Source organism: Oncorhynchus masou, chromosome 8 (assembly GCF_036934945.1).
Source record: "Oncorhynchus masou masou isolate Uvic2021 chromosome 8, UVic_Omas_1.1, whole genome shotgun sequence".
Taxonomy (NCBI): Eukaryota; Metazoa; Chordata; class Actinopteri; order Salmoniformes; family Salmonidae; genus Oncorhynchus; species Oncorhynchus masou.
In genome coordinates this window covers 45,277,143-45,421,321 of record NC_088219.1, presented here as the reverse complement: position 1 = coordinate 45,421,321, position 144,179 = coordinate 45,277,143, and the positions used below count along the sequence as shown (strand labels likewise).

General features: G+C 42.4%; 1 long non-coding RNA gene across 1 annotated transcript; it reads right to left on the bottom strand.

Annotated features, from left to right (window-relative positions):
- Positions 1-37,331: 37,331 nt before the first annotated feature.
- Positions 37,332-121,151, bottom strand: LOC135543961 (uncharacterized). Its single transcript, XR_010456279.1, has 3 exons — positions 121,083-121,151; positions 43,655-43,713; positions 37,332-37,391 (listed from the first exon to the last, which is right to left on the bottom strand). It is a non-coding gene; the product is annotated as an uncharacterized LOC135543961 (long non-coding RNA).
- Positions 121,152-144,179: the final 23,028 nt, after the last annotated feature.

Below are 144,179 nucleotides of genomic sequence, written 5' to 3'. Positions count from 1 at the left end.
ACTCCATCACCTCCCTGTTTAACACTCACTCCCTGAACTTGCTTCCCGACTCTAAGCACACTTGTTACATTTGTACATGGCTTAAAGAGAAAGTGTCTTATTTTTTTTTGATCCACTAAGCCATTGTGATTATAACTAGCTATACTTTTTTCCACACTAATCATAATGATACCGAATTTTCAATTATACTTACCACATCCAATGTCGGTAAACTTACCAAAAGCCCTGTGATGATTAAGTGTCCATATAGCTGTGTCATTGTGAGATGCAGAGTAGGTGAACATATGATCTCTGTGTGGTTCCCACCATGAAGCATGGAGGAGGAGGTTTGATTGAGTGGAGGTGCTTTGCTAGTGACACTCTCTTTTATTTAGAACTTAAGGCACACTTAACCCGAATGGCTACCACATTATTCTGCAAGCGATACGACATCCCATGTGGTTTACGCTTAGTGGGACTATCATTTGTTTTTCAACAGGACAATGACGCAAAACACATCTCCAGGCTGTGTTCCGGGTTGGAGCGAGCGGTCGCATCTACACTTCGGTCCGCAGGTAGTATAACTTTTCATTACATTTTCATTACATTTCATTATAGTACAACGGTTTGATTTGTCTAATCTTAGCAATTTCTTATGAGCTAGCTACATAGCCGTCTTTGTATCAAAGATAATTGCGTAATTATCGTATTTCGTCGTCCTAACGTAGTCTACACTGCTATCTGCCCAGCAGCTAGCTAACGAATACCAGCACTGTAGAAACTATTCACTCAACTGAACGACTCGATTAGTGTAGTGTTAGCTAGCTACATAGTTGTCTTTGCTGTCTTCATATCCAAGATAATTGTGTAGTTTAGAGTGTGTAGACTTAGAGTGATTATCTTAATTTACCGAGGTTAGCTAGCGAGCTATTTGTCGTCCTTAACGTAGGAGATACTGCTAGCTAGCTAGCCAACAGCTAGCCAACGTCTACCGAATAGAACTTCAACAACCCGGTCAACATTCCGCTTCGCTCCACAGGTAGTATCACATTTTCATTTCACTTCATTACAGTACAACGGTTTGATTTGTTTGATCGTAGCTAGCTAGCTACATAGCCGTCTTTGTATCTAAGACTTTTGTGTAGTCTAGAGCGATTTTCTAGGTTAGCTAGCCAGCTATTGTCGTTCTTTTAACGTAACGTAATCAACACTGCTAGCTAGCCAGCTAGCCCCCGAATAGCAGCACTGTAGAAACTATTACACTCGACGACTTGATTAGTGTAGTGTCAACAACGCAGCCACTGCCAGCTAGCCTACAAAGTCAACAACGCAGCCACTACCAGCTAGCCTACTCCAGCAGTACTGTATCATTTCAATCATTTTAGTCAATAAGATTCTTGATACGTAAGCTTAACTTTCTGAACATTCGAGACGTGTAGTCCACTTGTCATTCCAATCTCCTTTGCATTAGAGTAGCCTCTTCTGTAGCCTGTCAACTATGTGTCTATCTATCCCTGTTCTCTCCTCTCTGCACAGACCATACAAACGCTCCACACCGCGTGGCCATAATCTGGTGGTCCCAGCGCGCACGACCCACGTGGAGTTCCAGGTCTCCGGTAGCCTCTGGAACTGCCGATCTGCGGCCAACAAGGCAGAGTTCATCTCAGCCTATGCCTCCCTCCAGTCCCTCGACTTCTTGGCACTGACGGAAACATGGATCACCACAGATAACACTGCTACTCCTACTGCTCTCTCTTCGTCCGCCCACGTGTTCTCGCACACCCCGAGAGCTTCTGGTCAGCGGGGTGGTGGCACCGGGATCCTCATCTCTCCCAAGTGGTCATTCTCTCTTTCTCCCCTTACCCATCTGTCTATCGCCTCCTTTGAATTCCATGCTGTCACAGTTACCAGCCCTTTCAAGCTTAACATCCTTATCATTTATCGCCCTCCAGGTTCCTCGGAGAGTTCATCAATGAGCTTGATGCCTTGATAAGCTCCTTTCCTGAGGACGGCTCACCTCTCACAGTCCTGGGCGACTTTAACCTCCCCACGTCTACCTTTGACTCATTCCTCTCTGCCTCCTTCTTTCCACTCCTCTCCTCTTTTGACCTCACCCTCTCACCTTCCCCCCTACTCACAAGGCAGGCAATACGCTCGACCTCATCTTTACTAGATGCTGTTCTTCCACTAACCTCATTGCAACTCCCCTCCAAGTCTCCGACCACTACCTTGTATCCTTTTCCCTCTCGCTCTCATCCAACACTTCCCACATTGCCCCTACTCGGATGGTATCGCGCCGTCCCAACCTTCGCTCTCTCCCCCCGCTACTCTCTCCTCTTCCATCCTATCATCTCTTCCCTCTGCTCAAACCTTCTCCAACCTATCTCCTGATTCTGCCTCCTCAACCCTCCTCTCTTCCCTTTCTGCATCCTTTGACTCTCTATGTCCCCTATCCTCCAGGCCGGCTCGGTCCTCCCCTCCCGCTCCGTGGCTCGACGACTCATTGCGAGCTCACAGAACAGGGCTCCGGGCAGCCGAGCGGAAATGGAGGAAAACTCGCCTCCCTGCGGACCTGGCATCCTTTCACTCCCTCCTCTCTACATTTTCCTCCTCTGTCTCTGCTGCTAAAGCCACTTTCTACCACTCTAAATTCCAAGCCTCTGCCTCTAACCCTAGGAAGCTCTTTGCCACATTCTCCTCCCTCCTGAATCCTCCTCCCCTCCCCCTCCTCCCTCTCTGCAGATGACTTCGTCAACCATTTTGAAAAGAAGGTCGACGACATCCGATCCTCGTTTGCTAAGTCAAACGACACCGCTGGTTCTGCTCACACTGCCCTACCCTGTGCTCTGACCTCTTTCTCCCCTCTCTCTCCAGATGAAATCTCGCTTCTTGTGACGGCCGGCCACCCAACAACCTGCCCGCTTGACCCTATCCCCTCCTCTCTTCTCCAGACCATTTCCGGAGACCTTCTCCCTTACCTCACCTCGCTCATCAACTCATCCCTGACCGCTGGCTACGTCCCTTCCGTCTACAAGAGAGCGAGAGTTGCACCCCTTCTGAAAAAACCTACACTCGATCCCTCCGATGTCAACAACTACAGACCAGTATCCCTTCTTTCTTTTCTCTCCAAAACTCTTGAAAGTGCCGTCCTTGGCCAGCTCTCCCGCTATCTCTCTCAGAATGACCTTCTTGATCCAAATCAGTCAGGTTTCAAGACTAGTCATTCAACTGAGACTGCTCTTCTCTGTATCACGGAGGCGCTCCGCACTGCTAAAGCTAACTCTCTCTCCTCTGCTCTCATCCTTCTAGACCTATCGGCTGCCTTCGATACTGTGAACCATCAGATACTCCTCTCCACCCTCTCCGAGTTGGGCATCTCCGGCGCGGCCCACGCTTGGATTGCGTCCTACCTGACAGGTCGCTCCTACCAGGTGGCGTGGCGAGAATCTGTCTCCTCGCCAGGCGCTCTCACCACTGGTGTCCCCCAGGGCTCTGTTCTAGGCCCTCTCCTATTCTCGCTATACACCAAGTCACTTGGCTCTGTCATAACCTCACATGTTCTCTCCTATCATTGCTATGCAGACGACACACAATTAATCTTCTCCTTTCCCCCTTCTGATGACCAGGTGGCGAATCGCATCTCTGCATGTCTGGCAGACATTCAGTGTGGATGACGGATCACCACCTCAAGCTGAACCTCGGCAAGACGGAGCTGCTCTTCCTCCCGGGGAAGGACTGCCCGTTCCATGATCTCGCCATCACGGTTGACAACTCCATTGTGTCCTCCTCCCAGAGCGCTAAGAACCTTGACGTGATCCTGGACAACACCCTGTCGTTCTCAACTAAGATCAAGGCGGTGGCCCGTTCCTGTAGGTTCATGCTCTACAACATCCGCAGAGTACGACCCTGCCTCACACAGGAAGCGGCGCAGGTCCTAATCCAGGCACTTGTCATCTCCCGTCTGGATTACTGCAACTCGCTGTTGGCTGGGCTCCCTGCCTGTGCCATTAAACCCCTACAACTCATCCAGAACGCCGCAGCCCGTCTGGTGTTCAACCTTCCCAAGTTCTCTCACGTCACCCCGCTCCTCCGCTCTCTCCACTGGCTTCCAGTTGAAGCTCGCATCCGCTACAAGACCATGGTGCTTGCCTACGGAGCTGTGAGGGGAACGGCACCGTAGTACCTCCAGGCTCTGATCAGGCCCTACACCCAAACAAGGGCACTGCGTTCATCCACCTCTGGCCTGCTCGCCTCCCTACCACTGAGGAAGTACAGTTCCCGCTCAGCCCAGTCAAAACTGTTCGCTGCTCTGGCCCCCAATGGTGGAACAAACTCCCTCACGACGCCAGGACAGCGGAGTCAATCACCACCTTCCGGAGACACCTGAAACCCCACCTCTTTAAGGAATACCTAGGATAGGATAAAGTAATCCTTCTCACCCCCCCCTTAAATGATTTAGATGCACTATTGTAAAGTGGCTGTTCCACTGGATGTCATAAGGTGAATTCACCAATTTGTAAGTCGCTCTGGATAAGAGCGTCTGCCAAATGACTTAAATGTAAATGTAAATGTGTAAGGGCTATTTGACCAAGGGGAGTGATGGAGCTGTCATCAAGGTGACTCCCTTTAAGAATCTCAAATGTAAAATGTATTTGGATTTGTTTAACACTTTTTTGTTACTACATGATTCCGTATGTGTTATTTCATAGTTTTGATGTCTTCATCATTATTCTGCAATGTAGAAAAGTGGAAAAGTAAAGAAAAACTTTGAATGAGTAGGTGTGTCCAAACCTTTGACTGGTACTGTAATTATTCAGACTTTGCTATGAGACACGAAATTGAGCTCAGGTGCATCCTGTTTCCATTGATCATCCTTGAGATGTTTCTACAACTTGATTGGAGTCCGCCTGTAGTAAATTACATTTATTGGACATGTTTTTGAAAGGTGCACACCTCTCTATATAAGGTCCCACAGTTGACAGTGCATGTCAGAGCAAAAACCAAGCCATGAGGCGGAAGGAATTGTCCTTAGAGCGCCGAGACAGGATTGTGTCAAGGCACAGATCTGGGCAAGGGTACAAAACCTTTCTGCAGCATTGAAGGTCCCCAAGAACACTGTGGCCTCCATCATTCTTAAATGGAAGAAGTTTAGAACCACCAAGACTCTTCCAAGAGCTGGCCGCCGTGCCAAACTGAGCCATCGGGGGAGAAGGGTCTTGGTCAGGGAAGTGACCAAGAACCCGATGGTCACTCTGACAGAGCTCCAGAGTTCCTCTGTGGAGATGGGAGAACCTTTCAGAAGGACAACCATCTCAGCAGCACTCCACCAATCAGGCCTTTATGGTGGAGTGGCCAGATGTAAGCCATTTCTCAGTAGAAGGCACATGACAGCCCACTTGAAGTTTGCCAAAAGGCACCTAAAGACTCTCAGACAATGAGAAACAAGATTCTCTGGTCTGATGAAACCAATATTGAACTCTTTGGCCTGAATGCCAAGCATCACGTCTGGAGGACGGGGTGTGCGGTGAAACATGGTGGTGGCAGCATCATGCTCCGGGGATGTTTTTCAGCAACAGTGACTGGGAGACCAGTCAGCATCGAAGCAAAGATGAACCGAGCAAAGTACAGTGAGATCCTTGATGAAAACCTGCTCCAGAGTGCCTAGGACCTCACAGTAGGCATATGTTCCCCTTCCATCAGGAAACCGACCCTAAGCACACAGCCAAGACAACTCAGGAGTGGCTACAGGACAAGTCTCTGAATGTCCTTGAGTGGCCCAGCCAGAGACCGGTCTTGAACCCAATCGACCATCACTGGAGAGACCTGAAAATAGCTGTGCAGCAACGCTCCCCATCCAACCTGACAGAACTTGAAAGGACCTTCAGAAAATAATGGGAAAAACTGCCCAAATACAGCTGTGCAAAGGTTGTAGCTTCATAGCCAAGCCTCAAGGCTGTAATCGCTGCCAAAGATGCTTCAACAAAGTACTGAGTAAAGGGTCTGAATACTTATGTAAATGTGATATTTCAGTTTTTTATTTGTAATAAATTACCCAAAAAATGTAAAACCCTGTTTTTGCTTTGTCATAACTTTTCTTTGTCATTATTATGTGTAGATTAAGGGAACAATAAACAATGTAATCCATTTTAGAATAGGCTGTAACATAACAAACTGTGGAAAAAGTCAAGGGGTCTGAATACTGAAGGCACTGTACTAATGAGGTGGGTGAAACAGTATGTAAACATTATCAAAGTGGCCAGTGTTCAATGACTCCAACTAGTGTCTCTAAGATGCAGGATAGAGTACCAGGTGGTGGCCGGCTCGAACAGTGACTAAGGTTCAGGGCAGGGTACTAGGTGGAGGCCGGCTGTGTTTGTCTCACCAGCCTGGTCTCATAAACTAAATGTAACATAGTAAATGTAAATTCAGGACACTAAAATGAGTATGAAATGTTTGGTATGGTATGGTATGGTTACATAAGACAGATGGTTACTTAACCCAATAACGAGCAGTTTCGAGTTCGAATCTCATCACTTACACCTATCCTTAATTCCAACCCCTAACCGCGATTCTAGTTAACGTTAGCCACCTAGCTAGAATTCGTAACAGTTCATACATTTTGCAAATTCGTTACATATTGTACGTTTAGCAAATCTGTAACCTATAATAGAGATTCTATTTTGTAGTATATGATACGAAATGGATGATGGACATCCACAAGTTATTACATACCAATACGAAATGTAAAATATTATACTAAATGGAGTGTCTCAGATTTACATACAAAATAATATGATATGCTCTGAGACCAGATTTGACTCACTCATCATGACTACACACCATGCTGGCCATAGCATAGCATAGCATATTGTGATAAGAGGAACTGCAGCAGTTATACTGTGTCCATACATACTATAGCACCACAGAAGGTAGGGTAAATATTTAAAAGTGTGAAAAGTAAGCTATAGTACTTCATCATTTGTCCAATCATACAAACATGACATGGATATAAAGCATTGAAGGAAAGAGTGATATGGAACTGAGAGTGTGTGTGTGTTTGTGTTTCAGAAAGTCTGTGACAGAGAGAAGTAGTGTTTGTTAGCGTTTGAGAGAGAGAGAGATAATGACCTTCAGACAATATAAGTTGCGAATTCCCCCTCTACTTTTGTTTAATTTCCATGGTCATTCGTGGCTCCACGGTATATGCAAGGATCTAGCACGGCTGTAACTCCAAACCCATTACAAACCGCTCTTCCCCTCTATCCTCTCCAATGAGACTAAGGTCAACAAAAAGGAGAAGGGAGTCCCAAGAGCCACCTACACTGTAAAACCACTCAGAAGAAGATATTACACATGGATTTAGAGGCAATGCATATAGTACTTTTCCCGTACATAATGTTAACCTTTATAGGGCTTAAGAACTGCGTGTTTCAAAGTTCAAATTCAGGAACAAGCTCACGCCCAATTTTTCAGTTTTTGATTTGTTAAAAAAGTTTGAAATATCCAATAAATGTTGTTCCACTTCATGATTGTGTCCCACTTGTTGTATATTCTTCACAAAAAAATACAGTTTTATATCTTTGTTTGAAGCCTGAAATGTGGCAAAAGGTCGCAAAGTTTATAAGGGGGCCGAATACTTTCTCAAGGCACTGTATGTACATGGCTATCAATTGTAATAACCATACATGAGTTCTTATGTCACCTGCTATATCATGACATAATAGTTCTAGTAGACTAAAATACCCTATAACACAGCTTATAAAAAAAAATCACAAATATTGGCTGGTAATTGAGCCTAGTAACTCAAATTGTGCTAACACTACACTTTCATAACACAGTCATATGAATGACATTAATATCAAACATGCATTGTTGTGGCAGCTGTCATATTCTATTAACGACTTCTTATGAAGTCTGTATTGTAGTACCCTTGCTGTAAAATGTAAAGTGTTTTTCTTTGGGATAGGGGGCGGTATTTTGATGTCCGGATGAAAAGTGCCCAGAAGCTAGGATATGCATATAATTGGTAGATATAATTGGTGGATAGAAAACACTCTAGAGTTTATAAAACTGTTAAAACAATGTCTATGAGTATAACAGAACTGAAATGGCAGGCGAAACCCAGAGGACAAACCATCCCCCAAATTAGTTTTTTCATCCTACCACTGATTTCAATGACTGGCACTTTTATAATATGGTGAAATTAGGCCCAAATGCAGTTCCTAGGGCTTCCACTATTTGTCAACAATCTTTAGAAAGAGTCTTATGCTGTTTTTTTTATTTTTTTTATTATGGAGAAGGGCTCCCGTTTTGGCTGTAGTGTTTCCATGCGCATGGCAGAGAGAGGGCGTTCTTTTTTTAAATCTCCGGTAAAGACAATAATGATTCTCCGTCTTAAATTTTATGGTTTATTTGCATATTAGGGTAGCTAAGGATTGATTATAAACGTTGATCGACTTGTTTGGATAAGTTTATTGGTAACGTTTGGGATTCATTGTGTATGAATTTTGACCGATGGAAACCGAGTGGATTATTGACTGAAGCGCACCAGCTAAACTGAGTTGTTATTGATATAAAGAAGAAATTTATCGAACAAAATGACCATTTGTAATGTAACTGAGACCTTTTGGAGTGCCAACAGAAGAAGATCTTCAAAGGTAAGGCACATATTATATCGCTTTCGTGTCGCAACTCCCTGGTTGAAAATGATGTGTTATGCATTTGTGTGCTGGACGCTGTCCTCAGATAATCGCATGGTTTGCTTTCGCCGTTAAGCCTTTTTGAAATCTAACACGTTGGCTGTCAGTTAAGCTTTTTTTAATGTATTGCTTTTTTTGACGCTACCATCCCACCTATCCCAAAGATGTACATTTGTATTTCTGGCCCTACATTCCCTTCCCCTTCACTACCCGAAGACCCCTACAATAAACCAGACCTGGGTTCAAATCGTTTTTTGAATTCTTTCAACCACTTTGCTTGAACCTGCCTGGAGTGCCAGGTGGCCAAAGCTTACACTTTTGGGACTATTCCATTGGTTCCACTCTGCCAGGTAAGCTTAATCAAGCACAGCTAAAGAAGTTAAAAGATTTCAAACACTATTTGAAACCTGCTCTATTTGAAACCAACCACCCAGCCCTCCCTATGGAGCTGAGGCCATCCGACTCGGTTACAACCCCAACACAATTCCACCAGGCAGCGATGGCTAGATAGAGGGAAATAATAGAGAGACAGGCACAACCGGAGAGAGTGAGAGAGAGAGTAAAAGAGAAAGGCGGGGAGAGATCGGAGGAAAATGGCTTGTTTCTAATCATTCTGCTGCAGACCTGCTCTGCAGAATGATTCCTGTGAATCTGGAGGGGTAAGCATCAAGCAAAAAAACAAATGGAGGGAGAGAGAAAGCGGGAGCGAAGACAATCTATGCCTATCTGTCAGTCGATTGGCCAGTTAAAAATGCATACAATTACTTCCACCATGCTCGGGCAAGGAGGCATTTACATATGCATACGTGAGGGTACGGCCTGGGTGTCAAAACGAATGAAGGAAGGAAGGAGGGAGGGAGGGAGAGAGGGTGGGAGATGCAGAGAAAGGGAGAGGCATTCATCTTTAAACACTCAACATGCAGATTTATTACAGACAATGGGAGAGACAAAATAAAAAAAAGTGTGTAAGGAACGGGAGGAAAAAAAGAGGCAAATGGTTTAGCAAAATTTGATTTAAAGTAGAAATGAGTGACGTCACCAATCGACGGCCCTCTTTTGTTTACAAGCTTTGCGTCGTCTTAAAGATTGTATATCGTTATATACTCATTAATATAGTTGCATTTAATTTCCAGGCAAAAATGTATTGTATACTTCTGTATTTGAAATTCTATTGCATACACAAACAGCGCAACACACACAACAACAAAATCAATTTCTAAAACATTTGGAACATTCCCCAAACAATTTCCATAATTTTATTCATATATGTGTATTATTCAAAACGTGAATTACAGTGATACATATGTGAAGCCTTGCCTAATCATGAAGGTTCTGGGAAAGAAAATGTAAGACAGAAAACCTGACCCCCACAGTACGATGGATATACCGCACTCATCACTAATTCATGCTGTGTCTATAATTTATTTCAGAGCCATAGTCCAATTCAGATTCCATGACTATTTCACGAGCATGTATTCCCTCTCTGTGTGAATTCTTACAATATTTAGATTAAATAAATATATAATTCAAATAGACATCTTTGATATAACAGTATTAAGTTGCCAGACTGACAATAGCATGATGTATTTTTTTATTTTTTTATTTAACCTTTATTTAACTAGGCGAGTCAATTAAGAAAACATGTAATATAAATATAGGACAAAACACATCACAACAAGAGAGACAACACAACACTACATAAAGAGAGACATAAGACAACAACATAGCAAGGCAGCAACACATGATAATACAGCATGGTAGAAACACAACATAACAACAATATGGTAGCAACACAACATCGTAGCAGCACAAAACATGGTACAAACACTATTGGACACAGTCAACAGCACAAAGGTCAAGAAGGTAGAAACAACAATACATCACACATCACACAAAGCAGCTAAAACTGTCAGTAAGAGTGTCCGTGATTGAGTCTTTGAATCAAGAGATTGAGATAAAACTGTCCAGTTTGAGTGTTTGTTGCAGCTCGTTCCAGTCGCTAGCTGCAACGAACTGAAAAGACGAGTGACCCGGGGAGTGTGTGTGCTTTGGGGACCTTTAACAGAATGTGACCGGCAGAATGGGTGTTTTTATTTATTATTTATTTTATGTTTTATTTTTTTATTTCACCTTTATTTAACCAGGTAGGCAAGTTAAGAACAAGTTCTCATTTACAACTGCGACCTGGCCAAGATAAAACAAAGCAGTTCGACACGTATAACAACACAGAGTTAAACAAACATACAGTCAATAATACAATAGAAAAATAAGTCTATATACAATGTGAGCAAGTGAGGTGAGATAAGGGAGGTAAAGGCAATAAATAGGCCATGGTGGCGAAGTAAATACAATATAGCAAGTAAAACACTGGAATGGTACATTTGACAGTAGATGAGTGTGCAAAGTAGAAATACTGGGGTGCAAAGGAGCTAAATAAATAAATACAGTCGGGAAAGATGTAGTTGTTTGGGCTATTTATAGATGGGCTATGTACAGATGCAGTGATCTGTGAGCTGCCCTGACAGCCGGTGCTTAAAGCTAGTGAGGGAGATAAATGTTTCCAGTTTAACTTCTCTAGGGTAGGGGGCATCATTCGGATATTTGGATGAAAAGCGTGTCCAAATTAAATTGACTGCTACTCAGGCCCAGAAACTAAGATATGCATATAATTAGATTTGGATAGAAAACACTCTAAAGTTTCCAAAACTGTTAAAATACTGTATGTGAGTATAACAGAACTGATTTGGCAGGCGAAAACCTGAGAAAAATCCATCCAGGATGTAGGATTTATTTTGTTTGTTGTGGTTTTCTATTCAATGCCATTACAGTATCCATTGACTTGGGACTCCAATTGCAGTTTCTATGCCTTCCACTAGATGTCAACCATCTTTTGAAATTGTTTCAGGCTTGTTTTCTGAAAAATGAGGGAGAAGCGCAGTCTGAATGACTCTAAAGTATCACAGAGTTTTTTCATGCACTAGACCGAGAGAGTGCCTTTCTTGTTTACCTTTTAATTAGACAACGTTATTGTCTGGTTGAAATTTTACCAATTATTTAGGCTAAAAACAAACAGAGGATTGAAACATAATTTGACATGTTTCTATGAACTTTACGGATACAATTAGGATTTTTGGCTGCCTGTTTTGACTGCGTTTGAGCCTGTGGATTACTGAAGAAAATGTGAACAAAACGGAGGTTTTTGGATATAAAGAGAGACTTTATCGAACAAAACAAACATTTATTTAATAAATTAATGTCTTCTGAGTGCAACCATATGAAGATCATCAAAGGTACGTGATTAATTTTATCTCTATTTCTGACTTGTGCAACTCTTCTACTTGGCTGGTTACTGTTTGTAATGGTTTGTCTGCTGGGCGATGTTCTCAAATAATCACATGGTATGCTTTCGCCGTACAGCCTTTTTGAAATCTGACAGCGTGGTTGGATTCACAAGAAATTAATCTTTAAACCTATGTATAATACTTGCATGTTTTCTGAATGTTGATAATGAGTATTTCTGATCTGCAATTTCACTGGATGTTGGCCAGGTGGAATGCGTACCCTAGTGAGGTTAAGAGATTTTTGTAGTTCGTTCCAGTCATTGGCAGCAGAGAACTGGAAGGAGAGGCGGCCAAAGGAGGAATTGGCTTTGGGGGTGACAAGTGAGATATACCTGCTGGAACGCGTGCTACGGGTGGATGCAGCTATGGTGACGAGCGAGCAGAGATAAGGCGGGACTTTACCAAGCAGGGTATTGAAGATGACCTGGAGCCAGTGGGTTTGGCGACGAGTATGAAGCGAGGGCCAGCCACTGCGTACAGGTCACAGTGGTGGGTAGTCTATGGGGCTTTGGTGACAAACGGATGGCACTGTGATAGACTGAATCCAATTTGTTGAGTAGGGTGTTGGAGGCTATTTTGTAAATGACATCACCATAGTCGAGGATCGGTAAGATGTTCAGTTTTACAAGGGTATGTTTGGCAGCATGAGTGAACGATGCTTTGTTGCGAAATAGGAAGCCAATTCTAGATTTAACCTTTGGATTGGATATGTTTTATGTGAGTCTGGAAGGAGAGTTTACAGTCGAACCAGACACCTAGGTATTTGTAGTTATCCACATATTCTACTTATCCACATATTCCAGTTTCCACATATTCTAAGTCAGAGCAGAGTAGTGATGCTGGACGGGCGGTGGAGGATGAGGGCTGCAGTAGATATCTCAGATAGGGGGGAGTGAGGCCTAAGAGGGCCTTATAAATAAGCATCAACCAGTGGGTCTTGTGACAGGTATAGAGTGCAGTGATGTGTCCTATAAGGAGCATTGGTGGAAAATCTGATGGCCGAATGGAAAAGAACACATAGCCGCTCGAGAGGACCCTTACCTGCCGATCTATAAAATTATGTCTCCGTAATTTAACCTGTTTTTAATTCTTATTTTCTTAACAATGTCACTGAAAATATCAATAAAGAACCCAAGCGTTTTCGAAAGATGGGATCAAGCTGGTTCTATAGCATTTGTGGCATATAGCAGGTCAGCCACCTGGGGGAGACTCGTCGAGGCCTGGTGGCAGACTTAGTCTACATCACGAGGCAATGACTCCCTCTGCTGGACATGTCAGGTCTCGACGGGCTCTCCGGCCAGGACTAATTGGGGCTGATTGTGGTTAGTGGGTAATCAAGGGCTGCACACATGGAGAAGGACTGGGGGAAGGAAGGTGACTTCCGTATAGTTGGAGACGGTGCCCGAGTTCAGTTTTTGTGACCGACAGGATACAGCAAGACCCGGAGCCCAGAAGACGGTATCCCGGAGAGGGTCTCATGGGGAGACTTGATTTGGTTTATTATTTAAATAAACACCCTAGAAACCGAGACGGAAACCACAAGAGATTTACCACGTGAACCTGTTGAAGAAGTGGCACGAGAGGACAGCCTTGGCTGTGTTATGGTTGGGACCCAGAACACCAAAGGTACCAGTGGTGGTCCCAAGCAATGAGGACCTTGTCCTGGCCCAGAAGCAAGCGCTCAGGGAGCTTGTCGATCGGAACACAGCGGTGTTCTCTGAGAAGCCGGACCAAACGACCCTCATTGAACACCACATCTGTAGCCAGCCCGGGGAAACGGTACGAAAATGGTCATATCTGATTCTGGAGGCCCTAAGGAAGGCTGTGAAGCAGGAAGTGGAGGCTATGCTGAGGATAGGGGTCGTTGAAGAGTTCCACAGTGCATGGTGCAGCCCCATCATGTTGGTGCCCAAACCGGACGGTAGCCTGCGCTTCTGTAATAATTTCCGGGGTGGGAACGATATGAGCTTGTTCGAGACCTACTCCTACTCCATGCCGAGGTGGTTCTTGTCCCTTCAACGTTTCTCTTTTTTCTGTTGTGCACAGGTCAGGGGCGAACATTGGAAACACGGATGCCCTATCGTGAAAGGAGACATACATCGCACTGACAACGCCCCCCCTCAGTGGTGCTCAGCAGGTCAGCCACCAGGCAGAGACTCGTCGAGGCCTGGTGGCAGACAAAGTCTACATCACAATGCGATGGCTCCCTCTGCTGGACGTTTCAGGTCTCAACGGGCTCTCCGGACAGGACTAATTGGGGTTGATTGTGGTTGGTGGGTAATCTAGGGGCTGATTGCTCACCAGCTGTATGAGTTCCATAAAGCTGCCAGAAGGGCAGCACACACAGAGAGGGACTGGGGGAAGAAAGGTGACTTCCGTATAGTTGGAGACGGTGCCCGAGCTAAAAGGAGGGAGTTCAGTTTTTGTACCCGAAAGGATACAGCAAGACCCAGAGGGCCTCATGGGCGAGACCTATCCTTTTCTACCCCTACTCTGTCCATGTCTGATCTGTGTAAACATCTTGTCCAAACCCCATGGTCTGCCACACATTTTATTTTACAGAAGCCAATTCATGAAGGAAGGCTTGCTCATTAAAGTTTTTAAGTAAGCGTCTATGACAAATCAGGACAGGTCGTTTCACTGAGCAGCCATTATGAAAACAAGCTGTAAAACAGTGATCACTAAGGTCATGAAAGAAAACACCAGACTGATACCTATCAAGATTATTTGTGAGGATAACAGCAAGAAGTATAGCCTTTTCTGGGTGTTTGGAGTCATTCCTTGTGGGATTGGTAATAATCTGAGAAAGATTTAGGGAGACCCATTGCTTTAGGACTTGGTCAGGTGGTCTAAGCATGTCCCAGTTTTGGTCACCAAGCAGGACAAATTCAGACTTACTGTAGGGGGCCAGGAGCGAGCTTAGGGCAGGTAGGGTACATGCTGGTGCTGATGGAGGACGATGGCACCCAGCAACAGTCATCAAAGAGCTATTTGAAAGTTTAATGCTTAAAACCAGCAAATCAAATTGTTTGTGGACAGACTTGGTGGAGACAACCGAGCACTGAAGGTGATCCTTGGTAAAGATTGCCACTCCCCCTGTCACGACTTCTACCGACGGTAACTCCTCTCCCTGTTCGGCGGCTTACGATCCCTTTGTCCTTTTCTAGTTGTTTTGTCTGTGTTCCTGTCTTTGTGTTTGTGGCACCAGATAGGACTGTTTTGTTTTTTTCACGTTTCTTCTTTTGTAGATTGTTGTATTTTCATCTTTATTAAAGATGTACAAAACTAACCACGCTGCATTTTGGTCCGCCTCTCTTTCACCAGAAGAAAACCGTTACACCCACACGTTTGGAAGATCTGTCTTGCTGAAAAAGGTTATAACCAGAAAGGTTAACATCAGTATTTAAAACACTCTCTTAACCACGTCTCAGTAATGACCAACACATCTGGATCGGAGCTGTGAACCCACACTTTCAATTGATCCATTTTAGGTAATAAGCCATTTTAGGTCATTCTAGTGTTAACGTGCAGAAAACCCAGGCTTTTACGAGAGCCAGAAATTAGTGAAACAGATATCAGAGCACAAGTCAGAATTGGGGCTAGCAACATTAGATGGGCCAGGGTGTACATGCACATTTCCAGATATCATCAACAGTAATACAATCAAGGCACGGCAGAGTACAGGGAGAGATCATCAGAACTGATTTATGACATCTGAATGTGCATCAAATTGCAACAAAATCATATTGTACAGCAATTTCATCAGGTAACATGAATAATAAGCAGACGAGAGGTGGTTAGAATAGGATGGGAGACCAAAAGTCTCTACCCAGTTGAGAGTCAGAGTCCTGAGTGAGGGAACAAACAGTCTGTCCCACGTTTTGTAGTCAGCAAAGTATGCAGGAGTCATGAGGCAAATAGAAAAATAGCAAAATGCAGAATAAAAAAATTAAATACATAACGACTTGGGGCTAGGAAGGGATCAAGTGTATAAATAGCTTACACAATTAAGAGAAGTGTGCGCTTTTAAGGAAGCATACACACACCCCACGGGAGCATATCTGAAGCTATTGGGAAGGTTCCCTTTCCTTAAATGCTCTGGACTAATCTCATATCTCCCTAATAAGGTCATTTATGTTTTTATTTGGTGCCACTACTCATTTGTATTGTCTAAATCTCATTGCCGCTAGCTGTAACTGGCATGTGCCCCTTATAAATAATAAATCCTGTTAGAGATCGGGCTACTTTTTTCAACATTCTGTTCAAAATCGCGCAACATTTCAACGTCCTGCAACTCATGCCAGGAATATAGTATATTCATATGATTAGTATGTGTGCATAGAAAACACTCTGAAATTTCTAAAACGGGTTCAATGATGTCTGTGACTATAACAGAACGTGTTCCGTGGTCAAAATCGCAAGGAAACCTGATCTCAAAATCGACGGAGAAAAAAATCAATCCGCCAGTCTTTGTATTGTCTATTGGAAGGAATAATAGTTAAGGATGGGATTACAGTTCCTACAGCTTCCACACGATGTCGGCAGTGTTATGATTTCGGTGCAACTAAATCCTTGTGTCATCTGAGTAATAGGCACATCCGGTCTTCAGGTCCACAGCTGGAAAAAATGGAACCGGAAAAGTGGACTACGTTTTCCAAACTCGTTGCTATTGAATACAGATCGCTCCGTGATCAATTTGATCGTTTATTAACGTTGAATAATACCTAAAGTTGGATTACAGAAGTAGTTTGAAGTGTTTTGTCAAAGTTTATAGGCAACTTTTTTAATTTAAAAAAATAACGTTGCGTTTAAAAACTGTGTTTTTCCTGGATCTGACGGTCTTCATAAATGAACATTTTGGGTATACAAGGACCGATTTAATCGAAAAAAAGACCCAATTGTGATGTTTATGGAACATATAGGGGTGCCAACAAAGGTAATGAATGCTGTATATTTTATTTCTGCGTTTTGTGTAGCGCCGGCTATGCTATTTCTTTGTTTACGTCCCCTTCTGGTATTTCGGGGTGTTGCATGCTATCAGATAATAGCTTCTCATGCTTTTGCCGAAAAGCATTTAAAAGATCTGACTTGTTGGCTAGATTCACAACGAGTGTAGCTTGAATTGAGTACCCTGCATGTGAGTTTTAATGAACGTTTGAGTTTTAACGAGTGCTATTAGCATTTGGCGTAGCGCATTTGCATTTATTGTTGGCAAGGTGGGACGCTTGCGTGTCGGGTTCCCCAGAGAGGTTAATTAATTGGGCGGGTCCACCATCAAGGTGTTCACAAGAGTTTCTCCGACAAGCTAATTAGAGCGACCTTGTACACACACACACACACATGAAAGACCCTCGCCTCAACACACGACAGACCCTCATATGGCCGGCAGATGATTGTAATGGAGATCCTGAAACACGCCCAAAACATACATTTAATACGACACACATATGGAAAGGGGATAAAAGAGTGAACATAAGAGCAGGAATGGGGGCCGTGGTGATGGTGGGTGGCGGGGGGGGTCTTCTGAGCGGCTACAATCAAACTTCCCATATGTGGCTAAGCCCAACGTGAACAGAACAGAACATACTGTACAAAGCAATGCCCAGAATTCTTTAGAAGTCCACTCTCCACTCCTCCTCTGCCACTGTAAATTACTCTGTATTACAAAATGTGGATTTTTTTTAAAGTATTTTTTTTGTCTATTTTTCTCCCTTTTTCCACATGCTGTTTCCATCTCCTGTGTGTTTGTGTGCTGGAGCTCCAGTTTGAAGGGGCCCCACGAGTTTCCTCTTTCCCAGGCAGCAACAGTGAAACTGGAAGGCCTCCCACACTGCTCTGAGGCTGGGGCCTTGCCTGGGGGCTTGGTAAAGCGGGGTGACCAGGGCAGTTCCTGGCAAAAGTTGAAACTTACAACATGGTGTGCAGTTCAGCAGAGCTACCACCTGTCCTATGTGTTTCCCCCTTTTTGTAAGGCTTCTCTCAGACGGCAGTTATTTGAATAAGGTTCCATAAAACTGAACACCCAACACTTTGTCCCCTATTTAACAAGATAGGTGGGTGAGATAGAGCATTTCAGGGTGTGGTTACATAACACCTGACTTCAGTGTGTGCCAAGGAGTAGCAACTGAGTACTGACATATCTTGATAATGCATAAGCTTTAGCCCAGAGGGGTAACATGTCTTTTCGCGGGCAGAAGATCCGGTTTTGAATCCAGGTTGATCACCCCTGCAATTCTCCTGACTTAAGTGTGTGCCAAAGAGTAGCCTCTGGCCACTGAAACACTTCGATAGGCTTTAGCTCAGAGGGCTAACAAAGTATTGTAGTATGTAGGAGACCTGGGTTCGACCCCTGCACTTTTCATACTACAGTCCTCCTTTGACAGAGCCAGAAGATCTCTTACTCTGCCATTGGCAGAATGGGATCTCTCTAGAGCTCTCTAAAAACTTCAGCTCACCGGTTTAACACAGTCTTATGGCACGGGTTAATAACACAGCTATGAGGAGTTCACACGCTCTCTACTGAAGAACATTACAATCCCGCCTGACAAGTCCAATGAATTCATTCCTTTAATTCTTCCGCTCTTCAACTCGAGCTGAGCAGAACAATTCACGCAGTTCTTAAAAAAAAAACATTGGATTGTGATATACTTTAGGCTTTACTCCAACTTAACTGTCCCACATAAGGAGGGCACACTCATCCTTCTGGCATGTTAAAGTTTGATAACTAACTTGTTAGTTATAATTATTATTCTGCCGGTTTAGCCTCGCTAACTGGTTGTAAGTAAGATGAGCAAACTATTTGACAAAGGCTGTTAAGCTAGGTTGCCTGCAATCATGCAGTTTTACAATGTTTTTAAATGATACTCACAAGTGTTGTCTTCTGTCTCGGCTGGGTGCATGCTCAGGCTGCCATGGATTGAACCATCTCATGCGACCACTGTCACCTGCAGCGTCCAAACTCTCTTGAGAGGCGTGTTGTCTTCCTTGGAAGGTTTAGTTGGACTGAAGATGACTCTCCTCCCCTGGGTGTCTGGACAGTTTGCTGGTCCAATCAGAGGGCTGAGTGTGAGTTTCACTTCTGAGTTGTGTTCGTGCTGTTTGTTGCTACCTGCTAAACATTTAGCTTTTTAGACAATATATTTCTTTGTAGTGACTTCACATGAAGAAAGATGTCGGCATCGAGTAATTGTCTCTGGCCCCCTCCCAGTTAGGGGTTGTGATGAGCTCCACAGCAGTCTCAGAACTCAACCACTGATCTGCCTCTCCCAAAAGATTGAATTTGTAGATCATTTTCCCTCATTCTGGGACCCACAAACAGGACCAAGCCTGATGAGGAGTAATGGACTCCACCCTAGCTGGACGGGTGCTCTCATCTTATCTATCAACATTGACAGGGCTCTAACTCCTCTTGCTCCACAATGAGATAGGTTGTAGGTCAGGCAGCAGGTTGTTAGCCAGCCTGCCAGCTTATTGGACTCTGCCACAAGCACAATCAATGTAGTCAGCTTAGTTTTCCCCATTGAGACCGTGTCTGTGCCTCGATCTAGGTCGGGGGGGGATGGCAGTGTTACCTTTAGCAATCTCATTGGAATTAAAGACGTCCTCCACCCCTGTCATGTTTAAAAGAGACTGTGATAATACCTCACAACTCAAAATAAGAATTCTTATCTTTAGATCCCTCACTTTCAAGGCAGTCATAGTTAATGAACTGAACACTGATCATAAACTTGATGTGATTGGCCTAACTGAAACATGGCTTAAGCCTGATGAATTTACTTAGTTAAATGAAGCCTCTCCTGCTGGAATACGTTATTTAAAATATATCCCCCACGCATCCAGCAAAGACAGAGGTGTTGCTAATATTTGTTTTAAAAAATATGTATGTATATAAATATTTTTCCCCTTTTTGTGGTATTCAATTGGTAATTGCTGAAACTCCCGTACAGACTCGGGAGAGGTGAACGTCAAGACCTGTGCATCCTCCGAAACACAACCCAGCCAAGCCGCACTGCTTCTTGACACAATGTCCACTTTACCTGGAAGCCAGCCACACCAATGTGTCAGAGGAAATACCATACACCTGGCAACCATGTATTGTGTCAGTCTCTATGGGGGTACAACAACAGGATTCAATTCTCAGGCAGACTCTTAACTCTGTATATATCAATGATGTCGCTCTCCCTGATCCACCTCTGTGCAGAGGACACCATTTTGGTATACATCTGACCCTTCTTTGGACACAGTGTTAACTAACCTCCAATCGAGCTTCAATGCCATACAACACTCCTTCCGTGGCCTCCAACTGCTCTTAACGGAGTACAGGAGGTGACTGAGCACGCACCTCTGAGGGGCCCCCAGGTTGAGGATCAGTGTGGCAGATGTGTTGTTACTTACCCTTACCACCTCAGGGCGGCCTGTCAGGAAGTCCAGGATCCAGTTGTAGAGGGAGGTGTATAGTCACATCGTCCTTAGCTTAGTTATGAGCTTTGAGGGCACTATGGTGTTGAACGGTGAGCTGTAGTCAATGAAATGCATTCTCACGTAGGTATTCCCTTTGTCCAGGTGTGAAAGGGCAGTGTGGAATGCAATAGAGATTGCATCATCTGTGGATCTGTTGGTGCGGTATGCAAATTTGAGTGGATCTAGTGTTTCTGAGATAATGGTGTTTATGTGAGCCATGACTAGCCTTTCAAAGCATTTCATGGCTATAGACGTGAGTACTACGGGTCGGTAGTCATTTCGGCAGGATAGTGTTCTTGGACAGAGGTACTATGGTGGTCTGCTTGAAACATTTTGGTATTACAGACTCAGACAGGGAGAGGTTGAAAATGTCAGTGAAGACACTTGCCATTTGGTCAACGCATGCTCAGGGTACACATCCTGGTAATCTGTCTGACTCACATCGGCTGTGGAGAGTGTGATCACACAGTCGTCCGGAACAGCTGATGCTCTCATGCATGTTTCAGTGATACTTGAATCAAAGCGAGCATAGAAGTGATTTAGCTCATCTGGTAGGCTCGTGTCACTGGGCAGCTCGCGGCTGTGCTTCCCTTTGTAGTCTGTAATAATATGCAAGCCCTGCCACATCCGACGAGTGTCGGAGCCGGTGTAGCACGATTCGATCTTAATCCTGCATTGACACTTTGCCTGTTTGATGGTTAATCAGAGGGCATTGTAGGATTAGGCATGAAACACGGAAACATGGCTCACTGGAGAGACGCTATCGGAGTTGGTGCAGCCAGCTGGTTTCTCCACGCATTGCGCCGACAGAAACAAAGATCTTTCTGGTAAGAAGAGGGGCGGGGGTGTATGCCTTATGGCTAACGAGGCATGGTGCGATGAAAGAAACATACAGGAACTCAAATCCTTCCGTTCACCTGATTTAGAATTCCTCACAATCAAATGTAGACCGCATTATCTACCAAGAGAATTCTCTTCGATTACTATCACAGCCGTATATATTCCCCCCCAAGCAGACACATCGATGGCTCTGAACGAACTTTATTTAACTCTTTGCAAACTGGAAACCATTTATCCGGAGGCTGCATTCATTGTTGCTGGGATTTTAACAAGGCTAATCTGAAAACAAGACTCCCTAAATTTTATCAGAATATCGATTGCGCAACCAGGGGTGGAAAAACCTTGGATCACTGTTACTCTAACCTCCGCGACGCATATAAGGCCCTGCCCCGCCCCCCTTTCGGAAAAGCTGACCACGACTCCATTTTGCTGATACCTGCCTACAGACAAAAACTAAAACAAGAAGCTCCCACGCTGAGGTCTGTCCAACGCTGGTCCGACCAAGCTGACTCCACACTCCAAGACTGCTTCCATCACATGGACTGGGACATGTTTCGTATTGCGTCAGATAACAACATTGACGAATACGCTAATTCGGTGTGCGAGTTCATTAGAACGTGCGTTGAAGATGTCGTTCCCATAGCAATGATTAAAACATTCCCTAACCGGAAACCGTGGATTGATGGCAGCATTCGCGTGAAACTGAAAGCCCGAACCACTGCTTTTAATCAGGGCAAGGTGACTGGTAACATGACTGAATACAAACAGTGCAGCTATTCCCTCCGTAAGGCTATCAAACAAGCTAAGCGTCAGTACAGAGACAAAGTAGAATCTCAATTCAACGGCTCAGACACAAGAGGCATGTGGCAGGGTCTACAGTCAATCACGGACTACAGGAAGAAATCCAGCCCAGTCACGGACCAGGATGTCTTGCTCCCAGGCAGACTAAATAACTTTTTTGCCCGCTTTGAGGACAATACAGTGCCACTGACACGGCCTGCAACGGAAACATGCGGTCTCTCCTTCACTGCAGCCGAGGTGAGTAAAACATTTAAACGTGTTAACCCTCGCAAGGCTGCAGGCCCAGACGGCATCCCCAGCCGCGCCCTCAGAGCATGCGCAGACCAGCTGGCTGGTGTGTTTACGGACATATTCAATCAATCCCTATACCAGTCTGCTGTTCCCACATGCTTCAAGAGGGCCACCATTGTTCCTGTTCCCAAGAAAGCTAAGGTAACTGAGCTAAACGACTACCGCCCGTAGCACTCACTTCCGTCATCATGAAGTGCTTTGAGAGACCAGTGAAGGACCATATCACCTCCACCCTACCTGACACCCTAGACCCACTCCAATTTGCTTACCGCCCAAATAGGTCCACAGACGATGCAATCTCAACCACACTGCACACTGCCCTTACCCATCTGGACAAGAGGAATACCTATGTGCGAATGCTGTTCATCGACTACAGCTCGGCATTCAACACCATAGTACCCTCCAAGCTCGTCATCAAGCTCGAGACCCTGGGTCTTGACCCCGCCCTGTGCAACTGGGTACTGGACTTTCTGACGGGCCGCCCCCAGGTGGTGAGGGTAGGTAACAACATCTCCTCCCCGCTGATCCTCAACACTGGGGCCCCACAAGGGTGCGTTCTGAGCCCTCTCCTGTACTCCCTGATCACCCACGACTGCGTGGCCACGCACGCCTCCAACTCAATCATCAAGTTTGCGGACGACACCGTCTCGTCGTTGTTGGTAATCAAGCCTACCAGGCTTGATTACCAACAACGACGAGACGGCCTACAGGGAGGAGGTGAGGGCCCTCCGGGTGTGGTGTCAGGAAAATAACCTCACACTCAAAGTCAACAAAACTAAGGAGATGATTGTGGACTTCAGGAAACAGCAGAGGGAACACCCCCCTATCCACATCGATGGAACAGTAGTGGAGAGAGTAGCAAGTTCCTCGGCATACACATCACAGACAAACTGAATTGGTCCACTCACACAGACAGCATCGTGAAGAAGGCGCAGCAGCGCCTCTTCAACCTCAGGAGGCTGAAGAAATTCGGCTTGTCACCAAAAGCACCCACAAACTTCTACAGATGCACAATCGAGAGCATCCTGGCGGACTGTATCACCGCCTGGTACGGCAACTGCTCCGCCCTCAACCGTAAGGCTCTCCAGAGGGTAGTGAGGTCTGCACAACGCATCACCGGGGGCAAACTACCTGCCCTCCAGGACACCTACACCACCCGATGTTACAGGAAAGCCATAAAGATCATCAAGGGCATCAACCACCCGAGCCACTGCCTGTTCACCCCGCTATCATCCAGAAGGCGAGGTCAGTACAGGTGCATCAAAGCTGGGACCGAGAGACTGAAAAACAGCTTCTATCTCAAGGCCATCAGACTGTTAAACAGCCACCACTAACATTGAGTGGCTGCTGCCAACACACTGACACTGACTCAACTCCAGCCACTTTAATAATGGGAATTGATGGGAAATGATGTAAATATATCACTAGCCACTTTAAACAATGCTACCTTATATAATGTTACTTACCCTACATTATTCATCTCATATGCATACGTATATACTGTACTCTATATCATCGACTGCATCCTTATGTAATACATGTATCACTAGCCACTTTAACTATGCCACTTTGTTTACATACTCATCTCATATGTATATACTGTACTCGATACCATCTACTCTATCTTGCCTATGCTGCTCTGTACCATCACTCATTCTTATATCCTTATGTACATATTCTTCATCCCCTTACACTGTGTATAAGACAGTAGTTTAGGAATTGTTAGTTAGATAACTTGTTGGGTATTACTGCATTATCGGAACTAGAAGCACAAGCATTTCGCTACACTCGCATTAACGTCTGCTAACCATGTGTATGTGACAAATAACATTTGATTTGATTTGATTTACCCAATAAATGCTTGATTTGTTCAATAATGTCCGTTATTTATGTCCAATTAGCTACTTTGTTTAGCGCGTTTGGTAAACAATTCCATAGTCACAAAGCGCGTTCACTATAACATGACGAAATGTCTAAAAGTTCCATAACAGTCAGTAGAAACATGTCAAACGATGTATTGAATCAATCTTAAGAATGTGGTTTACATACATCTTGAATAAAGTTCGAACCAGAGAATTACATTGACTTGAAATGAGCGATGGCATGGAGCTGCCTCTCACGTGAACGCGCATGGTCACCTCATGGTCACCTCATGACAGTGGTTACTCATTCCTGTCTCCTTTGGTCCCCCTCCACATTAGAGTCCTCAGTTAAAGTTATATTGACTGTTGACATCTAGTGGACACCGTAGGAAGTGAAAACTCATCCATATCTCGCTGTAATTTCAATGGGTGCTTGTTTGAAAATCTACCAGCCTCAGAAAAAATCCAAACAGGAAGTGGAACTTCTCAGGTTTTTTCCTGCCATATGAGTTCTGTTATACTCACAGACATAATTCGAACAGTTTTAGAAACTTCAGAGTGTTTTCTATCCAATACTAATAATAATATGCATATATTATAATATTATATATTACTATGACTGAAGAGCAGGCCGTTTACTCTGGGCACCTTTTCATCCAAGCTACTGAATACTGCCCCTGCAGCCATAAAAAGTTAACCCCTTTCATGGGTAGTCACAAAACTACCTTCATACTTCCATCATATACAAAGAAACGGTACCAGTTACTTTCAGATAAGTCCTATGGTCTTAGAGCAAAATGGAGAACACAGTCGTGTTTGTGAGAATCTCCCTTTTCCACAATGGGGTCACATTAGTTTGTAGCCCAACCAGTTTGGACGCTACAAATGCCTGTATCTTTGTTGACTGTGTGTATTGCTACATTTTCCAAATTGTAATAAATACATTTACCATGCTCAAAGGAATGTTCAATGTCTGCTTTTTTATTGTTACCCATCTACCAATAATTGCCCTTCTTTGCAATGGAAAACCTCCCTGGTGGTTGAACCTGTGTTTTGAAATAAATTTGACAGATAATTGTATTTCTTTCTTTTTTTGACTGCACTGGGCCTTTAAACCCCCTATGCTCCTTTGAGACCCCTCTTTTAAAATCACAGATCTCCTCTAGTTATGTCAGCCAACATAATGGGCAACTGAGGATTTTTATAAATTATATTTTATGCATGATGGGATATTAACTGATTAATTCATTCAGGAATCACACCTGTGTGGCAACACCTGCTTTCAATGTACATAATATCTACAAAAGTATGTGTATGCCCCTGCAAATGAGTGGATTTGGTCATTTCAGCCACACCAGTTGCTGATAGGTGTATAAACACACCGCCATGCAATCTCCATAGACAAATATTGGCAGTAGAATGGCCTTACTGAAGAGCTCAGTGACTTTCAACGTGGCTCCATCATAGGATGCCACCTTTTCAACAACTCATCAAATTTCTGCCCAGCTAGAGCTGCCCAGGTCAACTGTAAGCAATGTTTTTTTTAAGGGGGAACGTCTAGAAGCCACAACGGCTCAGCCATGAAGTGTAGGCCACTCAAGCTCAAAGAACGGGACCGCAGAGTGCTGAAGCGCATAGCGTGTAAACATTGTCGGCCCTCGGTTCCAACACTCACTACTACCAAGTTCCAAACTGCCTCTGGAAGCAACGTCAGCACAAGAACTGTTCTTCGGGAGCTTTATGAAATGGGTTTCAATGACTGAGCAGCCGCAAACAAGCCTAAGAACACCATGCGCAATGCCAAGCGTTTGCTGGAGTGGTGTATAGCTCACCACCATTGGACTCTGGAGTGATGAATCACGCTTCACCATCGGGCAGTCCGACGGACGAATCTGGGTTTGGCGGATGCCAGGAAAACACTACCTGCCCAAATGCATGGTGCCAACTGTAAAGTTTGCTGGAGGAGGAATTATGGTCTGGGGCTGTTTTTATGGTTTGGGCTAGGCCCCTTTGTTCCAGTGAAGGGATAGATTTTTCTGGGCTTACAACTTTGTGGCAACAGTTTGGGGAAGGCCCTTTCCTGATTCATTATGACAATGCCTCTGTACAGAAAGCGAGGTCCATACAGAAATGTTTGTCGAGATCGGTGTGGAAGATCTTGACTGGCCTGCCCAAAGCCCTTGCCTCAACCCCAAACACCTTTGGGATGAATTGGAAGACCAACTGCGAGCTCAGCCTAATTGCCAAATATCAGTGCCTGACCTCACCAATGCTCTTGTGTCTGAGTGGAAGCACGTCCAACAGCAATGTGCCAACATCTAGTGGAAAGCCTTCCCAGAAGAGTGGAGGCTGTTGTAGCAGAAATTAATGCCAAAGATTTTGGAGTGAGATGGTCCACATACTTTTGGTCATGGAGTGTACTTTGTATCCCTCATTTACCCATGTGTTTCCTTTTTTGGCATTTATCTGGAGATTTTTTCGCATTGTTAGAAAACGCACATTGTCGGATCTGAGTCCTCAGATGGATGCACTGTAGCACCAGTGGCTTCGAACCCTCCTTTACGCGTTTCCCCCTGCGGAGCTGATTCAGCCCATGCTGGACAGGGTGTGTCGGTAGGGCTTGTCGTTGATCCTTGTTGGTCCCCGTTGGCCCAAAAGAACTTGGCTGGTGGAGATCAATTGCCTTTTAGGCAGGGACCAATGGCAAGGTGCAATGGCAGGTCTGGCATCCGCAGCTGGAGATTTAGAATCTGTGGGCTTGGCCCCTGAAAGGTCCAATCTGATGGCAAGGGGTTTCCCGTTGAACGTTATTGCTACTAAAGGCACCTTCCACAAGAGGGTTATATGGTCATAAGTGGCGGGCATTCAAGAATTGGTGCCAAAATAAAAGGAAAATTGTTCCTTTTCAGAGCTCTGTTTTGGACATTTACATTTTCCTACCGGGGCTTTTCGGGCAGGGCCGTTCATTCTCCACCCTGAAAGTGTATATGGTGCTCTCCAGGGGCTCAACCCCTGTCACTGCTGTTTTTAAAAGTTGTGCACCGTCTCAGGCTTGTTTTCTCTTTCTATTGTGCCCACTTGGGACTTGACTTTGATTTTTCATGTCCGGTGTGAGGCCCCCTTTTGAACCGATGGAGTCTGTGGATCTGAAGATCCTCTCCTACAAGACCGCCTTGCTACTGGCTTTGGCATCGGCTCAACACGTGTTATCTGTTCACCCCTCTTGTGTGAAGTTGGCAACTCTAATGTGACTTTGTGCCCCCAACGTCTTGACTAGCTTTTTAGCTTTTTAGCTTTTTCCTTTTTTGCCCCTCCCTTTGCTTCTGAGGAGCAACAGTTTTATGCCCTGTGCCGGTATGAAGGTTACGCATGTACATTGTGTAGACCAGGGGTGTCCGTTTGTGTGACCAACTTTTTGTCTGTTTTGCTAGTCCGACTTCTATTTCTCTGGCATATGACAGCAAAAGGCAGGAATTACCTAACGGTGTTATCGCCCAATCCAACCAGTGGTCTGTCGGCGTCTTGGGCATTATTAAATGGTTGCCTATGGGAGATAAGTTGGGCATCACCACACACTTTTGTGAGGTTTTATTGCTTGGATGTCACTAATTCCAGTGTAGTCAACAGTAGGGGTAGGAGAGGGTTCTTAGGCAGCACACAGATTGTGCAATAACTGGTTACCGCAGGTTGGCCATTCTAACACCTGGATATGTTTATTTTTGAACCATTCCATTGTAGATTTTGCTTTATGTTTTGGATCATTGTCTTGTTGGAAGACAAATCTCCGTCCCAGTCTCAGGTCTTTTGCAGACTCCATCAGGATGGTCCTGTATTTGGCTCCATCCATCTTCCCATCAATTTTAACCATCTTCCCTGTCCCTGCTGAAGAAAAGCAGGCCCAAACCATGATGCTGCCACCACCATGTTTGACAGTGGGTATGGTGTGTTCAGGGTGATGTGCTGTGTTGCTTTTACGCCAAACATAACGTTTTGCATTGTTGCCAAAAAGTTCAATTTTGGTTTCATCTGACCAGAGCACCTTCTTCCACATGTTTGGTGTGTCTCCCAGGTGGCTTGTGGCAAACTTTAAACGACACTTTTTATGGATATCTTTAAGAAATGGCTTTCTTCTTGCCACTCTTCCATAAAGGCCAGATTTGTGCAATATACGACTGATTGTTGTCCTATGGACAGAGTCTCCCACCTCAGCTGTAGATCTCTGCAGTTCATCCAGAGTGATCATGGGCCTCTTGGCTGCATCTCTGATCAGTCTTCTCCTTGTATGAGCTGAAAGTTTAGAGGGACGGCCAGGTCTTGGTAGATTTGCAGTGGTCTGATACTCCTTCCATTTCAATATTATCGCTTGCACAGTGCTCCTTGGGATGTTTAAAGCTTGGGAAATATTTTTGTATCCAAATCCGGCTTTAAACTTCTTCACAACAGTATCTCGGACCTGCCTGGTGTGTTCCTTGTTCTTCATGATGCTCTCTGCGCTTTTAACGGACCTCTGAGACTATCACAGTGCAGGTGCATTTATACGGAGACTTGATTACACACAGGTGGATTGTATTTATCATCATTAGTCATTTAGGTTAACATTGGATCATTAAGAGATCCTCACTGAACTTCTGGAGAGAGTTTGCTGCACTGAAAGTAAAGGGGCTGAATAATTTTGCACGCCCAATTTTTCAGTTTTTGATTTGTTAAAAAAGTTTGAAATATCCAATAAATGTCGTTCCACTTCATGATTGTGTCCCACTGGTTGTTGATTATTCACAAAAAATACAGTTTTATATCCTTATGTTTGAAGCCTGAAATGTGGCAAAAGGTCGCAAAGTTCAAGGGGGCCGAATACTTTCGCAAGGCACCGTATGTGTATGTATATATGTGTATGTATATATGTATGCATGTGTGTATGTGTAAAGGTTTTCCTCTTCTTCCTCAGAAGAGGTGTAAGCAAGGATCGGACCAAAATGTGGCGTGGTAAGTGTCCATGGTTTTTAATATGAGAAAACTCAACATGAACACAAATACAAAACAATAAACGTGAACAAAACCAAAACAGTACCATGTGGCGAACAAACACAGACAGGAAAACAATCACCTACAAAACAACAGTGAAACAACAGTGAAACCCAGGCTACCTAAGTATGATTATCAATCAGAGACAACTAACGACACCTGCCTCTGATTGATAACCATACTAGGCCGGTCACAGAAAACCAACCTAGAAACACAAAATGCCCACCCAACTCTCGTCCTGACCAACTTAAAATAACAAATAACACAAGAACTAGAGTCAGAACGTGACATTACCCCCCCTCCCAAGGTGCGGACTCCGGCCGCAAAACCTAAACCTATAGGGGAGGGTCTGGGTGGGCATCTGTCCGCGGTGGCGGCTCTGGCGCTGGACGTTGACACCACTCCATCATAGTCTTAGTCCGCCTCTGTGGCCTAATAGGAACGGCTCTGGCAGCTCCTGGCTGACTGGTGGCTCTGGCAGCTCCTGGCTGACTGGCGACTCTGAAAGATCCTGGCTGACTGGCGGCTCTGGCAGCTCTTGGCTGACTGGCGGCTCGGGCGGCTCCTGGCTGACTGGCGGCTCTGGCGGCTCCATGCTGACTGGCGGCTCTGGCAGCTCCTGGCTGACTGGCGGCTCTGGCGGCTCCTGGCTGACTGGCGGCTCTGGCGGCTCCTGGCTGACTGGCGGCTCTGGCTGCTCAGGACAGACTGGCGGCTCTTGCAGCTCAGGACAGACGGGAGACTCTAGCAGCTCTGGACAGGCAGGAGACTCTAGCAGCTCTGGACTGGTGGGAGACTCTAGCAGCTCTGGAGAGACGGGAGAATCTGGCGGCGCTGGAGGGGAGGAAGGCTCTAGCAGTGCTGGACAGGTGGGACCACCCATAGACAAAGGACGGAGAGACAGCCTGGTGCAGGGGGCTGCCACCGGAGGGCTGGTGCGTGGATGTGGCACTGGATAGACCGGACCGTGCAGGTGTACTTGAGCTCTTGAGCACCGAGCCTGCCCAACCTTACCTGGCTCGATGCCCACTCTAGCCCGGCCGATACGAGGAGCTGGAATGTACCGCACCGGCTATGCACCCGCACTGGAGACACCGTGCGCTCGACAGCATAACATGCTGCCTGCCCGGTCCCTCTCGCTCTCCGGTAAGCACAGGAAGTTGTCACAGGTCTCCTACCTGGCTTAGCCACACTCCCTGTGTGCCTCCCACAATACATTTTTGGGGCTGCCTCTTGGGCTACCTTGCCAGTCGCGTTCCCTCGTATCGTTGGCTCCTCTCTCCGGCTGCCTCTGCTCTCATAATAATGCATTTTATTTTGTAAAGTGGTTTCTTTCATCAAACACAACAACATTTTCCGTCACCTCCTTGTCTGAAGGACAAGTGGATAAACAGGTTAATGTCATAAGTCTTATGGTATATAGGCCTACATTGAACACCTCACATTGGCTGCTACTCTGCAGTTGAGAAACAATGGGAAATTAATTCTGCTTTGAAGGTTGATAAACTTGCAACCAATGTTCCCTTTCAGGTTTGCAGAGTGCAAACTTGAATGTTGTGAAAATTCTGTGCAAATTCCAGGGAAGATTACGATGAACACTGAGGCTGTACCCTCTTTAAGTTAGTTTTAACAGTGGCCATTTGATCATAATGTAGGTCTACCAGAACGGCCTACCATCAAACATATTGGAGGAAATGCATCCCATAACATTTTAATGTGGAAATAGCTGTTCTATCATTCGGCGTGTATGATATACCATTTTCTAGCTCACAATTTCAAATTTTGCTACATAAGACCGAATCAAGGAGGTGGGTCACATATATGCCTCTGTCTCTCCCTTCCACTTTCTCAACCTCCCAACCTCTGCTTATTTTTCCTTCCTTTCTTTACACTTTCTCAACCTCCCAACCTCTGCTTATTTTTCCTTCCTTTGTTTACACTTTCTCAACCTCCCAACCTCTGCTTATTTTTCCTTCCTTTGTTTACACTTTCTCAACTTCCCAACCTCTGCTTATTTTTCCTTCCTTTGTTTACACTTTCTCAACCTCCCAACCTCTGCTTATTTTTCTTTCCTTTCTTTCTCTCTTTGCCTCTCTTTCATTTCCCATCCATCTCTCTTTGCCTCTTTCATTTCCCATCCATCTCTCTTTACCTCTCTGTTTCTCCTTTCTCTTTTTCTCCACATCTCTTCCTTTCCTTCGCTCTTTGCCTCTCACCGTCAGTAAACTGCGGTCCAAGTCCCAGACTCCCCTCCAACTCACCCATAATGCACTCCTGTGTTCTGTCTCTGCATGGAGACATGCTGCGGCGCCATTGGAACTTCCATGACCCATGCGGCTGTGACCATGACAGTCATGGGGCATGTCATTGGCCTAGTTGAGTTACACAGTAGAGTAGCTAGAGTAGGGCCACGCATGACTCCCATGATTGTGCGTCGTATAACCACTCCACACAAACATGTTTTGTCTGAAGGGTTCTTATTTGACCTTATTTCTGCCACAGGCCACGAAGTGAAGCTAGCTTCGTTGATACTGTATGTGCAATATCTATCAACTGTATACCTGAATATTAATGATCACATCAAGGGGCCCTATTTTGAAAATGCTACAAAGTGGCGGTGTTACTGCCCATAAAAAACTGAATTTGTATTGGGTATAAATTCGCCTTAACACACAAGCTAACTATGAGTCACTGAACGGAATACTAGTAGCTGTTGATGGATAAACAGGTCGACAGGGGCATGGTACAGTATGACTACTAAGCCATATGGCTTAGGTCTGGAGACATCATGATGAAGTAAATCCCACATGTATATGGCTCTGGTCATAAGTATTGAGGTTGGCTAATTCAAATTCCCACTGCAGAACAGTGCAAAGAGTAGGTCACTGTGAACATCATGCCCTCAAGATTGCCTTTAACTTATTCCTACAAGTTATAGATAGTGATATATCAGCAGTGTGACTAATATGAAGTGGGTTCTACTGTAATTACAGCTAACTTAGACCGGAACGACATAGATAGCATCACTGTAACGTTGACAGATAGAGCTGACTTATGACTCTGCCATAGACCACTGCTGATAACGATCTATTTAGATATGGTGAATCCCCCAATTTTGCCATTTGCAGTCCAAATGGGAAGACCTGATAGAATTATAGGTAATCCTTCAAAATATGCACAATGATATTTCTCCATTATTTATTATCTGGAGTTGACTAGGGTAGGACAAACATAGTGTTATTCTTCAAATATGTCTATAATGTAGCAAGGCCCCTTTAAGAACGTCACATTCAGTATCCCTGAGTGAGAGTTAGAAAATGAGGCAAGATTTTATTATGTTGTATAAACTATTGTAATCGAATTACATTGTAGTTAATGATATGCTAACATGTTGGAATGCTTGAATGAATGACCGAAGTAGGGTGCTACTTGTAGTCAGTAAGAGGGTTTTTGTATGCATACTGCACATGTGTGCATGTCATTGCGTGCCTTGATAATCAACTACATGTGTTCGGGGGGAGCTGGCAATAGAACTGGGCTTTCTGTGCATGGTTGAGAAAGCTTCATTAACTGACTTTGTGTGTGCGTATTTCATTGTGTGTACGTGTTTCAGAGAGTGTGTATGTGTCTGTGTCTTTGTCTGCAAAGGAATTGGTTTTAGTGAGGAAGGTGAGTCCGGGGCCTAAAGTGTCTCCAGACATGTGGCTACAAGAGGAGCCTGGCTGGATCAATGGCCTCTCTGTTTCCCTCCTCTCCCTTCTCTCCTTCTCCAGCCACCGCACAATCCCCTGCTCATGAAGCTCAATGTTTTCCTGACTCCTCGGCAACCTAACCACCGACACCCGCCCTGCTTTACACCCTGTCTCCTTCTTAAGCTAGAATAAAACAAAACCAGGGTTAGCCAGTGGTTACACATATGGACGGCTGATAGGGAGGATACAGGGTCAAGTCTTCAGTTGTGTTGTCTTTTTGTTTTCTGAATTGTATCTTGTTATTTGCAATTGTGAGGTTTTCTTTTTTGGCAGTGTCAATAAAACTAATATGCTATGTGCACAATATTATTTGTTTTGGGAGTAGATAGAATTCTCGTTAGACTTTAGAATAAAAATCCTTGCTAGTTGTCGTGGTTGGGGAGCACATTTGCGTTCAAGATTTCTAGGTGGAATAGAGGAATTGGAAACAACTTTGTACAACAACAGCTAACATAGCAATGAAAAGAATAGCATGGCACCTCACATTATAGGTCATGACTGAAGCATGATATACTGTCTACAGTACCCATAATGCTCTGTACCCATTTCTGGTTTTATCTTACTATTTAGCACAATCAACCTCTCATCTCTCATATCAAGTGTTAATGAACTGTGAAACAGTGACCAACTCGGTCCCGCTTTAAATGATGTGCAGTTTATAATGGATTTGCAAAATCGTACGTATTATATTACTTCAAAACATTTCTTACTTTTTGTTGTTACTTTTAAAGATGCTTAAAATGATAAAAAGACAAAAAAGTAACTGTGATTGTGTTGAATTGTTCTGGGGGAATAAAGATAGACATTGTTTTAAAAAGGTAGAGGTAATACTTAATTCACTTCAGAAATGTGTAGATGGCTTAAGTTACCCTGTCCCGCAGCATGTTTTCAAAACTGTAATGTTTATATTCATTTTGATTACACTCATTCCTCGGAGTGTTCTTCATGCAAGGACAAAAACTCTCAAATAAATGACAAAAATAATCACTGACTTGGTCCTAACTAAAAAAAGAGAGTGTCTTAGGTGGTTTCATCATGTCCTCCTCCTATGTCATTCTGTCTTTCTCTTTCTCAGATTCATTCCTTCCTCCTTTAATTCATAGGAATGTTGGGTTACATGTCTCTACCCTCAGCCACAAACAAGCTCGTCCTTCACAAAGCGACGGGAAATGTGCTATCTCCCTCGTCCCTATGATTGCAGGGGCACCCACTAAAGTCTCTCGCTTGCTCTCTCTCTCTCACTTGCTCTCTCTCTGAGCGGGCGATGAGTTGAATTAGTCATAATTAAAGTGGTGACTTTGAGTGTACAAAGGGGGGGCCGAATAGCCTGCTGGTATTGTTGGGCCTTGCATATTTCAGACTCTGGTGTGTGTTTGTGCATGTGTGTGCGTGTGTAGTGTACTGTGTGTGAAAGTATGTGTATTATACACGCGTGTGTTTGGGGAGACTGTTTGAAAGTGTGTGTACATAGTATGTGTGCATTATATACTGTATATGTGAAAGGGCTTTCAGAATGTTCTTTACATGGTAGCAGCATGCTTACAGCTCCCAATGTGATGACTCTTAGACATACTCTTGCTCAGTGATTTCAAGGTCCAAGGTTAAAGTGGCTTGACCTTTAAACAGATGGTCACTAGGAAAGTGTTGAAGTACATGGACCCTATTGTCAATAACAATATTGCCAGTATTCAAGGAATTGCAGATAGTCATAACAGTTTGGAGCTGTAAGAATGCTGCTAACATCTAAATATTATTCCGAAAGCCCATTCACACATATATAATGCATACATACAAAGTACACACACTTTCAAACAGTCTCCCCACACACACATGTACAATACATATACCTTCAAATACACAAAACAAAGACCATCTATTATACTGACAAGATTATCAACTGACCACTCTAACAATGAAAATACATATCTGCAAAGGCGAAAGGCAGGCGAGAGGAAGCGAGATCAGATGGGAACAATCTACCAATGAGAGCAGATATGTGTATGAACAGAGACAACTCAGATATAAAACATTTTTCCTCAAAGTTGTTGGAATGTCACAAGCATTATACTTAGTATCTTCAGAAAGTATTAATACCCCTGGACTTTTTCAAAATGTTGTTGCTACAGCCTAAATTTTTAAGCACGTCTTGTTCCACAGGCCTACACACAATAACCTATGTCAAAGTTGAATTATGTTTTTATACATTTTTACAAATTAATTAAAAGCTGAAACATCTTGAGTCAATAAGTATTCAACCCATTTGCCATGGCAAGCCTAAATCAGGTCAGCAGTAAAAAATTGCTTAGTAAGTCTGAACATTGATTCAACCACAAAGACCAGGGAGGTTTTCCAATGCCTCGCAAAAGCAGGGCACCTACAGTATTGAAATCCCTTTTGACCATGGTGAAGTTATTAATTACACTTTGGGTTAATAATTACACCTTGGATGTATCAATACACCCAGTCACAAAAAAAGTTACAGGCGTCCTCAGCTGCCTGAGAAGAAGGAAAGCGTTCGGGGATTTCACCATGAGGCCAATGGTGACTTTAAAACAGTTACAGAGATTAATGACTATGAAAGGAGAAAACTGAGGATGGATCAACAACATTGCAGTTAATCTACAATACTAACCTAAATGACAGAGTGGACAGAAGGAAGAATAATACAGAATAAAAATATTCAGCAAAATTGTTTGCTATAAGGCACTAAAGTAAAACTGCAAAAAATGTGGCAAAAAAAGTAACTTTATTTCCTGAATACAATGCGTTATGTTTGGGCCAAATCCAACGGAACACATCACGGAATACCACTCTATATATTTTCAAGCATGGTGGTGGCTGCATCATGTTATGGGTATGCTTGTCATCGGCAAGGGCTAGGGAGTTTTTTTTATATAATAGGAAACGGAATGGGGCTAATCACTGACAAAAAAACCTGGTTCAGTCTGCTTTCCAACAGACACTGTGAGACAAATTCACCTTTCAGCAGAACAACAACCTAAAACACAATGCTAAATCTACACTGCAGTTGTTTACCAATACGACAGTGAATGTTCCTGAGAGACCTAGTTTTCAGTTTTGACTTAAATCATCTTGAAATCCTATGGCAAGACTTGAAAAATGGCAATCTAACAATGGTCAATAACCAACTCAACAGTGCTTGCAGAATTTTTTAAATAACAATTTGCAACTATTATACAATCGAGGTGTGCAAAGCTCTTAGAGACATACCTAGAAAGACTCACAGGGTTGAATACTTATGTAATCAATTATTTTCTATATACAGTGCCTTGCGAAAGTATTCGGCCCCCTTGAACTTTGCGACCTTTTGCCACATTTCAGGCTTCATACATAAAGATACAAAACTATTTTTTGTGAAGAATCAACAACAAGTGGGACACAATCATGAAGTGGAACGACATTTATTGGATATTTCAAACTTTTTTAACAAATCAAAAACTGAGAAATTGGGCGTGCAAAATTATTCCGATACCGAATGTGGCAGCCTGCTGACTCTCTGTCAGTGCTTTTTCGGCACAGCACAGTGCTCCACCAGCATCAATGGTTCATTAATCACCACGTACATACACAGAAATGAAAGCCCCTTTCCCACCGCAGCCAATCATCAACGTGTTGCCAAGGAAACAACCTCCACCCTAGAGAGGTTTTTTCATGGATTTTCCTTTTTGGTTGATGTTCCCTCCGTTCCCGGAATCATTTGGCAGTCGTCTGACAGAGGGAGAGAGTGCATAGCCGAGGAGAAGAAGTGCAGAGTGAGAAACATTAGAACTCGAGAAACACAAACCAGTTCGAGGAAGAGCCGGATACATCATTAATTTCTATGATGTACGTTCTGTTGTGAATTTGGATGTTCAGTGTTTTTTTTAGCATATATAGTAGCTATACAGTTGCCTACATTGAAGGCTAACTAGCGACCATTGCTAGGCTATATCTCCGATGGCTATGAAGGGAACAACTAGATGTGGCCAGTGTGTCATAAACAGACTAGGCTGTAGTCTTTTATGTTGTAGTTTGATTTGATGTATTTCATTCATGCTCACAGTTGACAAGACTGAGTTTTGCATTTAGACAATACTTAAAAACCCACAAGATATTACATTCAGTTAAAAATATCCTATCTTACGAGAAGTTACAGTTTAAAAAGTCACATTTGGCTATTAAAAAGTCTGATGGCAGTAGCAATGGTCGAATGTTTCAATTTGTTCCTGCGTTTATGCTGGACAGTTGGCTCCGATTTCGGAGAATTCTGCAAATACTTACTTCCCTTCTATGTGGTAGGAGATCATGTAGAGGGTGGTCAGGTTAGTGCAGTTCAAGAGGAACCTATGAGTGTGGCACAATGACAATCAAAATTGGTTCAAGTACTTCAAATATTTTTGCACTTTAGTTCATGCAAAGGCTTTCAAAATGATGCAATGCGACAATTAGGCCCACATATGGCAGACATTTCTTTACGATATAATAATGATAAAGGAAATAATAAGAGCATTTATAAGGAATCAAATATTTCTAGTCACTTTATCACGACATTTAATTTTGTGAATAATCTTCTTTTTAATTAAACAGTAAAATATGTTACTGTATGTAAAAAAAAGGTGCTCTTGTTGCTCCACACAGTCAGTCAATACAACTGTCCAAACAAAGTGGAATCAGACTTTTTGACTGACTTAGGATGAAACTGACCTTCTATGAACTCATGGGGTGAGTTTGTGTCAACTTGACATTGAAACACACAGTTGACTGACCTTGAACACCTTCAAATATATATATTACATTTTTATTTACTTTGTATTCCAGCAATTTAGTTGTTATTGAATCCTATAAATTTATAGGTAAGGTTGTGTTTCTTTAGGAGATTCACAATCTGGTAATGTTGTGCATCACTGTTAACTTTGGGTCTAAGGAAGTTTCAAGTGGATTTTGATTCAAACGTTTACAAAAAAAGTGCAGGCTCTTCGCATTAAAATCAAGAGCTGCAAATCATCGCTGCGGTGGCGAATGGTTCAATACAAGTTTTATACCGTTGAATAATTATCCTCCCAAACAAGTCGGAAAGCGCTCATCTGGGGAGCTGGACAAACTCAAGGCTGTCTGGATCTATTCAGTAAGCCCACCTTTACCTTTTTGTTTCGCAGTTTCTGAAAAGTCCTTGTAAACCTGTCAAAATGTGGTAGCACTTTATTTGAAAGGCTATTCAAAACACCCGATGTGAATGGTTCATGACACATTTAAGAGTGCTGAAGTATCAACCTTTGATTCAACGTTAATGTCGCTTCTGACAGTGCGTGCCAAAATAAAAGTCCCCTTTTGATTACAATACCTAAGATTTTTTTGTTTTCAAATGGATCACTTCTAAGTATGTGTGTGTGTTGGGTGTGTGGGGAATCCCCATAATCACCAGAGGAAAACCTTTACAGGACCAAAAAGAAGGAATTGGAGAATAATGTTAAGACTTATTTCCGAGGGTGGATGGGGGGGAACGACCCCACAGAACGACCCCACTCTGTTAGTGAGGAAAGCAGATTTCAAACTACAACAGTGCAGGAATTTCCCCCTCAACCCTCTTTTTCTCTGTCCACACCTCTATCCTTAAACCCATCATACTCAGATAATCTCTCTCTGTCTCTTTCTCTCCATCCTTTTTCAATTGACCCTTGAGAAGAAGCGTACGTTCATCCATATCTGATGCACCACTCTTTGTACATAGTCCCCCATTTTTAGAGGAGCGAAGGTATTGGGACAGATTCATTTCTATGTGTATTAAAGTAAGGTATTTGGTCCCATATTCGTAGCATGAAGTGACTACATCAAGCTTGTAACTCATTTGATGGATGCATTCGCTGTTTGTTTTGGTTGTGTTTCAGATTAGTTTGTGCCCAATAGAAATGAATGGCAAGTAATGTATTACGTCATTTTGGGGTCACTTTTATTGTAAATAAGAATAGAATATGTTTCTAAACACTTAGATGAATGTGGATTCCACCATGATGACGGATAATCCTGAATGAATCGTGAATAATGATGAGTGAGAACGATATAGACGTACAAATATCTTCGCCTCGTCCCGCTGCGTCGTCCGCTAGTTCCAAGGTAATGTACAACACTGTGGCGTTTATCCCTTACATACACAGTGCCTTCAGAAAGTATTCATACATGTTGTTGTGGAACAGGGTGAATTCAAAAGGGATTAAAACTGCGTTTTACTCTCACCCATCTACACACTTTACCCCATAATGACAAAGTAACATTATTTGTCATAATAAAATACAGAAATATCTAATATGCATAGGTATTCTAACCTCGGAGTCAATGCATATTATAATCACGTTGGGCAGCGATTATAACTGTGATTCTTTAAGAGTGTTACACAGCTGGACTGTACAACATTTGCACGTTATTATTTTCTAAATTCTTCAAGCACCTTCAAATTGGTTGTCGATTATTGCTAGGCAACCATTTTCAAGTCTTGCCATAGATTTTCAAAAAGAAGTCAAAACTGTAACTCTGCAACTCAGGAAAATGCACTGTCTTCTTGTTAAGCTACTACAGTGTATATTTGACATTGTGTTTTAGGTTATTGTCCTGCTGAAAGGTGAATTAATCTCCCAGTGTCTGGTGGAAAGAGGACTTTTACTGTTAGTATGTCCATTCCGTTTCTTTTTTTATCCTGAAAACTCCCCAGTCCTTAACGATAACAAGGATAACCATAACCTGATGGAACCACCACTATGCTTGAAAATATAGAGAGTCGTACTCAGTAATATGTTGTATTGGATTTGCCCCAAACATAACACTTTGTATTCAGGATAAAAAAGGTAATTGTTTTTCCACCCGTTTGTGTTAAGAACTGCAATGCTGCTGGGTTTTTTCAAGCTCAACAGTTTCCCGTGTGTATCAAGAATGTTCCACCACCCACAGGACATCCAGCCAACTTGACACAACTGTGGGAAGTATTGGAGTAAACATGGACCACCATCCCTGTAGCACATTTTCGACACCTTGTAGAGTCCATGCCCCAACGAATTGAGGCTGTTCTGGGGGGTGAAACTCAATATTTGGAAGGTGTTTTTAGTGTTTGTACACTCAGTGTTTGAAACTTTGATAAACTTAATTTAAAGTTTGTAAACTTGAAACACAGACAATGAATGCAATGTCTACCATAATGAAGCTGAATATATAAACATAGAATTTGAATATTCAATTTAATTGTTTTACTGATTGAAATATTCATTCAATTCAGGATCAAATCATGTAATACAGGTCACATTTTGGGAATTCAATGATTCAATTTGCGCATTATAAATGAAAAAATATGAAATTCAAACTCAATATCCTAATACAAAAATGCTAAATTACAGAATTCAAATACAATTTCTGTTGGCACTGACATCGCTATTCCTCTCCAGCAACTGAGTTAGGGAGGACGTCTTTGTAGTAGCTGGGTAAATTGATACACCGTCCAAAGCGTAATTGATAACTTCCCCAAAGGGATATTGTGTCTGATTTTATTCCCAGTAGGCACCCTACTTTCAGAGGCATTAGAGATAGGGCAGTCATTTAAAAATCATGTTCACCTCTATTATTGTACACAGAGTGAATTCATGCAACTTATTCTGTGACTTGTTCAGCAACGTTTTACTCCTGTACTTATTTGGGCTTGCCATAACAAAGGGGTTGATAACTTATTGACTCAAGACATTTCAGCTTTTCATTTTTTAATCATTTGTAAAATATTCCAAAAACAAAATTCCACTTTGACATCATGTGTAGATTAGTGACACAAAATATTAAGTTCATCCGTTTTAACATCAGGCTGTAAAAAGTCAAGGGGTGTGAATACATTCTGAAGGCACTGTAGTTATGTCTCTTGTCCAGGTGGAATAGGGCAGTGGGTAGTGCAATAGCGATTGCGTTGTCCCTGGATCTGTTAGGGCGGTACGTGAATTGTAGTGGGTCTAGGTTGTCGTTTAAGATTGAGGTGATATGGTACATTTTGGGAATTTTATTAGGATCCCCATTAGCTGTTGCAAAAGCAGCAGCTACTCTTCCTTGAGTCCACTTAAAACATGACATAATAAAGAACGTTAATAGGGAAGAACAGCTCAAGGACAGAACTTCATCAATAAAAAAAAGGCACACGTAGCCCATATATCAATACATGCACACAAACTATCTAGGTCAAATAGGGGAGAGGTATTGTGCCCCTAGCCTGTCAACGCGCTTCATGATGATAGACGTGAGTGCTACGGGGATATTGTCATTTAGTTCCGTTATCTTCACTTTCTTAGGTACAGGAACGATGGTGGACATCTTGAAGCAAGTGGCGACATCAGATTGGGATATTGAGAGATAGAATATGTCCGTAAACACTCCAGCCAGCTGGTCTGTCTACACATGCTCTAAGGACGTGGCTTGGGATGCCATCTGGGCCGGCAGCCATGAGAGGGTTAACACACTTAAATTACTTAATCGGCCACGGAGTACGAGAGCACACAATCCTCCTGCTCTCAGCTCAATGTTGTTTTCCTTGAAGCGGGTGAAGAAGGTGTTTAGCTTATCCGGGAGTGTCCACAACATGGCTGGCTTTCCCTTTATAATCTGTGATTGTCTGGAGTCTCTGCCACATACGTCTTGTGTCTGAGCCGTTGAATTGTGACTCCACTTTGTCCCTGCACTTTCATTTCGCCTCTATGATGCCTTACGAAGGTCATAGCGATCCCTTTATTTTATTGGCGGTCGCTTTACAGAGGTCATAATGATCACTTTATTTTATCAGAAGTTGTTTTATGGAGTGCATAGCGATCACTTTATTTTATCAGAAGTCCTTTTATGGAGTGCATAGCGATCCCTTTATTTTATCAGAAGTCATTTTACGGAGTGCATAATGATCACTTTATTTTATCAGAAGTCATTTTATGGAGTGCATAGCGATCACTTTATTTTATCAGAGTTTGTTTTATGGAGTGCATAGCGATCCCTTTATTTTATCAGAAGTCATTTTACGGAGTGCATAATTATCACTTTATTTTATCAGAAGTCATTTTATGGAGTGCATAGCGATCACTTTATTTTATCAGAGTTTGTTTTATGGAGTGCATAGCGATCACTTTATTTTATCAGAAGTCCTTTTATGGAGTGCATAGCGATCCCTTTATTTTATCAGAAGTCATTTTACGGAGTGCATAATGATCACTTTATTTTATCAGAAGTCATTTTATGGAGTGCATAGCGATCACTTTATTTTATCAGAGTTTGTTTTATGGAGTGCATAGCGATCACTTTATTTTATCAGAAGTCCTTTTATGGAGTGCATAGCGATCCCTTTATTTTATCAGAAGTCATTTTACGGAGTGCATAATGATCACTTTATTTTATCAGAAGTCATTTTATGGAGTGCATAGCGATCACTTTATTTTATCAGAGTTTGTTTTATGGAGTGCATAGCGATCACTTTATTTTATCAGAGTTTGTTTTATGGAGTGCATAGCGATCACTTTATTTTATCAGAAGTTGTTTTATGGAGTGCATAGCGATCCCTTTATTTTATCAGAAGTTGTTTTATGGAGTGCATAGCGATCACTTTATTTTATCAGAAGTTGTTTTATGGAGTGCATAGCGATCCCTTTATTTTATCAGAAGTTGTTTTATGGAGTGCATAGCGATCACTTTATTTTATCAGAAGTTGTTTTATGGAGTGCATAGCGATCACTTTATTTTATCAGAAGTTGTTTTATGGAGTGCATAGCGATCACTTTATTTTATCGGAAGTTGTTTTATGGAGTGCATAGCGATCCCTTTATTTTATCAGAAGTTGTTTTATGGAGTGCATAGCGATCCCTTTATTTTATCAGAAGTTGTTTTATGGAGTGCATAGCGATCACTTTATTTTATCAGAAGTTGTTTTATGGAGTGCATAGCGATCACTTTATTTTATCGGAAGTTGTTTTACGGAGTGCATAGCGATCACTTTATTTTATCAGAAGTTGTTTTATGGAGTGCATAGCGATCACTTTATTTTATCGGAAGTTGTTTTATGGAGTGCATAGCGATCACTTTATTTTATCGGAGGTCGTTTTATGGAGTGCATAGCGATCACTTTATTTTATCGGAGGTCGTTTTACGGAGTGCATAGCGATCACTTTATTTTATCGGAGGTCGTTTTACGGAGTGCATAGCGATCACTTTATTTTATCGGAGGTCGCTTTACGGATATGTTTCACGTTACAGTAAATTAACAACATATAAAGGATGTATAGCATTCCTACAGCATTCATAAGTGCTACATAAATGCTCATCAAATGAACCCTTGCAATGACAATCAATTAAAATCTGAAAATCAATCATGTATAAGCAATGCATACCAAATAAAGGTTGATGTTAAAGATCATGATATCTGGGGCTTTGCCAAATATGGCATTACGCTTTTGCCACTCTTCATACAGTATAGCATGGCTTTTGTTTATAAACGGTTTATGAAGGCTTCATTAGGCCTTAAAAGGTATGCTTTGTTTAACGTCGTACCAAATATACTGTATATCTGTGGTAAATATACTCTGAATAATGGATAGTACTGTGATTTCACTCACTCTTTCACTACTATCATTTGGTTCTATCTCTTCATCAGGATTTCTCCTCCAGGCCTATCCTTTTGATATGGAAATAGCATGGCAAAATTACACGTGGCATGAAGGTCAAAGTCAATAGTGAGACAACCTTGTATGGTAGAGATGTTTAAAATGGAGATGTCACGTTCTGACCATATTCTTGTGTGTTTTCCTTGTTTTAGTGTTGTTCAGGACGTGAGCTGGGTGGGTCTTCTATGTTGTGTGTTTAGTTTGTCTATTTCTATGTTTGGCCTGATATGGTTCTCAATTAGAGGCAGGTGTTAGTCATTGTCTCTGATTGGGAACCATATTTAGGTAGCCTGTTTTGTGTTGGGTTTTGTGGGTGGTTGTTTCCTGTCTTTGTGTTCTCTGCACCAGGTAGGACTGTTTCGGGTTTTGCCACGTTTATTGTTTTGTAGTGTGTCCATGTTGCATTTCTGTCATTAAAGAACCGTGGACACTTACCACGCTGCGCTTTGGTCCTCTCCTTCCCACGAAGAATGCCGTTACAGGAGAATGTTTAGTCCAATGACATTTCTATATCGTTTTCAATAAAAACCTAGCTAAAACCACGATACAAATGTATTTACAAGACAAGGATAAATATGGAAACATCAAATGTAACATAGCAATGAAAAGTATTAATACAAAAGCATCAATTTATAGTTTAAAAAAATGTAATAGTATTTTATGGTTTATTAAGGTTCGTAACATGTTCTATGTTTAGGAAAACATTGAGCAATTCTATGTACACAATATTGTGACACTGGCACACAAAAGCATGATAAAATACTAAATATAAGTATTTACAAAAAAGTGTGCAGTCATGCCCATTTTTGTGATACAACACTTTTCCAGGCATAAAGGCATAAAAACACAACCATCACATGTTTATCGTTTCAAGGAAAGTTTTAGCAGCAGGGGGAGAGTGACGGAGAGTGTGCCTGTGTGTCTAGCCACTAGCCAGATTCGGAAGAGCGAAATGAGAAAGGTCTACCGAAAGATACATAGCATCAGCACACAATTGATTTTCGGCTCCAGTCAGCTGTGGCTATCATGGCCCGCTGAATTGTGGCCCCCTCGATCTGCTGGGTCGCTTGTCCCCAGTGCCTCTGGCAAGGTAGCGTGGGGAGGTTCTCTGGGGGTTGTGGCGATTAGCCAGCGGGAGCCAGAGCTCCACACAAACACAAACACCCTTCACACAGGCTGGGCTGCTGAAAGCCATCCAATTAAGGCAATGGAAGATGGTGAATTTGCATACATATTAAAGTGAGGCCCGTTATAAAAAAAATGAGAGAGCGAGAGAGAGAGCGGCAGGGAGGGAGAAAGAGAGAACGGGGAAGAGAGAAAGACCAACAGAGAGTAAAACGAGCATATATGAGTAAGATTCTCATAGAACTCTTTCATCAAAAAATACAGGGCCGCCTTTGCTCGCGCATAGATTTGCATATTTTTAGGGAGATGCACAACCGTGCATGTGCACCAGTGGGAAACAGGAAGCTGGTGAGAGACACACCCATTTCAGTCAGTCTGTAACGGCGTTCTTCGTTTGTCGCAAGAAAGTCGGACCGAAATGCAGCGTGTTGGTTACTCATGTTTTTAATGAAACAATCGTGGTACATGAAATAACTGAATACAAATACAAAAACAACAAAACGGAACGTGAAACCTAATTACAGCCTATCTGGTGAAACTACACAGAGACAGGAACAATCACCCACGAAATATAAAGTGAAACCCAGGCTACCTAAATACGGTTCCCAATCAGAGACAACGAGAATCACCTGACTCTGATTGAGAACCGCCTCAGGCAGCCAAACCTATACTAAACACACCCCTAATCAACCACAATCCCAATGCCTACAAAAACCCCAATACAACAACACAATAACATAAACCCATGTCACACCCTGGCCTGACCAACTAATATTCTAAAACACAAAATACTAAGAACAAGGCGTGACAGAACCCCCCCCTAAAGTGCGGACTCCCGGACGCACCTCAAAACCATAGGGAGGGTCCGGGTGGGCGTCTGTCCACAGTGGCAGTTCTGGCTCGGGACGTGGACCCCACTCCATAAATGTCATAGTTCCTCCCCTTCGCTTCCTGGGATGATCCACCCTCACCGCCGACCATGGCCTAATAGTCCTCACCCGGAACCCCACTGAACTGAGGAGCAGCTCGTGACTGAGGGGCAGCTCGGGACTGAGGGGCAGCTCGGGACTGAGAGAAAGCCTAGCACTGAGAGGAAGCCCAGTACTGAGATGAAGCCCAGCCAGGCAGTTGAATCCGGCAGATCCTGGCTGACTGGCGGACCTGGAAGAGTCTGGTTGACTAGCGGATCTGGAAGAGTCTGGTTGACTAGCAGATCTGGAAGAGTCTGGCTGACTGGCAGATCTGAAAGAGTCTGGCTGACTGGCAGATCTGGAAGAGTCTGGCTGACTGGCAGACCTGGAAGAGTCTGGCTGACTGGCAGATCTGGAAGAGTCTGGTTGACTGGCGGATCCTGGCAGACTGACGGCTCTGGCTGCTTCATGCTGACTGACGGCTCTGGCTGCTCCATGCTGACTGGCGGCTCTGGCTGCTCCATGCAGATTGACAGCTCTGGCGGCTTCTTGCAGACTGTCAGCTCTGACTGTTCCATGCAGACTAACAGCTTTGGCAGCTCCTTGCAGACTGGCAGCTCCTTGCAGACTGGCAGCTCCTTGCAGACTGGCAGCTCTAGCTGCTCCATGCAGACTGGCAGTTCTGGCTGCTCCATGCAGACTGGCAGCTCCTTGCAAACTGGCAGCTCCTTGCAGACTGGCAGCTCCATGCAGACTGGCAGCTCCATCCAGACTGGCAGCTCTGGCTGCTCCAAGCAGACTGGCAGCTCTGGCTGCTCCATGCAGACTGGCAGCTCTGGCTGCTCCATGCAGACTGGCAGCTCTGGCTGCTCCGAACAGGCAGGAGGCTCCGGCGGCGCTGGAGAGGAGAAAGGCTCTGATAGCGCTGAACAGGCGGGAGTCTCCGACAGCGCAGGAGAGAAGAAAGGCTCCGACAGCGCTGAATAGGCGGGAGACTCCGACAGCGCAGGAGAGGGAGAAAGCGCTGGCTGCGCTGAACAGGCGAGGCGCACTGAAGGCCTGGTGCGTGGTACTGGAACTGGTGGTACTGGATCGAGGACACGCACAGGAAGTCTGGTGCGGGGAGCTGCCATCGAAGGACTGGTGTGTGAAGGTGGCACAGGATGGACTGGACCGTTAAGGTGTACTGGAGAGCCTGAGAGCAGGACTGGCACAGGACGTGCAAGGCTAGGTAGGTACACAGGAGGCCTAGTGCGTGAGGCTGGCACATTTTTCACCAGCCGACTAACACGCACCTCAGGACTAGTATGGAGCGCTGACCCAGGTGCCATTAAATCCCCGACACGCTCCGTCGGACGAATCTTGTACCTAAAGCACCAAACTAGCAACTCCCTCATTACTCTCTCCTCCAATTTCCCCATTAACTCCTTCACAGTCTCTGCTTCGCTCACCTCCAACATCGGTTCTGGTCTCCTCCTTGGCTCCTCACGATAAACAGGGAGAGTTGGCTCAGGTCTGTCTCCTGACTCAGCCACTCTCCCTCTGAGCCCCCCCCCAAGAAACTTTTGGGGCTGATTTCCGGGTTTCGCTCTGCGCCGCCGTGTCTTTCTTTTCGACTCCATTCTCCTATAGCCCTCTTCGCACTGCTCCAGCGAATCCCAGGCGGGCTCGGGCACTCTCTCTGGGTCGGCCGCACACATGTCTATTTCTTCCCACGTCTTATACTCAAAGCCTCTGCTGTCCATAACGTCCTCCCTTCGCTGCTCCAGCTGCCTGTTAACACGCTGCTCGGTCCGTGTGTGGTGGGTGATTCTGTAACGGCGTTCTTCGTTTGTCGCAAGAAAGTCGGACCGAAATGCAACGTGTTGTTTACTCATGTTTTTAATGAAACAATCGTGGTATATGAAATAACTGAATACAAATACAAAAACAACAAAACGGAACGTGAAACCTAATTAGAGCCTATCTGGTGAAACTACACAGAGACAGGAACAATCACCCACGAAATATAAAGTGAAACCCAGGCTACCTAAATACGGTTCCCAATCAGAGACAACGAGAATCACCTGACTCTGATTGAGAACCGCCTCAGGCAGCCAAACCTATACTAAACACACCCCTAATCAACCACAATCCCAATGCCTACAAAAACCCCAATACAACAACACAATAACATAAACCCATGTCACACCCTGGCCTGACCAACTAATATTCTAAAACACAAAATACTAAGACCAAGGCGTGACACAGTCCTCTCAAGGGATAGGCTACAAGCAGTAGTCTTTTGCAAAGCCAGTCTCCAATGGTCAAAAACCTAATAGTATTTGAATACCCAAATGGTCAGGTATTTACAACTCCTGTCCTGGAGAACTGCAATGTTGTCATGCTTTTGTCTACAGCCCAGAAGTAGCCCACCCGATAACTAATGACTTTGTTATGGTTTTCAATTTAAATCACAATTAGCATAATGAGGTAAACTTTGAACCAAAGCAATGTTGCCCATCCCTTGACTCAATGGGGATTTCAACTTCCTGTAACCGAGGCCTCTTCTGAACTCCAAGAATACCTCTGCTGACTCTAGACGCCAGCAGTGACAGTAGTCCTTGCAACAGTGTCATACATTAAACCTGACATCATCTCCAACTCCAGTCCTGGGGAGCTTGTGGTTGTGCCGATTCAACTAATGGTGGTCAAGACTGATGACCATGATAAATTGAAGGTATGCTGGTGTTGGTCTGGAACAAAAGCCTGCACTCCCAGTTTCTATTCAGGACCAGAGTTGGATAACCTTATAATGAGGTACAGCAAGCTTGACTTACCCAGTGGACAGTCAGTACTAAACTATAGAAACACTGAATTCAACACTGAGGTGTGGAGAGTTGACAAAGAAGAAGATAAAACCATAGGAGAGAAGAAACAGTATTTATTTTAAAAGATGAAAATCAACTCTAGATAATGTAAATAAAGAAGAGGCAGACAAAGACACAAAAAATGATCTTGACTGCTGTGTGCATGAGATGACAAAAGACCGAGAGTGAAAAAATGAGAGGAGAGAGAGGAAATTAAGTGAATGCAGAGGAAAGGAGGTTTTGATTGTAATAAGAGAGGCCCAGCTCCACTCTGTCAGGATCAAGCCACTCTGCAACTGTTGCCACTACCTCTAACTGCCCTGCTCGTGCATTCCTGTCTAACCTCAGAAAGGCATGGAGAGAGGGAGAGGGAGGGGGAAAAGAGAGGGAGGGAAGGAGTGTGTGAGAGTTAGAAAATTGTGAGGCGAGAGAAGGAGAAAGAGCAAGATTTACAGGGGACGAGGAAAGAAAGCGGAAGAGACTGAGTGACTACATCACACACAGACACACAGAGACAGATGCATAGACACAGAGAGAGAGAGAGAGAGAGAGAGAGAGAGACACACACACAAACGAACAAACATGCACACAGAGACCGTATACAGTATACATAAATACAGACAGAAGACGATATGGAGACCCAAGTAATCTGTCTCAGAATGTAGGAGTACAAAAAACTGGAATATACTGTATAATACTATCACAAAATAGCACATAAACAAACATGAACCCACAAACAATACCATAGACATACCAACACACATATGCATGCAGGCACACGTACACACACGGGAATGCACTCACACAGACACACCCACCATCTCACAAACACACACACACACAACCACCCACAAACACATACATGAAACTGAAGCCCCTTCGGCTGTGGTGTGTGTGTGTGTGTGTGTGTGTGTGTGTGTGTGTGTGTGTGTGTGTGTGTGTGTGTGTGTGTGTGTGTGTGTGTGTGTGTGTGTGTGTGTGTGTCTGTGCGTGTGTGTGTGTGTGTGTGTGTGTGTGTGTGTGTGTGTGTGTGTGTGTGCGTGTACATGCATATGTATGTATGTGAAGGCGTACCTACTATACACGCAAGCCTACGAGAGGGGCAGGCTCTGAAAGTTAGTGATGAGATTATCCATGAGTGTTATAGAACCTGGCCTGTCCTGAGTACAGACCATAGATGGTTGTATGTCTCGGGGCATGCCTAAAACCTCAAATGGAAATGTAGAAGTTAAGCCCAAACTTTGTCAGAGAGAGAAAAACTGTGGCCAGTGCAGTAGGTTGAGCCAACAGAAAAGCAACACATTTGAACCAGTGGCGGAAAAACAGATAACGTTGAACGAAATGAAACCAATTGAAGTGTGTTGCATAAATGCAAAGCACCATCCTAATTATTTAACTGAGCAAGCTTGGCCCGGAGCTGGCGCGACCACGGCCACAGATTAAGTTGAGCCCATTATACATACTTTAATTTGGCAATTTAGAGGAAAAGAGCGGGAGAGGAACTCAGTGTCGGAAGTGGGGGACATTGCCAGACCTCAGACTGAATGGGAACGGTATCTCTGTCTTCATACAGTACACTTACATTTAAATGACCACAACGTAGAATATAAAGTCTATATTTTATGTTATTATGGCATTATTATAAAGGTTACATAATAATGCCACAGGTGACTGTTTATAATGTATATCAATATACATTGAAATTACATCACCGACATACAATATAGCCTTAGATGATGACATAAGTGCGATATACTACCTGTCATTATGGATAAGTCCATGGTAACCATAGGCCTCTTATTAAGCATGACAGAGTTTTTGGGCTTTAAATTAGGTTCAGCTTATAAAGGCTTCATAAAGCCTTCATAATGGCTCCACACAAATGCATTACAAAGTACCTGTAACCGTATGACATAACTGTGTAGCATAATCACCAATTACAAATGTGACATAACCCACTATGTCGAATACGATATAAACATGTGCTTTATAAACAATGACATGTTTGGTCGAAGGATTGGAATACACTCTAAAGTGAAGTCATGTTAGTCATTACAGCTAATCTCTTTCCAAGACACTTCCGCCCAAATGGGGTTTAAGCTAACAAATCAAATCAAATTAATTTATATCAGCTGATATATCAAAGTGATGTACAGAAACCCAGCCTAAAATCCCAAACAGCAAACACTGCAGGTGTAGAATCACGGTGTCTAGGAAAAGCTCCCTAGAAAGGCCAAAACCTAGGAAGAAACCTAGAGAGGAACCAGGCTATGAGGGGTGGCCAGTCCTCTTCTGGCTGTGCCGGGTGGAAATTATAACAGAACATGGCCAAGATGTTCAAATGTTCATAAATTACCAGCATGGTCAAATAATAACAAGGCAGAACAGTTGAAACTGGAACAGCAGCACGGACAGGTGGAAAGGGGACAAGGAGTCATCATGCCAGGTAGTCCTGAAGCATGGTTTTAGGGCTCAGGTCCTACGAGAGAGAGAGAGAGAGAAAGAAAGAGAATTAGAGAGAGCATACTTAAATTCACACTGGATAAGACTGGAGAAATACTCCAGATAAACTGACCCTAGCCCCCGACGCATAAACTACTGCAGCATAAATATTGGAGGCTGAGATAGGAGAGGTCAGGAGATACTGTGGCCCCATCCGATGATACCCCCAGACAGGGCAAAACAGGCAGGATATAACCCCACCCAAATGCCAAAGCACAGCCACCACAACACTAGAGGGATATCTTCAACCACCAACTTACCATCCTGAGACAAGGCCGAGTATAGCCCACAAAGATCTCTGCCACGGCACAACCCAAAGGGGAGCGCCAACCTAGACCGGAAGATCACGTCAGTGACTCAACTTGCATTCCTCTCTAAATTCCATGGAAAAATACTTGCAGCTGACTTTTGCGCACCAATTTCGGCGCAGGACACCGGGCGGACACCTGGTAAATGTGGTCTCTTATGGTCAATCTTCCAATGATATGCCTACAAATACGTCACAATGCTGCAGACACCTTGGGGAAACGACAGAAAGGGCAGACTTACTCCTCTCGCATTCACAGCCATATAAGGAGACAGTGGAAAACAGAGCCTCAAAAATCCTGCTCATTTCCTGGATGCCGTCTCATCTTGGTTTTGCCTGAAGCTCACGTTCTAGGGCACGCACAGAAAATATCTTGGTAGTTCTGGACACGTCAGAGTGTTTTCTTTCGAAAGCTATCAATTATATGCATAGTCAAGCATCTTTTTGTGACAAAATATCTTGTTTAAAACGGGAACGTTTTTCATCCAAAAATGAAATAGCGCCCCCAGAGCATCAAGAGGTTAAGTGTCGCACCCCTCCTAGGGACAGCATGGAAGAGCACCAGTAAGCCAGTGACTCAGCCCCTGTAATAGGGTTAGAGGCAGAGAATCCCAGTGGAGAGAGGAGAACCGGCCAGGCAGTGACAGCAAGGGCGGTTTGTTGCTCCAGTGCCTTTCTGTTCACTTTCACATTCCTGGGACAGACTACACTCAATCATAGGACCTACTGAAGAGATGAGTCTTCAATAAAGACTTAAAGGTTGGGACCGAGTCTGCGTCTCTCACATGGGTAGGCAGACCATTCCATAAAAATGGAGCTCTACAGGAGAAAGCCCTCCAGCTGTTTGTTTAGAAATTCTAGGGACAATTCAGAGGCCTGCATCTTGTGACCGTAGTGTATGTATAGGTATGTACGGCAGGACCAAATCGGAAAGATAGTTAGGAGCAAGCCCACGTAATGCTTTGTAGGTTAGCAGTAAAACCTTGAAATCAGCCCTTGCCTTAACAGGAAGCCAGTGTAGGGAGGCTAGCACTGGAGTAATATGATCACATTTTGGGGTTCTAGTCAGGATTCTAGCAGCCGTATTTAGCACTAACTGAAGTTTTAGTGCTTTATCCGGGTAGCCAGAAAGTAGAACATTGCAGTAGTCTAACCTAGAAGTAACAAAAGCATGGATTCATTCTTCTGCATCATTTTTGGACAGAACATTTTGGATTTTTGCAATGTTATGTAAATGGAAAAAAAGCTGTCCTTGTAACAGTCTTGACATGTTTGTCAAAAGAGAGATCAGGGTCCAGAGTAACGCTGAGGTCTTGTTTCTTGGGACCTAGATCTAGCAACTCTGTTTTGTCTGAGTTTAAAAGTAGAACATTTGCCACCATCCACTTCCTTATGTCTGAAACATAGGCTTCCAGCGAGGGCAGTTTCGGGGCTTCACCATGTTTCTTTGAAATGTACAGCTGTGTGTCATCCGCATAGCAGTGAAAGTTAACATTATGTTTTTGAATGACATCTCCAAAAGGTCAAATCTATAGTGAAAACAATAGTGGTCCTAAAACGGAACCTTGAGGAACACCAAAGTTTACAGATGATTTGTCAGAGGACAAACCATTTACAGAGACAAACGGATATCTTTCCAACAGATAAGATCTAATGCTCCAGGCCAGAACTTGTCCGTGTAGACCAATTTGGGTTTCCAATCTCTCTAAAAGAATGTGGTGATTGATGGTATCAAAAGCAGAACTAAGGTCTAGGAGTACGAGGACAGATGCAGAGCCTCGGTCTGATGCCATTAAAGGGTAATTTATCACTTTCACAAGTGCAGTCCCAGTACTATGATGGGGTCTGAAACCAGACTGAAGCAATTTGTATACATTCTTTATCTTCAGGAAGGCAGTGAGTTGTTGCGCAACAGCTTTTTTTTATTGTGAGGAATGGGAGATTGGATATAGGCCAATAGTTTTTTTGGGGGGCCAAGGTTTGACTTTTTCAAGAGAGGCTTTATTACTGCCACTTTTAGTGAGTTTGGTACACATCCGGTGGATAAAGAGTCGTTTATTATGTTCAACATTGGAGGGCCAAGCACAGAAAGCAGCTCTTTCAGTATTTTAGTTGGAATACGGTCCAGTATGCAGCTTGAAGGTTTAGAGGCCATGAATATTTTCATCATTGTGTCACAAGATATAGCACTTAAACACTTGAGTGTCTCCCTTGATCCTAGGTCCTGGCAGAGTTGTGCAGACTCAGGACAACTAAGCTTTGGAGAAAGCTGTAATTTGCTTTCTAATGATCATGATATTTTCCTCAAAGAAGTTCATGAATTTATTAGTGAAAGCCATCCTCTCTTGGGGAAAGCTGCTTTTTAGTAAGCTTTGTGACAGTATCAAAAAGCAATTTCGGATTGTTCTTATTTTACTCAATTAAGTTGGAAAAATAGGATGATCGAGCAGCAGTGAGGGCTCTTCGATACTGCACTGTACTGTCTTTTCAAGCTAGTCGGAAGACTTCCAGTTTGGTGTGGCGCCATTTCCGTTTAAATTTTCTGGAAGCTTGCTTCAGAGCTTGGGTATTTTCTGTATACCAGGGAGCTAGTTTCTTATGACAAAGGTTTTTTTGTGCAACTGCATCTAGGGTATTGTGCAAGGTTTAATTGAGTTCCTCAGTTAGGTGGTTAATTGATTAATTGATTTTTGTCCTCTGACGTCCATGGGTAGGCAGAGGGATTCTGGAAGGGCATCGGGGAATCTTTGGGTTGTCTGAGAATTTATAGCACAACTTTTGATGCTCCTTGGTTGGGGTCTGAGCAGATTATTTGTTGCGATTGCAAACGTAATAAAATGGTGTTCCGATAGTCCAGGATTATGAGGAAAAACATTAAGATCCACAACATTTATTCCATGGGACAAAACTAGTTCCAGAGTATGACTGTTGCAGTGAGTAGGGCAGGAGACGTTGGACAAAACCCACTGAGTCAATGATGGCTCCGAAAGCCTTTTGGAGTGGGTCTGTGGACTTTTCCATGTGAATATTGAAGTCACCCAAAATTCGAATATTATCTGCTATGACCACAAGGTCCAATAGGAATTCAGGGAACTCAGTGAGGAACGCTGTATATGGCCCAGGAGGCCTGTAAACAGTAGCTATAAAAAGTGATTGAGTAGGCTGCATAGATCTCATGTCTAGATGCTCAAAAGATGTAAATTAAAATTTGCTATTCTAAATGTTAGCAACACCTCCGCCTGTGCGGGATGTGCGAGGGATATGGTCACTAGTGTAACCAGGAGGTGAGGCCTCATGTAACACAGTAAATTCATCAGGCTTAAGCCATGTTTCAGTCAGGCCAATCACATCAAGATTATGATCAGTTCATTGACTATAACTGCCTTGGAAGTGAGGGATCTAACATTTAAGTAGCCCTATTTTGAGATGTGAGGTATCATGATCTCTTTCAATAATGGCAGGAATGGAGGAGGTCTTTATTCTAATAAGATTGCTAAGGCGAACACAAGCCATGTTTAGTTTTGCCAAACCTAGGTCAAGGCACAGCCACGGTCTCAATGGGAATAGCTGAGCTGACTACACTCACTGTGTGACTCCACTAAGCTGGCAGGCTGGTTAACTGCACCCTATTTCATTGTGGAGCTAGGGGAGTTAGAGCCCTGTCTATGTTCGTAGATAAGATGAGTGCACCCCTCCAGCTAGGATGGAGTCCGTCACTCCTCAACAAGCCAGGCTTGGTCCTGTTTGTGAGTGAGTCCCAGAAAGAGGGCCAATTATCTACAAAATCTTTTGGGAGGGGCAGAAAACAGTTTTCAACCAGCGATTGAGTTATGCTGAGACTTTGCTGTAGAGCACCTCACTCCCCCTAACTGGGAGGGGGCCAGAGACAATTACTCGATGCCGACACATCTTTCTAGCGGATTTACAGGCTGAAGCTATGTTGCGCTTGGTGACCTCTGACTGTTTCATCCTAACATCATTGGTGCCGACGTGGACAATAATATCCCTATACTCTCTACACTCTCCAGTTTTAGCTTTAGCCAGCACCATCTTCAGGTTAGCCTTAACGTCGGAAGCCCTGCTCCCTGGTAAACTGTGTATGATCGCTGGATGATTCGTTTTAAGTCTAATACTGCGGGTAATGGCTTCAGACCCCGTAACGGGAGGAGTAGAGACCAGAGAAGACTCGGCCTCTGAATCAGACTCGCTGCTTAAAACCTGTTATGGCTGCAATCCTGATACCAGGATCGATATGACAACTACCAGTGATAATAGAGGGCGCCAAATTCAAACCACAGAAATACAGCCTGGAATCAAACCAGGGTCTGTAGTGACGCCTCTAGCACTGAGATGCAGTGCCTTAGACCGCTGCGCCACTTTTTATTCTGGCCCTGTTTGACATGACTGTTAGCCGTAGTTGGCTAGCTTGCAAGCAAGGGATACGAATGTTGCCACCCAATATGGCAATAAAACATTTTGAACGAACGACTGGGTTGCGTCAATAGACACAGAACAAAAAGACTGAACAACTGGGTTGCTTCTCTGGCAACCGAATAGAACGAACGACCAGCCGGCTTGGCTAGCAACCCTAGATTTGTGTCCGGACTATATCTTGTGGAAGGATGAAATAATAAATGTATCAAAATAACTTTTTTAATGAAAATAGGTATATCATTGTTTGAATATGTTGGTAACCCGTTGTATAAAAGTGATCATGTTCTCGAAGCTATTGTTTGGAGGATATATTGAAACAGTTTGCGACACCCGTGCCAATATCCTCCAAACAACGTTTTCTTGGTCATTATCAGTTAAATATGCCAGGCTTATATGTGTTGTGTGTGCAATAGCCTGGGGACGACGTTACACCAAGCACTAACCTTGATGAAAGCCACCAACCAAAAGAAATTGAAAGTGTCTTACTTCTGGAACCAAGTTACATGTTCCTCAGTACACAAACACACACACACACACACACACACACACACACACACACACACACACACACACACACACACACACACACACACACACACACACACACACATCAACAAGCCATACTGTGCTGGGAGCATACAGGTCTTTGACACATTCAACCACTCCCCCACTGAAAGATCAGCCCCAAAATGTTGGCACCATTATAAGAGGTTGTAATCAAGCCCTGGCCTCCAGCATGGGAACAAAAGAGGAATAATGTACCTTGTGTGGTGGTCTCAGATTGGACTATTCCTTATCATGTTGGCTCTGACACACACAGAAGCTTTGCCGGTCCATCATCCCATTTAATCTAACTGCACTGTCCAATTTACAGTAGCTATTACAGTGAAATAATACCATGCTATTGTTTGAGGAGAGTGCACAGTTTTTAACGTGAAAAGTAATTAAACCTCTTGAAACTAGGGGGCACAACACAGACAAAAATTTCAAATTATATCCATAATATCGACAGAAACATAGCAAACGTTTTTTATAATGAATCCTCAAGGTGTTTTTCAAATATCTATTCGATAATATATCAACTGGGACAGTTGGCTTTTCACCTGGACTGGGAGGAAAAATGGCTACCTTTCTGCAATGTGGACGTTCACGCTCATTCTTCAAAATAAAGGCCTGAAACTACGTCTAAAGGCTGCAGACACCTTAGGGAAGCCACAGAAAAAGGGATCTGGTTGATATCCCTTTCAATGGGCAATAGGGATGCATAGGGACACAGGGGTTTCAAAATAAAAGTCACTTCCTGATTGGATTTTTCTCAGGATTTCGCCTGCAATATCAGTTCTGTTATACTCACAGACAATATTTTTACAGTTTTGACAACTTTAGAGTGTTTTCTATCCTAAGCTGTCAATTATATGCATATCCCAGTTTCTGGGCCTGAGTAACAGGCAGTTTACTTTGGGCACGTCAGTCATCCGAACTTCCGAACACTGCCCCTTAGCCCTAACACACCTAACACTTTTTTTTAATACTTTTAACATAGGCCAGGCCCTGTTGTTACCTCATATATAATGTTTACACACCACTTTACTCATCCCATATGTATATGCTGTACTCTATTCTACTGTATTTTAGTCAATGCCACTCCGACATTGCTCGTCCTAGTATTTATGTATTTCTTAATTCCATTCTTTTACTTTTAGATTTTACTTTTAGATATTGTTGTGAATTGTTAGATACTACTGCACTGTTGGAGGTAGGAACACAAGGATTTTGCTACACCCGCAATAAGAAACATATGCTAGTTATGTGTATGTGACCAATACAATTTGATATCCTAGCGATAATGCCTTGCATTATGCCTGGAAAGAAAACACTTCAATTAGCTTAACTTGCCAGTAGCTCAACCATTGGCTCAACTTACCCCAAGTCAAACATTTTGACCATGTTAGCCCACACAGCTACAAGGACGCACTTAGGACCTCATATTGAAGCTTTTAGTGACCCCACCTGATATATAGAACAATCTAAAAATAATCTACTTTTGCTTTTGATGCAAGCACCACAAAACCTCTAACACAATACATTCAGTTGATTTGGTGAAAATCTGTTTTTTGTACCTAACTTGCTTACCACTTTTTCCATGTGGTTTCTTCCTTCACTGACCTCGTGACATGATAACCTCTTCCTAAATATTTGGTCAAATTATTCATTTTATGTATGGTTTTCTAGCAATAAGGGTGGCTCAACTTACGCCATTCTCCCCTACTAACATGTGCACCAAAGACATACTGATATATTCTTTATGACATATATAAATAGTGTTGAAAGTTACCCAATGCTTCTCATATCTCTGCCTTTCAAATTGTCTTGGAGAAGACCGTTTCTAAAACAAAGCCAACTAAAGTCTCTTAGGGGGACATTTCTTGGTGCACAACACTATCAGTGAAGTCCCATAGGCAACCTGTCCACAGAGATCAATCTAGATTCAAGGCGAAATTTGACGATTTGACATTTTTGCAGGTCACCACGTCGGGAGACACCGTCAAAACCGCCCAGTATGGGCAAAAATAGAAAACTCAATGCCCAGAGCTGGGATTGAACCCACAAGCAGGAACTCATTGCTTAGATCACTGCACCATCCTTCCACAATGAGTTAACAAGTTTAGATGTGGAGTTTTTCTTATCAAACCTCATCCCAAAATGTAATCCTTAACTTAACCAATCGGAATGAATGCCTGAACTTAAATGCCTGAGTTGTTTCTGTATCCCGAACCTTAACCATTAATTTAACCCAGTCAGAATGAATGCCTTAACTTAACTGTAGTGGTTTTTGTGTGCCTAAAACTCATCAAGGGAGCTGTGGGCCTACATACAGGATGTCACCACTAGGGGCAAAGATGAGCGCTATTACTACCAAGTAGGCTTGGGTTTTGCTAGGGTGGGAGATGAGCGTAATCCGCGAGCTCGTTCTCTGAGGGTCGCATGTTTAATCCCAGTGATAGGCACTAGTTTTTGCAACTTCTGCAGTGAGACTGTTAGAGGTTGTTGACCTGTCACCGTGTGACCAAAGAGTGCCAAGAAGAAAGACTAAGAAAAAAGCACATTAATCGGTTTGGTTGAAACATCCACCCTCAAGGGCTATGGATGAAGGGTTGTGTCTGTATCTGTGTGCGTCTGTGTGAGGGAGAGAGAGAGAGAGTTTGTGTGTGGGTGTGTTGTGCGGGGCTGCGATGTCTGGATTGGTCTCCTTGGTGACTGGCCTGTGTAAAAAAAAATTGCTGTGAGTATTGATCTAGCCGCCAGCGTCTCCTGGGAAACAAAGATCTGTTGCCTTCCTTAAAAAGGGGAACTGACGTGACAGGTTCATGTGGCTGAGGGTGGTAAAATAGGGGTGCCTGTACCAAACACCTTCCATCTCTCATACAGTAGTTACCCTGAAAGTGGCTTGGTATGAAGGGACAGTCATCAACCACATCAATCCATGGATTGTAGTAGTCATCATTAATGTCTTAGATAGTTGTGTCATGGACATTCATTCAAGACAATGAATAAAACAACAAAGTGTGTTCAGAGTGTTCAATTTTACAGGCTGCACTTTCCTACGTTCAAGATCCCCACACCCTTTTCTTAAACCAGTAACATGGTCAGTTACTAGTTTAGCTCCAAAGGGTTTGGGGGACATGAACACAGCTACATACCTATTAATACAATTGAATCACAACCTACAGACTCAGATTTAGCTCCGTACCCGACTAACATCCTCACAACCTACTAAGAGGATAGTTACATTAGAATAAGTAAGCGTCTGTATCACTACCACCTATGTATTAGCCTAATATCGGGTGTCATTATATATTTACTGTCGATTTACAATATTATTTTTTAGATTATTTTCTTGAATGTGTGGAATGTATCTGGTGTTTTGATCCTTTTTTAGGCCTCTGTGCTGCTTTCTACTAATGTTGTTGTTGCACAGAGATCACCTCGTTATTTCTCCTCGCGCAGTCTTTCTCTCTCTTTATCTTATTCTTCCTTTCACACACACACATTGATGGTTTTCTGTGTTTATTGTTGAGCCAGCTTTCTTCACACTCTTAAATGTGGGCTAATTAAGGTTACTCTACTTGCGGTTCTGTATCTGCTAGTTAATCAACATTTTGGACACTAGTACAATATAGATGTACACCATCAACTCGATAACTCATGGCTGTTAGAGTCAGTCAACAAAATCACCAAGATGTCTGCAAGGTTTGCGTTGTCTGCAATTGGCACCCTTTTAAATTAGCCAACATTTCATTATTTTAAACTGTACTATTACCAGGGTTAGGGAGTAACGGATTACATGTCCGTAAATCTAATAAATGTAAGGGATTACAAAAAAAATGTAACTGTAATCCGTTACGTTAGAATGCTTGCAAAAATAAATACTTCACACTTGTCTGTTTTCTCAATGACATTCAAATCAGCACTTATAAAGGCGCAAGTTTAAGTTTGTTCCAACTGAGTGAGTCTGACCACACGTCAGAGACTACTATGATGACACACCAACTGTGTTTGATGGATCTTGGGAAAAGAGCGGGAATAGGTTTTTGTAGGCTACAGTCCAAGTTATGTCTTCCAATGGTGCGACTGCTGTCAGCATTCAAAGATTATCCAACTTGAAGAAACGCTTGGAGGGAAGGATGACAGCATTGTTGTAGTCTACGGCGATGTGGATATTACTTTGTTGTGGATGGCTGTTCACAAATCTAAATGTGTATTTGAACCCAATAATGTTTGAATTCAAGACGTTTAAGCTGCCGATCAATCATTGTTTTTGAAACCAGTGGACCCGTGGAACAGTCTTTAAGACACTAACAGCTTACAGATGGTAGGCAATTAAGGTCACAGTTATGAAAACGTAGGACACTAAAGAGGCCTTTCTACTGACTCTGAAAAACACCTAAATAAAGGTGCCCAGGGTCCCTGCTCATCTGCGTGAACATGCCTTAGGCATGCTGCAAGGAGGCATGAGGACTGCAGATGTGGCCAAGGCAATAAATTGCAATGTCCGTACTGCGAGACGCCTAAGACAGAGCTACAGGGAGACAGGACAGACAGCTGATCATCCTCGGAGTGGCAGACTACGTGTAACAACACCTGCACAGTATCGGTACATCCGATCATCGAACCTGCGGGGCAGGTACAGGATGGCAACAAATACTGCCCGAGTTACACCAGGAACGCACAATCCCTCCATCAGTGCTCAGACTGTCCGCAATAGGCTAAGAGAGGCTGGACTGAGGGCTTGTAGACCTGTTGTAAGGCAGGTCCTCAACAGACATCACCGGCAACAACGTCGCCTATGAGAACAAACCCACCGTCGATGGACCAGACAGGACTGGCAAAAAGTGCTTTTTCACTGATGAGTCAAGGTTTTGTCTCACCAGTGGTGATGGTCGGATTCGCGTTTATCGTCGAAGGAATGAGCGTTAAACCGAGGCCTGGACTCTGGAGCAAGATCGATTTGGAGGTGGAGGGTCCGTCATGGTCTGAGGCAGTGTGTCATTGCAGGCAATCTCAACGGTGTGCGTTACAGGGAAGACATCCTACTCCCTCATGTGGTACCCTTCCTGCAGGCTCATCCTGACATGACCCTCCAGCATGACAATGCCACCAGCCATACTGCTTGTTCTGTGAGTGAATTCCTGCAAAACATGACCCATGTAAGTCACATGTCTATAAAACTTGTTCAGTTTGTCTTGTGAATCATGCTTTGTTCATACACATATGTACACATATTAAGTTTGCTGAAATCAACTCAGTTCTCAGTGAAAGGACATTTATTTTTTTGCTGATATATATATACCCCTAAGGTGTCTACAGCCTTTACACGTAGTTTCAGGCGTTTATTTTGAAGAATAAGCGTAAACGTCCACATTGCGTAAGTGGTCAGTTGTTGGCTCTCAGTGATTTTTGCGCAAAACAGAGAGGTAGCCATTTTTCCTCCAGGTCCTAGTGAAACGCCAACTGTTCCGGTTGATATATTATCTAAAAGATATTTGAAAAACACCTTAAGGATTGATTATAAAAACGTTTGCCATGTTTCTGTCGATATTATGGATATAATTTGGAATTCTTGTCTGCGTTGTCATGACCGCTATTTCCGGTGGATTCCTAGGCATAACGCATCACACTAACGGCGGTATTTGGATATAAAAATATCTTTATGGAACAAAAACATTTGCTGTCTAACCGGGAGTCTCATGAGTGAAAACATCCGAAGCCCATCAAAGGTAAACTATTAATTTGATTGCTTTTCTGATTTTCGTGACCAAGTTACCTGCCGCTAGGTGTACATAATGTTTTGTTAGTATATCGATAAACTTACACAAACACTTGTATTGTATTTGCTGTAAAGCTTCATTTCAAAATCTGAGACGACAGGGTGATTAAAAAAAGGCTAAGCTGTGTTTCGCTATATTTCACTTGTGATTTCATAAATATGAATATTTTCTAGTAAGATTATTTGAACGTTGCTATTTAGCGTAGTTGATGACAATTATCCCGGATCCGGGATGTTTGGTTCCAAGAGGTTGAAACTCATTTTTCAACCACTCCACAAATGTCTTGTTAACAAACTATAGTTTTGTCATGTCGGTTAGGACATCTACTTTGTGCATCACACAAGTGATTTTTCAAACTGTTGTTCATTGACAGATTATTTAACTTATAAATCACTGTATCACAATTACAGTGGGTCAGAAGTTAACATACACTAAGTTGACTCTGCCTTTAAACAGCTTGGAAAATTCCAGAAAATTATGTCATGGATTTAGAAGCTTCTGATAGGCTAATTGATATCATTTGAGTCAATTGGAGGTGTACCTGTGGATGTATTTCAAGGCCTACCTTCAATCTCAGAAATCACAAGGTGATCTCTGCTTGACATCATGTGAAAATCAAAAGAAATCAGCCAAGACTGTAGACCCCCACTGGTTCATTCTTGGGTGCAATTTCCAAATGCCTGAAAGTACCACGTTCATCTGTACAAACAATAGTACGCAAGTATAAACACCATGGGACCACGCAGCCGTCATACCGCTCAGGAAGGAGACACGCTCTGTCGCCTCGAGATGAACATACTTTGGTGCGACAAGTGCAACTCAATCACAGAACAACAGCAAAGGACCTTGTGAAGATGCTGGAGGAAACTGGTACAAAAGTATCTATATCCACAGTCAAATGAGTCCTATATCGACATAACCTGAAAGGCCATTCAGCAAGGAAGAAGCCACTGTTCCAAAACCGTCATAAAACAAGCCACACTACGGTTTGCAACTACATATCGGGACAAAGATCGTACTTTTTGGAGAAATGTCCTCTAGTCTTATGAAACAAAAATAGAACTGTTTGGCCATATGAAGGAAAAAGGGGGAGGCTTGCAAGCCGAAGAACACCATCCCAACCGTGAAGCACGTGGGTGGCAGCATCATGAGGCGACTCCAGGATGCTGTCTAGAAGAAAAAGAAACTCACACCTATTTAGGCGAGGTGCTGGCTAGCGGAATAAAAGAGATAAAAGAGAGCTGCACACTCCGGGATGCACAAAGCCTTCTAGGCTACAAAGAAAAAGACATTTATCAGACTGGCCAAAAAAGAAAAGATTAAAACGGGCAAAAGAACAGACACTGGACAGATGAATATTATAAAAAAGTGTTATGGACAGATTAATCTAAGTTTGAGGTGTTCAGATCACAAAGAACAACATAAGTGAGACGCAGAAAAAATTAAAAGATGCTGGAGGAGTGCTTGACGCCAACTGTCAAGCATGGTGGAGGCAATGTGATGGTCTGAGGGTGCTTTGGTGGTGTTAAAGTGGGGGATTTGTACAGGGTAAAAGGGATCTTGAAGAAGGAAGGCTATCATTCCATTTTGCAATGACATGCCATACCCTGTGGAAGGCGCTTAAATGGAGCCAATTTCCTCCTACAACAGGACAATAACCCAAAGCACAGCTCCAAACAATGCAACAACTATTTAGGGAAGAAGAAGCCTGCTGATATTCCATCTATGATGGAGTGGCCAGCACAGTCAACAGATATCAACCCTACTGAGCTGTTGTGGGAGCAGCTTGACAGTACGGCATGTAAGAAGTACCCATCGTGCCAATCCAACTAGTGGGAGGTGCTTCAGGAAGCATGGGGTGAAATCTCTTCAGATTACCTCAACAAATTGACAACTACAATGACAAAGGTCTGCAAGGCTGTAATTGCTGCAAATGAGGATTCTTTGACGAAAGCAAAGTTTGAAGGACACTATTATTATTTCAATTAAAAATCATTATTTATAACCTTGTCAATGTCTTGACTATATTTCCTATTCATTTTGCAACTAATTTAATGTATGTCTTCATGGAAAACAATGACATTTCTAAGTGACCCCAAACTTTTGAACGGTAGTGTACATCCATTAATTCTTGAAGAATATAACTTAGAAATTAGTTAGTTCAACTGCCACATTCCATTAGAACCCAAAATATTAGCTTGTTTTTCTCCAATGTTTGTAAACATTGTAAATGTAAACACACACTTTATAGCCTCATAACATGGTTAAAACAATCATTTTGATATCATGGATGGTCAGTCCTTGCATCCATAGGTCTGTCTATTAATCTGAGAGTGGCTACATTTCTACAGGCCCATCCAAAACCAAAACATAGTCGGGGTGGCTGTTATGTTATTGTTTCATCTGTGGATTTGCCCTTTAAACAGCTGCATATTATCAATATATCAAAGTGTCACCACCAAAAAGGTTAACAATAGGCCTATAGCAAATGCAGTTCATTACATTCATTTTTCACATGTAAATAGAACTTTTCAGTAGTGCTCAAAGCAAGCCATTCCATGAGCGCGGCATTTATTTTCCAACTCGAACCAATGAGCCCAATCAGTCATCCATGACAACAAAATCATAATCATCAGTAGGGCTGGCAAATATTCCTTCGTTTTGGGGTTATGCTCAGGTAAAACGATTTGGCTAATCTATACTTCATATTTCCTATTCTTGAAGATCAAGGGGTATAACATTTATTGGAGTGACTGTAATTCTGTTAGACTTTGGTTTTTAATCGTAAATATATAAATTAATCATATTATATTTAGTAGAAAGTGATTGTTTAGAAGAAGCCGACATAACTAACCCATAAAGTAAAATGTAACATCAACATATGGCCAGCTATGTAAACATTAACATTGATTTATTCTGCAATAAATGTTGTTCAATAGGTAAGATTTTTTTGTCGTCTTTTTCTAATGCCTCTTAAAGGGGAAGTAATCTAAAAGTAACGGAATATAATCAGATTATGTTACTGAGTTTCGTTAATCCAAAGTTACATTAATGATTACAATTGTGGACAGGTAACTAGTAACTGTAACGGATTACATTTAGAAAGTAACCTACCCAACCCTGACTGTTACTGTGTTTTAATCAGCTGGCAATGTTGTTTGAAATGTCAGACATACAGCATATTTGGCTACAACTACATATCAACCTACAACTACATGCTTATGGCCATTCAAATAGACAGCTAGTAGCACTGCTAGCCAACTATCAGGTAGCATAGTGGTTAGAGCTTTGGGCCAGTAACCGAAAGGTTGCTGGATTGAATCCCTGAGCTGACAATGTAAAAATATGTAATCTGACCCTGAGCAAGGCAGTTAACCCGCTGTTCCCCGGGCACCGAAGACTTGGATGTCGGTAAAGACAGCCCCCCGCACCTCTCTGATTCAGAGGGGTTGGGTTAAATGTGGAAGACACATTTCAGTTGAATGCATTCAGATGTACAACTGACTAGGTATCCCCCTTTCCCTTCATCTAGCTTTCACTGGTTGAAGTTGGAATCCCTTTTGAGTTCAACACAGTTGACTTGTGACAATGACTTGAAAACCACGAGCGTTAAATGACGGGAGTAACAATCCGATCATAACACAAGCAAATGTTTGAAATACATTTACCACGAACACATTTCAAAGCGAGTCCCTTTACCTCACATCTGAGATTGTTGTTGTCGAAGTGTCCAGATGAGTCATGTCCTCGCTTTAGATGAGGGGTTGCAAAAGACCCGACAATATGTCCCGACAATATGGATAGGGGGATGCTCCCTCTGCTGTTTCCTGAAGTCCACGATCATCTCTTTGTTTTGTTGACATTGAGTGTGAGGTTATTTTCCTGACACAACATTCCGTAGTGAGTGCTACGAGGCGTTAGTCATTTAGCTCAGTTACCTTACCTTTCTTGGGAACAGGAACAATGGTGGCCCTCTTGAAGCATGTGGGAACAGCAGACTGGGATAAGGATTGATTGAATATGTCCGTAAACACACCAGCCTGCTGGTCTGCACATGCTCTGAGGAGGCGGCTGAGGAGGCAGTGAGGCAGAGCCCGCAGGTTTTGGTAGCGGGCCGTGTCAGTGGCAATGTATTGTCCTCAAAGTGAGCAAAGAAGTTGTTTAGTTTGTCTGGGAGTAAGGATATCGTGGTCCGCGACGTGGCTGGTTTTCTTTTTGTAGTTCGTGATTGACTGTAGACCCTGCCACAAACCTCTCGTGTCTCTGCCATTGAATTGTGACATCTACTTTGTCTCTATACTGATGCTTAGCTTGTTTGATTGCCTTGCGGAGGGAATATCTACACTGTTTGTGTTCGTTCACCTTTCCCTGATTAACTTCTTCGATATAGGGGGCGCTCTTTTAATTTTTGGATAAAAAAACGTTCCCGTTTTAAACAAGATATTTTGTCATGAAAATATGCTCGACTATGCATTTAATTGACAGCTTTGGAAAGAAAACACTCTGACGTTTCCAAAACTGCAAAGATATTGTCTGTGAGTGCCACAGCAATAATGCTACAGGCGAAACCAAGATGAAATTTCATACAGGAATTGCCCCAGATTTTGAATGCGCTGTGTTCCAATGTCTCCTTATATGGCTGTGAATGTGCCAGGCATGAGCGTACACTTTCTGTCGTTTCCCCAAGGAGTCTGCATCATTGTGACGTATTTGTAGGCATATCATTGGAAGATTGACCATAAGAGACTACATTTACCAGGTGTCCACTTGGTGTCCTCCGTCGAAATTATTGCGCAATCTCCAGCTGCGTCCACTTTTCCATTTGGTTCAGAGGAGAAAGGCAACTGCCACAAATGATTTATCATCGAATAGATATGGGAAAAACACCTTGAGGATTGATTCTAAACCATGTTTGCCATGTTTCTGTCGATATTATGGAGTTAATTTGGAAAAAAGTTTGGCGTTGTAATCACTGAATTTTTGGGTTTTTTTCTTAGCCAAACGTGATGAACAAAACGGAGCAATTTGTCCTACACAAATTATCTTTTTGGAAAAACTGAACATTTGCTATCTAACTGAGAGTCTCCTCATTGAAAACATCCAAAGTTCTTCAAAGGTAAATTATTTTATTTGAATGCTTTTCTTGTTTTTGTGAAAATGTTGCCTGCTGAATGCTAGGCTTAATGCTATGCTAGCTATCAATACTCTTACACAAATGCTTGTGTAGCTATGGTTGAATAGCATATTTTGAAAATCTGAGATGACAGTGTTGTTAACAAAAGGCTAAGCTTGTGAGCCAATATATTTATTTCATTTCATTTGCGATTTTCATGAATAGTTAACGTTGCGTAATGCTAATGAGCTTGAGGCTATGATTACGCTCCCGGATATGGGATTGCTCGACGCTAGAGGTTAAAAGCAGTGGTTCACGCTTTCCGTTTTGCACAAATGCTGCCATCAATCCACGGTTTCTGGTTGGGGAATGTCTTAATAGATGCTGTGGGTACAACATCACCAATGCAATTGCTAATAAACTCGCTCACCGAATCAGCGTATTCATCGATGTTATTGTCCGACACTATGATAAACATATCCCAGTCCACGTGATCGAAGCAATCTTGAACTGTGGATTCCGATTTGGTCAGACCAGCGTGGGCACGAGCGTTTCCTGTTTTAGTTTCTGTCTATAGGCTGGGAGCAACAAAATGGAATCGTAGATCAGATTTTCCAAAAGGAAGGCAGGGGTTGGCTTTATATGCGTCGCGGAAGTTAGAATAACACTGATCCAGGGTTTTGCCAGCCGAGGTCGGGCATTCGATATGCTGATAAAATTTAGTGAGTCTTGTTTTCAAATTAGCCTCGTTAAAGACCCCAGCTACAATAAATGCAGCCTCAGGATATGTGGTTTCCAGTTTACATAGAGTCAAATGAAGTTCTTTCAGACTTGTCAATGTGTCTGCTTGGGGTATACACGACTGTGATTGTGATCGAAGATAATTCTCTTGGTAGATAATGCTATTGGCATTTGATTGTAAGGAATACTAGGTTAGGTGAACAAAAGGACTTGAGTTCCTGTATGTTGTTATGATCACACCACGTCTCGTTAATCATAAGGCATACACCCCGCCCTTCTTCTTACCAGAGATGCTTGTTTCTGTCAGCGCGATGCGTGAAGAAACCAGGTGGCTGTGCCGACTCTGATGACTTATCCCGAGTGAGCCATGTTTCCATGAAACAAAGAACGTTACATTCTCTGATGTCTCTCTGGAAGGCAACCCTTGCTCGGATTTCGTCTACCTTGTTGTCAAGAGACTGGACATTGGCGAGCAGTATACTCGGGAGCGGTGCTCAATGTGCCCGACCAGAATACCGCTCCGTCTGCCCCTTCTGCGGCATCGTTGTTTTGGGTCGCTGGCTGGGATCCGATCCATTGTCCTGGGTGGTGGACCAAACAGCTTCGGGAAAGTCATATTCCTGGTCGTAATGTTGGTGAATTGCCGTTGCTCTTATATCCAATGGTTCCTCCCGACTGTATGTAATAAAACCGAAGATTTCCTGGGGTAACAATGTAAGAAATAACACATAAAAAAACAAATACTGCATAGTTTCCTAGTTTCCTCTGTCGGCGTCGGAAGTACAATAGTCAATTTAAATAAATTCATTAGGCCCCATCGATGGATGGGAAATACAGATATACATATGTTGGTCACAGATACCTTTAAAAAAATGGCATGGATAAGAAAACCAGTCAGCATCTGGTGTGACCACAATTTGCATCATGCAGCGTGACACATCTCCTTCACATAGAGTTTATCAGGCTGTTGGTTGTGGCTTGTGGAATGTTTTCCCACTCCTCTTGAATGCGAAGTTGCTGGATATTGGCAGGACCTGGATCAAGCTGTCGTACATGTCGATCCAGAGCATATCAAACAAGCTCAATGGGTGGCATGTCTTGTGAGTATGCAGGTCATGGAAGAACTGCCATCTACCCGGTACAGATGAAACACTCCAGCATGCCAGTGGCCATCGAAGGTGAGCATTTAACCACTGACGTCGGCTCCGAATTTAAGTTAGGTCAAGACCCTGGTGAGAACGACGTGCACGCAGATGAGCTTCCCTCAAATGGTTTCTGACAGTTTGTGCAGAAATTCTTTGGTTGAGTTTCATCAGCTGTCCGAGTGGCTGCTCTCAGACTAACTTGCAGGTGAAGAAGCTGGATGTGGAGGTCCTTGGCAAGCGTGGTTACATGTGGTCAGAGGTTGTTCGGCCAGTTGGACGTACCGACAAAACTACTTCCATACTTCCTTTCATTTTTGGATCCGGTACCGGGTTGCCGGTTATGGGGCTGTGAGCAAAACAGAGAACACCATTGTGTTCGTGAGAGTCTCCCCGTTTCATATTAGTTTGTATTCGTCCTGTTAATTTGTTCAGACGCTACAGACAGAAGTTGGCACATCGACAGTACCTTCAGACGAGTCCTGTGACACTAGTGGAGGTCGAGAAGACTGATTTTCGGGATGTCTCCTGGTCTGATAAACACTTTCCACCGGTGACATAGGCAGATGCGGTGGATTGATTAAACAGACAGATTGTTATGGAGATGTTTGAATTGTGTTAATTAGATTGACGCACGGATGAATCTTAAGTTAAACCTCAAATACACTACAAGTGTTACAGGAAAACTTTCCTGCAATACAGGAAATGTAACAGAGTGATCAAATTACGATACTACATCCGTACATAGTGCCCTACTTTTGACCAGAGCCCTATGGACCCTGGGAATAGGGTGACATTTGGGACCCAGACTGGATGTGTTATCAGTCATGAACAGAAATAAGATCAGCAGGAGTAAAGTTAGCTTAATAATTTATGATGTGGGATAAGCCTTTTTTTCCCTTAACTGTTGGAGGGTTGAAAAAACAAGTAAATATCTCACTCATAATTTATTCATGAGTACACTATTGCGTCTTCTCGGCTGCTTTGAATATGAAGCGTGAATGCAGCCAATTTGTATATCTGTTCACGGATGGTCTATCTACAGTATGCTCTGGGGTAAAGTTTCCCCTAAGTACAGATTTAGGATCAGCTTCCCATCCCCCAGTCCTAACCATAACCATTAGTAAGGATAATGCATAACTAATCAGTCTATAGGCTACCCAGTGATTCATAACACAATTTTGCACTAGATTTGGCATCAATTCACAGAGCAGAATAAATATGTTATGGTTTTCCTGGGTATAATGTCTCCAACATTGGTCATGCTTGGTGTTCATGTACACAGAGCACCAAATGCCCTCTATGGAAACCTGATTGTCATGAGATTTCCAGGGAAGTTGAGCACAAGGCAAGAAGGTAGAGTCACAATGAGGATGTGGATGAAGTGGATGTGACTAAGGCCTGTACCATGTGCTGTTGCACAATCCTGTACGAGGCATTGTGTGTGTGTGTGTGTGTGTGTGTGTGTGTGTGTGTGTGTGTGTGTGTGTGTGTGTGTGTGTGTGTGTGTGTGTGTGTGTGTGTGTGTGTGTGTGTGTGTGTGTGTGTGTGTGTGTGTGTGTGTGTGTGTAAACTGTGTGTGTCACCCACTGTGGTGGCATTCCTGTGTGCTAAAATCACTCAAAAAACTTCCAGGAAATGTTTACTCGTTGGTTACTGACAAGACCCTCCCTCCACCACCACACACACAGGACCATTTAATTGTCCATTTGGACAAGATATCCACACAGTCCTGTGAGGTGGAAGAGGTGGACGTCTCAATCTCGATGGAAACTGTACATGGCTGTGAGTGTCACTGATCTCCACAGTAAAGAAAACAGAGGAAAAAACAATCTGTAACCAGGTTAGACAGCAGAGTCATCTGTGGTGCATAGTGTGGGGAGTAAGGGTGCATGTTAGGACTGGGAACTGTGGAAATGTACATGCTAGGCTACAGTGGGAGACTTCAGTTACTGATTTTAGCCAGTACAGAAAGAATGGGTGTGAGCCAGTTTATAATGCATTACGAGCACTCCTCACTTGACGATGTCCTAATATGGACAACATACCATTTGTTTATTGTAAGACGCTAAGAAAATGGAAAACATTATCACAAACATATTTTTCTAATATACGTTACAATATCTCTAATTTAAAAAATATTGTTGATATACATATTATTGGCTATATTTCGTGAAATACCAAAAGTCACATAGCCTCAGTTGCTATGACTTACTACGCTGAAATGTCGATGCACATAGCTGTGGTAGAGAACCTTGCTTTCTGTTCCTCATCATCTGTGACTTGACCAGAGTGGGAATTCAAGGACCCAATCAGCCTCTACACTCACAACAATAATTGTCCACTTACATTTGGGCACCATCGAATATGTCAGGGACACATGTCAATGCATCAATTCAAGGGCACAGCAGTAGGCGTTGTCTATGATGTGGTTTTGGATGCACCTTATCACCGCCAACCACATTCAGTATTGAAGTGGGAGATTTCAAATGTACTATACAGTGGCTAGAAAAAGTATGTGAACCCTTTGGAAATGCCTGGATTTCTGCATAAATTGGTCATAAAATTTGATCTGATCTTCATCTAGGTCACAACAATAGACAAACACAGTCTGCTTAAACTAATAACACACAAACAATTATACGTTTTCATGTCTTTATTGAACACACCGTGTAAACATTCACAGTGCAGGGTGGCAAAAGTATGTGAATCCTTAGATTGAATAACTGGTTGACCCTACTTTGGCAGCAATAACCTCAATCAAATGTTTTCTGTAGTTGTGGATCAGACCTGCACAACTGTCAGTAGGAATTTGTAACCATTTCTCTATACAAAACAATTTCAGTTCAGCAATATTATTTGGGATGTCTGGTGTGAACTGCTCTCTTGAGGTCATGCCACAGCATCTCATTCGGGTTGAGGTCAGGACTCTGATTGGGCCACTCCAGAAGGTGTATTTTCTTCTGTTGAAGCCATTCTGTTGTTGATTTACTTCTGTGTTTTGGGTCGTTGTCCTGTTGCATCTACCAACTTCTGTTGAGCTACAATTGGCGGACAGATAGCCTTACATTCTCCTGCACAATGTCTTGATAAACTTGGACATTCATTTTTCTGTCGATGATATCAAGCTGTCCAGTCTCTGCGGCAGCAAAGTAGCCCCAAACCAAGATGCTCCCTCCACCATACTTTACAGTTGGGATGAGGTTTTGATGTGTGCTGTACCTTTTTTCTCCACATATAGTGTTGTGTTCCTTCCAAACAACTCAACTGTAGTTTAATATGTCCACAGAATATTTTGCCAGTAGAACTGTGGTACATCCGGGTGCACTTTTGCAAACATCACATGTGCAGCAATGCTTTTTTTTGGACAGCAGTGGCTTCTTCCGTGGTGTCCTCCCATGAACACCATTCTTGTTTAGTGTTTTACGTTTCGTAGACTTGTCAACAAAACAATGTTAGCATGTTCCAGAGATTTCTGTAAGTCTTTAGCTGACACTCTAGGACTCTTCTTAACCTCATTGAGCATTCTGCGCTGTGATCTTGCAGTCATCTTTGCAGAACGGCCACTGCTAGGGAGAGTAGCAACAGTGCTGACCTTTCTCCATTTATAGAAAATTTGTCTTACCACGGACTGATGAACATCAAGGCTTTTAGAGATACTTTTGTAACCCTTTCCAGCTTTATGCAAGTCAATCATTTTTAATCTTAGGTCTTCTGAGATATCTTTTGTACGAGGCATGGTTCACATCAGGCAATGCTTCTTGTGAATAGCAAACTCAAATTTTGTGAGTGTTTTTTTATAGGGCAAGGCAGCTCTAACCAACATCTCCAATCTCATCTCAATGATTGGACTCCAGGTTAGCTGATTCCTGACTCCAGGAGAAGTCATTAGCCTAGGGGTTCAGATACTTTTTCCAACCTACACTGTGAATGTTTAAATTATATATTCAATATAGACAAGAAAAATACAATAATGTGTCTGTTATTAGTTTAAGCACACTATGTTTGTCTATTGTTGTGACTTAGATCAGATACAATTTTATGACCAATTTATGCAGAAATCCAGGTAATTCCAAAAGTGTAACATACTTTTTCTTGACAGAATTTAGGTCCAGAATTATTGGATCCCTTGATAAAGATGAGCAACAAATAATGTATAATATAAATAATACAATGTAAATAGTACATATATAAATGAAGACAGGTTATGTTTGGAAATGTATTAAAAATTAAAAACAGAAATACCTTATTTACATAAGTATTCAGACCTTTTATATGAGACTGTAAATTGAGCTCAGGTGCATCCTGTTTCCATTGATCATCCTTAAGGTGGTCCTACAACTTGATAGAGTCGACCTGTAATAAATTCAATTGATTGGACGTGATTTGGAAAGGCACACAGGAAGGAATTGTCCGTAGAGCTCCGAGAAAGGATTGTGTAGAGGCACAGATCTGGGGAAGGGTACCAAAAAATATCTCCATCATTGAAGGCCCCCAAGATCACAGTGGCCTCCATAATTTTTTAATGGAAGAAGTTTAGAACCACCAACACTCTTCATAGAGCTCGCCGTCCAACCAAACTGAGCAATCGGGAGAGAAGGGCCTAGTTCCTCTGTGGAGATGATTAACCTTCTGGAAGGTTTCCCCATTTCTTCACACTCCACCAATAAAGCTTTTTATGGTAGAGTGGCCAGACGGAAGCCACTCCTCAGTAAAAGCCTACTTGGAGTTTGCCAAGAGGCACCTAAAGAACTGACCATGAGAAACAAGGTTCTTTGGTCTGATGAAACCAAGATTGAACTCTCAAGCATGTAGCGTCATACCCAAGAAGAATCAAGGCTTTAGTTGCTGCCAAAAGTGCTTCAATAATGTACTGAGGGTCTGAATACTTATGTAATTCCCAAAAACCTGTTTTTGCTTTGTCATTATGGGTTATTGTGTGTAGATTGATGATGATATTTTTTTAAATCCATTTTAGAATGTTGTAATGTAACAAAATGTGGAAAAAGTCAAAAAAAAGTCTGTCGTGGAAATTTCCCCTATTTACCAAATCATGAGAGCAAACCACACACAAGTCAGAGTTAGTTATCACAAAGTCCATCTTTAATTATATGAGCTCTATCACAACCCTGTGACTCTCAGATTCAATTCAGTGTCTATCAATGAATTCTCTGAGAGTTCCTCACACATTTCAACTGAGATCCTTTATAGCAAAAAGACACACATAGCCAGACAGCATAAGCATAATTTATCGTTCAGCTTTGTCTCCTAAACTATGTTCTCTTCTCAAACTCAGAACCATAAACAAATCCTCCATATCAACAGCCATATATCAAATCCATCCTATCTTGACAAGATCACAGAGACACATTGACAGGCACACAGACATTGTGGAGCCAAGAGATACACGCTTGACCTCTCCCCTCTCTCCGGCCCAAGCAACTTAGTCTTGACATGGAAAAGATACTGCAACCCCGCCACAGTATTATACAACAATAACATTCTGATGAGAAGTAACTTACAAACATATGATGAATATAAAACATCTTACCTATGTTACCAACCAATTCTGATTATTCCCCAACAGGTCCGAGTCCTTTCTGAATACACTATATACACAGTACCAGTCAAAGGTTTGGACTCATTCAAGGGTTTTAATTTATTTTTATATTATTTTACGTTGTAGGATAATAGTGAAGACATCAAAGCTATGAAATAACACATATGGAATCATGAAGTAACCAACAAAGTGTTAAATAAATTGAAATATATTTTAGATTTGAGATGCTTTAACGTAGCCACCCTTTGCCTTGATGACAGCTTTGCACACTCTTGGCACTCTCTCAACCAGCTTCTCCAGGAATGCTTTTCCAACAGTCTTGAAGGAGTTCCCACATATGCTGAGCACTTGTTGGCTGCTTTTCCTTCACTCTGGGGTCAGACTCATCGCAAACCATCTCAATTTGGTTGAGGTTGGGTGATTGTGGAGGCCAGGTCATCTGACGCAGCACTCCATCACTCTCCTTCTTGGTCAAATAGCCCTTCACAGCCTGGAGGTGTGTTGGGTCATTGTCCTGTTGAAAAACAAATGACTGTCCCACTAAGCACAAACCAGATGGGATGGCGTATCGCTGCAGAATGCTGTGGTAGCCATGCTGGTTAACTGTGTCTTGAATTCTAAATAAACAGTGTCACCAGCCAGGCATCCCCACACCATAACACCTCCTCCTCCATGCTTCACGTTGGGAAATACACATGCAGAAATCATCCGTTGGAACCAAAGATCTCCAATTTGGACTCCAGATCAAAGGACACATTTCTACCTGTCTAATGTCCATTGCTCATGTTTCTTGGCCCAAGCAAGTCCCTTCTTCTTATTAGTCTCCTTTAGTCATGGATTCTTCGCAGCAATACGACCATGAAGGCCTGATTCACACAGTCTCCTCTGAACAGTTGATGTTGAGATGTGTCTGTTATTTGAACTCTGTGAAGCAATTTCTGAGGCTGGTACATCTAATGAACTTTTCCTCTGCAGCAGGGGTAACTCTTGGTCTTCCATTCTTGTGGAGGTCCTCATATGAGAGCCATTTTCATTATAGAGCTTGATGGTTTTTGTGACTGCACTTGAAGAAACGTTCAAAGTTCTTAAAATGTTATGTATTGACTGATCATGTCTTAAAGTAATGATGGACTTTCTTTTCTCTTTGCTTATGTGACCTGTTCTTGCCATAATATGGTCTTGGTCTTTTACCTAATAGGGCTTTCTTCTGTATACCCCCTTACCATGTCACAACCCAACTGATTGGCTCAAATGCATTAAAAAGGAAAGAAATCACACAAATTAACTTTTAAGAAGGCACACCTGTGAATTGAAATGCATTCCAGGTGGCTGCCCCATGAATCTGGTTGAGAGAATGCCAATAGGGTATGAAGCTGTTATCAAGGCAAAGGGTGGCTATTTGAAGAATCTCAAAAATAAAAGATATTTAGATTTGTTTTGGTTACAACTATTCTTCAATGTAGAAAATAGTAAAACATTAAGAAAACCCTTAAATGAGTAGTGTTCTTGTCACGCCTTGGTCTTAGTATTTTGTGTTTTAGTTTATTAGTTAGTCAGACCAGGGTGTGGCATGGGTTTATTATGTATTGTATTTTCGTATCGGGGTTGGTAGTATTTGGGATTGAAGTTGATTAGGGGTGTGTGTGTTAAATAGGTTTGGCTGCCTGGGGCGGTTCTCAATCAGAGTCAGGTGATTCTCGTTGTCTCTGATTGGGAACGTTATTTAGGTAGCCTGGGTTTCGCTTTGCATTTCGTGGGTGATTGTTCCTGTCTCTGTGTTAGTTTCACCAGTCAGGCTGTAATAGGATTCACGTTCCATTTGTTGTTTTGTATTTATTTGTTATTCATGTATAGTTCGTTTTGTTTGTTTCACTATTAAACATGAGTAACTTACACGCTGCATTTCGGTCCGACTCTCTTTCGACAAAAGAAGAACGCCGTTACAGTTCTAAACCTTTGACCGGTTTGTATATATACAGTGGGGCAAAACAGTATTTAGTCAGCCATCAATTGTGCATGTTCTCCCACTTAAAACGATGAGAGAGGCCTGTAATTTTCATCATAGGTACACTTCAACTATGACAGACAAAATGAGAAAACAAATCCAGAAAATCTCATTGTAGGATTTTTAATGAATTTATTTGCAAATTTTGGTGGAAAATAAGTATTTGGTCAATAACAAAAGTTGATCTCAATACTTTGTTATATACACTTGGTTGGCAATGACAGAGTTCAAATGTTTTCTGTAAGTCTTCACAAGGTTTTCACACACTGTTGCTGGTATTTTGGCCCATTTCTCCATGCAGATCTCATCTAGAGCAGTGATGTTTTGGGGCTGTTGCTGGGCAACATGGATTTTCAACTCCCTCCAAAGATTTTCTATGGGGTTGAGAACTGGAGACCGGCTAGGCCACTCCAGGACCTTGAAATGCTTCTTACGAAGTCACTCCTTTGTTGCCTGGGTGGTGTGTTTGGGATCATTGTCATGCTGAAATGCCCAGCCACGTTTCATCTTCAATGCCCTTGCTGATGGAAGGAGGTTTTCACTCAAAATCTCACGATGCATGGCCCCATTCATTCTTTCCTTTACACAGATCAGTCATCCTGGTCCCTTTGCAGAAAAACAGCCCCAAAGCATGATGTTTACACCCCATGCTTTACAGTAGGTATGGTGTTCTTTGGATGCAACTCAGCATTCTTTGTCCTCCAAACACGACGAGTTGAGTTTTTACCAAAAAGTTATATTTTGGTTTCATCTGACCATATGACATTCTCTCAATCTTCTTCTGGATCATCCAAATGCTCTCTAGCAAACTTCAGACGGGCCTGGATATGTACTGGCTTAAGCAGGGGGACACGACTGGCACTGCAGGATTTGAGTCCCTGATGGCGTAGTGTGTTACTGATGGTAGGCTTTGTAACTTTGGTCCCAGCTCTCTGCAGGTCATTCACTAGGTCCCCCCGTGTAGTTCTGGGATTTTTGCTCACCGTTCTTGTGATCATTTTGACCCCACGGGGTGAGATCTTGCGCGGAGCCCCAGATTGAGGGAGATTATCAGTGGTCTTGTATGTCTTCCATTTCCTAATAATTGCTCCCACAGTTGATTTCTTCAAACCAAGCTGCTTACCTATTGCAGATTCTGTCTTCCCAGCCTGGTGCAGGTCTACAATTTTGTTTCTGGTGTCCTTTGACAGCTCTTTGGTCTTGACCATAGTGAAGTTTGGAGTGTGACTGTTTGAGGTTGTGGACAGGTGTCTTTTATATTGATAAAAAGTTCAAACAGGTGCCATTAATACAGGTAACGAGTGGAGGACAGAGGAGCCTCTTAAAGAAGAAGTTACAGGTCTGTGAGAGCCAGAAATCTTGCTTGTTTGTAGGTGACCAAATACTTATTTTCCACCATAATTTGCAAATAAATTCATTAAAAATCCTACAATGTGACTTTCTGGATTTTTTAAATCATTTTGTTTGTCATAGTTGAAGTGTACATATGATGAAAATTACAGGCCTCTCTCATCTTTTTAAGTGGGAGAACTTGCACAATTGGTGGCTGACTGAATACTTTTTTGCCCCACTGTAAATATATACATATATATATATATATATATATATATATATATATATATATATATATATATATATATATATATATACATATATACATATATATATATATATATATATATATATATATATATTATTTTAAACTACTGATAACATTTCTCAGAGGAAGACGTTTTGTTTAGTAAGTAACAAAAAAAATGTTGAAAACGATTGGATCCCCTATTTTCAGTACTGCAGCACCCTCCAGCACATTTTTAACAATGTTTTAAGGGGTTGGAGAACACGTTGGGAGGGTTCTTAGACCATTCCTTCATACAGAATCTTTCCAGATCCTTGATATCCTTTGCCTGCACTCGTGAACAGCCCTCTTAATTTCAAACCACACGTTTTCACAATGGGTTTCAATTCTGGTGACTGAGAAGGCCATTGCTACATTTTGTGGTCAAGAACCCATTTATTTGTGGATTCGATGTTGGATTGTACAATTCAGAATAAAGGGTTTGAACATGTCTGTGGTTTTATGCATTGACTTTGGTTATTTATAATTATGTATTTTGATAGAACCTCCTTTGATTGTTTAAGCAATAACCAAATGAATAAATTGTAATAATAATTATCACAGAGTGATAAGAGGAGGGAGTATACCGGAAATGTTGTCTGAAGAGATAGCCTTGAATTGTACAGCTGGGTAGAGATATGATGGAGAGACAGTCTTGACCCCCTCCTCAGACCTTCGCAGAACACCCAGAATATGTTCTATAAGTTAAGATAGGAGATGGTGCCAGTCACATGCAGGAACCAACCCTATGAAGCTTTTTTGTAGCTGTATATGAGAACTAACGGGACTGCCCCGGCAGAGCTCCTGACCGATGTGGTGCATTACGTTTGTTGGAACCTCTCCAACTTGCTAACAACAAATAATTATTCATTTAAGTTTGACTCTGAGTCGCTGGTGGTGAATTTCCACGTACATGGTAACGTTCATGATGTCGTTGACCTTAACAAGGGCCCTAGGACCACAGGAAGCAAAATAGCCCCATAACATCAAAGTTCCACCACCATATTTAAAAGTAGATAGAGATGAGGTATTTTATGCATATGCATTGTTCTTTCGAAGGCCAAACCCACTGTTGGTGTGCGTGCTCAAAGACCTCTACTTTCATGTCCTATGACCATAGCACTGGTTCTCATCCAAGTGCCAATGCCGTTTATTAAAGTCCAGGCGGTGCTATGGCCTGATTACATGAAATAGAGCTCACCCCTACACACCAAAGTTTCCAGACCCCACTGTATACGTTTACACATACTCACAATCATTAACCTTTTTATATGCAAAAGTCATACGTCATCAATATGACTCAGATCACCATGCAGCTCTTTCCGATCAAGAAAATAAATGAATATGTAAAAACATGTAGATTGTGTGATATTGCACTTATTTGAAAATAAATTACACATCTCCATATAGGAACATAATCATAATGGTGGATATTATGAAGAGGAGAGAAAAACAGAAAGTAGAGAAAGTGGTAGAGAGAGAGAGAGAGAGAGAGAGAGAGAGAGAGAGAGAGAGAGAGGAAGAAAAATAAAGTGTAGGGGGGATTGGGATTGACTGGCAGGCGTTGCCATGGAGACATTCCCACAGGTCACCAAGCACTCTGCACTTGCTGACAGCAGCGGAGAGAGCAAGCGATATAGTAAAGGAAATAAGGAGCTAGGGAGGGTGGAGGTTGTAAGGGAGACAGGAAGGGAGATGGATGAAGAAAAGAGGGATCGAGGGAGATAGAGAGTAACACAGAGAGGAAAAGTGCATGGATGAGACAGAATGAGACAGAGAGAGTGTGTGTGTGTGTGTGGGGGGGTGTGTGGACGTGTTTAACTATACTTGTGGGGACCAGAAATCCCCACAAGAATAGTAAACGAACAAAAAATGTTGTTAATCCCCACAAAGTCAAATGCTATTTCTAGGGGGTTTAGGGTTAAGGTTAGAATTAGTGTTTGGGTTAGAATAAGGATTAGGTTAGGGTTAGGAACTAGGATTTGTTTTAGGGTTAGGAGGTAGAGTTAGGTCTATGGTTAGGGTTAAGGTTTGTTTTTTGGTACAAGGTTAAAGTTAGGGTACAGGTTAGTTTTAAGGTTAGGTGTTAGGGAAAATGTGATTTTGAATGGGACTGAATTGTGTCTCCACAAAGTTAGTTGTACAATAATGTGTGTGTGTGTGTGTGTGTGTGTGTGTGTGTGTGTGTGTGTGTGTGTGTGTGTGTGTGTGTGTGTGTGTGTGTGTGTGTGTGTGTGTGTGTGTGTGTGTGTGTGTGTGTGTGTGTGTGTGTGTGTGTGTGAGTGCGTACATGCACATGCAAAAAAAGAGGGAGAGGGAGAGAGAGAGGGTAGGATATGAAGAGACAGAAACACAAAAAGAGAAGCAGTGCACTGCAGTGCCTTCAATTTTTTATCATCATGCATCACGGGGCTTGCGCTGTAGGAGTGACTTAATAATGGACAATTACACAGAGCTGAGGACTCAGAGTAGGAAGCAGCATACATACCACAGCCTTCGTGCCTTACCATAAATATACACTCTGTTTGTTTGTGTGTATGTGTATGTGTGTGTAGGGTTGTGGTGTGTATTTGACGTGCATGCATGTATGAATGTGCGTGCCTGTCATCATCATTATCAACACAGCCATCATCATCAGTGTCATCAGAGTCATAGGTAACACTTTGTGTAATTACAGATCCTTGATATCCTTCGTCTGCACTTGTGGACTGCCCTCTTCATTTCAGATGACAGGTTTTCACAACGGGTTTCAAGTCTGGAGACTGAGATGGCCGTTGCTCAATGTATATTTTGTGGTCAAGAACCCATTTATTTGTGGATTCGATGTTGGATTGTACAATTCAGAATGAATGGTTTGAAAATGTCTGTGATGGCCATTGCAAAATGTTAATTTTGTCCGAAGACCTCTATTTCCATGTCCTATGACCACTGGTTCCAATCCAAGTGCCACTGCCGTTTAATAACGTCCAGGCGGTGCTGTGGCCTGATTACATGAAAATGGAGCTCACACCAATGGTGGGTCATTCCTCCTCTGTGTTTGTCTGTCATCATCAAAATCAACATCATCACAGCCATCCTCATCAGTGTCATCAGTCATAGGTAACACTTTGTGTAGTTTCACTATAACAAGTACTGTAGTTCATTTTAATAACTCATAGTTACACTGTAAGGTAACTGGGGGTAATTGAGGTCTGTAATTGCAGAGGTGTAATAACAAATGCTAGTTAGAAATGAGGAAGTTTCCATTAAATTCACACATTTAAATTTTAGTTTCTTCTCAGCTGCAACCGATTCAGTAATAACTGTCACAAGGTTGTAATCTCTTGTGGACATTCACTGTGTGTCCGAGATTACACAGGTTGGAGGCTGAATGGGCTCTAATTACCACCTGTGAATGCGCCCTCCTCCAAATCTCTACTTAATTTTGTTGGTAGCTCTTGCCACACTAAAGAATACCTTCTGTGTTAACAGATCAGTTATAGGCCAACCTCACGAACTGAGATCTACCATACGAGTGTCATCCCAGATTATAATTTGTAAAAGAAATGTACAAAAATGTGTACGTTGCCCATTATGACAACCTGAACCTCCTTGCCATCCAAGTGAGAGGATAAACCCAGAGTACCTGTAATATCGGCATAAGTACAATGTAATTACTATGTGTTACACATAAGAACCTTGGCGTGATCCTGGACAACACCCTGTCGTTCTCAACTAACATCAAGGCGGTGGCCCGTTCCTGTAGGTTCATGCTCTACAACATCCGCAGAGTACGACCCTGCCTCACACAGGAAGCAGCGCAGGTCCTAATCCAGGCACTTGTCATCTCCCGTCTGTGCCATTAAACCCCTACAACTCATCCAGAACGCCGCAGCCCGTCTGGTGTTCAACCTTCCCAAGTTCTCTCACGTCACCCCGCTCCTCCGCTCTCTCCACTGGCTTCCAGTTGAAGCTCGCATCCGCTACAAGACCATGGTGCTTGCCTACGGAGCTGTGAGGGGAACGGCACCGCAGTACTTCCAGGCTCTGATCAGGCCCTACACCCAAACAAGGGCACTGCGTTCATCCACCTCTGGCCTGCTCGCCTCCCTACCACTGAGGAAGTACAGTTCCCGCTCAGCCCAGTCAAAACTGTTCGCTGCTCTGGCCCCCCAATGGTGGAACAAACTCCCTCACGACGCCAGGACAGCGGAGTCAATCACCACCTTCCGGAGACACCTGAAACCCCACCTCTTTAAGTAATACCTAGGATAGGATAAAGTAATCCTTCTCACCCCCCCCTTAAATGATTTAGATGCACTATTGTAAAGTGGCTGGTCCACTGGATGTCATAAGGTGAATTCACCAATTTGTAAGTCGCTCTGGATAAGAGCGTCTGCCAAATGACTTAAATGTAATGTAAATGTATATAGCTAGTTAAAATAAAGTTGATTTTGAGGGGTACTTACTTTGTAGTTCATGTGTATTTATATAGTACATTACCCATCCTTACAACCTGGCCCTCATTTTAAGGCTTCTGGAAGCCCAATCCAAATGCTCCACCAAACCTGCTCTCTCTGACTAAGGCCAAGAGAGCACTTAAGTACTATTAAATGCAGTTTGGATGAGATCATTTCATTCCCACTGCCTAGTGAGCTGGCTACCTGTTTGACATGTTATTCTTCCTGACATTTTTTTCTGTCAGAGGGTCGCTAGAGAGCTGGCTACCTGGCTATCAGTTGACAGGGTGGCACCCTTGAGGATTCTCACTGACGTGTAGTTATTAAATTGAACACAGTTGGGCACTCGTGAGTAGCCAATTGCTTTTGAGCACCTACTTATACCATGGAAGAAAAGAAAAACAAGAGGAAGAAGAAGAAGCCATAGAAAATTGTGTTTTTGCTCTGGAAGGGATCGTTGTTTTAGAGCTCAATGGAAGAGACAGGGAAAAAATAGATATGTTTTATTTAAAGCCAAGGTAGTCATTTAATTTGATGTCAATACATGTAAGTGACAGGTTAGCGTGAATTATCTGTAGAAAATGGTATGTTAATGTAATATAAATGTCCAAAGTAGTACATGAAAATCTGTATGCATGAACGGCAGCTACAAGATAGCTATCTAGCTAGCTAGTTAGCTAGTTAGCAATGCTATTGTATCTAGATTAGAGGTCGACCGATTAATCAGAATGGCCGATTAATTAGGGCTGATTTCAAGTTTTCAATACAATCGGAAATTGGTATTTTTGGACACTGATTTGTCCGTTTTTTTTTTTTACACCATTATTTAATCTTTATTTAACTAGGCAAGTCAGTTAAGAACACATTCTTATTTTCAATGACGGCCTAGGAACGGTGGGTTAACTGCCTCGTTCAGGGGCAGAACGACAGATTTTTACCTTGTCACCTCAGGGGATTCAATCTTGCAACCTTAAAGTTAACTAGTCCAAAGCTCTAACCACCTGCCTCTCACTGCACTCCACAAGGAGCCTGCATGTTACGCAAATGCAGTTAGCCAAGGTAAGTTGCTAGCTAGCATTAAACTTATCTTATAAAAAAATAATCAATCATAATCACTAGTTAACTACACATGGTTGAAGATATTACTAGTTTATCAAGCGTGTCCTGCGTTGCATATAATCGATGCGGTGCGCATCATTGCTCCAATGTGTACCTAACCATGATCATCAATGCCTTTCTTAAAATCAATACACGGAAGGATATATTTTAAACCTGCATATTTAGCTAAAAGAAATCCAGGTTAGCAGGCAATATTAACAAGGTGAAATTGTGTCACTTCTCTTGCGTTCATTGCACGCAGAGTCAGTGTATATGCAACAGTTTGGGCCGCCTATTTTGCCCGAATTTTACGTAATTATGATATAACATTGAAGGTTGTGCAATGAAACAGGAATATTTAGACTTATGGATGTCACCCGTTAGATAAAATACGGAACGGTTCCGTATTTCACTGAAAGAATAAACGTCTTGTTTTCGAGATGATAGTTTCCGGATTCAACCATATTAATGACCTAAGGCTCGTATTTCTGTGTGTTATTATGTTATAATATAGTCTGTGATTTGATAGAGTAGTCTGACTGAGCGATGGTAGGCACCAGCAGGCTCATAAGTATTCATTCAAAAATCTTTTGTGCGTTTGCCAGCAGCTGTTTATGACTTCAAGCCTATCAACTCCCGAGATTAGGCTGGTGTAACAGATGTGAAATGGCTAGCTAGTGCGCGCTAATAGCTTTTCAAAGGTCACTCGCTCTGAGACTTGGAGTGGTTGATCCCCTTGCTCTGCATGGGTAACGCTGCTTCGAGGGTGGCTGTTGTCGTTGTCTTCCTGGTTCGAGCCCAGGAGCGAGGAGAGGTACGGAAGCTATACTGTTACACTGGCAATACTAAAGTGTCTATAAGAACATCCAATAGTCAAAGGTTAATGAAATACAAATGGTATAGAGAGAAATAGTCCTATAATTCCTATAATAACTACAACCTAAAACTTCTTACCTGGGAATATTGAAGACTCATGTTATAAGGAACCACCAGCTTTCATATGTTCTGAGCAAGGAACTTAAACATTTGCTTTCTTACATGGCACATATTGCACTTTTACTTTCTTCTCCAACACTTTGTTTTTGCATTATTGAATATGAAGTTGAAAATAATTGACATTTTCCTTTCACTGAATTTTTTTATGAGTACCTAATCTCTGTAATGTCCCTCGGTCGAGCAGGTAATTTCAAACACATATTTAACCACAAATACCAGGGAGCCTTTCCAATGCCTTGTAAAGAAGGGCACCTATTGGTAAAAAAAAATAAGCAGACATTGAATAGCCCTTTGAGCATGGTGAATTTATTAATTACACTTTGGATGGTGTATCAATATCAATACACACAGTCAAAACAAAGATAGATGCATCCTTCCTAACTTAGTTGCTGGAAAGAAAGGAAACCGCTCACGGATTTCACCATGCCAATGATGAATTTGAAACCGATAGGAGAAAATTGTGGATGGATCAACAACATTGTAGTTACTCCATAATACAAACCTAATTGACAGAGTGAAGCCTGTACAGAATACAAATATTCCTAAACATGCATCATGTTTGCAATAAGGCACTAAAGTAAAACTGCAAAATATGCGGCAAAGAAATGTACTTTATGTTCTGAGTACAAAGTGTTTTGTTTGGGGCAAATCCAACACAACACATCACTGAGTACCACTCTTCATATTTTCAAACATGGTGGCGGCGGCATCATGTTATGGGTATGCTTGTCATCGGCAAGGACTAGGGTGTTTTTTCATGATAAAATAAATGGAATAGAGCTAAGCGCAGGCAAAAACCTAGATGGATCCCTGTTCATTCTGCTTTCCAACAGACACTGGAGACGAATTCACCTTTCAGCAGGACAATAACCAGGTGGGTGAGATATTTATGATGATACGAAAACCATGGTGATTTGCATTGTTTGAGATGAGCCCTGAGTGGCTGGAGTGGGATGGCTAAATCTAGCTAAGATAGCTAGCTTGCTTCTAATTAGTTATCGCTAGTTACTGTTGCATTTGATTGCAATTTCTTCTTGTGTTTTGTTTTTGCATGTTTAACTATCTGGCTGTCTATTTGATTGTCATTTTTAATCTATTTGCATTGCCAGTTTGCATTGCCAGTTTGCCTGGCATAAAAAAAGTGTGCTTGCAGAACTTAACAGAGTCCTGTTTTTAGATGGTCAATTTCAGTGCTGCTTTAGCAGTCAACAAACAAACGATAAGCTATGTGATAAATACACGTGCAAACTTAGTTTGAAATGTATATTTTTATTTCACCTTTATTTATCCAGGTTAGTCTCACTGAGATAATTTATATTTTTCAACAGAGACCTGGTCCAACAATGACAGCAACAGGGGGGGAACATTGTTTCAAACAAATTGTTTCAGACATAACTTACAGACATAGACACACCATAAACAGAATTTAGACATAAACACACATACAATTGCATAGTCTTGGAACGATTATAACAAAAAACACAAGTGAACAAACCCAAGCGCATGAAACACACGGGTTCAGCTGCTGTCTTGGTGGAGGAGATATCAGCCTATGCTTCTTATTCAATGTTGTCTCCATGTTGCTTGCTGCACAGCATTGCTCCAGTGTCTCATACTCTGCAGCCTGTAAAATTGCAACGCAATGTTGCCTCATCAATTTGGCAGTGTATAAAGGACTATATTGAAAAGAGCCTATGCTAAGCCGAATTGTGGATGCAGGACAGAAAGAAAAGGATTGTTTGTGTGTTGCCGGGTCTCTTACCGACAATTAAAGATGACATGCCATTTTGAGACCCCTGCATTTTCACTACAATTAATTCCTTCTACTTGACACTTTATTATGCCTTCCATGACCTTGTTCGCAGCAGGAGAGGCTAATAGAGAGAGACAGATAGCCACTTCCAACACGGTTTTCAGTGTAAGGTATTGTAGCCCCACTGATACCGAGCTGCTATTAATACTTTCTCTAATTATATTTTTTTTTACCATTCCTCTTAACACTGTAGTTACTACTGCTCAGGTTTTTTTTACGCTGCAATTCTTATTAAATCAGATGGAGAAAGACAAAGTTTTGACTAGGGGACCTTTTTAGCTTGATTTATAAAACACTGAATGAAGCCTCCAATGTTAATTCTGAAGCCTTTGTTGTCAAATGTCTCTCAGTGCGACAGCAGGCATCTAACAGTAGTTGAAGGCAATGATGCACATAGAATCTGGAAGATGACATGCATGGAAACAACCAGAAGGCACCATCACTACAACACTCTTTTATATGTACAACATTAAGAAGAGCACTGGCCACCCCTCAGAGCCTGGTTCCTCTCTAGGTTTCTTCCAAGGTTCTGGCCTTTCCAGGGAGTTTTTCCAAGCCACCGTGCTTCTACATCTGCATTGCTTACTGTTTGGGGTTTTAGGCTGAGTTTCTGTACAGCACTTTATTACATCGGCTGATGTAAATAGGGCTTTATAAATAAATGTGATTGATTGATTAATTAAGAGCATGGAACATCATACTCCACACTGCCCTCCCCGACCTGGAAAAAAGGAACATCGATGTGAGAATGCTGTTCATTAACTACAGCTCAGGATTCAACACCATAGTGCTCACAAAGCTCATCACTTAGCTAAGGACCCTGGGACTAAACACCTCCCTCTGCAACTGGATCCTGTACTTACTGACGGTCTGCCCCCAGGCGGTAAGAGTAGGCAACAACACATCTAACATGCTAATCCTCAACACTGGGGCCCCTCAGGGGTGCGTGCTTAGTCCCCTCCTGTCCTCCCTGTTCGTCCATGACTGTGTGGCCAAGCACGACTCCAATACCATCATTAAGTTTGCTGACAACACAACAGTGGTAGGCCTGATCACCGACAACCAGCATATAGGGAGGAGGTCATAGACCTGGCAGTGTGGTGCCAGGACAACAACCTTTCCCTCAATGTGAGCAAGACAAAGGAGCTGATCGTGGACTACAGGAAAAGGCGGGCCAAACAGGCCCCCATTAACATCGATGGTGCTGTAGTGGAGCAGGTCGAGAGTTTCAAGTTCCTTGGTGTCCACATCACCAACGAACTATCATGGTCCAAACATACCAAGACAATCGTGAAGAGGGCACGACAACACCTTTTCTCCCTCAGGAGATTCAAAAGATTTGGTATAGGTCCCCAGATTCTCAAAAAGTTCTACAGCTGCAACATCGAGAGCGTTCTGACCGGTTGCCTGGAATGGCAAGCACTCGGTATAACTGGCACCCCCGCACATTGACTCGGTCCCGGTACCCCCTGTATATAGCCTCGATATCTTTTTAAAAACTTTTTTTTAACTTTAGTTTATTTAGTCAATATTTTCTTAATTCTATTTCCTGAGCTGCATTGTTGGTTTTGGGCTTGTAACTAAGCATTACACATTAAGGTCTACCGCACACCTGTTGTATTTGGTGCATGTGACAAATAAAACTTTCAGCAGAGAGATGATGGATAGATACTGCAATGCCTTTGAGTCTGCTCTGTGCTGCTGGACATTCTCATCATACGATAGGAAGTGTTCATGTGTTTTTCATGTGGTTTAGGTGATCACTTGTTGGTGAGAGGAGACATTACAAGCATTTATTTGCTTGCTTCAAAATTGCTGTTAGCATATTCATGTTTAACAGGCTTATTTCAAGCATAACATGTCAACTACAAGATTTGTGGGAGGACATTTGTTCAAATAACTTTACAATGATGAACATCTACAATAGAAAAATAGTATTTCTGAAAGTCAACGTTATTAGACTTTGTACCATGGTTTCCATGGTAATTTTGGGAGCCTCTGACTGTTGGTGTTGGTTCCTGTCAGATGTTTGTGCCAGACCCTCAGTCTACAGGCAAATGTAATATCTGGACACATATGTTTCAATAGCAGCTGGCAGCCTTACTCATTAGATATTATCGGTCTCTCTGTCTGCTTTCTGCAGTTGACCATGTAGATGTTTTATTTATTTAACCTTTATTTAACCAGGCAAGTCAGTTAAGAACAAATTCTTATTTTCAATGACGGCCTGGGAACAGTGGTTTAACTGCCTGTTCAGGGGCAGAACGACAGATTTGTACCTTGTACCCTCTCAGATGTTTTTGTGCTGTCTTGTCAAGTCCTGACATTAGGATTCACTAATAAACAATATATAGATCAGCAGCCGGGCTGGAGGATGTACAGTCAGACACATATTCAAATCAAATCAAATGAAATTGTATTTGTCAAATACACATGGTTAGCAGATGTTAATGCATACATAACACTTATACGATAAAATAAGATGTTTCCTGATTAATTGAGTGGAACTAGTTGGTAGATAGCTAAACAGAATGAAGGAGAAGTTCGGTCACATGTGGTTCAGTTGGTAGAGAATGCTGCTTTAAATGCCAGGGTTATGGGTTCAATTCCCACTGGTGATCATTACAAAAAATATGAAAAAAATAATATTCACTCACTACTTTAAGTCACTCTGGATAAGTGTGTCTGTTCAGTTATTAAAATGTAAAAACCTGGTGTGTTCTATTCCAGGTGCTGGAGGTTTGTAGAGCATCATGGGAAGCAGTAGAGGGTGCACATGGCTACCCAGTTCAGCTGGCATCAGCTATTGAGGGCAGCTTCAGAAGCCAGGTTAGCAAGGAGCAGGTGTGTGTGCATGCAGTGTTTCCATTTTATGATTGAGATTTTGAGTATGTGTGCATCTCTGTATTGTCTCTGTGTGTATGTCTATCAATATGTTTGTCTGTGTCTGTTTATCTTCCTGTCCTTGTATCTACGTGTGTCTGTCTTGTCTGTTTCTGTGTGTAACCTTATGTCTGTACTCTACAGAGTTCACGTCGTCTCCAGAGGGTGGTGCTGCGTAGTGCCATGTGATGGAAATAGCGGGCACTGTGTGCACCACACAGGGCAAACCAGCACAGAGAGATAGCAGTTCTGCCCAGAAAGAGTGTGACCTTCTGTCTGCCTAATCTTGACCCAGATGGCTGCACCTAGACACAGTGGCACAGTGGATCAGGGATCAGAAGACAACATTTTCAACCATCTGTATGTTAAAGGTTATGATGCCAGTATCATTTACCTAAACCTTATCGGCTATTTTGTCTGGGAATCCAGCCCTTCTGCTATTCATAATCTGTTTTACACCAAGTATTTAGTGATGTGTGCAGGGTGGTGGGCGGGCTTTAAGATCTAACCAAAGAGGTGATTGTTTTCTACAGGAAGCAAAGGGGGGAGCAATTCCCCATCCACATCAACATGGCTGCAGTGGATAGGGTCATGAACTTCGAAGTTCCTTAGTCTACACATCACCAAGCACTTAGCAAGGACCCATCACACTGCGACAGTTGTAAAGAAGGTCCATCAGCACCTTTTCTCCATCTTCCCAAATGGACTGTTCTGGCTGATCTAGGTATCTTCCTAGGTTCTGGCCTTTCTAGGGAGTTTTTTTTATCGTGCTTCAGCACCTGCATTGCTTGCTGTTTGGGATTTTAGGCTGGGTTTCTGTACAACACTTTTTTGACATCAGCTGATGTAAGAAGGGTTTATAAATACATTTGATTGATTGATTGATTGATTGATACCCTATGGCAAGCTGAACCTGAGCATCAGGCATTAACAACATGCTCCAAGATAGCTTCTACCTCCAAGCAATTACACTGGTGAATAGCTATTCAGTGGCTAACCACCTACACCCACGACCTAGTAAAATCTCACTGACTCTACCTGGAATGACTCTTTACACACTCATAAGACTCCATCATCATATAGTGCATTCGGAAAGTATTGAGACCCCTTCACATTTTTCCTTATTCTAAAATTGATTAAATTTTAAATGTTCCTCATCAATCTACACACAATACCCCATAATGATAAAGTGAAAACAGGTTTTTGGAAATGTATTAAAAATAATAAACAGAAATACCTCACACACTTTGCTCTGAGACACAACATTGAGCTCAGGTGTATCCTGTTTCTACAACTTCATTGGAGCCCACCATTGGTAAATTCATTTGAATATGATTTGGAAACGCACACACCTGTCTATATAAGGTCCCACAGTTGACAGTGCATGTCAGATTAAAAACCAAGCCATGAGGTTGAAGGAATTATCCGTAGTGCTCCGAGACAGGATTGTGTCGAGGCACAGTACTAGGGAACGGTACCAAAACATGTCTGCAGCATTGAAGGTCCCCAAGCACATAGTGGCTTCCATCAATCCTAAATGTAAGACACTTCCTAGAGCTGGACGCCCGGCCAAACTGAGCAATCGGAGGAGAAGGGCCTTGGTCAGGGAGGTGACCAAGAACAGAGCTCCAGAGTTCCTCTGTGGAGATTGGAGAACCTTCCAGAAGGACAACCATCACAGCAGCACTCCACCAATCAGACATTTATGTTAGAGTGGCCAGACGAAAGCCACTCCTCAGTAAAAGGCACATGACAGCCCGCTTGGAGTTTGCCAAAATGCTACTAAAGGACTATCAGACCATGAAAAACAAGATTCTCCGGTCTGATAAAACCAAGATTGAACTCTTTGGCCGGAATCCCAAGCGACACGTCTGGAGGAAACCTGGCACCATCCCTACGGTGAAGTGTTGTAGTGGTGGCGTCATGCTGTGGGGATGTTTTTCAATGTCAGGGACTGGGAGACTAGTCATGATTGAGGGAAAGGTGAATGGAGCAAAGTACAGAGAGATCCTTGATAAAAACCTGCTTCAGAATGCTCAGGACCTCAGACTGGGGCGAAGGTTCACCTTCCAACAGTGCAACGACCCTAAGCACACAGCCAATACAATGCAGGAGTGGCTTCGGGACAAGTCAATGAATGTCCTTGAGTGGCTCAGTCAGAGCTTGAACCCAGATCAAACATCTCTGGAGAGACCTGAAAATAGCTGTGCACCGACACTCGCCATTCAACCTGACAGAGCTTGAAAGGATCTGCAGAGAAGAATGGGACAAACTTCCCAAATACAGGTGTGCCAAGCTCATACCCAAGAAGACTCAAGGCTGTAATCGCTGCCAAGGGTGCTTCAACAAAGTACTGAGTAAATGGTCTGAATCCTTAATATATAAGTTTTTTGTAAATTTGCAAAAAAAATCCCAATACAGGCAGACATTTTGCATTAGAAATTGAGTGACTGGGTGGTGAGTGAAGATTTTGTGATTGTTTTATTACGCAAATGAAATGTCATTGAATTATTTAAAGTATAATATTTGACTTAACCCTTATGAAGCTGAAATCTTCATTCTCTACTTTTTGTAAATTGTAAATGTAGGACCGATACACATAGATCTTTTGAAGAATATAATATATGCATGCCGAATTTGCTCATTTCAATTGTCATACCACATAGAAACCAAATATACCAAAAAATATAAACATTTTTTTTCTTCGGAAATGCCTTCTGGAACCTGTAAATATGAATAAAATTGTTAAAATACAAGGCTAGTTGGTTTAGCCATGGAAAAAGACAACCTTCCCGCTAGCCATGATTGGCTAAGATAATGAGTGTTCTGGACATGCCGATAGATGAGTCCAGATTGGTCTGCCATGTAGCACGCTTCTGTCTATAATATGAGTTGGTCAGTATGTGTAGGTAATCCATTCCAACACTGCTTTTTTGAAATATATCTCGTAGTAGATCTGCATAAGTGTTGCTCTCCACTTTCTGGAGGACCGAGTTTTGAAATCAGTGGAATTAGAGTATGATAGCTAAGGAGATGAAGAAAATTCTGCAGTTTGATAGCAAATATGAAAATAGTTGTATAAAACACCTGTCTCCGGATTACATCTTCAAACTAAGGGCAACCTGGCATCCGTGACAGAGAGGGAGAAGCGTCCATCCCATGTATACAGGTAAGAGAGTCTAGTTAGCTACATTTTCAGAAATTACACATTTCATAATTTTAATTTCAAGTTAAAGTGTACTGTTAGCTAGCTAGCTAGCTAACGTTACGTGTAAGATTTGTTTAGTAATATTATTCGTATCTCAGAGCCATTTGTATTGCTAGTTATAGCTTAATTTTAACTAGCTAACATTGAACCTGGTTGGTTAGATACGTACAGATTCATGCAGGGTAGTAACGTTATGAGTTGGGATTATTGGTCCTTGTTTAGCTGGATAGTTACATGTCTAAGCAAAAGACTCCACTATGCAAGTAACTATTTCAATAGAATGTTTATGATGTCACTGCAACAGTTGTCGATAGACGTAGCTGGTAAATCTACTCCGATTTCAGAGCACTGTTGTCTGGAGTGTGCCAGATTGCAGAATAACTGACACATTTACAAACGCTCAACCCCCCCATTGAATATGGCCAGTGTCAGTAAACGTTGGCAAAAAAGCGTAATTATATTTTTGTCAGCAGCACAGTTGCAGTCACCAACGCTTTGGATAACATAAAAACAGCCTAACCAGCTCTGCTAGGGTGAGTAAAATGATCAGAGTGAGCTGTTCTTTCATTTATGTCTGGAATTAGCTAGTAAGCCAGCTAACATTAGCCAATTAGCTTGGGTGCTTGACTGCCTTTGTGAGGTCAGAACGCTTGGATCAACCATACTCTTCGGCCAAAGCGTCCAGTGTGCTCTCGGAGCATTCACACTCTGAATTTACAAATGCCCAGAACTCACTCTGGCACTCCAGATTAAATTTACGATCACACCCGTAGTAAAAGCCAGCCTTTAGTCTTGAAATATTTGGTTGTTTAGTACATAGCAACACATGTGAATCCTTAAAGAGATGGGTGGGGCAAAAGCTTAAAGAGGGTGTGAACAATGCTGAATGGGTGTAGACAAAGAAGAGCTCTCCAGTTGGTAACAGAACATTCAAGGGCCATTTTCTCAAAAGTGAGATTACAATTTTATCAATTTTCAAAGCAGAATTACTTTCCCATAGTTCCTCAAATGTAGTGTATGATATATAATTTTCTAACTCTGAGTCTCTACTTTTATTCAATCTTAAAAAACACCACTTCAAATGTTGTTATATAAGCCCGAATTGAGCCGGTAGGTCACATACAGTACAGTCAAAAGTTTGGCCACCAACTCATACAAGGGTTTTTCTTTATTTGAACTATTTTCGATATTGTATAATAATAGTGAAGACATCAAAACTATTAAATAACACATATGGAATCATGTAGTAACCAAGAACGTGTTCATCAAATCCAAATGTATTCCAAAGACAGCCTATTATGGCAAGAACAGCTCAAATAAGCAAAGAGAAACGAAACGGCGATTCACAACGAGTGTAGATTTAATTTCGTATCTTACATGTGTGATTTAATGAATGTTTGAGAAACGACAGTCCATTATTACTTTAAGACATGGTCAGTCAATGTGGAAAATTTCAAGAACTTTGAAAGTTTCTTCAAATGCAGTAGCAAAAATCATCAAGCGCTATGATGAAACTGGCTCTCATGAGGACCGCCACAGGAAAGGAAGACCCTGAGTTACCTCTGCTGCAGAGGATAAGTTCATTAGAGTTACCTGCCTCAAATTTCAGCCCAAATACATGCTTTACGGAGTTCAAGAAACAGACAAATCTCAACATCAACTGCTCAGAGGAGACTACGTGAATCAGGCCTTCATGGTCGTATTGCTGCAAAGAAACCACTACTAAAGGACACCAAAAATAAGAAGAGACTTGCTTGGTACAAGAAACACAAGCAATGGACATTAGACCAGTGGAAATCTGTCCTTTGGTCTGATGAGTACAAATTTGCTGGTGACACTGTCTATGATTTATTTAGAATTCATGGCACACTTAACCAGCATGGCTACCACATAATTCTGATTTGCACTTAGTGGGATTATCATTTGTTTTTCAACAGGACAATAACCCAACACACCTCCAGGCTGTGTAAGGGCTATTTGACCAAGAAGGAGAGTGATGGACTGCTGCATTTGATGACCTGGCCTCCACAATCACCCGACCTCAACCCAATTATTATTCTATTTTAATAATAATAATAATAATAGTAAATATTTGTATTTACCTTTATTAAACTAGACAATTCAGTTAAGAACAAATTCTTAATTACAATGACAGCCTACCCCCACCAAACCGAGACAATGCTGGGCCAATTGTGCGCCACCCTAAAGGACTCCAAATCACGGCTAGATATGATACAGCCTGGATTCGAAACAGGGACTTTAGTGACGCCTCTTGCACTGAGATGCCTTAGACTGCTGCACCATTCAGGAGCCCGATGAGATGGTTTGGGATGAGTTGGTCCACAGAGTGAAGGAAAGGCAGCCAAAAAGTCTCAGCATATGTGGGAAATCCTTCAAGACTTTTGGAAAAGCATTCTTCATGAAGCTGGTTGAGAGAATGCCAAGAGTGTGCAAAGCTGTCATCAAGGCAAAGGGTGTCTACTTGAAAGAATCTACTTGAAAGAATCTAAAATCTAAAATATATTTTGATTTGTTTAACACTTTTTTGGTTACTAAATGAGTCCATATGTGTTATTATTTTTGATGTCTTAACTATTATTCTACAATGTAGAAAAAAAACATTTAAACAGAAAAACCCTTGAATGAGTAGGTGTGTCTCTGACACCGCCTTGCATAGAGGTCCTGGATGGCAGAAAGCTTTGCCCCTGTGATGCACTGGGCTGTTGGCACTACTCTCTGTAGCCCCTTGTGGTCGGATGCCGAGAAGTTGCCATACCAAACGGGGATGCAACCAGACAGGATTGTCTTGATGGCGTAGCTGTACAACTTTGAGAATTGGAGGACCCATGCCAAATCTTTTCAGTCTCCTGAGTGGGAGTAGGTGTTGTCGTGCCCTCTTCATGACTGTGATAGTTTGTTAGTGATGTGGACTCCAAGGAACTCGAAGCTCTAGACCCGCTCCTCTACAGCCACGTCAATGTGAATGGCGCGTGTTTGGCCCCCCTTTTCCTGTAGTCCACAATCAGCTCTTTTGTCTTCCTCACATTTAGGGAGAGATTGTTGTCCTGGCACCACACTGTCAGGTCTCTGACCTCCCCATAGACTGTCTCATCATTGTCAGGGATCAGGCCTACCACCGTTGTGTTGTCAGCAAGCTTAATGATGGTGTTGGAGTCGTGCTTGGCCACGCAGTCTTTGGTGAACAGGGAGTACAGGAGGGGGCTAAGCATGCACCACTAAGGGGATCCCACATTTGTTGTCTACCCTCACCACCTGGGGGGCCTGTCAGGAAGTCCATGATCCAGTTACAGAGGGAGGAGTTTAGTCCCAGGGTCCTTTACTTAGTGATGAGATTTGAGGGCACAATGGTGTTGAACGCTGAGCTGTAGTCAACAAATAGCATTCTGACGTAGGTGTTCCTTTTGACCATGTGGGAAAGGCAGTGTGGAATGCAATGGAGATTCCATAATCTGGGGATCTATTGACGAGGTATAGGTGTTGTAGTGGTTCTAGGGTTTCTGGGATGATGGTGTTGATGTGACATGGCAGCAACACAACATGACAACATTACATGGTAGTAACACAACATGACAACAATACATGGTAGTGACACAACATGGCAACAACACGGAAGCATTACAACATGGCAGCAGCACATTGTTAGGCACAGACAACAGCACAAAGAGCAAAAAGATAGAGATAACAATGCATCACGCGAAGCAGCCACAAGTAACCGTGAATGTACATGATTGAGTTTGAATGTAGAGATGGAGATAAAACTGTCCAGTATGAATGTTTTTGCTGCTCGTTCCAGTCGCTAGCTGCAGAAATCTGAAAAGAGGATCGACTCAGGGACATGTGTGCTTTGGGGACCTTTAACTGGATGTGACTGGCAGAATGGATGTTGTATGTGGAGGTTGACGGTTGCAGTAGGTATCTCAGATAGGCCTCACTCAGCCCTAAGAGGGTTTTATATAATAAGGTAATGTGGTTATTTACTGATAAAGTTGTTGGAGGCCTCCCAGGTGGCACAGTGGTCTAGGGCACTGCATCGCAGTGCTAGCTGTGCCACCAGAGACTCTGGGTTCCTGCGCAGGCTCTGTCGCAACCAACCGAGGTTAGCGCGCACTGCGCCCGGCCGCCACAGGAGTCACTAGTGCGCGATGAGACAAGGATATCCCTACTGGCCAAACCCTGCCTAACCCGGGCGACGCTAGGCCAATTGTGCGTCACCCCATGGACCTCTTGCGACTGGAGTAACTCTGCCAGATCCCGGTCGACCAGGGGCTGAACCTGTTTTTAATTCCCTTTTTCTTTATGAGGAGTTGCTTTTTAACAATACCACAGAAAATATCAATAATGAAAGTCCAATCAATCAGAGGCAATCAAGCTGATTCTATGCCAATTTACAGAGGCCAGGTCATAAAGGAAAATGTCTGTAAATGTCTATGACAAATCAGGACAGGTGTTTAACTGAGCAGCCATTACAAACACAGGCTGATCACTAAGGTCATAACAGAAAACACCAGACTGATACCTAATCAGGATTATTTGTTAAGATAACATTGAGGAGAGTAGGCTTTTCTGGGTGTTTGGAGTCTATCCTTGTGGGACTGGTAAAGATCTGAGCTAAATTTAGGGAGTCCCAATGTTTTAAGATGTGGTCAGATGGTTTAAGCATGTCCCAGTTCAGGTCAACTAGCAGGACATATTTAGACTTAGTGTAAGGGGCCAGGAGAGAGCTTAGGGGCATGTAGAGTACAAGCCTGTGCTGATTGTGGACTAGAACACCCAGCAACTCTCTACAAAGTGCTATTTGAAAGCTTAATGCTTAAAGCCGGCAAATCAAATGGTCTGGGGACAGACTCGGTGGAGACAACCGAGCATTGAAGGTGTTCCTTGGTAAAGATTGCCACTCCACACCTTTGGAAGATCTGTCTTGCCGAATAAGGTAATGGCCAACACATCTGGATTAGAGATATGAAACCACACTTATAATTAATACATTTTTTGAGAGGAGGTTAGTATAAGAAGTGAGGCCACGAGTCTATGTAACCAATAGAGAGTCATAGTCACGAGTGTGGGAACAAACAATGTCTGTCCCACTGTCAGGTAAACAGCAAGATCATAGTCAACAAAGCACACAGGAGTCAAGGAGCTAGTAGCACAAAACACAAGAAAAAGGTTTCATGGTTTGGAGATAGCCAAGTTCAAAGAATCACTCGCCCAAAACAAAATAACCTGAGAGAGTAGCTCTCTATGACTCCAGTAGGCTATAAAAGTTTGAGATAAAAAGAAATAAACAGTAGGTCTATGGTAGTCTGTGTTTCTGAGTAAAGCTCAAATACGATTCACAAGTTAACCCTTTGACACATAAACACAGGAGTGTGATCATTCTACAGTAGTCCCTGCAGTTTACGCTCAAACCGGTGTGATTAGAATACTTATTTAGAATGTCCTGTTATGATTGATGCAACTGTCAGCATTTGAGCTGGCCTCACAGTTTATTCACAGAAACATTTTGCACACTTTACAATGTTATGACCTCAATGTGAACAGTTTATTTTTGGATGCAATGTACAGACATTCACAGAAGTAGTGACACCATAACACAATTATCCAAACTGGAAAATGTAGGCTACATTAGTCCTAGCGCTACCTGAGAAAAGAGTGACCTAACACACGTAGTCATGAAGTCATATTTAGCTAACTCTCCGCTGACAGAAACCATAACATTAATTAGCTAATAGCAATTACTATTTACAACATCACATCACGGGTGAGCTCACCAGTGAACTAAATAATTGAGTAAAACACTTTCTAAAAATCAAAAGTAATCAAACTAAAGTTAGTTTGTGCATCCCACTATGTTTGGTTTTGCGTCAAACAAAGATAAAAGGTTACAAGATGAGTTGGGTCTGTTTGCAGTATGCATGTTGGAGGGGGTGTGTTGTCTACCATCATTCACTTCTGGAAGTTTACTCGAAAGACGAGTGAACCATCCCTTCACCTCATTTTGTTATAACATCTTTGGTCTGACAGCAGTTTACATAAAAAACAGAATACATGGTATGCTGTCAACAAACATGGCACCATACCTACAGTATACTGTAGCTGAGAAAGTAATACAAAGTGTATGTTGTGTAGTAAGCTGTTAGTAGCCCATGTGCCTCACGCTAATAATTTGGTTCATTTACCCCTCTTAATTGTACCTACTGTTCTGACTTGGTGGTGCACATGTAGCCTATAGCCTGTTTTAGAGAAATGTCATCATCAAATATTTTAAGAGCTTTCATTATCTGCTTATTTGTGCCCATTATTTATCCTACTGTTCTGGCTTGGTTTACAGGGAGAATACTGTAAGAAAGGCCCATTCTGTAGCTGTACATTTCAAAAGTACTGAACAAATAGTTAAATTGACTAGGTCAATCTTTGCTCGCTCATTAACCTCTTAGTTAAAATTACGGATGGCCTCTAATCTGCTCGTCGTCGCCTTATGCCATAGTTTGTACATCTCAATTGTCAGTAGGAACCACATTTGTTTTAGCTTTTTATGGCTGCTGTCCCTGTACAGGGATCAACATCAGGGGAAATTTCAGAGTGACAAGTAATAGTACTCGATAAAACTCAAACTTTCATTAAAACACACATGCAGGGTACTCAATTAAAGCTACACTCGTTGTGAATCTAGCCAACATGTCAGATTTTTAAAATGCTTTTCAGCGAAAGCATGAGAAGCTATTATCTGATAGCATGCAACCCCCCAAAATACACGAAGGGGACATAAACAAAATAATTAGCGTAGCCGGCGCTACACAAAACGCAGAAATAAAATATAAAAAATTCATTACCTTTGACGAGCTTCTTTGTTGGCACTCCTATATGTCCCATAAACATCACAATTGGGTCTTTTTATTCGATTAAATCGGTCCATGTATACCCAAAATGTCCATTTATGAAGACCGTCTGACACCGTTTCAAAACGCAACGTCATTTTTTAAATTAAAAAAGTTGCCTATAAACTTTGACAAAACACTTCAAACTACTTTTGTAATCCAATTTTAGGTATTAGTAAACGTTAATAATTGATCAAATTGATCACGGAGCGATCTGTATTCAATAGCAGCAAGTCAACAAATCATGGACGATTTTCTCTCTTCCATAACTTTCTCCTGTGTACTCGATGACAGGAAGTGACTATTTCTCATTTCACCAAGGATTAATTCCCAACACTGGCAACATCATGTGGAAGCTGTAGGAACTGTAAACTGGGCCCGATCTATTTTCTCTTGCCATAGACAATACAGAGACTGGCGGAGTGATATTTTTTGTGTTTTTTGTGAACAGTTTTCCTTGGGGTTTTGCCTGCTACAGACATTCTTAACCAGTGATTTAACCAGTTTTAGAAACTTCAGAGTGTTATCCACACATACTAATCATATGCATATACTATATTCCTGCTACTATATTCCTGAGTAGCAGGACGTTGAAATGTTGCGCGATTTTTAACAAAAAGCTGAACAAATTCACAGCCTCTTTAAGAGGTTTTAACAAGTCAAACGTATCAGCTATCTTTTTTAAAAAGGCAGTAAATGAGGTTGAATAATAAGTGTATGTTGTATAGTAAGCGGAAGGTAGGTAGGTGGTTAGAGCATTAGGCCAGTAACTGAAAGGTTGCTGGATTGAATCCCTGAGCTGACAAGGTAAAAATATGTCATTCTGTCCCTAAACAAGGAAGTTTACCCACTGTTCCCCGTTAGGCCGTCATTGTCAAGCCCTGGTCTTAGCATTTTGTGTTTTCTTAATTATTTTGGTCAGGCCAGGGTGTGACATGGGTTATTTATGTGGTGTGTTTTGTCTTGGGGTTTTTTGTAGGTCATGGGATTGTGGTTAGTGGGGTTGTCTAGAATAGTCTATGGCTGCCTGGGGTGGTTCTCAATCAGAGGCAGGTGTTTATCGTTGCCTCTGATTGGGAATCATATTTAGGCAGCCATATTCTTTGAGTGTTTCATGGGTGATTGTTCCTGTCTCAGTGTTTGTTTGCACCAGATAAGGCTGTTTATGTTTTCATGTTACAGTTATTGTTTTGCATTGTTCGTGTTTATCTTTTATTAAACATGTATCGAAATAACCACGCTGCATTTTGGTTCTACTCTCTTTGTTTACTGTTGTGCTATCATCAGATAATAGCTTCTTATGCTTTCGCCGAAAAGCTTTTTTAAAATCTGACATGTTGGCTGGATTCACAACGAGTGTAGCTTTAATTTAGTATCTTACATGTGTGATTTAATGAAAGTTTGATTTTTATATCATTTTATTTGAACTTGCCGCACTGCATTTTCCCTGGCTTTTGGCCAAGTGGGACGCAAGCGTCCCCTATACCTTAAGAAGTTTTTAACTTCTTATGGCTGGGTGGCAGTATTGAGTACCTTGAATGAATAAGGTTCAACGATAAGTAAACTGCCTGCTACTCATGCCCAGAAGCTAAGATATGCATATTATTCTTTGGATAGAAAACACTCTGAAGTTTCTAAAACTGTTTGAATGGTGTCTATGAGTATAACAGAACTCATATGGCAGACAGAAATCTGAGAAAAAATCCAACCAGGAAGTGGGAAATCTGAGGTTTGTAGTTTTTCAACTCTTTGCCTATCCAAGATACAGTTGAAATTTTGTTTGGGTGCACTTCCTAAGGCTTCCACTAGATGTCCACAGTCGTTAGAACCTTGTTTGAGCCTTCTACTGTGAACGAGGATAGAATGAGAGCTGATCAAGTAAGAGGTCTGGTAGAGTGCCATGAGCTCATTCCATTCAGGCGTGCTGCCGTGAGAGGTAGTTGCGGTCCATCGCATTTCTAAAGACAAAGGAATTCTAAGTTGAAACATTATTGGAGATTTATGTTAAAAACACCCTAAAGATTGATTCTATACATCGTTTGACATGTTTCTACAAACTGCAATGGCATATTTTGACTTTTCGTCTGGCCTGAGCTTTGTGAATTTGGATTTGTGAACTCAAGGAGCGAACAAAAAGTAGGTATTTGGACATAAATGATGGACTTTATCGAACAAAACAAACATTTATTGTGGAACTTGGATTCCTGGGAGTGCATTCTGATGAAGATCATCAAAGGTAAGTGACTATTTATAATGCTGTTTCTGACTTCTGTTGACTCCACAACATGGCGGATATCTGCATGGCTTGTTTTTGTGTCTGAAAGCTGAACTCAGATTATTGAATGGTGTGCTTTTTCGGTAAAGGTTTTTTAAAATCTGACACAGTGGTTGCATTAAGGAGAAGTTTATCTAAAGTTCCATGCATAACACGTGTATTTTCAACAACATTTATGATGAGTATTTCTGTAAATTGATGTGGCACTCTGGCAAATCACTGGATGTTTTGGAAGCAAAACATTACTGAACCTAACGTGCCAATGTAAACTGAGATTTTTGGATATAAATATGAACTTTATCGAACAAAACATACATGTATTTTTTTGACATGAAGTCCTATGGTGTCATCTGATGAAGATCATCAAAGGTTAGTGATTCATTTTTATCTCTATTTCTGCTTTTTGTGACTCCTCTCTTTGGCTGGAAAAATTGCTGTTTTTCTGTGACTAGGTACTGACCTAACATACTCGTTTGGTGTGCTTTAGTCGTAAAGCCTTTTTGAAATTGGACGCTGTGGTGGGATTAACAACACGTTTATCTTTAAAATGGTGTATAATTCTTGTATGTTTGAGGAATTTTAAATATGAGATTTCTGTTGTTTGAATTTGGCGCCCTGCACTTTCACTGGCTGTTGTCATATTGATCCCGTTAGCGGCATGGTGCTGAAAGAATGCTGTGCTGTTTGGACAGCTTTATGTAGGCCCGAACAGTTTGTGGGCACCGTTTGTCACCTTTATAGTGCATTTAATGTATTGTTTAGTGTTGTATTTAGCAGATTCTTTGCTGGCATGCATTCCAAAAACAATAGGGTGATTTTGACCAAGATTTACATGCTAAAATCACAACAAGACACAACATACATAAACTTGTGTACGATGCAATATGTATGCTAATATGAAGTATGATTGGTTACTCTTTAAGGGCCAGAAAATGAGCAGCAAAACTCCTCTGGTTGTAAACTGTGTGGATTTGCTCCTTATTAGAATGGAGAAATCTAACTGTATTTGTTACATGCCCCGATTGTAGACTTTACAGTGAAATGCTTACTAACGAGCCCTTTCCCATCAATTCATTCAAAAATATACTACCCAATATACAATACAGTTCAAAAGTTTGTGGTCACTTAGAAATGTACTTATTTTGAAAGAAAATTAAATGTTTTTGTCCATTAAAGTAATGTCAAATTCATCAGAAATACAGTGAAGACATGTTAATGTTGTAAATTACTGTAGCTGGAAACGTCAGATTTTTTATGGAATATCTACATAGGCGTACAGAGGCCAATTACCAGCAACCATCACTCCTATGTTCCAATGACACGTTGTGTTAGCTGATCCACGTTTATCATTTTAAAAGGCTAATTGTGTAAGGGTTCTCGTCTGGTGAAGGAGAAGCGGACCAAAATGCAGCGTGGTATTTTTGAGACGTTTAATGACGAATGAAAAAACACGAACAATACAAAACAACATACGGAATGTGAAAACCTATACAGCCTATCTGGTGACAACAAACACAGAGACAGGAACAATCACCCACGAAATACTCAAAGAATATGGCTGCCTAAATATGGTTCCCAATCAGAGACAACGATAATCACCTGCCTCTGATTGAGAATCGCCTCAGGCAGCCATAGACTATGCTAGACAACCCCAAGACAAAACACACCACAAAAACTCATATCACACCCTGGCCTGACCAAATAAATGCAGAAAAAACACAATATACTTCGACCAGGGCGTGACAATTGATCATTAGAAACCCTTTTGTAATTATGTTTGCACAGCTGAAAAATGTTGTCCTAATTCAATAAGCAATAAAACTGGCCATCTTTAGACTAGTTGAGTAATCTGGAGCATCAGCATTTGTGGATTCGATTACAGGCTTAAAGTGGCCAGAAACAAAGACCTTTCTTATGAAACTCGTCAGTCAATTCTTGTTCTGAGAAAGGCTATTCCATGCGAGAAATTGCCAAGAAACTGAAGATGTGGTGTACTACTCCCTTCACAGAACAACACAAACTGGCACTTACCAGAATAGAAAGAGGAATGGGAGGACCCGCACAACTGAGCAAGAGGACAAGTACATTCGAGTGTCTCGTTTGAGAAACGAACGCCTCACAAGTCCTCAACTAGCAGCTTCATTAAATAGTACCCGCAAACACGAGTCTCAACGTCAACAGTGAAGAGGCGACTCCAGGATGCTGGCCTTCTGCAAAGAAAAAGCCATATCTCAGACTGGCCAATAAAAAGAAAAGTTTAAGATGGGCAAAGGAAAACAGACAGAGGACAGAAGGACTCTGCCTAGAAGGCCAGCATCCTGGAGTCGCCTCTTCACTGTTGATGTTGAGACTGGTGTTTTGCGGGCTTTGGTCAGGGCGGTGACCAAGCCCTGATGTTCACTCAGACTGAGCTCCAGATTTCCTCTGTGGAGATGGGTGAATCTTTCAGAAGGATGACTCACTCTGCAGCACTCCACCAGCCCTTTATGGTAGCTTGACCAGATGGAAGCCACTCCTCAGTAAAAGGCACATGACAGCCCGCTTGGCCTGAATGCAAAGCTTCACATCAGGATGATACCTGGCGTCATCCCTACTGTAAAGTATGGTGGTGGCAGCATAATGCTGTCAGGTTTTTTTTTCAGCTGCAGGGACTGGGTGTCATGCCTGTTCCCGCTCTTCCTCCCCCTGTAGCTCGAGGGCGCCAGGCTCTCCTGGATTACGCAATTAAGCCACCATCAGTACGCACATCTGCCTTGCGCCGTCACTCACATCTGCGCTCATTGGACTCAGCTGAAATCCATTACTTGTGTTGTTGCCTTCCCTATATCTGTCCGTTCCCTAGCTCTGTTCCCTGCTTCAGGTTTGATGTTTGTCATATGTCCTTGTGTACCCTTGTGCTGACGCTATTCCTGACGTGTTCTATGTCCTTTCCCGATTAAATGTTTGACTCCACGTACCTTCTTCTCCTGTCCGGTGTTATTCCTTAAACTGGGAGACTAATCAGGATCAACGGAAAGATGAACGGAGCAAAGTACAGAGAGATTCTTGATGAAAACCTGCTCCAGAGTGCTCAGGACCTCAGACTGGGGTGAACCTAAGCACACAGCTAAGGCAATGCAGGAGTGGCTTCGTGACAAGTCTCTGAATGTCCTTGAGTGGCCCAGCAGGAGCCCGGAATCAACCTATAATCGCTGCTGAAAGAGCTTCAACCAAGTACCGAGTGAAGGCTCTGAATACTTATGTAAATGTTATATTCAAGTAAAAAAAAAAAAATGTTTGCCATTATGTTATATTGAGTGTAGTTTGATGAGGGGAAAAACAATTTCATGTAACAAAATGTGAAAAAGTGAAGGGGTCTGAATACTTTCTGAATGTATGTGTGTGAGTGTGTGGCGTCAATATGCATGTGTGTGAGTGTGTTTTGTTTAAGTAAAGATGCTGAGGGGAAGACTGCTTATCATAATGGCTGGAACGGAGCAAATGGAATGGCAACAAACACATGGAAACCATGTTTAATAAACAGTGCATTCGGAAAGAAATCAGACCCCTTGACTTTCTTCACATTTTGTTACGTTACAGCCTTATTCTAAAATGGATTAAATATAACAAAACAGAACGGTGTCGAGGCACAGATCTGGACAAGGTACCAAAACATTTCTGCAGCATTTTAGGTCCCCAAGAACAAAGTGGCCTCCATCATTCTTAATTGGAAGAATTTTGGAACCACCAATACTCTTACTAGAGCTGGCCGCCCAGCCAACCTGAGCAGTCAGGGGTGTAGGGCCTTGGTCAGGGAGGTGACCAAGAAACCGATGTTGACTTGGACAGAGCTCCAGAGTTCCTCTGTTGAGATGGGTGAAGGAGGATAACCCTCTCTGCAGCACTCCACCAATCAGCCCTTTATGGCAGATGGAAGCCACTCATCAGTAAAAGGCACATAACAGCCCGCTTGGCCTGAATGTGAAGCGTCACGTCAGGATGATACCTGGCGTCATCCCTACGGTGAAGTATGGTGATTGCAGTAAAATGCTGTGACGATGTGTTTCAGCTGCAAGGACTGGGAGACTAATCAGGATCATCGGAAAGATGAACGGAGCAAAGTACAGTGTGATCCTTGATGAAAACATGCTCCAGAGTGGTTTTAGCTTGATCCTGCTAACTGGGGAGTGTTATTTTACCTGTCTCCATACTTGTTTCATTTAAAAACATTTATGTCACAAAGGAGCTGTTTAATCTAACTGCTTAACTATTTATCTGTATATGGAATTGTATTAGTTTTGTTTTTACCCCCCCCAAAAATTCAATCTTTACAGGAAAATGCCACAGGCACTGTCTGATGTGTGGAGACATTTCACTGCAGCTAATGTAGAAGGAAAAGCTGTGTACATTTGCAAATGCTGTGCCAAATAATATTTGAAGAATGCAACAATGATGCCAAGTGAATAAAGTTCCCTCAGCGCTCACAACAAGCAACCTCTGACAGAAGTCCCTATACTTCTTTTCAATGTGAAAATTATGAATCAGACACCTTATCAAATAGCAGCAGCTCATGGTCCTCCTGGAATCAGAAGGTTTCTTTGACTCAATGGAGGAACGAAGTCAGAGAAATGCTGATGAATGTCTTGCTCAAGCTGTGTATGCAACTGGTTCACCTCTGATGCTCACAGGCAATGTGTATTGGAAGAGATTTCTGAATGTTCTTCGCCCAGCATACACCCCTCAAACCGGACATGCTTTTTCTACTCATTTGCTGGTGAAGGTCAAGGAAATCATAGAGAAAGCCAGTATTGACTGTACTGCAATCATCTCTGATGGGTGGTCGAATGTTCGTGGGCAAGGAATAATAAACGACATCATCTCCACCCCTCAACCAGTATTCTACAAGAACACAGACACAAGGGACAACAGACACACCGGTCTCTACATTGCTGATGAGCTGAAGGCAGTCATCAATGACCTTGGACCACAGAAGATATATGCACTGGTGAGACAATGCTGAGAACATGAAGGCTGCTTGGTCTAAAGTGGAGGAGTCCTACCCTCACGTCAGACCCATTGGCTGTGCTGATCATGCATTGAATCTGCTCCTCAATGACATCATGGTACTGAAAACAATGGATACACACTACAAGAGAGCCAAGGAAATGGTTCGTTATGTGAAGGATAATCAAGTTATGGCATCAATCTACCTCACCAAGCAAAGTGAGAGGAATAAGAGCCCCACATTGAAGCTGCTCAGCAACACCCATTGGGGTGATGTTGCCATAGTGTTTGACAGTCTCCTAGATGGGAAAGAGTCTTGCCAAAAAAGTCTCTCCAAGAAATGGTCCGATGAAATGGATAGCATCATCAAGTGGATCCTCCTGGATGATGTATTTTGGGAGAGAGTGGTAAGCAGCCTGAAACTCCTGAAACCTATAGCAGTAGACATTGCACGGATTGAGAGAGACGATGCCATCCTCTCTGATGTCCAGACATCTTGCAGATGTAAGAGAAGAAATCCGTACTGCCCTGCCCACTTCACTGTTGCTCCAAGCAGAGGAAACTGCTGTTCTGAAATACATCAAAAAGAGTGAAGACTTCTTGCCTGAAGCCCACACACGCCGCACCATACATGTTGGACCCCAAGTATGCTGGCAAGAGCATCCTGTCTGGTGCAGAGATAAACCAGGCTTATGGTGCCATCACTACCGTGTCTCACCATCTTGGCCTGGATGAGGACAAGGTTCTTGGCAGTCTGGCGACGTACTCTTGCAAGCAAGGGCTTTGGGATGGAAATGCAATATGGAAGTTGTGCCAACATATCTCATCAGCTACCTGGTGGAAGGGACTTGGTGGATCTGAGGCTCTTTCCCCTGTTGCCTCCATCATCCTCCAAATTCCACCAACATGATCCGCCTCAGAGCTCAACTGGTCCTTGTTTGGGAATACCGAATCACTCAACAGGCTGACCAATACAAGGGTTGAAAAATTGGTGGCCATCCGGACAATGAGCCATCCTCAACAAGGTCGGACAGTGACAGTGAAGATGAGGCCTCAGAGTCTGAAGTAGAGGTGGACATTGAGGAGGTCCAGGGAGAAGACATGGAAGCCTGATAGGAAGACAACCAAAGCTTTAGTTTCTAGACTATCATTTTACAGATGTATTTTGAAAATGTATTTGGGAGATGCGATGGATCATTGGGGATCATTCAATATTACCTTTCTTTTGTTGTTCAATGAAATCATTCCATGTGAAGAGTCAACTCATTTAATTAAAGTTGAATTTGAAACTAAATAGTTTTTTAATTTCTATTGGAAGGATTTAATAATTTGCAATTATGTCTACTTATGATGAGGTCAAATGGTTATGTTTCTGTCTCCATATGATATGGTAAATATATCCAATGCAATAAAAATCTACAATTAAATGGTATTAATATTAACTTTCATATATTTCTGTTAATTCCCATATTTTCCCGTTAATTCCCACAAAAAGTTTCCACCTCTGAATATTCCACAAAAATGTGCAATTTAATACATTTTAGAATAAGACTGTAAGGTAAGGAAATGTGGAAAAAGTCAAGGGGTCTGAATACTTTCCGAATGCACTATATTTGATACCATTCTACTTATTCCGCACCTGTCCTCCCCAATTAAGTTGCCATCAACCTTCTATGATGCATTGTGTCTATGTAGTGTGTCAGTTTGTGTGTGTGTGTGTTTATTTTTGAGTGCCAGTGTAAGATGTGTCTGTGTGTGTGTGTGTGTGTGTGTGTGTGTGTGTTTATTTTTGAGTGCCAGTGTAAGATGTGTCTGTGTGTGTGTGTGTGTGTTTATTTTTGAGTGTCAGTGTAATATGTGTGTGTGTGTGTGTGTTTGTGTGTGTGTTTATTTTTGAGTGTCAGTGTAAGATGTGTGTGTGTTTAGAGTAATACCTGTGTGTGTGTGTGTGTGTGTTTGTGTGTGTGTGTTTATTTTTGAGTGCCAGTGGAAGATGTGTCTGTGTGTGTGTGTGTGTGTGTGTGTGTGTGTGTGTGTGTTTGTTTATTTTTGAGTGTCAGTGTAAGATTTGTGTGTGTGTGTGTGTGTGTGTTTATTTGTGTGTTTGTGTGTGTGTGTGTTTATTTTTGAGTGCCAGTGTAAGATGTGTGTGTGTCTGTGTGTGTGTGTGTTTATTTTTGAGTGTCAGTGTAAGGTGTGTGTGTGTGTGTGTGTTTGTGTGTGTGTGTGTGTTTATTTTTTAGTGTCAGTGTAAGATGTGTGTGTGTGTGTGTGTGTGTTTATGTTTGAGTGTCAGTGTAAGGTGTGTGTGTGTTTATTTTTGAGTGTCAGTGTAAGGTGTGTGTGTGTGTGTTTATTTTTGAGTGTCAGTGTAAGATGTTTCTGTGTGTGTGTGTGTTTATTTTTGAGTGTCTGTGTAAGATGTGTGTGTGTGTGTGTGTGTGTGTGTGTTTATTTTTGAGTGTCAGTGTAAGATGTGTGTGTGTGTGTGTGTGTGTGTGTGTTTATGTTTGATTGTCAGTGTAAGGTGTGTGTGTGTGTGTGTGTGTTTATTTTTGAGTGCCAGTGTAAGATGTGTCTGTGTGTGTGTGTGTGTGTGTGTGTGTGTGTGTGTTTATTTTTGAGTGTCAGTGTAATGTGTGTGTGTGTGTGTTTGTGTGTGTGTTTATTTTTGAGTGTGTGTGTGTTTGTGTGTGTGTTAATTTTTGAGTGTCAGTGTAAGATGTGTGTGTGTGTGTGTTTATTTGTGTGTGTGTGTGTGTGTTTATTTGTGTGTGTGTTTGTGTGTGTGTGTGTGTGTTTTTGAGTGTCAGTGTAAGGTGTGTGTGTGTTTGTGTGTGTTTATTTTTGAGTGTCAGTGTAAGGTGTGTGTGTGTGTGTGTGTTTATGTTTGAGTGTCAGTGTAAGGTGTGTGTGTGTGTGTGTGTGTTTATTTTTGAGTGTCAGTGTAAGATGTGTGTGTGTGTGTGTGTGTGTTTATGTTTGAGTGTCAGTGTAAGGTGTGTGTGTGTGTGTGTGTGTGTGTGTGTGTTTATTTTTGAGTGTCAGTGTAAGGTGTGTCTGTGTGTGTGTGTTTATATTTGAGTGTCAGTGTAAGATGTGTCTGTGTGTGTGTGTGTGTGTGTGTGTTTATATTTGAGTGTCAGTGTAAGATGTGTCTGTGTGTGTGTGTGTGTGTGTTTATATTTGAGTGTCAGTGTAAGGTGTGTGTGTGTGTGTGTTTATATTTGAGTGTCAGTGTAAGATGTGTCTGTGTGTGTGTGTTTATATTTGAGTGTCAGTGTAAGATGTGTCTGTGTGTGTGTGTGTGTGTTTATATTTGAGTGTCAGTGTAAGATGTGTCTGTGTGTGTGTGTGTTTATATTTGAGTGTCAGTGTAAGATGTGTCTGTGTGTGTGTGTGTTTATATTTGAGTGTCAGTGTAAGATGTGTCTGTGTGTGTGTGTGTGTGTGTTTATATTTGAGTGTCAGTGTAAGATGTGTCTGTGTGTGTGTGTGTGTGTGTGTGTGTGTGTTTATATTTGAGTGTCAGTGTAAGATGTGTCTGTGTGTGTGTGTGTGTTTATATTTGAGTGTCAGTGTAAGGTGTGTGTGTGTGTGTGTTTATATTTGAGTGTCAGTGTAAGATGTGTCTGTGTGTGTGTGTGTTTATATTTGAGTGTCAGTGTAAGATGTGTCTGTGTGTGTGTGTGTTTATATTTGAGTGTCAGTGTAAGATGTGTCTGTGTGTGTGTGTTTATATTTGAGTGTCAGTGTAAGATGGGTCTGTGTGTGTGTGTTTATATTTGAGTGTCAGTGTAAGATGTGTCTGTGTGTGTGTGTTTATATTTGAGTGTCAGTGTAAGATGTGTCTGTGTGTGTGTGTTTATATTTGAGTGTCAGTGTAAGGTGTGTGTGTGTGTGTGTGTGTTTATATTTGAGTGTCAGTGTAAGATGTGTCTGTGTGTGTGTGTTTATATTTGAGTGTCAGTGTAAGGTGTGTGTGTGTGTGTGTTTATATTTGAGTGTCAGTGTAAGATGTGTCTGTGTGTGTGTGTTTATATTTGAGTGTCAGTGTAAGATGTGTCTGTGTGTGTGTGTTTATATTTGAGTGTCAGTGTAAGATGTGTCTGTGTGTGTGTGTTTATATTTGAGTGTCAGTGTAAGATGTGTCTGTGTGTGTGTGTTTATATTTGAGTGTCAGTGTAAGATGTGTCTGTGTGTGTGTGTGTTTATATTTGAGTGTCAGTGTAAGATGTGTCTGTGTGTGTGTGTTTATATTTGAGTGTCAGTGTAAGATGTGTCTGTGTGTGTGTGTTTATATTTGAGTGTCAGTGTAAGATGTGTCTGTGTGTGTGTGTTTATATTTGAGTGTCAGTGTAAGGTGTGTGTGTGTGTGTTTATATTTGAGTGTCAGTGTAAGATGTGTCTGTGTGTGTGTGTGTTTATGAGTGTCAGTGTAAGATGTGTCTGTGTGTGTGTGTTTATATTTGAGTGTCAGTGTAAGGTGTGTCTGTGTGTGTGTGTTTATATTTGAGTGTCAGTGTAAGGTGTGTCTGTGTGTGTGTGTTTATATTTGAGTGTCAGTGTAAGATGTGTCTGTGTGTGTGTGTTTATATTTGAGTGTCAGTGTAAGATGGGTCTGTGTGTGTGTGTTTATATTTGAGTGTCAGTGTAAGATGTGTCTGTGTGTGTGTGTTTATATTTGAGTGTCAGTGTAAGATGTGTCTGTGTGTGTGTGTTTATATTTGAGTGTCAGTGTAAGGTGTGTGTGTGTGTGTGTTTATATTTGAGTGTCAGTGTAAGATGTGTCTGTGTGTGTGTGTTTATATTTGAGTGTCAGTGTAAGGTGTGTGTGTGTGTGTTTATATTTGAGTGTCAGTGTAAGATGTGTCTGTGTGTGTGTGTTTATATTTGAGTGTCAGTGTAAGATGTGTCTGTGTGTGTGTGTTTATATTTGAGTGTCAGTGTAAGATGTGTCTGTGTGTGTGTGTTTATATTTGAGTGTCAGTGTAAGATGTGTCTGTGTGTGTGTGTTTATATTTGAGTGTCAGTGTAAGATGTGTCTGTGTGTGTGTGTGTTTATATTTGAGTGTCAGTGTAAGGTGTGTCTGTGTGTGTGTGTTTATGAGTGTCAGTGTAAGATGTGTCTGTGTGTGTGTGTGTTTATGAGTGTCAGTGTAAGATGTGTCTGTGTGTGTTTATGAGTGTCAGTGTAAGATGTGTCTGTGTGTGTGTGTGTGTGTTTATGAGTGTCAGTGTAAGATGTGTCTGTGTGTGTGTGTGTGTGTTTATGAGTGTCAGTGTAAGATGTGTCTGTGTGTGTGTGTGTGTGTTTATGAGTGTCAGTGTAAGATGTGTGTGTGTGTGTGTGTTTATGAGTGTCAGTGTAAGGTGTGTGTGTGTGTGTTTATATTTGAGTGTCAGTGTAAGATGTGTCTGTGTGTGTGTGTTTATATTTGAGTGTCAGTGTAAGATGTGTCTGTGTGTGTGTGTTTATATTTGAGTGTCAGTGTAAGATGTGTCTGTGTGTGTGTGTTTATATTTGAGTGTCAGTGTAAGATGTGTCTGTGTGTGTGTGTTTATATTTGAGTGTCAGTGTAAGATGTGTCTGTGTGTGTGTGTGTTTATATTTGAGTGTCAGTGTAAGGTGTGTCTGTGTGTGTGTGTTTATGAGTGTCAGTGTAAGATGTGTCTGTGTGTGTGTGTGTTTATGAGTGTCAGTGTAAGATGTGTCTGTGTGTGTTTATGAGTGTCAGTGTAAGATGTGTCTGTGTGTGTGTGTGTGTGTTTATGAGTGTCAGTGTAAGATGTGTCTGTGTGTGTGTGTGTGTGTTTTTGAGTGTCAGTGTAAGATGTGTCTGTGTGTGTGTGTGTGTGTTTATGAGTGTCAGTGTATGATGTGTGTGTGTGTGTGTGTGTTTATGAGTGTCAGTGTAAGATGTGTGTGTGTGTGTGTGTTTATGAGTGTCAGTGTAAGATGTGTCTGTGTGTGTGTGTTTATGAGTGTCAGTGTAAGATGTGTGTGTGTGTGTGTGTTTATGAGTGTCAGTGTAAGATGTGTCTGTGTGTGTGTGTTTATGAGTGTCAGTGTAAGATGTGTGTGTGTGTGTGTGTTTATGAGTGTCAGTGTAAGATGTGTCTGTGTGTGTGTGTGTGTGTTTATGAGTGTCAGTGTAAGATGTGTGTGTGTGTGTGTGTTTATGAGTGTCAGTGTAAGATGTGTGTGTGTGTGTGTGTTTATGAGTGTCAGTGTAAGATGTGTCTGTGTGTGTGTGTTTATGAGTGTCAGTGTAAGATGTGTGTGTGTGTGTGTGTTTATGAGTGTCAGTGTAAGGTGTGTCTGTGTGTGCATAGAGCCAGTGCAAGAACGTCAGTTCATAAAAAAGGTGTTCAATGCAAATAGTTAAGGAGCCTTTTGTCCCAGACTTGGCACTCCGGTACGGTAGCAGAGAGAATAGTCTATGACTTGGACGGCTGGAGTCTTTTTAGGGCCTTCCTCTGGTATAGAGGGCCTGCATGGCAGGGAGCTCGGCCTCAGTGATGTATTGGGCCACACACTCTACCCTCTGTAGTGCTTTGAGGTCAGATTACATGCAGTTGCCATACTAAGCCGTGATGCAGCCAAGATGCTCTCAATGGTGCAGCTGTAGAACGTTTTGAGGATGCCAAAACCTTTCAGCCTCCAGAGGGGGAAGAGGCTTTGTCGTGCCCTCTTCACGACTGTGTTGGTGTGTTTGGACCATGATAGACCCTTAGTGATGTGGACACCGAGGAACTATAAAAAACATATTTTTTTTTACACACGTCATATGTGTCCATTACATTCTATGCAATAATCGGAATGTAGGATTTGTCAATAGTACTTGAAAAATGTAATAAAACAGTAAACAAAGCATTTTCTAATGGTGATTTCAAGTTTTATTGTCACGTGCACAAGTACAGTGAAATGACTTTCTTGTGAGCTCTTTTCCCCACAATGCAGTAATCAATATCAATATATTGTGTTATACTATAAAATAAAGTATAAGAAATAAGAACAACACTAAAAAGTCCTGGGATACTGGAGCGGTAGAGGCAGAACATCTCATTCCAAAGGCATGGGCATTAATGGAGTTGGTCCCCCCTTTGCTGCTATAACAGACTCCACTCTTCGGGGAAGGCTTTCCACTAGATGATGGAACATTGCTGCTATAACAGACTCCACTCTTCGGGGAAGGCTTTCCACTAGATGATGGAACATTGCTGCTATAACAGACTCCACTCTTCGGGGAAGGCTTTCCACTAGATTTTGGAACATGACTGAGGCCTAGCTCACAGTCAGTGTTCCATTTCATCCCAAAGGTCAGGGCTCTGTGCAGTTGACTGGCCTGCACAAACCATTTCTGTATGGACCTCGCTATGTGCACGGTAATTGTATCTCGTAGTGTTAATATTTCCCTTCACTGGAACAAAGGATCCTAGCACAAAACCATGAAAAATAATCTCAGACCATTATTCCTCCTCCACCAAACTTTACAGTTGGCACTATGCATTGGTGCAGGTAGCGTTCCCCTGACATCCGCTATGAAGATTGGCAACAACAACACGTCCTCCACACTGACTCTTAATACAAGGGACCCCCAGGTGTGTGGCCAATTGAGATAGTTTGGGATGAGTTGGACCACAGAGTGAAGAAAATTCAGAGACTTGTCCCGAACCCACTACTGCGTTGTCTTGGCTGTGTGCCTAGGGGCATTGTCCAGATGGAAGGTGAACCTTCACCCCAGTCTGAGGTCCTGAGTGCTCTGGAGTAGGTTTTCATCAAGGATCTCTCTGTACTTTGCTCCGTTCATCTTTCCCTCGATCCTGACTAGTCTCTCAGTCCCTGTTGCTGAAAAACATCCCTACAGCATGATGCTGCCACCACGCTTCACCATAGGGATGGTGCCAGGTGTCCTCCAGACGTGACTTTTGTCATTCAGAGTTTACCTCTGTTTCATCAGACCAGAGAATCTTGTTTCTCATGGTCTGGGAGTCTTTAGGTGCCTTTTGGTGCTGTCATGTGCCTTTTTCTGAGGAGTGGCTTCCGTCTGGCCCCTCTACCATAATGGCCTGATTGGTGGAGTGCTGCAGAGACTTTTGTCGTTTTGGAAGGTTCCGCCATCTCCACAGAGGAACTCTGGAGCTCTGTCAGAGTGACCATCGGGTTCTTGCTCAACTCCCTGACCAAGGCCCTTCTCCCCCAATTGCTCAGTTTGGCCGGGCATCCAGTGCTAGGAAGAGTCTTGGTGGTTCCAAACATCTTTCCTTCAAGAATGACAGAGGCTACTTTTTCATTTTGAGCACCTGCCCCACTGAAAGCCCTGTGTACAGCCCTGCATATGTGTCTGTCTGTTTCTGTGTGTATGTTTGCCTACTTTAGTCTGTGTGTGTGTGTCTCCCTCTTTCTCCCTCTGGGCTGTGTTGTGCTCCAACAGCGTCATTGTCATAGGACAATGGGGGTGCCATGATCCTTCAATGCCATCTGTCAATAGAGAGGGTGCCTGTACACAAAAGGGTAGAGGGGGGATGCATGTCTAGGTGTGTGGCGTAAGCAAGTGGTAGAGCAGTCAAGTGTGTGTGAGGAAGTGGGTGTTTGGGGTGTCAGCTGTTCACAGTCTTCATGTCATTCTGTTGTAGTCCTCCACTGCTTCCTGTCACTCAGTTGTAGTTTTCCATGGTGTGTGTGTGCGCATGTCGTATGTGTGTCTTCTACAGTGAGACTTTATAATAATCATCAGTTGGCTCAATTAAAACGAACCTCCACTACAGTATTCATACCGTAGCATACCATTTTTTACGTGGTCAAATAACATTGCAGAATTCTAACCTGCATTACAACAACAAATAATTGCAGCCCAGGCTCCAATGGGTTATGTGCTAACAACACGTTTCTGTAATAGTGAAATTACGTTATGGGAAGTAGATGCATTTTACATGGCAATTATTAATTGCCTGTTAACATCTCATGGGCGATGAGCGAGAGTGTTGTGGATGGGGTTGAGAACAGGTGAAAAGGTGAGCTGTGGCTCCGGACATCACAGGTTCAATTGATTTTAGTTGTTCTGTTTTAACACCCAAACCCTTAACCACTCATAATTCATGCCTAAACTTAACCCTAAATGTTATTGCACCCTAGAAGTAAAACTTTTGAGGAGTTAATGTCACGGTAGCAGGTAGCCTAGCGGTTTAGAGCATTAGGCCAGTAACCGAAAGGTGGCTGATTCGAATTCCTCAGCCGACAAGTGGAAATATCTGTTGATGTGCCCTTGAACAAGGCACTTGACCTCTATTGCTCCTGCAAGTCACTCTGGATAAGAGCATCTGCTATATGACTAAAAAGTCAAGCATAAATAATGTTCACGAGGGAATGGTGACTGAATGATAGCTGACAGGATGTGTTGAGAGGGCGTCATTGGTTCAAGATGGGGTTCGTATTTGGCTTTTTAGAAGGTTGAAATGGGTGATCATAATCGCATTGCATTTTCGAGTAGACTCCATTTACAGATACAGTATGTGATCTTCCTCTGACATTCTGTTTGTCTCACTGGGCCCCATGTTTTTCTTGCACTTAGTTTACAGTTGGCACCTCTCCTCTTCATATATTTCCCCCAAAAATGTACATCCCCGTTCCCCACCATAAAATACCTTGTCTCTCTCTCTTATGCACATACATTTACAGGGATGCACACACATTTTGAGACCCTGTGACTTAGTTGTGCGAGTTACATTTTTAATTGATCGCACTTGTGCAAGTTACACATTCCACCTGGTCACCTCAATTAAAAAGTCCTATTGTTTGGGTGGATAAAATCATGAATTTGTTAACCTCTAGCGTCGAGCAATCCCGTATCCGGGAGTGTAATCATAGCCTCAAGCTCATTAGCATAACGCAACGTTAACTATTCATGAAAATCGCAAATGAAATGAAATAAATATATTGGCTCACAAGCTTAGCCTTTTGTTAACAACACTGTCATCTCAGATTTTCAAAATATGCCTTTCAACCATAGCTACACAAGCATTTATGTAAGACTATTGATAGCTAGCATAGCATTAAGCCTAGCATTCAGCAGGCAACATTTTCACAAAAACAAGAAAAGCATTCAAATAAAATCATTTACCTTTGAAGAACTTCGAATGTTTTCAATGAGGAGACTCTCAGTTAGATAGCAAATTTTCAGTTTTTCTAAAAATATTATTTGTGTAGGAGAAATTGCTCCATTTTGTTCATCACGTTTGGCTAAGAAAAATAAATAAAATTCAGTCATTACAACGCCAAACTTTTTTCCAAATTAACTCCATAATATCGATAGAAACATGGCAAACGTTGTTTAGAATCAATCCTCAAGGTGTTTTTCACATATCTATTCGATGATAAATCATTCGTGAACGTTGCCTTTCTCCTCTGAACCAAATGGAAAAGTGCATGCAGCTGGTGATTGCGCAATAATTTCGACGGAGGATTTTGATGGAGGACACCAAGCGGACACCTGGTAAATGTGGTCTCTTATGGTCAATCTTCCAATGATATGCCTACAAATACGTCACAATGCTGCAGACACCTTGGGGAAACAACAGAAAGTGTAGGTTCATTCCTGGCGCATTCACAGCCATATAAGGAGACATTGGAAGACAGCGCATTCAAAATCTAGGGCACTTCCTGTATGAAATTTCATCTTGGTTTCGCCTGTAGCATTAGTTATGTGGCACTCACAGACAATATCTTTGCAGTTTTGTAAAAGTCAGAGTGTTTTCTCTCCAAAGCTGTCAATTTTATGCATAGTCGAGCATCTTTTCGTGACAAAATATCTTGTTTAAAACGGGAACGTTTTTTTATCCAAAAATTAAAAGAGCGCCCCCTATATCTTAGAAGTTAACCTCTCTGGGATATTCGGGACGGTAGCGTCCCACCTCAACAACAGCCAGTGAAAGTGCAGGGCGCCAAATTCAAACAACAGAAATCTCATAATTAAAATTCCTCTAGTACACAAGTATTTTACACCATTTTAAGATAAACTTCTCGTTAATCCAGCCGCATTGTCCGATTTCAAAAAGGCTTTAAAGCGAAAGCACACCAAACAATTATGTTATTTAAGCACCTTGTCACAGAAAAACACAGTCCTTTTTCCAGCCAAAGAGTGGAGTCACAAAAAGCAGAAATAGAGATAAAATGAATCACTTACCTTTGATGATCTTCATCAGATAACACTCATAGGACTTCATGTTACATAATACATGTGTGATTTAAAGTTCATATTCAGTTCATATTTATATCCAAAATCTGAGTTTACATTGGCGTGTTATGTTCAGTAGTTCCAAAACATCCGGTGATTTTGAGAGAGCCACATCAATTTACAGAAATACTCATCATAAATGTTGATGAAAATACAAGTGTTATACATGGGACTTTAGATAAACTTCTCCTTAATGCAACAACTGTGTCAGATTTCAAAAAAGCTTTACCGAAAAAGCATACCATTCAATAATCTGAGTACAGCGCTCAGACAACAAAACAGCCAAACAGATATCTGCCATGTTGTGCTGTCAACAAAGTCAGAAATAGCATTATAAATATTCACATACCTTTGATCTTCATAAGAATGCACTCCCAGGAATCCAAGTTCCACAATACATGTTTGATTTGTTCCACAAAGTCAATCATTTATGTCCAAATACTTCCTTTTTGTTTGCGCGTTTAGTACACATTCCAAACTCACGATGCGCAGGCAAGTCCAAGCGAAAGTTCAGACGAAAAGTTATATTACAGTTCGTAGAAACATGTCAAACGATGTATAGAATCAATCTTTAGGATGTTTTTATCATAAATCTTCAATAAAGTTCCAACTGGAGAATTCCTTTGTCTGTAGAATTGCAATGGAACGCAAGCTAACTCTCACGTGAACGCACGTGGTCAGCTCATGGCCCTCTGCCAGATCCCTGACTCAATCCCCTCTCATTCGCCCCCACTTCACAGTAGAAGCCTCAAACAAGGTTCTAACGACTGTTGACATCTAGTGGAAGCATTAGGAAGTGCAATATGTGTATTCGATAGGCAATGAGTTGAAAATCTACAAACCTAAGTTTTCCCACTTCCTGGTTGGATTTTTCTCAGGTTTTTGCCTGCCATATTTTTTATTTTATTTATTTTCTTTCACCATTATTTAACCAGGTAGGCAAGTTGAGAACAAGTTCTCACTTACAATTGCGACCTGTCCAAGATAAAGCAAAGCAGTTTGACACATACAATCACACTGAGAGTAATGGAGTACATGGAGTAAAACAAACATACAGTCAATAATACAGTATAAACAAATCTATATACGATGTGAGCAAATGAGGTGAGATAAGGGAGGTAAAGGCAAAAAAAGGCCATGGTGTCAAAGTAAATACAATATAGCAAGTAAAACACTGGAATGGTAGATTTGCAATGGAAGAATGTGCAAAGTAGAAATAAAAATAATGGGGTGCAAAGGAGCAAAATAAATAAATACATTAAATACAGTATATATATGTCACGCCCTGGTCGAAATATATTATGTTTATTCTTCATTTATTCGGTCAGGCCAGGGTGTGACATGGGTTATTGTGGTGTGTTTTTGTCTTGGGGTTTTGTGGGATGTCTAGCGTTAGTCTATGGCTGCCTGAGGCGGTTCTCAATCAGAGTCAGGTGATTATCGTTGTCTCTGATTGTGAACCATATTTAGGCAGCCATATTCTTTGTGTGTTTCATGGGTGATTGTCCTTAGTGTCCTTGTTCCTGTCTCTATGTTAGTTTACACGAGTATAGGCTGTTTCGGTTTTCGTTACGTTCTTTTTTGTTTTGTAGTATTTGTATTGATTCTTGTTTTACGTTTTTTCATTAAACATGGATCGCAATCTACACGCTGCATTTTGGTCCGCTCCTCCTTCAACAGAAGATATCCGTCACAATATATGAGTTATGAGTTATGTTATACTCACAGACATCATTCAAACACTTCAAACATTCAAACAGTTTTAGAAACTGAGTAGCAGGCAGTTTACTCTGGACACCTTATTCATCCAAGCTACTCAATACGGCCCCCCAGTCCCAAATAAGTTTTTAAACAGTCAAGCTTATTATCCTTATGATTCCTGTAATAAAAGTGTCTGCCCTGTTGCTCTGCCTGCCTGTTTCACCGGGGAAAGTTGCTGTAATAAGCGAGCCTTTCACCCCCCCTCTTGTGCCCCTCATGGCACTTTAAAATGCAATTGTGTGAAAAAAACAAAACTTTGGAAGCAACTAGCTGTCCAAATAAAGAGAGGATGGTATCAGCTTTCGGTTGGTATAATTCTCTGATATGGCACTGAAATACGAACCACGCAAAATTACGCATCGGCCATCGCTAGTGCACCAAGCCTCATTGCAAAAAAATATTCTTAGGACATTGTATTTACTGTTAGATTAATACATGGCTACTAGCAGTAGGTATTATATTTAGATATAATCTAGCTAATGTGTTTTGAGTTTCCACTTCCTCAGGGCGTGAATTAGAACCAATTGAATTAGGCTAATATATAATTTTAGTGCACATAAAGATGAAGGCAAATTCATCTCTATTGAATAAAAAAATCTGGAGCCCTATTTTGACAGTAAAATACAATAAAAATAGCATAATTCATGACATTCTCTGGATTAGGTTGCAAACCAAAATATTTAAAATCACGCAATCCTTCTTGGATATGTTAGTCAGATGTAATAACTTATATATTGCATACCATCTAAGTAGTCTGTTATTAATAAAGCATTGTGTTAATAAGATGATGAGCCAAATGTAATCTATTGTGTGACGCACATTTTTGGGAGGGGGTGCCACCAAATCATGGGCTGGTGCCACCAACTGAAAAGGTTTGTGGCACCAGTGCCAGCAGGGGAAAATGTTAGTCTGGAGCCCTGGGTTACTGTCAACTCTCCTTTAGACGTCTGAAGAGATCTGATGGGTGTGAGTACTGCAGGGGAAGCTAAATACCAAATTGCTAATGACAAATGTAGTCTTTTAAAAGGGGGGAGTCAAGCAGAGGGAAAGGAGCAAATCATTCGACTAGAATTAGTCCAAAGGAATGAACTATCAACAATCAGTTAATGTGTGGTGTGTTGTCACAAAAACAATGTGTGTGTGTTTCCCTCCTACCTGCTTGTCTCCCTGTCTCCCTCTGCCTGACAATGAGAGGATGACGCAGGCCACTGTGTTCTGTTGGAGAGAGAGAGAACGAGGAGTGGGAGAGAAGAAAATAAACTGAAAGAAAGGGAGGATGAAAGAAAGGATGCTATAGAGCCAATAAGGAAGGGATGGGGCAGTGGGGAAGATGCAGATAAAATAAGAAAATTAGGGAAAGTGCTAATAAAATATAAGACAGAGAGGGAAGAAACATTGAGTGAGAGAGAGAACCATAGACGGAAGAAGAGACGGGGGAGATAAAGTAAGGGGAGCGAGAGAAATCAAATGTAAGGGAGAGAGACATCGCGAGGGTGAGGGATAGAGTGAGAGAGTGAGAGAAACAGAGAGTAAGGAAAATACAGAGAATGAGAAAGGGGAGATGTGAGAGAAACATAATTAAAGGGAAAAGACAGAACAAGAGAGAAAGGAGGGAGACAGAAAAGAGAGCAATTGAAAGAAACAAATGTAAGGGAGAGAGACAGAGGCAGAGGCAGAGCGAGAGAGACAAAGAGTTAAAGAGAAGGAAAGTGGGAAAGGAGAGACAGTGAGAAAGTAAGAGAATCGGAATGTTAGGGAGAGAGACAGTGAGAGAGAGAAACAGAACGTAAGAGAGGGACAGCAAAAGAGAGAAAGGAGAGATGGAGTGAGAGAACCAGAATGTTGGGGAGAGAGAGTGAGAGGAATAGAGAGTGAGGGAGTGTGAGAAACAGTAAGAGAGAGACCGAGGGGAGAGATAAAGCGAGAGAAACAGAGTTAGGGACTAACGGAGAGAGAGAAAATGATAGAGAAACAGAATGCAAGGGCGAGAGACAGAGCAAGGGAGAGGGAGAGGCCTTTCTTCTGCGTGGAATGTCTAATGAGAGCCCTGCGGAGGCTGGGTTTGCGTGGCACGGCAGTAATGAACAGTGGCAGGCTCGCACTGCGCGCCCATGAGCTTTATTATTCACAAGCATACATCAGAATACGGCAGAGGAAATTATGCAAATGCAGGACAGAGAGGAGAGGGTGAGAGAGAAATGCAGAGAAGGTAGAGAGAGAGAGGAAAGGGAGGGGGTGCTGAATGGAATGGGGGTGGTGGTGGATGCAGGGGCTAGTGGGGAGCTCTATCTAACAAATCTGATATCATTTTTTATATTGAAAATAAAAAATGTGTTAAACTTATTTAAAATGTATAGACAGACACTGAAGAGTAGGTTGGGTTTCTTTCTCTTTCCCTTTTGATTCGGCAAGGTGATGGGTTACGGTCTATTGAAATCAGTAAAAAATTATTAAAAAGGAGTGCAGTGCGGGTCTTGTGTGTGTGTTCGAATTTACGTGTATGATTGCGTGTATGTGTGTGCCCGGCATGCAAGTGCAAATGCATGTGCACCTGCGTGAGTGTGTGAGTGTGTGTAGCCTCACATGTGTGTGTGTTTGTGTGTATCTGCGTTCATTTGCATAGTTGTTGTGCTCTGAGATCAGTACTGGAGAGCGAATCACATTGCACAATTCCCCAGTACCCTCGGTGCCTGGAAGACTGGCAGCTCTTTTCATGTTGTTGTGTTCCTAGGTACTGGGGCATTGGATGAGTCCCACTCCCCAACCAATGCAGCTCTTCACTGGGCCCAGGGCTCAGCACAGCTGGGCACCCACACTGACACCTGATTCCTCGCAATCTGATGCCCACACCTCATCCCCCTGGCACCACCATGACTACTATCACCAGTCAGCCACTGGCAGTTTGGCTAAGCACAGGAAGTCCAGCTTGCCCATGCCAGGGCTGCGTGTGGTACACTTCATGAAGATAAGGAAAGTCAATGGAATATCAATGAAAGGACAGGCAACAATGTTACACACCTTTCTCCCTATGCTCATGTTGTCTTTCTCTCTCTCTTTTACTGTCCATCATCTCCTTTTTACTATAGCCCTTTCCCATTTTTAAACTTCTCCTCTCCTCCATCCCTCGCTTCCTCTCTCCATCCCGCCTCACTTTCTCTACTTGCCTCTCCTCATCTCTTTCCCTCTACCCGTTTCGCTGTGATTGTTGGATTACGTCCCTCCTCTCATGTTCCTTGACATCTCTTCTCTGAGGAGCCATGGAATATCTTTTCCGTATCCATCCGTCTATCTATCACTACCTGGACATCATATTCCCTCCATCGCTTCCCATCCAGTAATTCATTCCTCTTTGTTCTCCTAACCAAGATCCTCGGTTCCTTCCAATCTCCCTCTTATCCTGTTTAATTAATGGGAAAGTGCTATCATCTGTATGACTCCCGCTCATTGCTGCTCCCCACTGTAACTGCCAGGGAACTGAAACTCTTGTGTCATGAGTGAAATGAATCACCGCTTGGAAGTTGTTGTTCCATATGGCTCTGTGAAGACTGAGGAGTCGTTTGATGTGTACCTCAACTAGTGAACATGTCTAAGGCCATTGATTTACCTTGTGACGGAAATATGTTGTATCATCTCTTGCTTAGTGTCAAACTTGGATGCAGGTTACAACAGAGCTCACAGACAGCTTTGGTTCTGAAGGCCCATCCAAATCAGGAAGAGTGTACTGACGCAAGGGGAACATTGCAATTTCCATATATCTGAGTCTAGCACCCTCCATCAGTGCAACCAGTCATAACAGATTTGGTTTCAATGAAGATGAAAGAGCAGTCGTACTGTGTGTGCGACAATATTAACAGTTAACCTTGATTTTCTTTGATGTTCCAAAGCTCTATCCGGGGTCATTTGAGCACTTCTGGGAACAGGGAGAAACAGGTGGGAAAGGGACAATTTCAACTCCAGTGTTCCCCTTTATATTTTCACTGTGACCTTATCCAGTGTTTACATCATCTGTGCTGGTAAGGCCTCTGCTCAACCCTCTTTGGTGTTTGCAGTCATCTTGACGACACAAAACTGCCCACATGAGGAGAGGCCCAAGACTGCAACCCAGGGTGCAGTATTAACAGCCATATCCTTGGCGGTTTGGATCCAGCACCAAAGGCACTGGGAAGTCCTTTGCTAGCAGCCATTTTAGGTTCAAAGTGACATGTGCCATGACCTTGGTAAGTCATCAGAATAAAATTACATCAGAGCATACGACAAAGCAGCTTCATGCTAGAAATATGAACACTTTAAGAAGACAAAACTAATCAGATGTCACTGAAAGTTGTGGAACAGATACGGGTGAAATGCGCTTCTGAGTTTAACTTCATTTGAGATAGAACTCTAGTTTAGAAGGCAGCCATTTTGACTTCTGGATTGTTTGGATCTTATTTCAAGGCATACTTTCACAGTCAGTGACCACTCAGACAGGTACACTGTCCATTAGATAGATCCCCCACTCTTCTGTGTCCTGGGTCAATGGGAGAGAAAACACAAAGCATGTCCCCTCTTCTCCTTCTCTTTTGTAGCCATCAATCGCTCCATTACCCCGTGTCCATGTTTTGGGGATGCCATGGAGGGGGTCTCAAACTGTTTATACCCATCCTCTTTGCCCTGCCCTGCCCTCCATCTATCACTCTTCTCCTCTCCTCTTTTCATTTTTTTCTACTTCATTGCCAATGTATGTTTTTGATTTGTTAAAGGGTTAACTGTCAGCAGTCTCATGTGGAAGACATTCTCCTTTTTATTCATGTACCGATTCAAAACACACGCAAAGGTTGAAGTATGAGACACCTGTCTCGTTCCTGCATTCCGGCCCTGTCCGTGTGATGGAAGGTGATGCCCAGATCTCCTTGCTCTGCTCAAAATCTGAATGTTGCAAAAGGCTCATGAATAAGTAATATGTTTGGATTAAAAACATGTAAAAAAGGAAAGAAATATCCCCCCCAAAAATAGAAAATAATAAAAAATTAAATTAATTAAATACATTTTTAAATACTGAATTTGGAATAATAAATATACATTTTATATATATATATATACATATATTTTTTAAATAATTATTACCCGATACGGTATCTCATATTAATCCATACAAATTAAGGCTCTAGGCCATATCGTTTTAGTGAGGAGTTGGGGGTTACATAGAAGAGTGCGTGTGTGTGTTGCGTGTGTGTGTGGGGGGGGGTGTATTTACATGTGCATAGCATAAGTGCATGCATGTGTGCAAGTGTTTATTCACAATCGTGCCTGTATGTCTCTCCATGTGTATGTTTGCCTTACGTATCCGTCGCTGGGGGGAACCCATTAATTCCTTCCTTCACCTCCGTCACAGTGATATGTCAGTGGATGTGTACAATTAGTGATGCACTGTATCCCATTAATACTACGGAGTTACGAGCCCATGTGCATTGCTCTAGATAAGGACATCCTAAAAGCTAAGAATTGGCATGATGATAGCGCAGTGCGGGATTCAGGGTAGGGTCTGGTTGGTTTACGGTTATGAAGAGGTCTCTCAGACTGTCCATCTCACTCGATGTGGAGGCACAGCCAGGCATTCATACCTGTTCCAACTGGGTATTGAATTTTGAGCACTGACCTCGACATGACCTACCCATAATGCACCATAATAATAGTGAAGACATCAAAACTATGAAATAACACATATGGAATCTTGTGTCAAAAAAATAAAATAAAAATAAATGTAGTATCCAAAAAGTGTTAAATAAATCCAAATATATTTTATACTTGAGATTCTTCAAAGTAGTAACCTTTTGGCTACTTTGAAGAATCTCAAGTATAAAATATATTTGGATTCGTTTAACAAAAACCCTTGAATGAGTAGGTCTGTCCGAACGTTTGACTGGTAGAGTATGTATATAAATACTGTTAGTGTCAAGCGAGACTATAATGCACCTACCAATAGTTATAGTCATGCATATATTGTGTGATTCAGTCACGTAACTATTGCGTTCCGAACTTGTTTATGAATTAAATGCAAGTAAGCGATTGGTTGCTGTTTGCTGCGGCACAACTTTCTTACAAGGTCAACATATGACCCTTGATGCATGAGTGAGAGCACTACAGCAAGCCCACTCCCTTAAGAAGCTGTACACTGAAAATCAGTAGTATGAACATCATTTATTTATGAATGACCATGAGTGTCCGTATATGTACTTCTCGGGCATGTGTGCAGTCCTGTGGTACATGCTGCATTCATGTGCTCCAGGTAGAGTAGGAAAGTAGTGTGCCTAGAACACAGATAGTATGTTACAAGTCTAGCTCCTGTGGAGAAACGCATGTCTCTGAAGTGGTTGAGAAGTTTTGCTAACGCAATGTGATGCTTGCAGTGTGGTTTTGCTGTTACCTTCAGAGCTTCAGAATATGCTGCAGGCCAATACAAACTCTTCTCCCTCCATCGTCCTCTTCTGTCCCTCTTTATACTCCTATGACCTTCCCCTGTCTCCTTCCATCTCTCCTCTACTCATCATCAACCTCTGTATCTCTCCTGCTTTCTCTATCTCACCCTCTTTTGTTTCTCTCCCCTTTTTACCCCTCTCTTGTATCTACTCCTTCTCTACCTCTGTGTCCATCCCCCCTCTCCATCCCCATCTCTCTCCCCCACCCTTACACACCCTCTCTCATCTCCCATCCACCCGTCTGTCTCTCTCCAGACTCCTCCTCCTCTACTATCCTCCCCTATTTCAGCCCTGTTTCCCATCCACCCGTCTGTCTCTCTCCAGACTCCTCCTCCTCTACTATCCTCCCCTATTTCAGCCCTGTTTCCCATCCACCCGTCTGTCTCTCTCCAGACTCCTCCTCCTCTACTATCCTCCCCTATTTCAGCCCTGTTTCCCATCCACCCGTCTGTCTCTCTCCAGACTCCTCCTCCTCTACTATCCTCCCCTATTTCAGCCCTGTTTCCCATCCACCCGTCTGTCTCTCTCCAGACTCCTCCTCCTCTACTATCCTCCCCTATTTCAGCCCTGTTTTCCCATCCAGCCGTCTGTCTCTCTCCAGACTCCTCCTCCTCTACTATCCTCCCCTATTTCAGCCCTGTTTCCCATCCACCCGTCTGTCTCTCTCCAGACTCCTCCTCCTCTACTATCCTCCCCTATTTCAGCCCTGTTTTCCCATCCAGCCGTCTGTCTCTCTCCAGACTCCTCCTCCTCTACTATCCTCCCCTATTTCAGCCCTGTTTTCCCATCCAGCCGTCTGTCTCTCTCCAGACTCCTCCTCCTCTACTCTCCTCCCCTATTTCAGCCCTGTTTCCCATCCACCCGTCTGTCTCTCTCCAGACTCCTCCTCCTCTACTATCCTCCCCTATTTCAGCCCTGTTTCCCATCCACCCGTCTGTCTCTCTCCAGACTCCTCCTCCTCTACTATCCTCCCCTATTTCAGCCCTGTTTCCCATCCACCCGTCTGTCTCTCTCCAGACTCCTCCTCCTCTACTATCCTCCCCTATTTCAGCCCTGTTTCCCATCCACCCGTCTGTCCCTCTCCAGACTCCTCCTCCTCTACTATCCTCCCCTATTTCAGCCCTGTTTCCCATCCACCCGTCTGTCTCTCTCCAGACTCCTCCTCCTCTACTATCCTCCCCTATTTCAGCCCTGTTTCCCATCCACCCGTCTGTCTCTCTCCAGACTCCTCCTCCTCTACTATCCTCCCCTATTTCAGCCCTGTTTCCCATCCACCCGTCTGTCCCTCTCCAGACTCCTCCTCCTCTACTATCCTCCCCTATTTCAGCCCTGTTTCCCATCCACCCGTCTGTCTCTCTCCAGACTCCTCCTCCTCTACTATCCTCCCCTATTTCAGCCCTGTTTCCCATCCACCCGTCTGTCTCTCTCCAGACTCCTCCTCCTCTACTATCCTCCCCTATTTCAGCCCTGTTTTCCCATCCAGCCGTCTGTCTCTCTCCAGACTCCTCCTTCTCTACTATCCTCCCCTATTTCAGCCCTGTTTCCCATCCACCCTTCTGTCCCTCTCCAGACTCCTCCTCCTCTACTATCCTCCCCTATTTCAGCCCTGTTTCCCATCCACCCGTCTGTCTCTCTCCAGACTACTCCTCCTCTACTATCCTCCCCTATTTCAGCCCTGTTTCCCATCCACCCATCTGTCTCTCTCCAGACTCCTCCTCCTCTACTATCCTCCCCTATTTCAGCCCTGTTTCCCATCCACCCGTCTGTCTCTCTCCAGACTCCTCCTCCTCTACTATCCTCCCCTATTTCAGCCCTCTTTCCCATCCACCCGTCTGTCTCTCTCCAGACTCCTCCTCCTCTACTATCCTCCCCTATTTCAGCCCTGTTTTCCCATCCAGCCGTCTGTCTCTCTCCAGACTCCTCCTCCTCTACTATCCTCCCCTATTTCAGCCCTGTTTCCCATCCACCCGTCTGTCTCTCTCCAGACTCCTCCTCCTCTACTATCCTCCCCTATTTCAGCCCTGTTTCCCATCCACCCGTCTGTCCCTCTCCAGACTCCTCCTCCTCTACTATCCTCCCCTATTTCAGCCCTGTTTTCCCATCCAGCAGTCTGTCTCTCTCCAGACTCCTCCTCCTCTACTATCCTCCCCTATTTCAGCCCTGTTTCCCATCCACCCGTCTGTCTCTCTCCAGACTCCTCCTCCTCTACTATCCTCCCCTATTTCAGCCCTGTTTCCCATCCAGCCGTCTGTCTCTCTCCAGACTCCTCCTCCTCTACTATCCTCCCCTATTTCAGCCCTGTTTTCCCATCCAGCCGTCTGTCTCTCTCCAGACTCCTCCTCCTCTACTATCCTCCCCTATTTCAGCCCTGTTTTCCCATCCAGCCGTCTGTCTCTCTCCAGACTCCTCCTCCTCTACTATCCTCCCCTATTTCAGCCCTGTTTCCCATCCACCCGTCTGTCTCTCTCCAGACTCCTCCTCCTCTACTATCCTCCCCTATTTCAGCCCTGTTTCCCATCCACCCGTCTGTCCCTCTCCAGACTCCTCCTCCTCTACTATCCTCCCCTATTTCAGCCCTGTTTTCCCATCCAGCAGTCTGTCTCTCTCCAGACTCCTCCTCCTCTACTATCCTCCCCTATTTCAGCCCTGTTTCCCATCCACCCGTCTGTCTCTCTCCAGACTCCTCCTCCTCTACTATCCTCCCCTATTTCAGCCCTGTTTCCCATCCAGCCGTCTGTCTCTCTCCAGACTCCTCCTCCTCTACTATCCTCCCCTATTTCAGCCCTGTTTTCCCATCCAGCCGTCTGTCTCTCTCCAGACTCCTCCTCCTCTACTATCCTCCCCTATTTCAGCCCTGTTTCCCATCCACCCGTCTGTCTCTCTCCAGACTCCTCCTCCTCTACTATCCTCCCCTATTTCAGCCCTGTTTCCCATCCACCCGTCTGTCTCTCTCCAGACTCCTCCTCCTCTACTATCCTCCCCTATTTCAGCCCTGTTTCCCATCCACCCTTCTGTCTCTCTCCAGACTCCTCCTCCTCTACTATCCTCCCCTATTTCAGCCCTGTTTTTCCATCCAGCCAGATGGAGTCAGGCACAAGTCCCTGGCTAGAGGGAGCTGGGCTGGGGATGGATGGGGCTACTGAAGGTGTATACCTGTGTCTGGATGCTGGCTGCTGGAATTAGGCTACTCACCAGTGTGCGTGGGTGTATGTGCGCCTCTAAGGCTGCGTTTACACAGGCATCGCAATTCTGATACTTGTTCCACTAATTGGTCTTTTGACCAATAACATCAGATGTTTTCACATCCAATCATTTTCAGAGCTGATCTGATCTGTCATAAGACAAAATATCAGAATTGAGCTGTCAGTGTAAACACAGCCTGCGTGTGTGTGTGTGTGCACTTGTGCATTTAGACAGGCAGCACAATTCTGATCTTGGTCTTTTGACCAATTACATCAAATCTTTTCACACAGCAAACAGGAGCTGCCTCCACTATTCCAGCACCATTTAAACTTCAACATTTCAATCATTAAATCACCTCTGCTTAGCCTAACACAGTGACAACTAAAAGATACCAAAAAATGTTGTCCAATCAAAGTAAGCTAAATATAATTTGGCTGTCTATGGTTATGATTTCTGTGTGTGTGTGTTTTTGTGTGTGTGGTTGCATGCATTCATGCAAGTAGAAAAAACATGTTGACTCACCCTATTGTAGACAAACGCCAATGTCATCCTCCTCTCTTTCATGTTGGCGAAAACGGTCTGACTGTCCTACAATAACCTCTTTTATTTTTTGTTGTCCTAGGCTACCTGGCTAAAATGCTTGCTCGCTAGCCTAATTTGCTTTATTAATGGGCAACGGTGAGCCAGCTAGTTAATATTAGCCTACTACATCTAGCTACATATTGAACTTACATCCTCTCAGGCCAGGGGAACAACAATGTATGAATTTATGGTTGGATCAGAATCACCGTTATAATCATTGGACAGTACGGAGAAGTAAGTAAAACCACAAGTCCAAATCCCTACTTCTATCAATGGCTAATTTAGGAAAGGGACAATTTTAGCTGGCTAGCTAGCCACTGGAGGACAACACAACGAGATGCAACAATTTAAGTTGTTTCTGTCACTGACGTATGCTCTCAATGGGATTTGATAGGAGTAATGCCAAATCCAAGCTGGCTTCCCTTGACACTCATATGTGGTGCACCAGGACCATTCACAGAGCTCGCTCAGTTTAGCTCAACGCTGATTGGCAAATGTTTTATACTTTTTCTTATCAAGGGAGGCCAAATGCTTGCTGGCTTCCCTTGCATTCAATGCTACAGGCGGCAAAAATGTCATATTTTTGTCCAGCATCAGATAGATGGCCTGCACATACAGAGACAGAGGGGCGCTGTTTCACTTGCTCAGATGCTTTCTCCGGTGAGATGCCTTCAGCCTCTTGCGAATTGAAGGAGAATTATGAAACACAGAGTGAGGAAAGATATGTGTTTTTTATTGGGTCATTTTGAGGGAAGTCTGGCTTCCTTTGGCACCCATGAATACATGCCGCTGACACACACATGGTGCAATCACACGGACATTCACACACACACACACACACACACACACACACACACACACACACACACACACACACACACACACACACACTGCGATCAAATGGACATTCATACACACAGACAAACATAGACATGCAATAACAAAACATTCACTTAAACACGTGCAATCACACAAGCCTTAGACACACATTCCACATGCCTCATACCACATACCTCATACCAAGCTTAACTTCTTGAAACTCCCCATCCCGGATCCGGGTTTGTGACTAAAGCCTCAGGCTCATTAGCATAACGCAACGTTAACGATTTCTGAAAATAGCAAATAAAATGAAAATAATGCGTCTGCTCTCAAGCTTAGCCTTTTCTTAACAACACTGTCATCTCAGATTTTCAAAATATGCTTTTGAACCATAGAAATTGACTAATTTGTGTAAGAGTATGCAAAGATAGCATAGCATTTTGAGTAGCATTTAGCACGCAACATTTTCACAAAAACCAGATAACCAAATAAATAAAATCATTTACCTTTGAAGAGCTTCTGATGTTTTCAATGAGGAGACTCTCAGTTACATACCAAATGCGCAGTTTTTCCTGAAAGCGTCTGTGTGTAGGAGAAATCGTTCCGTTTTCTACATTGCGTCTGGCTACCGAAACGAACCGAAAATTCAGTCACCTACAATGTAAAACTTTTTCCGGATTAACTACATAATATCGACTGAAACATGGCAAACGTTGTTTGGAATCAATCCTCAAGGTGTTTTTTCACATATCTCTTCATTGATATGCAGTTCGTGGAAGCTTGCTTTCCTCTCTGTATCCCATGGAAAAATACTGGCAGGTGACTTTTGCGCACCAATTTCGGCGCAGGACACCGGGCGGACACCTGGTAAATGTGGTCTCTTATGGTCAATCTTCCAATGATCTGCCTACAAATACGTCACAATGCTGCAGACACCTTGGGGAAACGACAGAAAGGGCAGGCTCATTCCTCTCGCATTCACAGCCATATAAGGAGACAATGGAAAACAGAGCCTCAAAAATCCTTGTCATTTCCTGGATGCCATCTCATCTTGGTTTTGCCTGAAGCTCACGTTCTAGGGCACGCACAGAGAATATCTTGGTATTTCTGGACACGTCAGAGTGTTTTCTTTCGAATGCTATCAATTATATGCATAGTCGAGCATCTTTTTGTGACAAAATATCTTGTTTAAAACGGGAACGTTTTTCATCCAAAAATGAAATAGCGCCCCCATAGATGTAAGAGGTTAACCAGCCTAGTAAATGAAACCCAGGACAATCAAATTAGTATATGTTACGTTTGAATGAAAGGACGTATGACTCGAACGTCTAGTAACTCAAAGTTTGTTCTAATCTCACCAAGGACAATTTTAGGACAAAGCATTTTAGCTAACACAGGTTTTTCTACTTAACCCTTTAACGGCCCCTTTTTTCTTAATTTCTGCCTGAATGACGTACCCAAAGTAAACTGCCTGTTGCTCAGGCCCTGAAGCCAGGATATGCATATAATTGGTACCATTGGAAAGAAAACACATTGAAGTTTGTAGAAATGTTAAAATAATGTAGGAGAATATATAACGCAATAGATATTGTAGGAGAAGATCCAAAGAAAAACAAAACAGAATTTTGTTTTTGAGAGACCATCCTCTTAGAATGATAAGAATAAGGTCATATTGAACATTTGATCCCTGGATGCAATTCCCATGGCTTCCACAGGGTGCCAGCAGTCTATGTTCAAGGTTTCAGGCTTGTACCTTCAAAAACAAATATCAGTTTAAGTACAGGGACACAGTCTTGGAAATTCGTTTTTGCGCGCCATGAAGACAGAACGCACCTGCTAAAACCGGTTTCCTATTGAACATACATCTTTCAGTAAGAAATATTATAGTTTGATTACATTTTAGGGTATCTGAGGAGTAAATATAAATATGTATTTTGACTTGTTGAAAGAAAGTTTAAGGGTAGATTTTCAGATACTGTCACGCCCTGACCTTAGTATTCTATGTTTTCTTTATTATTTTGGTTAGTTCAGGGTGTGAAATGGGTGATATGTGTGTTTTTGTCTTATTCTAGGGTTTTTGTACTGACTAGGGTTTTTTGTAGATTTATGGGATTGGTTTCATCTAGGTGTTTATGTTGGTCTATGGTTGACTAGATTGGTTCTCAATTAGAGGCAGGTGTTTATCGTTGTCTCTGATTGGGAACCATATTTAGGCAGCCATCTTCTTTGGGTATTTCGTAGTTTTTTGTCTATGTTATGTTGCACTTTAACACATTGTTTATATAGCCGTCACATTCGTCTTATTCGTTTTGTTGTTTTTGTTTTAAGTGTTCTTCGTGTTCTTCATTAAAATAAGAATGTACTCTAACCACGCTGCGCTTTGGTCTACTCCATACGACCATCGTGACAGATTCCTTTCTTTGCATGTTGAACTCGTGGATTACTCAAATCGATAGCTAATGTTAGCATTCATTTACTAGCTCACGTCAGTCAAAACAAATTGGTATTTGTAACATATCATATGTATTGCAAATTAGTAGCATATTGTACAAATTGGTATTTGTAACATATCATATGTATTGCAAATTAGTAGCATATTGTACAAATTGCAATTTGTAACATCATAAATTGTCATTTGTAACATGGATGATAGACATTCACAAATTAATATATAACATGTGAAACGTAACATATACTAATGGAGGGAGAAGATTTACTAGACTAGACTAGTCCAGGTTGCATAACATAAACACACAAACACATCCTGAGCTCCCCCTATGGGCCAAAGACAGACAAAACCATCTTTCCTCTCCTCCCTCCTACCCCTTTACCCAAGAGTGGCTTTTTATGTCCACACAGGGGCTCTCTCTCCGGCAGCACCGCCACCTTTTGTAGCCCCCCTGTCCAGTCTCCTGTCTGCCTCCCTCCTCTCATCTCTCCCCTTCACCAAGCACCAGATGGCCTGTTGAGACCCAGCTGTGCAAACACAGACCATGGGGGAGACACACCTGACACCTACCCACCATCAGCCCTGGACCACCGGCCAGCTGAGGGAAGTGGGTGGGCGGGCGTGGTGGGGGGTTAGGGAGGAGGCCTTATTAACCTTTAACTCCTGGACCCAGTGTCGAGCCCAATCTTATATAGACTCAATGGAAAACCTCCAGAGATCCAGGGCTGTGTTCAAATCACAGCGTGTTTGGGAATGTTTGCATGGAAATTGACTTATCGACGCTGGCCAAAAACTGTTACATATTATTTGATTACTTGCAAACCTTTTTTATTTTTATCTGACTGCACGCACCCCCCCCTCTGTGGGCCAATGAAAGGTAGAGTGGGGTGGGAGGTGGTGGTGATTATGCTGGCTGCTGCACTGCTTTCTGAGAGTAATGGCTCCAAGAGAAGTTTGTTTACTGGTGGAGCCCTCCCTGAGGTGGAAGAAGGGCAGCACAGCCCTGATTTAAAGGACCGTACCTCTTCCTTATTGCCTCCTGGCCCAGGGTCCCCATAACCCACACCCACACACAGCGAGAGGGAGAGAGAGAGCGACATGAAGTGTGATCTATACAAAATAGAGATTTATGGGTTAACCACTTCTCCAATCTTTTGGGCCCTATAACAAAGAATACACAGCAAAAACATAAACATGATCAAATACAAATCTGAGAATCACCTATTAAAGACTACCGGAAGCCACTGGATTCTTAAATTATATTGAAACAAATCAAATGTATTTATATAGCCCTTCTTACATCAGCTGATATATCAAAGTGCTGTACAGAAACCCAGCCTAAAACCCCAAACAGCAAGCAATGCAGGTGTAGAAGCACGGTGGCTAGGAAAAACTCCCTAGAAAGGCCAGAACCTAGGAAGAAACCAAGAGAGGAACCAGGCTATAAGGGGTGACCAGTCCTCTTCTGGCTGTGCCGGGTGGAGATTATAACAGAACATGGCCAAGATGTTCGAATGTTCCTAAATGACCAGCATGGTCAAATAATAACAATCACAGTAGTTGTCGAGGGTGCAACAAGTCAGCACCTCAGAAGTAAATGTCAGTTGGCTTTTCATAGTTTACCATTGAGAGTATCTCTACCGCTCCTGCTGTCTCTAGAGAGATTAAAACTGCAGGTCTGGGACAGGTAGCACGTCAGGTGAACAGGGCAGGGTTCCATAGCTGCAGGCAGAACAGTTGAAGCTGGAGCAGCAGCACTGCCAGGTGGACTGGGGAAAGCAAGGAGTCATCATGCCAGGTATTCCCAAGGCATTGACCTAGGGCTCAGGTCCTCCAAGAGAGAGAGAAAGAGAGAAAGAGAGAATTCAAGAGAGCATACTTAAATTCACACAGGACACTGGATAAGACAGGAGAAATACTCCATATATAACAGACTGACCCTAGAGGACAAAATACAAACCCTCCAACCCCAAATGACTTATGATGTTGTTGGTGTCCTCAATTAAATTATAAAATATACAGACCACAAATTCCAATTGGCTATTCTTAAACTCTTTAACATCATCCTTGGCTCTGGCATCTTCCCCAATATTCGGAACCAAGGAACCAATAACTGACCCCAATAACTACCGTTGGATATGCGTCAACAGCAACCTTGGGAAAATCTCTGCATTATCATTAACAGCAGACTCGTACATTTCCTCAGTGAAAACTATGTACCGAGCAAATGTTAAATTGGCTTTTTATCAAATTACTGTATGACAGACCACATTCACACTGCACACCCTAATTGACAAACACCAAAACAAAGGCAAAGTCTTCTCATGCTTTGTTGATTTCAAAAAACAAAAATTTGGCATGAGGGTCTGCTATACCAATTGATGGAAAGTGGTGTTGGGGAAAAACATACAGAATCCATGTACACAAACAACAAGTGTGCAGTTAAAATTGGGGAAAAAACACACATTTCTTTACACAGGGTTGTGGGATGAGACAGGGATGCAGTTTAAGACAAACCCTCTTCAACATATACAGTTGAAGTCGGAAGTTTACATAAACCTTAGCCAAAAATCATTCAGTTTTTCACAATTCCTGACATTTTATCCGAGTAAAAATTCCCTGTCTTAGGTCAGTTAAGGGTCACCACTTTATTTTAAGAATGAAAAATGTCAAAATAATAGTAGAGTGAATTTCCCAGTGGGTCAGAAGTTTACATAAAACTCAATTAGTATTTGGTAGCATTGCCTTTACATTGTTTAACTTGGGTCAAGCGTTTTGGGGAGTCTTCCACAAGCTTCCCGCAATAACTTGGGTGAATTTTGGCCCATTCCTCCTGACAGAGCTGGTGTAACTGAATCAGGTTTGTAGGCATCCTTGCTCGCACACACTTTTTCAGTTCTGCCCACAAATTTTCTAAGGGACTGAGGTCAGGGCTTTGTGATGGCCACTTCAATACCTTGACTTTGTTGTCCTTAAGCCATTTTGCCACAACTCTGGAAGTATTATTGGGGTTATTGTCCATTTGGAAGACCCATTTGCGATCAAGTTTGAACTTCCTGACTGATATCTTAACTTCTTCGATATAGGGGGCGCTCTTTTAATTTATGGATAAAAAACCGTTCCCATTTTAAACAAGATATTTTGTCACGAAAAGATGCTCGACTATGCATGTAATTAACAGCTTTGGAAAGAAAACACTCTGACGTTTCCAAAACTGCAAAGATATTATCTGTGAGTGCCACAGAACTGATGCTACAGGCGAAACCAAGATGAAATTTCAAACAGGAAATGGCCCAGATTCTGAAGGCGCTGTGTTCCAATGTCTCCTTATATGGCTGTGAATGCGGCAGGAATGAGCCTACACTTTCTGTCGTTTCCCCAAGGTGTCTGCAGCATTGTGACGTATTTGTAGGCATATCATTGGAAGATTGACCATAAGAGACGACATTTACCAGGTGCCCGCTTGGTGTCCTCCGTCGATATTATTGCGTAATGTCCAGCTGCGTGCATGTTTCCATTTTCTTCAGAGGAGAAACACAACTGCCATGAATGATTTATCATCGAATAGATATGTGAAAAAAACCTTGAGGATTGATTCTAATCAACGTTTGCCATGTTTCTGTCGATATTATGGAGTTAATTTGGAAAAAAAGTTTGGCGTTGTAATGACTGAATTTTAGTTTTTTTTTTCTTAGCCAAACGTGATGAACAAAACGGCGCGGTTTCTCCTACACAAATAATATTTTGGGAAAAACTGAACATTTGCTATCTAACTGAGAGTCTCCTCATTGAAAACATCCGAAGTTCTTCAAAGTTAAATGATTTTATTTGAATGCTTTTCTTGTTTTTGTGAAAATGTTGCCTGCTGAATGCTAGGCTAATGCTATGCTAGCTATCAATACCTCTTACACAAATGCTTGTGTAGCGATGGTTGAAAAGCATATTTTGAAAATCTGAGATGACAGTGTTGTTAACGAAAGGCTAAGCTTGTGAGTGAATATATTTCTTTAATTTCATTTGCGATTTTCATGAATAGTTAACGTTGCGTTATGCTAATGAGCTTGAGGCTATGATTATGCTCCCGGATACGGGATTGCTCGACGCTAGAGGTTAAAAACTGTTGACGCCATGGGTTCCCCTACAGGAACTACACCCCCCCGTTCAACTCAAACGGTGGCGCAGGGAATGCAAAAATATTCTTAGAAATATTTAAAATCCACACATTAACAAGTCCAATACATCAAATGAAAGATAAATACCGTGTTCATCTACCCAGCGTGTCAGATATTTATAATGTTTTACGGCGAAAACACATGATATATTTCTGTTAGACCACCACCAAAACAAAGGAAAAAACGTAGCCATTTTGTCTAACAAAAGATAAAATGACAAAAGCAGGATTAAAAGAAAAACATTCACTAACCTTTTAAAAATCTTCATCACATGACAGTAATAGGACATGTTACACAGTACATTTATGTTTTGTTTGATAATATGCATTTTATATCCATAAATCTCGGTTTACATTGATGCAGAAAATTCTTCAAAATGTCCAGAGAAATTATAGAAAGCTACGCCAGATAACGCCAGATAACAGAAATACTCATCATAAACTTTGACTAAAGATACATGCTCTACATACAGTTAGAAAGATACACTGGTTCTTAATGCAACCGCTGTGTCACATTTTTTTTTAACTTTACGGAATTAGTTTACTATGCAATAATCTGAGACGGCGCTCAGACGTAACAATATTTCTCCGCTATGTTGGAGTCAACAGAAATACAAAATTACAACATAAATATTCCCTTACCTTTGATGGTCTTTGATCAGAATGTAGTGGAAGGAGTCATACTTACCCAATACATCATTTTGATTCATAATGTTCAATTCTAGTGTCCATGTCGTAGCATATGCTACCACTTTCAACTCAAAATACTTCTGGTCCAGAATAATTGCGCATCAAAACTTCCAAATTACATATTACAGGTCGACGAAACTGGTCAAACTAAGTGCAGATTCAAGCTTTAGGATGTTATAAACGTACACAACAAATTGCATTCCAACCGAACAATCCTAGTTAATCTGGGGCTGACTGGAACAAAGGAAGCTCTCAGTCCAAAGCGCGCCTTCACGCACATGAAAATCCTTGCGACACCTTTTCCAAGCTGCCCACCTGGCCAACATCCAGTGAGATTGCAGAGCACCAAATTCAAATACAGAAATAGTCATTATAAAAATTCAGAGAAGATACAACTATTTTACATAGGTTTAAAGATGAACTTCTTGTGAATCCAACCAAGGTGTCAGATTTCAAAAATGCTTCACGGCGAAAGCATACCCTACGATTATTTGAGAACATCGCCCAGCAGACAAATCATTGCAACAGTAACCAGCCAAGTAGAAGAGTTACACAAGTCAGAAATAGAGATAAAATCAATCACTTACCTTTGATGATCTTCATATGGTTGCACTCAGAAAACATTCATTTATTCCATAAATGTTCATTTTGTTCTATAAAGTCTCTCTTTATATCCAAAAACCTCCGTTTTGTTCGCACGTTTTCTTCAGTAATCCACAGGCTCAAACGCAGTCAAAAAAAATCCTAATGGTATCCGTAAAGTTCATAGAAACATGTCAAACAACGTTTATATTCAATCCTCAGGTTGTTTTGAGCCTAAATAATCGATAATATTTCAACCGGACAATAACGTTGTCAATATGAAAGGTAAATAAGAAAGCACTATCTCGGTCGTCCGCATGAAAAAGCTTTGTGACACGGAGGGTCCACTCATTCAGACTGCTCTTACTCCCTCATTTCTCAGAATACAAACCTGAAGCAATTTCTAAATACTGTTGACATCTAGTGGAAGGCATAGGAACTACAATTTGAGTCCTAAGTCAATGAATACGGTCATGGCATTGAATAGAAAACTACAACAACAACAAAAAATCCTACTTCCTGAATGGATTTTTCTCAGGTTTTCACCTGCCAAATCAGTTCTGTTATACTCACAGACATTATTTTAACAGTTTTAGAAAATTAAGTGTTTTCTATCCAAATCTATTATATGCATATCCTATCTTCTGGTAGTAGAAGGCAGTTTAATTTGGGCACGCTTTTCCTCCAAAATTCCAAATGCTGCCCTAGAGAAGTTAACAAGACATTTGTGGAGGGGTTGAAAAATGAGTTTTAATGCCTCCAACTTAACTGTATGTATACTTCGACTTTAACTCTATATCAACGAATTGGCGAGGGCACTAGAACAGTCTTCAGAACCCGGCCTCACCCTACTAGAATCTGAAGTTAAATGTCTATTGTTTGCTGATGATCTGGTGCTTCTGTCCCAACCAAGGATGGCCTACAGCAGCACAGATTATGTTAGACCTGGGCCCTGACAGTAAATCTTAGAAAGACAAAAATAATAGTGTTAAAAAAAATCCCAGTTGCCAGGACTACGAATACAAACTCCATGCAGACACCATTGCCCTAGAGCAACAAAAAAATATACATACTTCGGCCTAAACATCAGCTCCACAGGTAACTTCCACAAAGCGGTGAACAAGCTGAGAGACAAGGCAAGAAGGGCATTCTATGCCATCAAAAGGAACATAACATTTGACATACCAATTAGGATCTGGCTAAAAATACTTGAAGGTGTTATAGAACCCATTGCCCTTTATGGTTGTGAGGTCTGGGGTCCGCTCACCAAGCAAGAATTCACAAAATGAGAAAAACACCAAATAATGCATTCAGAGCAGGCAAATAACCGCTAAAGATCAAAATCCACAAAAGAGCTGTTAAATTCTACAACCACCTCAAGGAAGCGATTCCCAAACAAAGCCATAACTTACCGAGAGATGAACCTGTAGAAGAGTCCCCTAAGCAAGCTGGTACCGAGGCTCTGTTCACAAACCCAAACAGACCTCACAGAGCCCCAGGACACCAACACAATTAGACCAAACCAAATCATGAGAAAACAAAAAGATAATTACTTGACACATTGGAAAGAATTAACAAAACAACTGAGCAAACTCGAATGCTATTTGACCAAAACTTTAGGAAGGCTTTGGCTATGTACAGACTCAGTGAGCATGACCTTGCTATTGAGAAAGGCCACCGTAGGCAGACCTGGCTCTCAAGAGAGGACAGGCTATGTGCACGCTGCCCACAAACACAAGAAAAGTGCAACCAATGAAGAACAAACGCCATTGTAAATACACCCCATATCAAATCCAATCAAAGTTTATTTGTCAGGTGCTCCAAATACAACCTTGTAGTGAAATGCTTACTTACAAGACCTAAACAACAGTGTACATTTTAAGTAAAAAAAATAGGTGTTAGGTAAACAATAGATAAGTAAAGAAAGAAAAGAAAAAGAAAAACGTAAAATGTTTGAAAATAGCAGTAGCGAGGCTATATACAGGTGGTACCGGTTTAGAGTCAATGTGCGGGGGCACCGGTTAGTCGGGCTAATTGAGGTAATATGTACACGTAGGTAGAGTTAAAGTGACTATGCATAGATTATAAACAGAGTAGCAGCAGTGTAAAAGAGCATGTATCCCGGAACATATTCCAGTCTGTGCTAGCAAAACAGTCCTGTAGTTCAGCATCATTAGTTATTTTATTTATTTAACCAGGTAAGAACACATTCTCATTTACAGCAACAACATGGGGAATAGGTACACGGGAGAGGAGGGGGATGAATGAGCCAATTGTAAACTGGGGATTATTATTTTTTTAGACCAGAGGAAAGAGTGCCTCCTACTGGCCCTCCAACACCACTTCCAGCAGCATCTGGTCTCCCATCCAGGGTCTAACCAGGACCAACCCTGTTTAGCTTCAGAAGCAAGCCAGCAGTGAGATGCAGGGTGAAATGCTGTGGTATCTGACCACTTTTTTATAGACCAAGTCACTGGTGCTTCCTGCTTTCATTTTTGTTGTAGGCAGGAATCAGGAGGATAGAATTATGGTCTGATGGAGGGCGAGGAAGAGCTTTGTACGCGTCTCTGTGTGTGGAGTAAAGGTGATCTAGAATTGTTTTCCCTCTGGTTGCGCATTTAACATGCTTATAGAAATGAGGTCAAACTGATTTCTGTTTCTCTGGATTAAAGTCCCTGGCCATTAGGAGTGCCGCCTCTGGGTGAGCAGATTCCTGTTTGCTTATTTCATACAGCTGACTCAGTGTGGTCTTAGCTTCAGCGTCCGTCTGTGGTGGTAAATAAACAGCCACGAAAAAAAATAAACTTTCTTGGCAAATAGTGTTGTCTACAGCATATCATTAGATACTCTACCGCTGGTGAGCAAAATCTTGTCTTCTTTAGATTTAGTTCACCAGATGTTATTTACAAAGATACACAGACAGCCCCCCCTCGTGCTGTTCTGTCTAGTATATCCCACTAGCTGAATGTTTTCCATGTCGTCATTCAGCCACGAATCGGTGAAACATTAGATGTTGAAGTTTTTGATGTCCCTTTGGTAGGATATTCGTGATCATACCTTGTCTAATTTATTGTCCAATGATTGTACATGGTAAGCAATATTGATGGTGAGGGCTGATTTCACCCTTGCCATTGGAGGATCCTTACGAGGCACCCCGCCGTGTGCCCTCTATACCTGTGTCTGCTTTTCTTGCCAATGACTGGGATTTCGGGCCTTGTCGGGTATCTGAAGTAGATCCTGTGCGTCCTGCTTGTTGAATTTTTTGGGGGTCTAATCCAAGGTGAGTGATCGCTGTCCTGATATCCAGAAGCTTTTAGTCTAATCCAAGGTGAATCATCGCTGTCCAGATATCCAGAAGGTCTTAGTCTAATCCAAGGTGAGTGATCGCTGTCCAGATATCCAGAAGGTCTTAGTCTAATCCAAGGTGAGTCATCGCTGTCCTGATATCCAGAAGCTCTTTGTCTAATCCAAGGTGAGTGATCGCTGTCCTGATATCAAGAAACTCGTTGTCTAATCCAAGGTGAGTGATCGCTGTCCTGATATCCAGAAACTCTTAGTCTAATCCAAGGTGAGTGATCTCTGTCCTGATATCCAGAAACTTGTTGTCTAATCCAAGGTGAGTCATCGCTGTCCTGATATCCAGAAGCTCTTAGTCTAATCCAAGGTGAGTCATCTCTGTCCTGATATCCAGAAGCTCTTAGTCTAATCCAAGGTGAGTCATCTCTGTCCTGATATCCAGAAGCTCTTAGTCTAATCCAAGGTGAGTCATCACTGTCCTGATATCCAGAAGCTCTTAGTCTAATCCAAGGTGAGTCATCTCTGTCCTGATATCCAGAAACTCTTAGTCTAATCCAAGGTGAGTCATCGCTGTCCTGATATCCAGAAGCTCTTAGTCTAATCCAAGGTGAGTCATCACTGTCCTGATATCCAGAAGCTCTTAGTCTAATCCAAGGTGAGTCATCACTGTCCTGATATCCAGAAGCTCTTAGTCTAATCCAAGGTGAGTCATCGCTGTCCTGATATCCAGAAGCTCTTAGTCTAATCCAAGGTGAGTCATCTCTGTCCTGATGTCCAGAAGCTCTTTTTTGCTGTAAGATATGGTGGCAGAAACATTACGTACAAAATAAGTTACAAGTAACGTGAAAAAAAACACATCATAGCACAATTGGTTAGTTGCCCATTAAATGGCTGCCATTTCTTCCGGCGCCATATTTATGTTTATTTAGTTTCACCTTTGTACTTTAACTTTTTGCACGTAATATGACGCTTGAAATGTCTTTATTATTTTGGAACTTTTGTGAGTGTTTACTGTTTTTATTTTATTGTTAATTTCACTTTTTTTTATCTAGTTCACTTGCTTTGGCAACGTTAACATATGTTTCCCATACCAATAAAGCCCTCAAATTTAATTGAATTTAGAGAGAGACATGCACACGCACACACACCATCCACCCTTCCCAGACAAAAGGCCTTGCTCAGCCCCAGTGAAACACAAGTGTGCTGCTCCACCCACACTCACAACTCACACAGACACTGACCATACACACCATCTGTCAGGGAGAGGTAGGAGAGGAGGAGGAGATGGGTGGGGCTGGGTGATGCTTTCATTTAGAAGTTTGAAAGGGAATTATTGCTGGAGGTGTCATAGAAGCCTTGTAGAGAGAGAGTTGCTCTGGCTGAATATGTGCATGTCAGCTATTGTGAGTTGTTTGCTGTACTACGATACTATCTCGATGTATCACAGACAAAGACTTTCTTCAAATATAACAGAAAATGAAACCCAAGATACATTTGTCTTTTTTTCGGATTCTTCTGAAGGCTTTGGCAAACCATTCCTGTTCCATGGGTCTATGGTCATCACAGTCTCATTCAGCACTTCGCTAATGTCACAGGGTTCAGAGTTCAATATTTACTCAGAGTGGGTTTCTGTGGCTGAGTTAAAGGAGACTTTACCACCTGGCCCTGGACAGTGAACAGAGAGAGAGGGGGTGTGAGACAGAGAGAGAGCGAGATGAGAGAAGGAGAAAGAGAGAGAGAGAAATATTTAGATGGAGAGATGAGAACGAGCGAGAAGGAGGAAGAGAGTAAAAGAGAAAAGTAGAGGGAGAAGGAGGGAGAGGAATGGAGGCACACACCTTATGCAAACAGGAACACCCAGTCCAAACCTCCCTGCAGCAGATAAAATACGCCCTACACATGCCCCATAAACCTTTCCCCAAAGCTTCGTGGGATAGCCTCCATGATTCCTTGTTTTGGAGTTGCACAAGAGTCTGTTCTGTTTGTCCTTACTGTTGATTCTTGAAATTCTGGACAACCTTTTA